At 40.7% G+C, this 144,179-nt stretch overlaps 2 protein-coding genes across 3 annotated transcripts in view; one reads left to right on the forward strand and one right to left on the reverse strand.

The window, feature by feature from the left end:
* Positions 1-373: 373 nt before the first annotated feature.
* Positions 374-87,463, reverse strand: LOC126336371 (NADH-ubiquinone oxidoreductase 75 kDa subunit, mitochondrial). 2 transcript variants are annotated; one of them, XM_049999977.1, is made up of 14 exons: positions 87,357-87,463; positions 87,018-87,182; positions 84,302-84,409; positions 74,441-74,664; positions 51,331-51,472; positions 47,257-47,478; positions 39,395-39,601; positions 37,526-37,655; positions 36,412-36,563; positions 25,566-25,751; positions 15,459-15,651; positions 14,820-14,995; positions 5,787-5,921; positions 374-965 (listed from the first exon to the last, which is right to left on the reverse strand). In XM_049999977.1, the coding sequence occupies exons 2-14, from the start codon at positions 87,168-87,170 to the stop codon at positions 816-818; spliced, it is 2,178 nt and encodes a 725-aa protein (XP_049855934.1). In that variant the 5' UTR covers positions 87,171-87,182; positions 87,357-87,463; the 3' UTR covers positions 374-815. The 2 variants fall into 2 exon arrangements, with proteins under 2 accessions (XP_049855934.1, XP_049855933.1); XM_049999976.1 differs by having other exon boundaries at positions 87,335-87,427.
* Positions 87,464-139,689: 52,226 nt separating this feature from the next.
* Positions 139,690-144,179, forward strand: part of LOC126336372 (elongation factor 1-beta') — a 7,676-nt gene continuing 3,186 nt past the window's right edge. Inside the window, exons 1-2 of the mRNA XM_049999978.1 lie at positions 139,690-139,861; positions 139,995-140,244. Coding sequence (XP_049855935.1) covers positions 139,782-139,861; positions 139,995-140,244 — 330 coding nt within the window. The 5' untranslated portion in view covers positions 139,690-139,781. The remainder of the gene's footprint in view (positions 139,862-139,994; positions 140,245-144,179) is intronic.

A 144,179-nucleotide genomic window follows, 5' to 3' on the forward strand; every position in this document is an offset into this window, starting at 1 on the left:
ATGTATTGTGAGAAAAAGGAGAATATGATATTATGCACTATACAGTTGGGAGGGAGAGAACAGTGTTTTAAGTGTATTAATATTAGTAAATGATCTAAATGATTGTATGGCCTTTCAACCTTTTTTTCGACAGGGTAGGGGGGAGGGGGGGGATAACTTTCTTCTAAAGTAAGTTTGAACGTTCCATACAATAATATTCTGCACATCCCACAAAAAAATAAACTCTTCAGGTTCATGATATCTCCAAAACAGCAATAATTATTTAGTCTTGGACAGTTTTCACCAACCCCATAACCAAAAGTTGCTCTCTGCTACTTACATTCCCATGATAAAAACTATGTCCTCAACAAGAACTGAAAATGCAATACAAATGTCATTTATCAAAAGATGTAATGTATTCATTAAATTTAATTCCTACATATCTTGACAGACAATACAGACAATACACTTTACATCACCTTATTTACAAAAACACAAAAATAAACTCTCATCCTCCATATCTTACAAAACGTGAATCCAAATTTCAATTCCCAACACTAGCCACACACAACTACAATGCTGGAAACAGATAAATATGTTATGAAAAAATTTTGCATGATTGAACATTTATGAACTTTGCTGTTTAATTGCAGACCATACTTATGAGAAGCAATAATCTCAATAATTGTAGTGTACCTAGTGGAAATCATTCAAAACAGGTCAAATATATAGAGATTTTATGAATGTGTGATAAATATATGTACATAAATAATTTATCACTAAGAAATAATTTAATGTTTTCAATCAGACTACACCGTAGCAAGAAAGTTGCACAATTAATATTTAGACTGTTTTTGTTTGAGGACAGCCTGGACACATTTCGCCATAGTTGGTGATGCTCTGCTTATGGTATCAGTCATGAAGAAATCTTCAAGTTCTTTCTGCTTCACATCAAGAGGTAAGCTATCTAGCTGGGTCTTCACATTCTGAAAACAAAATACAAAGAATTGACATAAATTAGACAAGACTGACATAAATGTCATTTGAGAAACACGAAGAGTAACTTCATCTGATGCTGAAATAGGGAACCACAGAAACAGAGTAAAGAAATACAAATTAAATACAGGTACTGCATGGTTTTCAAGCATTTCGTTTGTCAAGGAAAACGTAAAAAGGTAAAAGAAAGATATCTAGTAAAATTATATACCTTATTTACCGAAGTATAGGCGATGACCACCTCCCACCCTCCTTTTCTTCAGATGTTTCTTGAGAAAATTTTATCTTTGATGTCCTCTAATTAATAAACATTACAATTTTTTAAAAAAATTGGGATTAAATACCTGCCTGAATGCACGAGAATTTTGTAAACAGTACCCTTTTGAGATCTCTCTTTAACCGTTTTCTGCCGGCATGTCATTTTACAAAGCTGAAAAACTTTTCTTTTCAGTTTGAGTTTTCCATTTTTAAGACTACACTATCTGATCTCAAAATTTAAGTCTCCATAGTAATCCCATATTAGTGGCACTGTTGTATGGAGTGCTCCTCAACTCTTAATTTCCATCTGCAAACTTAGCACATTATATTTTCAAAGACTTTCTCTTTATCATGGCACTGAAAAAAACATGTCACTTCAAATACAATGCATCTGTTTGAAAACTTGCGAAATTCTTTCAACACTTACCTACCAAATGCATTTTAAGTATTACCAAAGTAAACTGCAAATACTGCAGACACATTTTATTGGCTTGTACTAAACAATCAAGCTGCCTTTCTTATGGCATCAATAATCCTAGTCAATCATAAGACCTGATACCTGGCTGCCAGGAGCGGCAGGTCTTGTCACTCATATTCTGTATGTCTGCTTCTGTATATATATATATATATATATATATATATATATATATATATATATATATATATATATATATATATATGTGTGTGCGCGAGCGAGCGCGAGCGAGTGTATACCTATCCTTTTTCCCCCTAAGGTAGGTCTTCCTGCTCCCGGGATTGGAATGACTCCTTACCCTCTCCTTTAAAACCCACATCCTTTCATCTTTCCCTTTCCTTCCCTCTTTCCTGACGAAACAACCGCCGGTTGCGAAAGCTCGAATTTTGTGTGTATGTTTGAGTGTCTATTGACCTGCCAGCACTTTTGTTTGGTAAGTCACATCATATTTGTTTTTAGATATATTTTTCCCACGTGGAATGTTTCCCTCTATTATATTCATATTCCTCCTAGTGTTTGACAAAGCTGGTGCCACTGATCCCCTCCAACCCCTCCAATTAAATCTGCTCATAAACTCAACTTCCAAAGTAAATGTAAGACTATTCTTATATTAATCTATCAGATGACATAAGAATGTTGACCCAAGCAACATCAGTTTAATCTGCATATTTAAGGCGACTCTGTATTTTTCAAATGACGAATTTAGGACAAAACCTCATCTGATAATCAAGTAAATATGTTAACTAGGAACTAGGTAATCCTCCTGTTCTATTGCAAATAATGATAGTATCAAACACTATTCATTGTTGTAATTTCTGTTTGCAAAATAACATTTTTGAGAAATTGCAACATACTCATTACATATTAATAATTTAAAAAAATCAAGCTTCAAAATACACATCTATTCTTCACAAAGTATCCAACAAAGAAAAACTAAGGACTTTGTGCATTGAATGCACAAGTGAAAGTATAATTAAATGCTTTTAGGAATGCCACATAACATGTACCATGTACTTGTCAGTTGCTAAAAACATAGATGCTGTAATGCATCATTCAACTTCTATTTCTCTTTCAATCAGCCTTGAACCCTATGATAGCCTAGTAAAGATTAATGTAATCACAACAATGAAGGCCACTTATATAAGCGTGCATTGGTTTGATGAAACCAACTGATTGTCAAGGGCTATGCTCTCAATGAGCTCCCAGAAAACCTGTGTTTCCCTTAACAAGAGCAAATTCTGCTGCAACTACCTAGCACATTGAATCTTTACTGTTCAGAGACACTGAAGACTGGAGGTATATCCGGGGAGTTGCAGTCCAGTTCTATGTAAGCCAGTCTAACCCTGTCCACCTCAGTTTGTTCATTTTTGGGAATTTCCATGAATTCCAGCAACAAGAGTCACACATTCAGTTATCAGTTTACAAGGGAATTTCAGCTCCATTTACTGAACCATTTAAATGTCCATTGCCATAGCTGTGTATTTCAGTCTTGACACTCACTAATACTCTGGATCTGGATTCCATTTCTCCTGCTGGAAACACGCCATACACTGATGAGCCAAACATTATGACCACCATCTTAATAGTGTGTTGGTCCACCTTCGAAACACAATTCAGTAACGTTTCTGCATGGCATCGACAATTATGGAGGTGAGTAGCACCACATTTCTATGCAAAGGTCGTGCAATTCCAGTAAATTATGGGCCAGCAATTGTGGAAGTGGAGCTGGCACCCAGTAGGGTCCCAGATGTGTTCCTTCAAGTGCAAGTCAGCCGAACTGGATGGGCAATTCTGCACATTATGCTAGTGGACTTTACCTTGTCCAATCCACAAAACTTTCTGTAACGTTTTCTGTGCAGGATAGAGCTAATGCACAGGCATACAGATTTGGGGACAAAGTCAAATTTAATGCCATTCAAAACTGGCTGTTGACAATAGAAATAGTAACTTAACACTATGAACGTAGAACTTAGCTGCACCAATAAGTCATTTTATATGAATATACCTTATCTTCGAGGTGCATAAGGAGTTTGTGATTAGAAAGCATATCATCTCTCTGAATTTTTTAAAGAAATATTTGCAAGATATAAGGAAAAAGAGTACCGCGAAATAAACTGTATACTGTACACCTGTTGTAGTATGTACATTTGAGTCTATATAAAGTATACTTATTGTGAATGCCCCATAGATAATACAAGCTACTTAACCAGCATAACCGTAACAACAACAATAATAGCATACTACTACTACTACTACTACTACTACTACTACTACTACTACTTTCCTTGGACCTAAAGTAGTGTGACATTTAAGAAGGTAATCTGGGACACAAAATCAAATTGTGAAAGTGCATCCTTCTTGTGGATGTGGGACAGTAATGGAAATTGAATACCATATTTTCGGAGTATTTGTTATCCAGACAGCTAGTTCCAATGCTCATCTGTAACATCTTCAGGTCCCCTTTATCAAAAACCAACTTCTATAATTACAATGCTGGTGGCTAGCAACTTAATTAATGGGAAAAAGTAAGATACCACAACTCTTAACATAATTTCAGGAACAAAAGACAACCACAGCACTCTCTAAGTGTACACATCTTGGAAAAGCTTTGTAGATATATATAATCCCCCCAACAGATTTTGGGCCTACCATTCTACATACACTGTCATGGATTGTCACAATGTATCATACCATGCGTTCCAATATTTACAGAGGTAATTCCTCAGAAACATTGATTAACTAAATGCTCACTTTTTTGGGGGGTGTGGTGGTGGGGGGTGGGAGGGGAGGGAGGAGGTTCTAGTTAAGCATTTGCTTCTCTCTTCTTCCATAACAGGCTCATACAATTCCTAAGTTGATGGAATGCAGTAATGTTCTAGTTGCACCAATTTCTCAATTATAGCAAAGTATTCTTTTATGTGAAACTTCCAAAATTCTTTTCATTTAATTGTCCTCTACACCTTTCTTTGAGAATATGCTGTTTTACCTATGATTTATCATTTTGGTGTCTGCTATGAATGGTAAGAATTTAATGGGGTATCAGATAGTGTTCCATACTTGCTCACAAATTTGATGCGACATTAGCTATAGGCAGCCAGACAATGGTACCACACTGTCCTAGTACAGTTGAAGGTACACTGACCATGACAGTGTTGAACTAATTTACATAGGATGATTCTTTTTAAATGAATATTAGATACCAAAGGATGGTTTTTTGACCATTTAGTTTTATTTTAGTTTTGTTACTATTCGTAAGTTTTTGTTTTGTTTTTTACATACAGATAAGATAGTGCACAACACCCAAGATTTCAGCATTCACAATTATTTCCACATCCTTTACATCAACCAAGCCCTTCAGATCAGGCTGTTACATCTGTTCCTTAGAGGTCATTTATCCTAAATATTGTATTTACATATGATGTTACGCTTTTACACTTTGCTTTCAGCTGAACTGCGATATGTGGGTTCCTTGCAGGCGTTTCATACCTTACACCACTTCTACAACCTTCTACATATCATGTTTTATGTATATCACTGTATATTTATCAGTTGTATCATGTTTAATGTTTTGCCCCTTCCAAAATTTACAATAGTTGGAGACTCTCCATGTACTTATGTGCACACTCCAAGTGTACTTTGGTTGTATTTTGTTCCTTTTATGATGTTAAAGCAGTTGTGGTATTTTATTTTTCACATTAATTAAGTTATTAGACACTGGCATTGTAACTATATAAGTTGTTTTTCTGAAGATTATGCAAGTGTAGCACAAACTAGTTGTCTGAATCATAAACATTTTGAACATATGGCTGTGTATTCCATTTCTTTTTTCTTTTTACAAAATCAGAGGTCTGAAATAGCAGAATGCATAGTCAAAAATGGAATTTAATGATATTGATATACCTAATGATATGATAGTGACAAATACAGCTACATCCTCTTCCCAAAAAAAAACTTCAAAGCAGAAATCTGGTCTCTAACTAAATACAATTTCTGATCTGTGTCTACTCAATGAGAGAGAGAGAGAGAGAGAGAGAGAGAGAGAGAGAGAGAGAGAGAGAGAGAGAGAGAGAGACCATACCTTTGCTAGTTCTGTAGCTTGAACAAAGAAGTTTGCTTCTTCCACGTTGCCATACCGAACCAGATTTGGTGAAACCTCCTCCAGTCGATGCCTGATTTCATTCAGATTATCATACGGTAGAGTTTTGCCAATTATCTGAAAAGTACACAAAAGCCATTTACATTATAGCTGTCAAAATCCATTACTTAAGTCCAAAAAGCCACAAGGTATTGTCATTATTTCTTCATATATAAACAAATAACTGAAGTCTACACAGTCAGGACCAGCAAAGTTTTAATTTGATTACAATCTTCAGAGCAAATCCTAGAAGAATATTATGTCAAACACTGCGTACAATGAGTAATGGAAAATCCTGATGGAATATATATAACTTAAGGAGCAAAGACAACAACTAGCTGAACAGTACAGACACTGATTTGCCGAAAGGCCCATAAACAATACAGAGGACTTTGCCAACTTTCAGGTGAATCCTTTTTGTGAGCTGTAGAGTTAGAAAGTAAAATGAGGTAAACAGAATTACTCAGATAGTAATGGAAGTTTCAAGTTTAATTGTCATGATAACTGAAGATGGATAGCAGGGAAAGGAAGAGAGGGGAAAATTTTAGGTGAACATGTACTATGGGGACAGAGTCAAAGGCAAAGCCACCTGGAAGAATTTTGCTCAGAGCACAATTTAATCACTGAAGAGACTTCGTTTAAGAAACAAATAAGAATTATATTGAGAAAAGCAGGAAAAAAGTGCAGCAAATGTGTGTGTGTGTGTGTGTGTGTGTGTGTGTGTGTGTGTGTGTGTGTGTGTGTGTACATCCAATGGGTGCCCAATGGGAAGGTCATCGCCCTTACGGTTATACAAACAAACAACTGTGGAGATGAACTAAAAGTGTTGTAAATGCATGGACTTGAAATTACCGAACGGTCACTGTGTATCACATGCACTCTCATGTGCACTAAAACCAATCAGGAGGGAAGAGAGTTAATCAAGAATTTAAAACACAGAGAAAACAAAAGACAGAACAACTAAAATTGCATGGAAATTTGACTGGCTGACCTCTTACAAAAATCTATGGTAAGCGGGCCACCCTTTCACACATTAAGAACATCTCCCTAAAACCTAGTTAAAAATGTTGGACAATTCACGAAACTTAAAAACCCTAACCGCGTTCATTTGAGCATTACATAAGATAGATGGCAGATCCGCCGCAGTCCGCTGGTTGGCAAATAAAATGCAGTCTACTAAAATGTGGCGCATCGTGATCTGCACACCACAAGCACTACAGATTGGAGGGCCCTCTCGCCAGAATAAGAATCCATGTGTCATAGGGCTGTGGACTATGCGACGAGAGTAAGAAGGACCTCGTCCTGCAGACGTGACTTGAAGGAAGTACTCCATGGGTGAGCTGTGGGCTTGTTGATATAGAGCTTGTTATCAGTCACTGCCAGCCGCTCGTCTTCCCACTGAAACAGGACTCTGTACCTCAATAGCAAGGTGACAGCATGCAGGGAGATAGCACACCAAAATACCAGAGGATCATGACACGTCTGCTTGCTTGGCTGCTCGATCCGCTCTTTCATTCCCCACAATTCCAATGTGCCTAGGTACCCAGAGGAAAGACACCACCTTTCCAATCATCGTAGTTGTAGGAGGGCATCCTGGATATTCTGTGTTACTGTATCTGCTGGGTACAAACATTGGAGAGAGTAATGGGTGCTCAGAGAGTCTGAGCAGACAAGAAATCTAACACCGGGAGGATGTCTCATCTGCTCCAGTGCTCAGAAGATCGCATATCATTCTGCACTGTAGTACCGCACCAAATCTAAAATCACTCTGGGTCTCTCCACTAACCAGGGCATCATGGCTCGTGGATCATTGGAAAATCAGCACAGATGCTAGGTATGGGACTGGTCCAATAAGCATCCGTGGCCAGCCGAATCCTCATGATGGACGGTATCAATGATATGCAAGTAAGAGGGCCTCACTGATCCATACACTGTGCAACCAAAGTCCAACCCTGAATGCACGAAAGACCGATACAACTTAAGGAGACGCGCCCTGTCCACTTCCCAAGACCTGTGGCTAATGCACTTCATAATGTTCAGTGCCTTCCGGTTTCTTGCTTTCAGGTCTCGCACGTGTGGTAACCACGGCAATGGGGAGCCAAAAATGAGGCCCAGAAACCACACTGTGTCTGTAAAATGTAGGGTGGTGTTCCCCATAATCAAGGCAGGCAAATTAAAAAGAAGATGAGCGCGCGCGCGCGCGCGCGCACACACACACACACACACACACACACACACACACACACACACACACACACACACCTGCAGAAAACTGAAAACCTGTCTTTGTAACCCACTCCTCTAACTGCCGCACTGCAAGATGTAACTGATGGCTCGCCATTGCAACACTGGAGGACCAGAAAACAGCAAAATCGTCTACATATAAGGAGCACTGTACAGGACTCCTTACCGTAGATGTGATACTGTTGATGGCTATGGCAAAGGGGGTAACATTTAAAACACTGCCCTGAGAAACACACTACTTCTGCTCAAATCATACAGACAGCACGTCACCAACTCAGGTCCTAAAACACTGCTGAGACAAGAAAGACCGAATGAAGATATAGAGGTGGCCACAAAAGCCCAACTGATGCAGTGGCGAGAGAATACAGTCTCTCCACATAGTATCATACGCCTTACTTATATCAAAACATATGCTGATACAGTGATGCTTATGGAGGAAAGCCTGCTAAATAGCCACCTTTAGGAGGATCAGGCTGTCTAAAGTGAACTGAAATCTTCAGAATCCACACTGAGAGCGACTAAGGAGTTGCCTGGTCTCTAACAACCAGACCAGACGATGGTTAACCATTCGCTCCAGGCTCTTCCTACACAGCTCATTAAGGCAATACTCCGATAAAACTACTTGGGCATGTGCAGTCTTTTCCTGGTTTGATGAGAAGTATCAGAATTGCCTCCCTTCAAGAGCTGGGGAAGTAGCCTGTCTGCCATATTAGATTAAAACATTCAAGGAGGATTTCCTTTGATGCCACTGACAAATGTTGAAGCATGCAGTACCGGATTTGGTCACGATCGGGTACAGTGTCACGAATCTCAGTCAGTGCCATTTCAAGCTCCCACATGGAGAAAGGGCAATTGTTGACCTCAGAACTGTTGGACCTGAAGTCCAACTTTTCCCTCTCTACAGTCACATGATAGCGACAAAATGCCATATCCCGGCTTGCATTGGCAGCAGTTTGTGCAAAATGTTCGACCAGTATCCGAACAATGTCTTTTGGTGTTGTTTGGAAGCCCCCTGGTTCAGCACTGCTGCTATCAGTAAATGGCTGCACTTACCGGAAATCCTCCGGATGACTTCCCATACTTTTATAGAAGAAGTGGAACGATTGATGGAGTCCAAGAATGTTTGCCATGAACTTTTCTTACTATCCCTAGTGATGCGTAGAGCCTTGGCTGTCATGACTCGAAAGGCGCTAAGGTTGTCTGCTGTTGGTCAGCATTTAAAATGTCAAAGAGTCGCACACCTTTCCCAGATTGCGGAAGGGCACTCATCTGTCTACCAAAGTACTGGTTGCCTCCTAAGATGACCTGAGGGCTATGGGTTGGAAAAGTCAGCACACCACTCCTGATGTGGTCAACCCATCCTTGCACGCTGCTACAGTGTTTGAACACAGCCAGCTGGCTGAAACGTGTCCAGTTAGCCCTGCTGACTACCCTTTTGGGGGCTTAACTTCAGGTGCCATTTAGTAGGTGAAGGCAGATTGGGAAGTGGTCACCAGAATGAAGGTCGTCAATGACCTTCCACTGAACAGAGTTTGCGAGGGTGGGAGAACGGAAAGAGAAGTCGATGGATGAGAATGACCCCCGTAGCAGTAGAGAAATGTGTGTGAGTACCCGTGTTGAGGATGCACAGCTCGTGGGATGTTAAGAGGCTCTCCAAAACCCGACTACGAGGGCAAGTATTGGTCGAGCCCCACAGGGCATGATGGGCATTGAAGGCTCCCAGGAGGAGGAACGGTTGTGGGAGTTGTGCAATAAGATCTGTGAGAGCCTCAGAGTCAAGTACATCTTGGGGTAAATACAGTGAGCAAAGAATGATCCTTCAAAACACATGAATTTGAACTGCAACTGCTTGCAGGTCAGTAGCCCAGGGGAGAACAGAGGAGTGATGCGTATTAGTGTCAAACACTGAGACACCTCCCTTGGCCCTTTCCCCCAATAAGTCATCCTTGCAATACAGCATATATCCCTGTAGCCCAGGGACATCTGTATCTTTAAAATGCGATCTTGTAAACAAAAGTGCAAGGGATGTGCCTGGGCTAGGAGTTTCAATTCCTCCACTCGAGTCCTGCACCCATTTATGTTACACAATAGTATGGGAGCCATGTCACTGGTGCAGTTTTAATTTTCCACTATCTTTGCACCAGGGAGGTGAAGCACTTTAAGAGCTTGGGGGGTGGAGGAGCTGTCTGGATCCAAGGTATCTAACTCCATGATATCCTCCTCATCAGTCAGACGAGAAAGAATGATGTCTGATGGTGCTTGGGAATGTCATGAACCTTCCACTGCATCCTGTCCCTTCGAGGATAACGGGGAAAGGGGTGTTGAAAGGCACACTACTTTTCTTTTATCTTCTGGATGCTCCCTGCAGAATTGTTGTTGGTCTTTGATGGTGCAGCTGCCTGGATTACTTTGTCATTACTCTTTTTTCCTTGACATGTACATGTGTAAGTACAGGTGCTTGTGGTTGATACAGGCACACTAGGCATCGTCTGTGTCTCAGCGTCCACCTTGGGAATAGGTTTCTGCAACATGGAAGAATATGACGTGCCAAAGACAGGGGGTTTAGTCGCCTTATATTCTTTCTTGGCTTCAGCATAGTGGATCTGCTTGGTCACTTATCCCCTGTATTTTGCGTTCTTTGGAATGGGGGTGGGGGGGAAAGAAAAAGAAAAAAAAGAAAAACCAGGGCAGTCTCCACTCCAGTCTGCGTGGTTCCCACCAGAGCAGTTGATGCACATTGCCCAAGACAGGCAGTCAGTCCCAGCGTCATGAGCGGCTTTTCAGCAGTTCCCACAGATCGCTTCACCTCCACAACTCGTGGTTGTATGGCTGAAATGCTGGCATTTATAGCACCACATAGAGTTTTGAACATAAGGCCGAACATTAAGTCGAAGGAACCCCACCAGAAGATGATCAGGCGGTGTCGGAGAATTGAATATGACAAAGAAAGTAGCAGTCTTTTCAGTTGCTCCATTGTTCCTGCATGTTCGTTGTTCCACGTCGACTATTCCCTGGGATGTCCATTCCTGCTTCAGTTCTGCTATGTCCATGTCCATGATATCTCGACATGTGACAACATCTTTACTGAAGTTGAGAAGGGTGTGCATCTCAACAATATCATACTCACACAGTTTCTGCAATTTCTTATGAAGGTCTACCTGCTTTGACCTGTTAGTTTCAACCAACAATGAGCCATTACGCAATCATCTTATAGATTCTAATGTTCCAGCAAGGTCTCCCAAACCCTTACGGATATAAAATGTGGACACTTTCTCAATGTCCCCTCCTTCCTCTTTATCACCCAAAAGACATTGTTATTCCTGACTCCATGAGCCCTGATACTGCAGTCCAAACTATTCTTATTATCAGGAGGACTACCCTCCCTCATTCTTTTGGATGAATGGGTGTGAATACTCCCAGGTGGTGCACCCTTCCCACCGGTAGGTGAAGATGATAATTTCAAGGGTTTCATCTTGGTCCCATGAGCAGCTAGGGAAATAACTGTCCTCTCAGAGCCCTGCCTGCCTGAGTAAGCCTTGTACAATTGAGGTAGGGAAGGTTCCCCAGAGGTTGCCTGCTAATGACTGTTCCACCTAAACAACCATGCACCCCATTAGCGCGGGAGGTTTATCTCGTCCTCACGATCCGGGAGATCAAGCCAAGATCCCCATTCCCTGAGACATACAAAATTTCACTGCCACGCCGTGCGGTGGGCGCTGAAGCATGCCCAGAGCTTACGGTGACGGGACTGGTGGTGCTTACCAGCCCCCAGCTCAGGAACCCCGGGGTCACCAAGCCTGTACCCAGCAAATCAATGCTGAGCCCCGAAAGGCTGCAGAAAATGAAGCAGGCAAAATGGAATATGTATTTCTAAAAAGTGGGACTGGCAAGGTGTGGGAAATGGCTAAGCAGGAATGGCTGGACAAGAAATGTCTAGCGGAAAGATTTTCTCAGAAAGGAGAAGCAGCTGTACGAATATAGACAGCTCAGATGAAAAACAACTGGAAGTTGGAAGGAATATATAGAAGGGCTATATAAGAGTAATGAACTTCAAAGACAACATTACAGAAAAAAGAGAATGTACTTCAAAATAAGACTGGAGAACTGAAAGGTCTAAATTGAAACAAAGTCACCATTGTAGGTGAGTCTCCTTCAAAATGATCAAGATTTCTTCAGAGAACGAACCATGACGAAACTGTGCCACTTTGTGTGCAAGACATATGAGACTGGAAAATATCCTCAAATTTCAAGAAAAACTTAACTCTTTCAATTCCAAAGAAGGCAGGTGCTGAGAGGTGTGAATATTACCAAACCATCAGTTCAGTAAGTTCATGGGCTTTAAACTACTGACATCAGTTACTGATGGAAGAATGTAAAAGCTTAGAAGTTGAACTCAGGGGAGGTCAGTTCATATTCTGAAATGTAGTAACAAGCATGGAAATAATTACTCTGTGACCTATCTTAGAAGTTAGGGTGAAGAAACATAAATCTATATGTATGAAAAGTATAGTTGCTCTTCAGAATATAGCGGAGATGCTGAGTCAGATAGGCACAACAAAAAGACTGTCAGAAAATGAGCTTTCAGCCAAAAAGACCTACACACACACACACACACACACACACACACACACACACACACACACACACCAAACTGCAGCCTCTCTACTTATCTGCAACTCGGCATCTACACTATACGGCGAGTAGCAACTATCCTTTTTATAATATTTTCCATTGTCGGAGAGAATTTGTAGATTCTACGAAAGCTTTTGACAATGGTGACTGGACTACATTTTTTGAAATTCTGAAGGCATCAACAGAGAGCAAAAGGTTATACATAACTTGTACAGAAACCAGACTGCAGGTATAAGAGTCCAAGGACTTGAAAGGATATCAGCAGTTGAGAAGGAAGTGAGAAAGGGTTGAACACACAGTAAAGGATACCAACAAGAAATTTAGGAAGGGAATTAAAGTTCTGGATAAAGAAATAACTTTGTGGTTCACCAATGACATTGTAATTTTAATAGATGTGTAATTTTAATAGATGTGGCAAAGGACTTGGAAGAGCAATTGGACAGTAACAGTAATGTCTTGAAAGGAGTTCATAAGATTAACATGAACAAAAGTAAAACAGCGGTAGTGAAATGTAGCCAAATTAAATCAGGTGATGCTAAGGATATTAGATTAGGAAACTAGATACTAAAAGCAGTGACGAGGTTTGCTACTTATGCCACAAAATAACTGATGATGCTCAAAGTAGGGAGGATATAAAATGCAGACTGTCAATACCATGGAAAACCACTTGTGAAACAGAGAAATATTTTATCATCACATAAATTTAAATGTTTGGAACTATTTTCTGAAGGTATTTGTCTGGAGTTTAGCATCGTACAGAAATGATGTGGACAAAAACAAGTTCAGACATGAGAATAGAACCTTGTGACATGTGGCACTACAAAAGAATGTTGAGGAATATATATTATATTATATATAAATCTATACGTAAACAGAACATCATTCACTGTTAACCCACCAGTCATTGTACTTGTGTATAACAATCATTTACAATGTATGTGAATCTAGCAGCAATACCATGAGTCTGCAGTTATACTTGTGTACTCCCTCTCCTTTCTATGTAGGTAGCGTCCATTTTTACCCAACAGCAGACTCATGTTACAAAATTTTAGTTAATTGGATAGCAGTGGAGATTGATGAGCCTAAGCTCCAATCTTACGGAGACGGGGAGTTCTTAGATGATGTCTTAGGACCTGCTAGCGAGTTTGAAGTAAGTATCTCTATTACCAGGTAACTATCCCACAACCCGTGACCAGTTGCAAGTTGCCCATATAATGGCTTCCATGGGTTACAAAAATTTGATTTTCAACATTTCACATGATTACTGATCGAATTTAAGCATTTAAAATGCTGTTGTAATCTACTCATTAAGAGGTACAATCTTATATTTAACTTTTAACACAATAAGACAAGTACTACAGTTAGAAACTGTGTGTTCATCTTGAGATAGTGCAACTGGACTGCATTCATCTAGTACTTGAGAATGAGGGGACTTAGAGGTTGAAACTGTGTGTGAAGTTTGTTGGAAGTCACTAAGTAACTTTATGTCACTGACACCTCCATAAAATGGTAAAAGGCAAACAGTTTATTGCTTACTACTGTACATTTTCACTGTTCATGCAGTAAAACTTCAGCATCAGACATGACATGTTCATTTATTACTTCTTTACTTAGCAACTCCATTTGCCACACAGTTTGCTGACAATGTACACATATACCACTGAATGTACCTACAAGACTGCAAATTAGCCAGGATATATTTATCCAATGTTTCACAATACAAGCACTTGGGGACCCCCAATGACCTTTAAGCATAATTTCAAACCATTTCTAAGCTTCTTCCCACTTACATACTTCATGTCAAATATTTAAAACAGTAACTCATTTATAGAGCACCAGATGTTTTGAAAATGTTTTATAAATGGATGTTTGATTCTTTAAAAAATCAAGGGTTTACAGTACAAAGCTGATGCTAATCTCTGGTGTAGACCTGAATATATGATGATCATATCTAACTTCTTACAAAGACGATTTAAAACTATAGCAGGTTCGCATTCACTTTGACTAGTTCTGATTATTTCAGTTCTCCCACATTATTTGAAAACTTTTTAATGCTTATTACCCAGGGAAAATGTTATACTCGACTGTAGAACATCTTACCTCAGACAGAGCTCGTATAATTTTCCAGTCTTCTCTTGCAAGACCAGGTGGAGTAACAGCAACCAGTGTCTGCTGAGCTCGGCCTTCTGTGTTCACATAAGATGCCTGCTTTTCAGTGTAAGCAGCACCAGGGAAAATAGCGTCAGCCATTGACGCCCCAACATCGCCGTGGTGGCCTGGAAAGTAAGAAAACTAGCTATTTTCCTCTTGTGTGAAATTAAGACTACCTATCTGCTTGTCATGGGTCATGTCAGCATGCTAATCCACAATATACAAACATCAAAATGACAAGAACAACAGTGTCAAATTATTCAGAACATTAAGTGTACAAAACTGAAAAACTGTGAAAATTCAAGTTAACAATGGGAAAACCAGTATAATTGTAGACATGCCAGCCCACCATTGGTCCTAAAGACAAAGTAGTGAATGAAGGGACATGTTTAACCCAATTCTTTTGTAATTCACATTCTTCTCTAAAAACGAAAATATGTTTGAGGACACACTATCAATATGCAAAAGCCACTCTATCTGCATTACATAGCATCAACATTTAAATTTACATTATTTATAAGAACGTATTCTTCAATGTAGCTGCCTACAGCAAAATGAATAAACAAAGTGCTATGTAATCATACTTGCCTTGATAAATTACAAATGCATCAGCAGGTAAATCTGATCGAGATATAGTGCCTTCATCTGCACCTAACAAGAACAGAACTTTCGGTGGATTGTTTCGAATTTCTTCAACACCAGCCTTGTATCCAATGTCAAGAGCAGCTACCTGAGATGCTACACGGTGCAGTACATTCAGAACCTTCCAATCAGCTGGTGCCTGTTAATTCAACATGAACAACATGTTAATCACTATAGCTACAAAAACTTTTCCTCTATTCATAAAATATTATGGTGTCATATAATGTTTATAGTTTCTAGCAAATCACCTTTTATTCGTGATATTTATTACACATGCTTAGTGACAGTGGACACACTCTATTACAATCAGCATGTCAATATGTAAAATTGAGAGAGAGAGAGAAACCGATGAAACATTACACAGCTGGCGAACATTTTAAAATTCAGCTTTTACGCTCAGTAAAAACAAAACATGGTGTGTTAACAGAGATCAGAAAAGCGAAGACCTGAAAATAGAAGCAGCTGTTATCAAAAAAATTTGTTCTGTTATTATGAGGTCTTTGAGAAATGAGAAGATTATACAGAAAAATATACAATCTCCAACATGAAAGAACTGAATGGATGTTTTGCAAATGTTAAAGTACTATTTAAACATACCCACTAAGTGAAAAAAACCAATATAATTGTCTTTAGGTTGGCAACAATCAAGATCATACCATCGAAGAATGATATACAGGACATATTAGTGACGTATTAGGATGGATGGATTAATTAAATTAAGAATGAATAAGTGACTGAGGATGGGATACATAACACAAAGATGATGAATGTATGAATGAGGTTGATTGGACATAAAAATATAAATAACAACACAAAAAGAAAGAAGGAATCTAACAATGGAGTGACATCATTAAAAGATATCTTAAACTCCAAAGCTTCAAGAAGTTATTGATACTAGACAACCAAATGCAGAAGCTTGTGGGAGCTACGATTTCCCATAAAAAGAGAGAAAACTGATTTAAGAGTCATTCAAAACGAAATGAGCCGGAGGCATAATTACAGAAACCACTACCTGTACGAGCAAAGTATTGACCCTGACTGTTGAATACACTCTTGCCCCACTGTGCCACAAGGCGGTGAATGGCTGTCTCATAAAACATCCGGGGCTGTGGGGTTAACCAGTTCCGCACGCACAGCTGGACATCATCGTCTGAGGTGAATCGTTTGCCCCTCAGAACCTTTTAAAGGGGACCAAAAATGGCATAATCACAGTGAGAGAGATCCGGAGTGTAAGGACGGTGGCCGAGAACCCCCCATTTGAATTTCTGCAGGAGTGCCACGACTGTTGGTCGTATGAGGCTTTGCATTGTCATGGAGCAGAATGAACCCATGGGTGAGATTGCCTGGTCATTTTGATTTATCACTTGACGAAGGGTGGTCAAGGTTTGTGAGTAATGCTGGGCATTCACTGTTGTCCCGTGCTGCAGGAAGTGAATCAGAAGGGTGCCATCTTGGTCAAAGAAGAACTTCAGCATAACCCTTCCTGCACTTGTGTGGACAACGACATCCAGCTGAGCTGTATGTGCGGAACTGGTTAACTTCGCAGCCCCGGAAATTTTATGAGACAGCCATTCACAGCCTTGTATCATAGTGGGATAAGTGTCTCAAACAGCCAGGGTCAATACTTCTGACATACAGTTACTTGTTTCTGTAATTATGCCTTTGGTTCGTTTCTTTTTGCACACCCCTTATGCATGGGTCAAATGCAGTTTTAACATTAACAGTAAATGACTGCATATCTGAATGACATCATCACGAACACGTTATCACATGGTCAAGAGCACACTTTTTTCTGAAATGGTTTCTTTACAAGAAACAAAGCAATGAGAACGTGTTACTTTGTCCTTCAATTTTGATGTATGATGGAACAAATTTATCTCTCTCTTCAACTGATATTAGAAAATGGACTGCGATGTGTAGGTTTACACCTTATTTACGTGCATCATCAATAAAAATTAAGTCTTCTATAAAAAGTTGGGCAGCACAGATAAGACATTACAGCCACTCATCCGATACCATGTTTGTCCATCTTCAGTGTGTCAAGTAGCTATGAACTGTCATAGCTTTGTTTCTACAGTAAAACATGCACTCATCCATAATCTGTTGTGTATGGCATAAGAGGTCCACCAACAGATCCCACAATTCTTATGCATTACAAATATGTGTTTTGTGACTTCTGAATTGATGTTTGATGGCATCCCAGAATTGTGTATGCTTTAGTATGAGTGGGACGATATCCACCAACTTTTGAGGCAGACATGAACTGTAGATCAACACAATGCTTCTCAAGTCATTACAGTATTTTTCTGGTCTTTTGGCATGTGGAATGCGCTGCTAGAAAATTATATTTTAGTGGGGATGACAGGCAGGAAGAGGTTTAAGTTATCCACATTAATACTGAAAGAGGCAACAGCTTTCATAGAGTCTCCTACAAGAACCACAGTCCCGGCCCCGTGGGGCGGGCGGGCGGGCGGGGTAACCTAATATTGTCACTATTGACCTGTGTATATCTTGCAGTGTACTCATCCTGTCAGTAGACACACTCATAAAAGTCAGCACTGGGATAACATGGATGTCAATGGAGGCACCATTGTGCAGTCACTGTTCCTATGACTACATGTGGTAGGTAACAGTGACGTGAAATAGAAAGAAGACAAGGACTTCTGGTCAGATGAGTATAGGGTAATATTAACAGTAGTGGAAAATGGTGTAATGGGAGTACGATTCATTATGAATATAAAGGTTGGGCAAAGAGTGTGTTACAGTGACAGTTGGTGATAGGGTTATTTTTGTCAGACTCGACAGCAAACCAACATTGAAAGCAATAGTTCAGGTATACATGACAATGTCACAAGTTGAAGATAAAGAGACAGAGAAGGTGTACAAGTATATTGAAAGTGTAATACAGTACATGAAGGGAGATGAAAATCTAATAGTCATGGGGGACTGGGATGCAGTTGTAGGGGAAGGAGTAGAAGAAAAGGTTACAGGGAATATGGACTTGGGACAAGGAATGAGAGAGGAGAGAGACTTATTGAGTTCTGTAATAGATTTCAGCAGGTGATAGTGAATACTCTCTTCAAGAATCGCAAGAGGAGGAGATATACTTGGAAAAGATCAGCTGGTACAGGAAGAGTTCACTTATATTACATCATGGCCAGACAGAGATTCCGAAATCAGATGCTGAATTGTAAGACACAGATATAGACTCAGATCACAATGTAGTAATATGAAGAGTAGGCTGAAGTTCAAGAGATTATTCAGGAAGAATTCTGGAAGAATCAATATGTAAAGAAGTGGGATACAGACGTACTAAGGGATGAAGAGATATGCTTGGGTTTCTCTAAGGCTATAGACACAGCAATAAGGAATAGCTCAGTAGGCAGACCAGTTGAAGAGGAAAGGATAACTCTAAAAAAGGCAACACAGAAGTTGGAAAGAAAAACATTGGTACAAAGAGGGTAACTGCGAAGAAACCCTGGGTAACAGAAGAAATACTTCAGTTGATTGATGAAAGAAAGAAGTACAAAAATGGTCAGGGAAATTCAGGAACACAGAAATACAAGTCGCTGAGGAATGAAATGAACAGGAGGTGCAGGGAAGCTAAGACAAAATTGCTGCATGAAAAATGAGAAAAAGAAAAGAAAAAGAAGAAGAAGAGGATTGTCGGACAGACTGAGTCAGAATACTGGAAAGTCAAAACAACCTCCGGTGACATTAAAAGCAAAAGTGGGAACATTAAGAGTGCAATGGGAATTCCATTGTTATATGCAGAGGAGAGAGCAGATAGGTGGAAAGAGTACACTGAAGGCTTCTATGAGAGGGAATATTTGTCTGATGTGGTAGGAGAAGAAACGGGAGTCTATTTAGAAGATGCAGGGGATCCAGCATTAGAATCAGTATTTAAGAGAGCTTTGGAGGACTTGAGATCAAATAGGGCAGAAGGGATAGATAACATTCCACCACAATTTCTAAAATTGTTGGGGAAGTGACAACAAAATGAGTATTCAAGTTTATGTGTAGAATGGCAACATACCATCTGACTTTTGGAAAAATATCACCCACACAATTCTGAAGACTGCAGGAGCTGACAGGTGCAAGAATTATCACACAATCAGCTTAACAGCTCATGCATCCAAGTTGCTAACAAGAATAATATACAGAAGAATGGAAAAGAAAACTGAGAATGTGGTATACGATGATCAGTTTGGCTTTAGAATAGTTACAAAAACCAGAGAGGCAATTCTGACATTGCAGTTGATAATGGAAGCAAGACTACAGAAAAATAAAGACACATTCATAGGATTTGTCGACCTGGAAAAAGCGTTCAACAATGTAAAATAGTGCAAGATGTTCGAAATTCTGAAAAAACTAGGGGTAAGCTATAGGGAGAGAAGAGTCATACACAATTTGTACAACAGCCAAGAGGGAATAATAAGAGTGGACGACCAAGAATGAAGTGCTCGTATTAAGAAGGGTGCAAGACAAGGCTGTAGCCTTTCGCCCCTACTCTTCAATCTGTACATCGAGGAAGCAATGATGGAAATAAAAGTAAGGTTCGGGAGTGGAATTAAAATTCAAGTTGAAAGGTTATCGATGATACGATTTGTTGATGAATAGCTATCCTGAGTGAAAGTGAAGAAGAAATACATGATCTGCTGAACAGAATGAGCAGTCTAATGAGTACCGAGTATGGGTTGAGAGTAAATCTAAGAAAGATGAAGGTAATGAGAAGTAGTAGAAATGAGAAGTAGTATAAATGAGAACAGCGAGAAACTTAACATCAGGATTGATGGTCATGGAGTGAATGAAGATAAGGAATTCTGCTACCTAGGCAGTAAAATAACGAACAATGGATGGAGCAAAAGGGACATCAAAAGCAGACTAGCACTGGCAAAAAGGGCATTCCTGGCCAAGAAAAGTCAACTAGTATCAAACATGGGCCTCAATTTAAGGAAGAAATTTCTGAGAATGTATGCTTGGAGTGTAGCATTGTGTGGTAGTGAAACATGGACTGTGGGAAAACTGGAACAGAAGAGAATCGAAGAGTCTGAAATATGGTGCTACAGGTGAATGACGAAAATTAAGTGGACTGATAAGGTAAGGAATGAGGAGGTTCTCGCAGAGGAAAGGAATATGTGGAAAACACTGACAAGGAGAAGGAACAGGATGATAGGACATCTGTTAAGAAATCAGGAATTATTTCCACAGTACTAGAGCAAGCTGAAGAGGGCAAAAACTGTACAGGAAGACAGAGATTGGAATACATCCAGCAAATAATTGAGGACATAGGTTGCAAGTGCTACTCTGAGATGAAGAGGTTGGCACAGGAAAGGAATTCATGGCGGGCCGGATCAAACCAGTCAGAAGACTGATGACCCAAAAAAAGGGATTAAATGTTAATCAGTAAGTCACTGGAAGCAGCTGCACTATTACTGCACAGTTTAAAAATTAACCACTCATTACTACAGATAAAGCAATGCCTGGTACTATATGAGGTCACAACTGTTGTAATTTGCTGTGATCACAACTGGAACGGCCGTGGGGTGGCCAAGAAAGTGCAACAGGACCAAACGGAGAGTGGCCTGTGCACAAACAAACGAATGGAAAGGATGGACACAAAACAACAACGGTTGATGGTGAAAGACCTTATGATGACAACACGCAAAATGCAATGGTGTGACAGAGACAACCAAACAAATCCAAGACGTCCACAATTAACAAGATCAAAGTATGATAAACACGCTGTCTTGTCGAGACACACACAACGATTAGACTCGCTAGCAGAGCGAGATGCTGGCTCTTAAATACTCTATCAGGAGCGCCACTATTGGCTGCTGGAACCAATTGTTCCACTGTGGCGCCCTCATACTACATGCAGGCCAGTATGCGCGCGCCGCCACCACAGCTTACGGCACGATGATGCAGAGACCTTTAAGGGTCTTCGACGTCCATGACGTCTGGGGGGAGGGATTCAAATTCCACAGCGCATGGTACCAGACAAACTATAAAAAGTTTTGAGATGAGCTAATGGAGTGATTATGTAATGACAGTACCTAGCATGTTCCACTAGAAACTCAAAATTCCATTGTGATTACTGTGTTTACCCAACTATAATACGAAGTTTTTTTCACAAATTCATCATTTGAAAAATACAGGGTCATCTTGCACTCTCATATTAAACTACTGCTACCAAGGTCAATATTTTTATACTGTATAATAAATTAATATAGCAGTCATCTTACAATTACAAACAAGGCTTTGGCAATTGAGGTCAAGTGCAGATTTAATTTGAAGAACTGGGAAGGGATGGAGGGGGAGTAGTAACACCAGTTTGGATGCGCACTAGGATGAATGTGGAGGGGATTGGTGTGCAGACAGCAAATTTCATCACACTGCCATCCATGGGGAAATATGACACATACCTTGAACTTTTTATAAACATGTCCCATGTTTAAAACTGCAATTACCTGAACCAAATTCTAGTAGTGACTTAACTATAAACTGGACAGATATGGACAATGTTTAGATTTCTAGAGGAGACAAATTAATGTTAATAAAAATATGTTTGCAAAGAACACTTTAAACACAGCACAAAACATGAGATATGAGCTTCAACAATGGTACTCATGCTGCTACTGTTCTACAGCACATTTGATTTTCAAGTTCTGTTACAGTGCTAATCCGAAGTGGTATGATTTATGTAAAATAATCAGCTGTAGAGAGCCGCCAAGACAACATAATGTTGTCATTCAATTTGGAGATACTGGCAGTGCTGTAAGAATTGTAAATTGTAGCAATAGATAAAAGGTTTAAATTAAAGCTATTACTCTGTTGAGAAGCCCAGATCTACGAGTTAACAGTTTGTAAGTGGTTCACACAGACAATAGGACACTAATTTTAAGTTAATGGTGAGTCATAATGAAGGCCACAAACAACTTTGCGGCAGGCAGAAGAAAACTGGTGTCACAGGAGTGGATGTTAATAGATCATATAAAGAAAAAAAAATTTAAGAAATTCCGTTCAACATGTCAAACTTTCATTGAATCGATACAGGGAAGATTTCGTGAATTGGAGCAGCAAGTTGTTCAGTAGGTGCAAGAGAAATCCAAATGAAGTTGCTACGAATAGGGAATTTTCCAACTGCATGCATCACGGAATTCAAAACAAGTACTGGCTGATGTATGAGGATGATGAAGAGCATGGGCTTACATTATGGTAGGACGCTAGCAGAGTGACTTCCCATAGCATTTTACAAAAAACTACTTGCGTATCAGTGTCATAAAATGAATATAAGGAAGTCATCTTATAGTCATTTAAATATGGTAGTTACCTGCCTTTTCCACACAAGTTTGTCTACGTCTGTAGCCAGTCTATTATCATTAGTGTGATGTTTTTGTAACTTTTCGTAACACAGACCCTACTATAAAAACTTTAACTACACACATCAAAAAAGGTTTAGCACCATCTCAGTTCCAAGAGCTCCGGAACCTGTACAGAAAACTGGAATAGAGATCAACATAAACACCATTTCCTCCTTTTTATTGCTCATGAAAACCACGCATTGAATGTTGTACCACCATAAAGCCAGACCTTCAGAGGTGGTGGTCCAGATTGCTGTACGCACCGGTACCTCTAATACCCAACAGTATGTCCTCTTGCATTGACGCATGCCTGTATTCATTGTGGCATACTATTCACAAGTTCATCAAGGCACTGTTAGTCCAGATTGACCCACTCATCAATGGCAATTCGGCGTAGAACCCTCAGAGTGGTTGGTGGGTCATGTCATCCATAAACTGCCCCTTTCAACCTATCTCAAGCGTGTTCGATAGGGTTCACGTCTGGAGAACATGCTGGCCACTCTAGTCAAGCGATGTCGTTATCCTGAAAGAAGTCATTCACAAGATGTGCACAATGGGGACGCGAATTGTCGTCCATGAAGACGAATGACTCACCAATATGCTGCCGCTATGGTTGCACTATCGGTCGGAGGATGGCATTCACGTATCGTACAGCCATTACAGCACCTACCATAATCACCAGCGGTGTACATCAGCCCCATATAATGCCACCCCAGAACAGCAGGGAACCTCCATCTTGCTGCACTCACTGGAAAATGTGTCTAAGGCGTTCATATGACTGGGTTGCCTCCTAACACGTCTCGGGCGATTGTCTGGTTGAAGGCATATGTGACGTTCATCGGTGAAGAGAACGTGATGCCAATCCCGAGTGGTCTATTCGGCATGTTGTTGGACCCACTGTACTGCGCTGCATGTTGTCGTGTCTGCAAAGATGGACCTCGCCGTGGATGTCGGGAGTGGAGTTGCACATCATGCAGCCTATTCCACACAGTTTGAATCTTAACAAAACGTCCTGTGGCTGCACGAAAAGCATTATTCAACATGGTGGCATTGCTATCAGGGTTCCTCCAAGCCACAATCCGTATGCAGCGGTCATCCACTGCAATAGTAGCCCTTGAGCAGTCTGAGCGAAGCATGTCATCGACAGTTCGTGTCTCTGTCTCCTCCATGTCCGAACATCACTACTTTGGTTCACTCCGAGATGTCTGGACACTTCCCTTGTTGAGAGCCCTTCCTAGCACAGAGTAACAATGGGGACGTGATCAAACCACAGTATTGACCATCTAGTCATGGTTGAACTTTAGACAACACGAGCCGTGTTACTCCTCCCTGGTGGAATGACTGGAACTGATTGGATGTGAGGCCCCCTCCGGCTAACAGGCGCTGCTCATTAATGGTTGTCTACATCTTTGGGCGGGTTTAGTGACATCTCTGAAAAGTCAAAGGCACTGTATGTGTGATACAATATCCACAGTCAACATCTATCTTCAGGTGTTCTGGGAACAGAGGTGATGCAAAACTTTTTTTGATGTATCTTAATTTCATTTCAAATGTGAACATTTCAGACTGTATCTGAGAGTAAGATATGGATACGAATGAAATACATGAATATTTTTATCCTATCACTTTTATCCACAATACCAGGATCATCTAGCAATTCTAACTGATGTTAGTACATCATAAAAAATGACTTTTTGTGAGCAAGTTGTGAAACTCCTTTCTGCAATCACAGGCTACTTTTCAATATTGTATATACTTTATAGGCTTCATCATACCTTACATTTAATTTCAGTTGTTTCAGGTGGGTTTTCAAGATGCTGATATCCCTTAACTTTCACAAAAATTTACTGGCCAAAGGTATTTGAGGATATGACACTTTCTAGATGTTCTGTAGGCAAAGTTTTTTGGGGAAAAAAATTCATTTCACTGATAAAGAGAAAAATATAGTACTAATTTTGAATACAAATGAGCAAGCTTTACTGGCACAAGATCTGATTATTTGTTGTCCAGAAACATAATTAAGAACTTAAAAATGTAAATTATTATAAAAGAGAATTTACTAACAAAAATACATTCCATTATTTTTCTGAGGTACTCCGCGCGGGCTCCTTGCTGTCCCAACAGCGTTAAAGCTGCACTTGATGTCCTAACATGCAAAGTAATCGAAAGCAGCAAAAAGTCTTCTGCGAAAATCATGGGGTCACAGAATACCAACAACCAGAAGATTATAACAATAATATACATACTGGTATAAAAACTCTTTTTTCTTTTTCAGAAATTTGGAGTTTGTTCAACTGTGTTGTTACTAGATCATTAACCTCTGATCATATTTTGTAATTAAATGTAGAATAAAAGCCTTCCTGTAAAACAGAGTAAATGAGTCCTAGTTTTGGTAGAAGTTAAGTTTTTCTAAAGACATAAGAAGAATTGCCAACAAGTCCGGGGTTCGCAGACTTCTTGGAGCTGAAGACCAGTGACGACATAATTTATAAATTAATTGAACCCTCACAATATCCAGAAACTAGAAAATAAAAATCATTAAAAAAAGAAAATAAATGCAGTACATACATACTACAAGATTCAAAATCATGTCCGCTTGTCCACAGAATGTGATATTACTAAGGTCACAAACTAACGCAGTAAACCATGCTCATTACAATTAGTATAGTGTCCAGAAAAACTGCTGTACCTTTACGGCAGTAGCTGTATTCCGTGCGAGCTGCTGTGCTAGTGCCAGTATGGTCGCACCATCTGGCCTCTGCAACTGATCTGCACCAAGTATAATTATTGGCCTCTTGGAACACGACAAAACTTTGCTGTAAGGATGCTGTCCTGACACCAACTGTTTCAACACATCAGCACTGTCACCTAAATGCTGTAACAGAAGTAATTGTCACTTACTTCTTCTAGAGAAAGCTGTTGATGAAATAAATACAATAAAATAAATACAGCTGAATTATTCCTGGAATATGGTAGTACTTCTAGATGATATTTACTTCACGAAACTGCAAGGGTAAGAATAAAAAAAAATGTTCTTAACTTTCTACTGAAAACTTATTTTACCTAGTGTCATTTCAGCTGCATCTAGTACATCCAAACACTATCAAAAAGCCTAACTATTTTTCTAATTGCGTTGAAGTCACTCACATTTTTAGTATTTGGGAAGAGGGAAGAAAACAGCGAGAGGAATGGTTTTGTGTGTGTGTGTGTGTGTGTGTGTGTGTGTGTGTGTGTGTGTGTGTGTGTGTGTGTGTAGGGGGGGGGGAGGGGGGGGGGGGGTAACACAGAAAATGTATTGGTAAAGTGAAATTTTCATAAGTACCTCATGCAACATCAGAATCATAAAAAAAATTATATATATAAGAGTCTTTGCCTTTAAATATGTCTGTGTGTGTGTGTGTGTGTGTGTGTGTGTGTGTGTGTGTGTGTGTGTGCACCTGTCCTTTTTTTCCCCTAAGGGAAGTCTTTCCGCTCCCGGGATTGGAATGACTCCTTACCCTCTCCCTTAAAACCCACATCCTTTCGTCTTTCCCTCTCCTTCCTGAAGAAGCAACCATCGGTTGCGAAAGCTAGTAATTCTGTGTGTGTGTTTGTGTGTTTTGTTCATGTGCCTGTCTGCCAGCGCTTTCCCGCTTGGTAAGTCTTGGAATCTTTGTTTTTAATATATTTTTCCCATGTGGAAGTTTCAACACACACACACACACACACACACACACACACACACACATATCCATCCGCACATACACAGACACAAGCAGACAAATATATATATATTAAAAACAAAGATTCCAAGACTTACCAAGCGGGAAAGCGCCGGTAGATAGGCACAATAAATAAAATGCACAAACACACACACAGAATTTCGAGCTTTCGCAACCGGCGGCTGCTTCGTCAGGAAAGAGGGAAGGAAAAGGAAAGATGAAAGGGTGTGGGTTTTAAGGGAGAGGGTAAGGAGTCATTCCAATCCCGGGAGCCGAAAGACTTCCCTAAGGGGGAAAAAAGGACAGGTGTACACTCGCACACACACACATATCCATCCGCACATACACAAGACACAAGCAAAGTTTAATATTGAACAATATGAAACTATGCAGTCAGTAACAGGAAGGTCTAGAACACCAAAATGTGGTTATTCAGAAGTGAGCAAGCCATGGCAATGAATGTAAAGTAAGAAACATAAAAATGTTTAACCAAATATAAACTTCTGAGCACCTATCATTTCACAAAAATCTGATTTGGAAAATTCACCGCATTTAACTTGCTTTTCACTTTCTGCCAACAAATCTCTAACCCTTTTACATGTACACTCCATACATACCCATAAATATCCAGCTTGCAACAAGTGCATTTTCTGTGGAGAATTGCTGAAATGATCACACTTCCTCAATGTATTATATCTGTGATTTGTGTGTGACGTTACGTAATGTCTCTGTGAAATAGACACACACTATGGAAATAAAATTACTTTTGTTCGATATTCAAAATTCACATTTTTATTGTTCCCCAACATTTCTGGTGCCAAAACCCAGGAGGCAGTAATACAGATGGTAACTCTCATAGTCACAGGGATGCCAATGACACATCGAGTGTGCACACACCAATTCCGAGCAACTATGTGATAGCTACAGGGCAGGATCTCTGTGTGTAATGCACAATGCACACCTCCATCTGTCACTCAAACATTGGGGCTTTCTGTTTATCTGTATTCAACACTGAAACATACCATGTTACTGACCACATACTAGTAACTGAAGTAACAGCTGAGAAGAACATAAGAGGACAACTGAATGTGTAACAAACCTAGTTGATCCCTAGTGAGAAAGTCAATATGGAATCTTGCGGAGAACTGTCACGGATCATGGCCTCTTTTTACTTCTACTAAAACGTAGACAAGGAACATGACACTCCAATGTTACTCACTTTGTCAGCCAAATAAATTTGCTTAACAACTCCAAGCCCAAAAAATTGGGGTGGAGCATGTTTGTAGTCATCTGCAGGAAACTTTAGTTAATTTGATAACCTTGGATAACACTATTCAAAACTTACTCGACAACAGAGTATGAAACCGATGTCTCAGCATGTGAAGAATACACAGATGTGGTGAAACAAGTGATCCTGAAGGCAAAATATAGTATGAGGGAAGAATTTCACTTGTCACAGTGGTTGGGACAACTGAAGGTTTTCTACACAGTCACGTAGCAGTATTCAACAACCACAGATTACGCTAGAGTCATTCTCCAGTAACAATTAACACTGGGCTTACTTCTGTTAACAGTAGGAGTCTGATTCAAAAGTAGATTCATAATTGTCACTAAACACGTGTTTCATAGTTGTTATCTTGAGGGGGAACCCAAGAGTTTGGTAAAAGGAATTGCTGTAACTGTAACTTCCTATGAGCACACAAAAGAGATTTTGTGTATGCATTATAATGAAAATGTAGTATTATTCAGGCACATCTATATTATCTGGAAGCCATCCTGCATGTATCAGCTGACTCCCCAGAACCTCTCAACTTAAGATTTATTGAATGCAACAAGCGCATCCAAGCTCTACAGGCACTGAGGGAGAACATACAGTCTTATGTTCAAGCGTTAATTCCTAAAATACTTCACACTTTTCCAGGGAACATATGTCAGAAGGGAACATTCTGAAACTACAGGAATTCTTGTCAGAAGAAATAGACTGACAGCATCAAGCATATGGGGGGGGGGGGGGTTCTCTTAGGTTAACTGACATTGTACAACCTACGACAGCCCTCAATGTTCGTCCTAAGCCAGGATATACAGTAAGTAGGTCAGTATGCAAGGTACAATCCCACTGTGTGCTTTGACAGCAGCATGGTCAGTGGGTACAAGAGTGCGAGAGACAGTAAGGAATGTTCATGACTGCCTCAAGATTTTTAGTTCTAATAATAGATTCTTCCTCTGCCTTAATCAGTGGCATACAGCAAAAGACTAACCGGTAGAAAGGGAAAGTGTTTTGTCTCACCACAAGCCAGTCAGTAAAATCTGGCACATTCTACTTCAACAACATCTCTTGTTGAATACAGTTCTGTCAACAATGTGAACACTGGGCATCTACGATACACATGCCTTCAGACAGCCTATGTGTAAGTAATAGGACCCACCACAGTAAGCAGACACACGCTGCATTATGGTGGCAGCCAGTCTAGTTTTGTCAGTAGATTGCTGATCGATAACTTAAAAGTAGAAGTCATGAAAAAAATCTATGCATTTGAGTTTTCATTTGCTACAACACCATCCCGATGTCTGGTCAGACTGGCACTGATAAGCACATAGTGCCATGCTCACATTAAGGTTACTGTATTTGCGGGTTTTCATTCCTTTTCAAGATATCTACTGGTACCACAAGCACTCAAAATGAAACACAGTACTGATACTGAACTGGCCGATCCAGCAGAAGGATACAATGATTTTTCCCATAGAGTTACAAATCAGAGCAGAGCATTATTGGAGACTGCAGCACCAAAACATGTCTCTCAATCACTGGCCTTATTGCCTTTGAAATTCAGATGGATCTTTAGTGGAAGCTGCTTAAGTATTTCTGCAGACCGAACTATCATAAACCTCATCAAGCTGCCATGCAATCACACATCCTGACAATACAGTCAGGTGTTTTGGAGATTTAGAGGCAGTTGGGATATGCACCAATCAAGAGTGTGCAATGAGTGCAAAAGATTCAAAACTTCAAAGAATTTCACGCTTCCTATTCTGTCAAGGATCAACAGGGAGTAGTCCATCTTCCATGGAAATCTGAAGTCGTATTCCGTATAACCTCAGTCCTGCTGAAAAATATTTCCTTACATTACAGAGATGTCTGGAGAAGAATGACGCCCTTTGTGCTGTATATGAGACTCAGAAACGAACAAGTTGAACTGGCCCCACACCAGAATTCAACCCATGCCTTTTATTTGCCCCACCAAATAGTAAGGAGGGAGAAACATGGAAGCACAAAATGGTGAATTGTATTCAACGCATCTTCACAAAAAAAGGACTCTCTTCCACTTTATGTTGTCTTAGAAGTCCTGAAGTAACTCCTACGCACTATCAAACGTGATGTTTTGCCATTGTTTCAAGTATTACCCAAGAACTCTTACAGTTCGTCCTCCATCCGGACAACAGAGACCTAGTTAGACTCTTGTGGTACAGTAACAATAATAACAGCCTAAATGAAGCAAATTTAAAAGACTTCCCATTCAGTCTTAAATGTAGTCTGTTCTTACTTTCAGCAGGTCTGAGAGAATTGGCAAGCAAGTACTCATTGCAATTTCTTACTGCAAGTTCCTTGTTGGACCCCAACCTCCATATGGACACCTTTACAGGAGGTGCTGCAGACAAGAATGGCTGCATTCATGAATCAAATGAAACTGCGTTTGTTAAAGTGGGCAACGAACTCTCAGCAGCTAGTTACAATATGGAAATCAGAAGGACAAGAGCTCAGAAAAACTTTGCACATGTTGCAAGTTCATGATAGATGACACATTTTGTATCAACCAACAGCAAGTTATCAACAACATATCAGTCTGTGGCCACCAAAAGAAACTTACCACAAGCAACCATTAACTTATATGACCCTTTAAGTTTGGTAACTCCAGTATCGATAACAGGAAAGATTTTATTTCAAGATACTTGGATACTTGGGCCAGGATGGGATGAACCTTTGCCTGAACATCTTGATGTTCGATGGCATACTTGGATCTCAACTCTTCCAAAAACTATCACACTCTTATGTAAGAAAGTGGATACAAGACTTGGGGACCATATCAACCATGTCTTTCATGATGCTTCAGAGACAGCATAAGGCACAACCTTGTATATTAGGTCAACCACTACTAACAAGTCCCATTTATTATCCCAGTGGAAGCACTGTCGAGGAAAAGAGAATCATGTGGATCACCTATCTACAGAACCCTTGCCTCAGATGCCACATACAATGCACATATGGTGGCATAGCCCACCTCGGGTATCACAACAACGCAGTCTCAGGGCAAATGAATTATCTTGCACCAGGCACTTTTCCAGAAACTATGGACATTCACCTGGATCCATAGGTCTTCCCTGTGGTAATGCCCTAACCAGTAATAGATGTTTAACAATTTAATTCTTACTGGAAACTGCAATATATCACAGCCCATGTTTTTAGATTTAAAAGAAGACTTATTGGCAAAGTGAACTTGCACAGAGAATTTACCGTGGAAGAAACCACATCCACTCAACATTACACAACACCATTGTTGTTTTGTTTTATTTTCTCTTTTTCCTTTTTTTCTCTCCAAGAAATTCAAGCTCATAAGGAAACTGCACCACTACCCACAGGATCAAAAATAAAAGGTCTCAACTCATGTTACATCTCAGTGATCGTTCACAACACCCCAAGTTAACCACAGAAGAAGGACATTCACTTATTGTACATGGAATAATCATTTCTCAAAGCTTTCAATCTTGCATACACACACACATGCTTGCACCATCTTTGAGTCAGAATTGTACTTTCGGAGCTTTGCAGTTCCTCACGTGACTCAGTATGCAGTGTCACTGGTTGAGAAACATAAGCTCCAATGCCAGTCGACCATGAAACAATGCACAGACTCTTCCAAGTAATCTGTGTTTATTTTGCAGAACCACTATATGCCAAAGTAGGAAATACAAGCACTAAATTCTATGTTGCACTATTTACCTGCACTACAGTTAAGAGATTTTCATCTAGAGCTACACTGCATGCAGATCATCAACTGACCGGTTATTATTGGCACTACAAAGATTTATTGGTCAATGCAGCATTCCACATGCCACCTATACTGACATGCAGTTAACAAAGAAACAATGGAACTGCTGTCAAGAATATCTGTTGATAAGACTCACCAATACTTCACTCAACAAGGCTTAACTTTGAAATTTATAGCTCTGTGTATGGCTTGGTGGGGTAGATTCTGGGAAATAATGGTCATCTCAATGAAAAGATGTCTCAGGAAAATACTCAGACACTCGACTACAGATAAGGAGAGCTACACACTGTGCTCGTAAATAATGAAGCCGCCCTGAACTGAAGACCCATTTCCCAAATTGAGGACAAAGTACTCACTCCAACACACTTCATCATGGAAAAGAAACTTACAACATTGCCAACTGGACCTGAACCACTGACCGCAGCAGACTCGACGAGAGAGTTCAAATTCCATCAGAAAACAGTAGCAGATTACTTAACTTCCAACAAGTTAAATGCCCAAACAGAGCAATGATGAGAATCCGAGTAGGCGACACTGTACTTCTACAAGCAGGTCTTCCACAGCACCTGTGGAAGAGGGCTGGAGCAGTACAGGAGCTGACAGAAGGCAGTGATGGAATGTGACACACAGCCATCCTTGTGACTGCTGAAGGCTGATACATCACTAGACCTGTCCAGCTGGCCAGACCTCTGGAGATAGACCAAGGAGGGGAGGATATGAAGAATCACTGAAACAACACTTCCCCCGTGCGGTATCAATGAACTGTCAATGATGTGTTACGTAATCTCTCGCTGCTATAGAAGCACTGTAAAATAAACTGAATTGAGTTTGACATTCAAAATTCACATTGTAACTGCCCCCAACATTTACAATTCAAATTAAGAGTTTCTTCTTAGCCTACTATTAGGTCAGTATTAACACCTGTATTAAGATGCCAGGATATAAGCATCATGGGAAATGATAAACATTTTCTGCAAAGTTAAGAAAGCAACTGATTAGAACAGTGGAAATACACACCCTGAAAATGAGACCTGTGAAATAAATGATAAAACAGAATGCTATATAAGGGTCAGCCTAGTCAGAATGGAGGAGTGTGACAACCAGATGTGTGTGGAAACAGAAAAACAAAAAAACTGGAATTTTAGGTTATGTAAGAAAGTGATCACTCTTCTCTCACTTATGGGCTAAGCTTCATAGGTGACAAATGGTATAACAAACTGCATGTAGGAAATAAACTGACAGATTTGTTGCCAGATATGTGCTGTCTAACAACAAAAGAGAAGCACCCAAAAAGCTGGGGAGGAAACGAAATGGATATTCACGGGTTGAGAGGGTCTGTGATGATATTTCAGTGCTTATAAAATAAAGTCAAATTTACAAATAAATTGGAAATATGAGCCCATTTATCGGTATGACATTGAGCCCCCTCTGGCTGACATGCCTGCACCGATTCATTTGGGCAGGTGTCATCAAGTCATTGTATCACCTCCAGTCATTAATATCCTGGACACCGAAATGGAGTTAACTACCAAGCTTGTTCCACAAATGTTCTATCAGAGACAGATCTGAGGATCTTCCTGGTCATAGGTACATCTCAACACATACAGTCCGTAGAGACATGTGCCATATGTGAACGAGCATTGAAAAATGACACCATAATACTGTTCTTTGAGAAGTTACACATGAGGGCGTGGGATGTCAGTGATGAACTATTGTGCCATCAGGGTTCCTGCAATCACTACCAGTCATGCCACAGTTATGGTACTGTGCCCCTCTAATCATTGGAAGAATGGAAACTCAGCCCAGGTCACTGCAATATGCACAAACAATCGTCATCAAAAATGTGTAGAACTACAATTTATTGTGTCCCACAATGTGACGCCATTCATCAGCAGTCCGGGCTTCCCAGTCATTGAGAACACAAATTACTGTCTCGTGTGTAGACTGCCGTTAATACTACACCACAAATGACTGTCTTGTGAAACTCCAGCTGCTGTTAGTCTCTGAACAATAGTGCAGGATGTCACAGAATGTTGCTGGGAGTCCAATACTTTTTCTCAGATCACAGTCACAGATACGAAGGGGGTCATGATGTGCTTCATGCACAATGTGGTGATCCTCCCTTGTGGTGGTCAGATGTGGTTGTCGAGAAAATTAATGATGATTATGAATGCCCTCAGGTTCCCCCCGTCCAAAGTCAGGCCAATGTCACATCCAGATGCCCAACAACTCTGGATATTACACATTTCGAGCAACTGGAAAAACTAAGACCCATAATGAGGCCCCTTCAAACTCTGTCAGTTGCTAATAATGCCTCCCATCTGAGCATGAAGCATCTCTGTGTCCTTCACAGTGATAACACCTGATGCTGTTCACACCCCTTATACAAGGTATGTTCAAAAACTTCAGGAACATTCATAATTTTGAACCAATGATGTGTTGCAGAGAAATTCGGTTAGCATCCCTACACACACCACTGTTTAATGTGTAACTGTTGAAAGTTTCATTGCTGTATGTCTGATAGTTATTGTTCAGTGTTTTATCGAGTAGAACACTGTGTTGTACAGTTTGTGAATTTCGATATGGCAGAGTTAAGGGAACAATGCATCTGCATTAAATTTTGTGTGAAACTCAAAAAAATCTTTACAGACACATACCAAATGATGCAGAAAGCTTATGGTGATGAATTCTTAAGCCCCACTCGGTGTTACGAATGGTTCACAAGGTTTAAAAACAGCCAAACAGAAGTTAAAGATGAACCTTGTTCAGGATGTCCTTTGATGTCTACCAAAGACCCTCGTTTCATGAACGTCAACTAAATTGTGCATGTCAATCGAAGACTGATTATAAGAAAGATTGCAGATGAATGTAACATTTCAGTTGGATCATGTCATGACATCCGTACACAGAATCTTCGAATGGATCATGCTGCCGCTAAGTTCGTCCCACCCACAGCTCGTGAGTCATGACCAGAAAGACATTTGCCTCTCTATTTGTGAAGAGCTTTTGGATGGCGCAAATGAGAACGAGATGTTCCTTAAGAGAATCTAACTTGTGATAATATGCGGGTCTACAATTATGACGTTGAGACCAATATTCAACCTTCACAATGGGTCAGGAAATGTACTAAATGGTTCAAATGGCTCCAAGCACTATGGGTCTTAACTTCTGAGGTCATCAGTCCCCTAGAACTACTTCAACCTAACTAACCTAAGGACATCACACACATCCATGCCTGAGGCAGGATTCGAACCTGCGACCGCAGCAGTTGTGCGGCTCCAGACTGTAGTGCCACAGAGACAAACTGTTAATTGATGGTACTACTGGGGCATGTTATGACACTTGTGAGAAAATGTGAGAAGGAAACGGCCTGAAATGTGGCGTGATACGTCATGCCTCTTGCCTCATGATAACACACCTGTACAATCACCCCGTTAGTGTGTGACTATTACACAAAAAATGAAATCACTTGCTGCCTCATCTTCCACACTCCAGACCTGGCCTCTGCAGACTTTTTTATTCCCGGTGTTGAAAATTCCGTGAAAAGGATGAAGATTTGCAACGACTGATGAAACGAAAGAAAATCTGCAGATGGTGTTTCACGCGATCCAGCAAGAGTTGCATCAAGACTGCTTCCATAATTGGAAATGGTGTTGGGAGCAGTGTACCAATTGTGGAGGAGAGTATTCCGGAGGATACCATGCACAATAACTAAAAGGTAAGGGCAGACATATTTTGTAGACAAAGTTCTGGAATGTTTTGAACAGACCTCGTAACGCAAACAATGCTAATACACTCTGGTGGCTGTTCTTTCTGTCACAGATAATTTCAACTCTTACATAATTGCTGATAATAAAACAGAAAGAAACTTCCACATGGGAAAAATATATTAAAAACAAAGATTCCAAGACTTACCAAGCGGAAAGCGCCGGCAGACAGGCACAATGAACAAAACACACAAACACACACACAGAATTACTAGCTTTCGCAACCGATGGTTGCTTCTTCAGGAAGGATAGGGAAAGACGAAAGGATGTGGGTTTTAAGGGAGAGGGTAAGGGGTCATTCCAATCCCGGGAGCGGAAAGACTTCCCCCGGATGGATGGATGTGTGTGTGTGTGTGTGTGTGTGTGTGTGTGTGTGTGTGTGTGTGTGTGTGTGTGTGTGTGTACACCTGTCCTTTTTTTCCCCTAAGGGAAGTCTTTCCGCTCCCGGGATTGGAATGACTCCTTACCCTCTCCCTTAAAACCCACATCCTTTCGTCTTTCCCTCTCCTTCCTGAAGAAGCAACCATCGGTTGCGAAAGCTAGTAATTCTGTGTGTGTGTTTTGTTCATTGTGCCTGTCTGCCGGCGCTTTCCCGCTTGGTAAGTCTTGGAATCTTTGTTTTTAATATAATTGCTGATAATATCTATATGTATGAAGATGCACTGATATCCCTCTATGTCTTCTGAGTGTTTCATTTATGTGTCAGGCAGTGTACTATAGTGTATCAGTAAAATAAAAAATGTGATGGTGAAAGGAAAATGAAATCATTCATGAACAGGAAAAATAGGAGTAAGGGTAAATAAGGGCATGACCAAAAGATGATGAAATATCAACACGGAGGAATAAATCCTGCATTACTAACCCAATCAACCAAAGATTACTGATGCCAGATAATGTTACAGTTTCACAACAGACAGTTACCATCTTGAGTAAGCCAGTTCCATAATATAGAATGACAATCAATCTTTAACCTAAGATTTTTTTATCTTGTCCAACACTGTTTTTAAAAACAAGCTGCTTACCTCATACTCATATGTTAAATTCACTTTAGGCCCAATAAGAGCTATTTCACTCTCCTTGTGTAGATATGCCTTTCGTATCCTAGTATTCAAGATAGGTGCTTCAAACCTAGGATTGGTACCAATCAACAGGATACGATCTGCTTCCTCAACCCCTGAAACAGTTCCAGATGAAATTAGTGCTGAAAGGGGGGTGGTGTAGGACAGGAGAAAAAAAATGAAACATGTCACTACCTCAATATAAAAGATGGTAGTAATTTTTGTTTACAGTGACCATGTGTTGGGGTGTAGAGAATATGTAACAAAAATTGAGCATCAGCAACTGAACAACTGAATTCCGGAGATAAACTATTCATTTCAAGTTTTGATACTGTTACGCATAAGATACAAATTTACACACTGACAGCAAAAATCCACATAGCATCAACAAAAAATATGAATACCACACACCCACAAATCTGAATTTCGGTTCATTAACACCGCGAGCGGCGACAGGCCGTAAACGCTCATTATCAGAATGAGACGAACAGTGCATGACACAGTACAGTAATGCATTTTCAGCTCAGGGTGACGTAAACACCTATAACAAAGAGAATGGCACTTATAAGATCAAATAAAAATACGCAATCAATTCAAAACAGACGAAGAACGTGAAAAAGGAAGGGTACCCGTGTAAATACGGACGGAGCGTCTGACGCAGAGCAATGGCTACCTGGTAAAGCTTAACTGCTAAGCTTACAACTCGAACCAAACTACTGTAGCTGTATCGTCATTCATTCGACCTAAATTGTGTCTCATCTTACACTGGACCAACTGTCTTTCGATTTGGAGGGGCGGCCTAAAACTTTTCGTTCGCCTTAAATTTCGAGTCTCAAATTTCAGGTGCGGCTTAGATTCGGGAAATTTTTTTTTTCCTTGATTTAGAGTCTCGTTTTTCAGGTGCGGCTTAGATTCGAGTGTGGCTTAGATTCAAGTATATATGGTAAGTATTTGTATTTCACTTTTTAATCTGACTAAGATTCATGAGAAACTTGCAGTTATCCCTCTGCCTTCTTCCTCTGAAACACCAGAATCTGAAGGACAGTCACTAAATTTCTTTCTGAATGGAAATACTTACCTGCTATCCTGCTGTTCAGAATATAATTCGATCTCAGATCTGTTCCAGAACCATCTTGAGGGAAAGTGTATTCTGTGCACAAAGCTTCTGATCCCAATCTGTTCAGCAAATCTTTCAGTGCAACAAGGGCCTGAAAATGGCATTAGAACAATCAATGTGTACAAATAAGCTCTGTGAAGATTGTGAAACATAAGATTTCAAATAATAAAACAATCAACGAGTCAATTACAAAACTAATCAAATTTTACTTATAGATATGATAAGGGAAGTTCTGGAAAAATGCAAATAATTTATGAGTAAAGGAGACACTGAATAGTAAAAACACTGAGTCATTGAAAAAAAATAGAGAATTGAGCTAGCTTTTGAACTATTGCTTTAACAATTATAAGTACACTAAAAGAGAGAGAGAGAGAGAGAGAGAGAGAGAGAGAGAGAGAGAGAGACTTGACATGTCACAAACTAGGCAGTGAAAATTTTGCATAATTTATAACATGACAAATAAGGCCAAACTGGCAGTTTTAGCCAATATAATGCAAAACTTGCATCTTTTTTAGACAAAAGTCACAAAATTCTGCATTTCCCTGTTCCTGTGTAAAAATGTAAATCTGAAGGCAGTATTTTACTAACATCAGTAACTCCGTGTCATTTAATGCTCAAAATGGATCTTGACTCTTTTCGAAGACTTAAGTACACATACAATCTTAAAAAGAACGGATGCCCTTTATGTCATTTCAGCCGAAAACAGCTTTATCCACCACTCTCACACATTCTCAGCATTCTGTTGCATCCCCAGCAACATGTCTCTCTCTCTCTCTCTCTCTCTCTCTCTCTCTCTCTCTCTCTCTCCCCCCCCCCCCCCCCCTCCAGCTCATTAAAGGATTCACCTAAAAACTAGAGAAGTCTAACTTCTTTTTTTGTTTGATTATTGACTCAATGCTTCTACTACTTTGTCAGTTGTCTCCCATACTGCTAAATTACATTCTGCCAGAGCTTCCATTACCATATTTAAAGTGCCATATTTGGTAGTTTTCGTGTTTTATATTTGCATACTAAAAAAATACACAGTTTAACTGATGCACAACATTAAAGCTCTCTCCAAACTGGCTCTCTTCAATGTGATTTGTTCTGTGTTAGTGTCAGGAAATGCGATGTATGATAAAACTGTTATCCCTATTCCATGTTAAAATTGTTCGAAGAAAGATTTTTTTAATTGTGGAAAGTGGAATTTTTTGTGATGAAGCTAGTAAGATTTCGAAAAACAGGAAGACAAATACATCAGACAGCGGTAAAGAAAACAAACACAGCGAAATGCAGTTTCGAGTTAGGTTGCTAATTCTTATAACCGTAGAGGCATGCAAATCTGCGATGTCAAGGAACATAATGCAACTGACAGGAAAACAAAAAATAACACAAAATTAACAAAGATGCTCAAAAAACAAGCCATCACAAATTAACACTGAAATTGGGAAAAGTAACAGAGAAATTATCCATCAAATAAAAACTGTTTCCTGTCACTAGCCAAGGACTTCACAGATATCTAACAAAAACAGTGTATGGAGTTCAAATTTCACTATACTCATAGTTACTTTATTTGAAGCAAGGTTCCTGTTTCAATTCAGGAAATAGTATATTTGTATCTGACGACTTAAAACTACTCTGATAGTCTACACATGGAGTGCTCTGGAGAATTCAAATGTGTCATTATGCTAATTTTAATAACAATCAAAGAATTAACACTAGTGATATAAAATGAAGGTTTGTTTGAACACCACATGTTCAATTTGGCAGGGAGCAGTTCCTTGTCTTCATCTGTCCATAAAACAAACCCAGGAAACCAGTTAAAGAAAAACAAGCAGGCTCAGTAATTACCTCTGCATCTACCAGCCCACCAGCAATGGCAGCCACACTGCTGCCTGCTGCTTTAATTGCCTTGCTTGCTGATATGAGAGCATCTTCCCATTCAACTGCTATCAGCTCACCAGATGCATTTTTCAGCATGGGGGTCACTAACCTCTGTCGTTTAAGACCATCGCAGGCAAAGCGTGATTTATCTGATAGCCATTCTTCATTTATTTCCTAGTAACAGAAATTTGGTTGTAAATTATTTTACAAGAAAGTCATTTTGATTATGTTGCATTTACTCTAAGCCAATATCAAATCATGCTGGTATGTAAATAGTGAAGCAGCAATTAAATTAATAATGAACACAGAAGCTAAGAAGAAACACAGAAGCTAAGAAGAAACACAGAAGCTAAGAAGAAACTCAAATGACAGGAAACTACCACACCTTTATAAAAAACAATAAGGAAGTGTCATTTTATTGCAATAATGACAGATATAAGACACTACTATTTATTTACGGTGAAATGTGTGAACCAGATAATTTTCTTTTGCCTTTCACCTGTTGTACTTCTATGCACACAATTATACAGTGCTAATAACATAAGTTTAATGTATTTGCTTTTGCTTTATTTACTGTTGTATCTTCAAGGACCCTCTATTGGAAATTTGTGGCAAAGTCACTTTCAGCTGTCACTATGTTGATATAGGGGTTTCTTCTGACAAATGTGAGGAAAAAATGCATTTACATGTAGATGAAATATCAGAAATGATGATGAACTTTGTATTTATTTGTTGATCATTTTTGGCTTCAAGTACAGTGTGATACAGACACTGGATAAATCAGGATCAACTGACTATGTACACACTCAACATATGTACAATCATACTTTCCACAAGGTTACATATGAAATATAGCACTTAAAAGAATTATACTTCAAATTTAAACTGCATCTTATATATTTGTATAACTTAATATTCAACTAACAGCCACAGAATACAGATATGTTGAAAAAGGGCACAAGAGTAGTATTTTTGGGTTTTATTGGTAGCCTACATGCTTATGCTGCTAACACACTGCTTTGCTGCCTACGTTCTACCTCGATCCCACTTGCACTGCAGCCAATGAGCAGTCCATTTGCAAATTTGTATTAAAAAAAGTGTAGTGATGATTTCAGCACAAATGAGTCATCATCAACAAAAGTTCACCCTTTACCTCTTTTCTCCAGCACACTAGTTACAATTTCTGAAATCTGTTTTTGGATGTTGTAATAAAACAATGAGGAAATGGAAGAACTCCAACAGGAAATAGATAATAGATAACAATCAATAATAGTGATAATAGATAATAGTAGATGATGATGATGATGATGATAATAATAATAATAATAATAATAATAAATAACAACACACAATAAATAATAGACACAAGAGTATTTACAAAAATACAGTTGAGATTTCCCAAAAATTTGTTTCGACAAGCACATTTCCTCAAAATATTTTTGTGTATGACATCTTATGAAACCAAAATATAAAATGGAGGAATGCAGTTCTAAAATTTCAACAAGTTGTGACATGCTCATGTTCACGATATGATGGAGCAAGAAGAGGAGTTTGAAGCTTTGATTCAGTTATTGTGAAGTGGATAATAGCAGCTAGAACTTGGGCAATGAATAAAAAGTGTTTTGCGACTGTTAGCAGACTATTCATTTCTGTTCTCTTTCCATAAAACAATATGCAAGAAAACAATTGTTACATAATTAGGACATTAATAGAAAAAGTAATATAGGCAAAAACCATAAGACAAGAATAAAATTGTTGAGACTTGTGGGTATCTCACTGGATAGTGACACTAAAACTTGATCGTTGGTGGAAGGCCCCAACTGGCACACGGAACGGTCAATTTTTCTTTTGCCTGTTGTTCTGCTTAGATACAGTTGTAAATTTTATTTGCATAATTGTTTCGCCTTCTGTAACCAGAGTGAGTTAACATAAAAGTTTTCTGGGTATGGTACCATGTCATATTGAAAAAACGCATTACTATTTACATTCATTACTCAACGTTAAGGTTGCCTTTAGCGCAGAAACAGGTGCACAACACTGCAACAAAAATTTTTGACCATTTAACCAGTGATATAAAATGTCTAAAAGGCAGCAAGGTAAACCTTTAAGATAAATTGGAAAAGTTTCTCCTAGACAACTCTTCCTACTCCGTAGAAGAACTGCTGTTTGTAATGTGTAAAACGTTGTGGGTAGGAATTGCTAACTCAATCTGTATATCTTGTTTTCATTTTGGGGAAAAAATTGTATGGTGATGTTAAGAGTACAAATAGATGTACAAATTAATTTTCAATATGAATATAAAATGACTCCTTCCACATCATGACAATTTATCGTGCAAAATGATCCTTTGAACATGAAACTAACTAAAACTCAACTAACTGGTGAAACAGCATTCTGGCCATGGTCACAGTGGTTCTCTGCTGTGTCTACTGATGTGGACAATGGCTGGCACACTGGGGCACAGCATATACCTGAAGCTGGCACAAAAGGACATGCACACTGCCAGAAAAAAAAAAGAAAAAAAAATCGTACAGGCTTCTAATTAACTCAAGATTTATTATTGCAACAGTGCATATGGAGTACATAAAATGATTACATTTACAAATCAATGGCACAAGCAGTTCTGAGCTGCCAGGCATCGACCCATGCAAAAACACCTATATTAATATGTGGTGTAGCCTCCATGGACGGCAATGCAGGTGCAGGTGCAGGTGCAGGTGCAGGTGCTGGTGCTGGTGCTGGTGCTGGCACTGGCACTGGCTCTGACATCCAGTTGATCATACAGATGGCAAATATCGTCCTGGGTTATGTTATGCCACACCTGCTCAACATGTTCACATAGTTCTGTAAGAGTCTTTCGCTGATGAGTCGCACAAGTCACTTCTCATCCCATCGTTTCCTACAAGTCTCGAGATCATGCTGACCAGGTAAGTTGCTCCACATCTTCTCAGCACATTGAGTTTCACAGGCAGTTTGTGGATGAGCATTATCCTGTTGGAACAACACATCACCTTCCTGTTGCAAGAACAGCAAAAGAATGTGTCTAACAACATTCTGCACATACCGAGTGCTGCTTAGCATCCCCTTCAGAAACACGAAAGGTGAAAGAGTTGTAGCTTATCGCACCCTAGACCATAAGGCCTGATGAGGGGCCAGTGTGTCTCTGACAAATGCACTCAATGATACAGCACTCACCAGGTCTATGTCATATTCGCAAATGGCCATCACTTGTATGCAAGCAGAATCTGCTTTCATCGCTGAAAACCACAGTGTGTCAGTCCATCTTCCAAGTGATCTTCTTACAGCACCAGTCAAGCCTGTGCGCGTCAATGTTGTTGCTCGAGTGGAAGATGGGCTAAAGGTGCGTGTGCACTTACTAATAACTGGTTCACAAAAGTTAATGTTAACACATCTGAGCTCACAAGACCTCTTACCTGCGCTGTATTAGCCATACGATCTGCCACTACTGCCCGTGCAGTACAATGATCCTAGTGGGCATCTGTGCTGCGTGGACATCTAGAATGTCTTCTATTTGTGTGAGAATGTTAACTTGACCACTGATACCAGCACTGTCACACAGCTCATCTAAATTGTGTGACAATTCTTCGAAAGGACTATCCCACCACTTTGAAGGCCATAATTCGACCCCTTTCAAACTCATTCAGTTGACTGTAGGAAGTTTGACTGTCTGTGACATGGTTGCCTGCTTGCTTCACACATCTGCACCACACTGAGCTTTCTGGCTGTAAGCATACCCTAATAAAGGCCTTTTTGGCCAAAAGCTCACTTTCTGACTGTCTTTTTGTTTTGCCTATCTGTGACTCAGCATCTCTGCTATATGGTGAGTAGTAACTATCCTTTTCATAACACTGTTACATTCCATCCTGGGTTGTCATTATTTGAGTTACCCTTTTAAAGGATAGACACAGGCAGTGCACTGGTAGCTATCCTGAGTCCAGCCTGTCTTCTACAACAACCACAAGATCGAGGCTGTGCGAGGCACAACCAACGACAAGATAGATGCTCTGCACACTAAGTCTGCAGAAGGTGGAAATTGAGTGTGGAGAAACACACACTGGTGAGATCGGCGTGAAAGTAGCAATGTGCATATGGTAGCACGAGTGCTACAGTCAACTTAGGTTGTACAACAAATCTGCAGGAAGACTGTGGCAAGGAAATAAAATTTAATGAGTGGATCGTTAAACTCAAGATCAGAGAGGCCATCCAAATATCAAAACATCTCAGCAACACTAATAGAGGGGATGGACTCAGACCTGCCCCACTATAGCTGTCAGCCATCACAGCATAACAGGTCACACTAACAACATGAGACAAGTGTTAGCACCAAGCAACTTCTGCCACAGAACCTGCGCCCAGCAGGAGGAAATCAGAAGTTCACAACTAATGACCACCATTCATGGTACATGTTGCAAGAAACAACAGACAACAATAGATCTTCACTCCCTCAAGCACAATAGCCTACTGTAGTAAAGTTTTTACTACTTCTGCCTCATGTGACCAGTTACATCATTTTTTTTTTTTTTATTACGACAATGTCATGCTCAATGAGTAGTCATAACATAATCTAATTGACTCTTGACAGCAAAAGTACACCAGTGGGCCCAGAAGAATGCCACTGTAACAGTGATGTCACCAGTAATACTTTTCTATAATATAACACGATATCATACACAGAGAACTTCTGTCATTTTATTTGTAATCCTTAATCAGTACCTGAAGATTTGTTACATTTTTGATATTTATACTCAGAAAATAAATCTATTTCAAAGTATGTCAGATAAAATAGTGGTCTGGATTTTGGTTTGAAACTGCATTTATCAGGTAATTTCACGTTTTAGCATTATGAGGGAGAATTTACACCTGTTGTCGGATTTATCCAAAGTGTGAATTTTTCAAATTCCTAATCATTGCAGACAATAAATTTTAGTGAATACGTGTTAATAAACTGAGATTTCAAGATCTTGTTTATGTTGAAATGGCAGTTCTATCTTCATTACTCAATCTCCTCCCGCACAGGCTATGAAAGCCCAATGGTACTGATCAGCCGCCGTGTCATTCTCAGCCCATAGGCATCACACCTGGATGCAGATATGGAGGGGCTTGTGGTCAGCACACCGCTCTCCCAGCCATATGCCAGTTTCTGAGACTGGAGCCGCTACTTCTCAATCAAGTAGCTCCTCAGTTTGCCTCACAAGGGCTGCGTACACCCCACTTGTCAACAGCGCTCGGCAGACCGGATGGTCATCCATCCAAGAGCTAGCCCAACTCGACAGCTCTTAACTTTGGTGATCTGATGGGGAAATGGTGTTACCAATGCGGCAAGATTACTAACGCATTATAGAAATTGGAAAAATACTACTTCTGAGAAGCAATAATAAACAGAAGCAAAGGTGGTCTGTTTCATTATCTTCGGGTACAAGATGTTGACTGCTGTAAGAGTTTGAAACAATTTTTCTGCCTATGAGACAGTTATTTATTGTCTTATTTTTGCTGCCTATAAATATAAGGCACTATCCAAAATTTTTCTGACTGGTGCTGCAACCTGTTGAAATCCTTACCTTTAGACTAACGGTCACCACCACCCTCGAAGTAGTTCCCATCCCCACATGCACACCGATCCCAGCGCTTCTGCCACTGGTCAAACGTTTTCTGGAAGTCCTGTTCTTTGAGGGCGATGCTTCTTGAATCCTCTCCAGAGTGCCAAACCAACGGCCTTTCAACTTGAGTTTCAGTTTTGGGAATAGCGCGATGTCGCAAGGTGCCAAATCTGCCAAGTATGATGGGTGGGGTACAACTGCCATGTTGCTTTTAGCCATAAAGGTCCTGGTGAGCAAGGACAATTGACAGGGCACGTTGTCGTGTGTCGTGATGCAGCAGCCAGTTCCCTTGACGCCAAATTTCAGGCCATCGTCGCCGCACATTTTCATGAGCCATCACAAAACGTCACAGTAGTATGCAGAATTCACTGTTTGGTTGGGTGGGATGAATTTTTTGTGCACAATTCCCTTGGTACCAAAGAAACTGATAATCATGTTCTTCACTTTGCTCTCCACCTGTCCTGCTTTCTTGGGTCTTGGAGAGCCTGGGGTCTTCCACTGGGACAAATGTTGCTTTGTCTCTGGGTCATAACCATAAATCCAGCTCTCGTCGCCGGTGATAACCCGTGATAAGAAGGTTGGCTCATCACATGTAGTCTAACAAAGGTCCGTGCACACTTCAATCACCACCAAACACAGAGTATTACGGAAATCACTGTGGACAGGCAACACGTCCTCCCAGCTGAATGCCACTCTGCACACTGATTCATAAGATATGCAGCTCTCACCACCTAACAGTGCAAAGATATACTACTCCTACTTTCCAGAAGGCAGCACCAGTCCCAAAAATTTTGGATTCCACCTCGTATAAAAAGTGTAGCCAGTTTTTGTTTACTGGTACAACAGAGCCCATGGCAAAGCCCAATTGGGGAAGCTAATGTACACAAAAATGTGTCTGCAAAATGGAAAGGGCATCTATGTCTCAACATAATGATATAGCAGTGTCCTTGTGCCTGTAAGTTCTGCTCTCGTGCCACTGGTCAATTGTGGGCAGTTGAATGCCTGTGTAATATATATGCCACATGCAGCATTGTAGGATGTAGCTGTAGGACGTAGCATCTTGTTACAACAAAGAAACACGTATGTTTGAGTGCCAGCTGAAGTCAAACGTTGGCAAATGTAGACACTTTAACATGGTAGGTTTAAGTGGTGCATATTCTGAATTATGATTGTGTAAGATATCACTAGAGGCTGGGCTTGATGTACCTTGTTTACAACACTGCCAACATCTGCAAGTAGTTGTGGAATACCTGTTACCGAACACACACACACACACACACACACACACACACACACACACAAAACATCAGCACAGATCCCTATAGCCATGATCACAGAAACATAGAACACTAGTCCTACAAGAGAGGCGAGGGCTTGTTTTCTTGCACCAGTCCTCTTCCCACAGATTGTAAGTTCTCGTCTGTCTATGCTCGTGGCCAACTGCCATCGTCTAGTGCCTGCCATTTGCACTACAGCAACCATAATACAAAACTGGTCAATGCATTTCGACCAAGCCAAGAGACTTCCCGTAATGTGCAAACCGATTCTCCCCCCCTCCAGATCTATTTCCACTCTACTTACCTTGTCTGTTTTAGCTGCAGTGTGGCGAAATATGGATTGTGTGGCTACAAATGCCCACGAAAGGGCTTTGCTGTATGCTAATCAGGGTTTGTGCGCTACCAGTTCGGAATTAATATTCTGCAGATTTTGTAATTAACAAGTTGGGCGGAGAAAAAAACTATAATGATGTGAAACACCATAAATTGGGGAAGCAATTGTCACTGGTGGAATGATGTTACTGCTTCTCAACAGAAACAATCTTTTGTTGAAAACTAAAACAGAGTCATGAGAAGGAAAGAAGCAAAAATCATTCAGAAAAGAACTATTGAAGCTTTTGCAAACACAAACATTCTAGTGAAAAAGCTCTTATAGTGGAGAATGTAAACTATTAATCTGTTGTTATATTTCCTCCAATCTTGACCTTTTTGTAAAAACTATTTAAAAGCACTAAGGTTCTGTCTTCAAGCCTGAAGTCTGGCAATGTTTTAATTTTTACATTTAATCATCTTTAATAAAAAAAAAAGGCAAGTCATTTTCAATAAAAAAAAAGGTGCTAATTTATCTAAGAGTAGAAGCTACATTTTCAGGTCCCTCGTTATGATGAAACTGGGATATTCTTACTAAATAATTCTATGCCTTCCCTCAACCTACCTCATTTTCTCGTGGAAGTATCCTGAGGACCTCGCCTGTTCGTGTTGTAACCACGATGTTGCTTCCTACAGCATCCAAAACATCAACACTTTCAGTTTTCCTTGTTTCCCAAGGTCGAGCAGTGAAGGAGTATGGCTTTGATGTTAAAGCACCCACTGGGCATAGATCAATCACATTTCCAGAAAGTTCAGATAGGAAAAACTTCTGCACATATGTTCCAACCTGGAAAACAATTTACATTAAATGTTGTGCAAACTAGCTAAGGTAGAGGAGCACTTGCACTTAGGCCTACCAATGACAAAATAAATTTTTGTTTCTTTTTGTCTGCTTGTCTTCTTACGAAGTAACATGTATTACTAGCAGTTTCGTACTACACAATAATTCTCACGATAATGCGTGCCCAACAAAATGCATCATCAGCTTCTGACAAGCAATTCTTAAAACAGTTACCTTAATCTAACAATATAATTAAAAAAAAAAAAAATAACGTTCTTCAAAATGCAGTAAAATTAAAAGATTCTAAAATCTTGCATAATACTACCAGACTCTTGTCAATGAAAAATTGATTACTTTCTATTGCATTTTCATTTCAGATGAAGGGAAGAAACTGCAATAACAGCATCAGGAGGGGGGGGGGGGGAGCAATGGAGGGAGGGGGACGAGGATAGCATTTAGCAGAAACTTCCTTTGAGGTGAATGATATTCCCCACCTCATTTTTCCCTTAATTTTTCAAAAAATCTCGTAAAAAAGGCAAGTTTGATAAATCTTAACAACTCACTGACATTAAGATAACAACAGATCAAGAAGAACAGATGGAAAACAGAGTGCCGGAGGGGGAGGGTGTGGGGGAAGTAGCAATGGCTTCGTTAGATGAGCTATGTTATTACTCTCTTTGAGAGATTTCTGGTAAATTGATGGGCTTGTGAAAAAGCAAGCTGGGATAATTTTACTTCCCATCTTGTTTTGCTATTTGCCTACTTCAATTCGCCTTTTTTTAATTTTAACTAATTACCATTAACATACGTGAATATAATCTGTATTTTCAAAATAGAGAAAGGTTGTCCCTCAGTTTTAAAGAATGTAACACCAGATCTAATTTTGTGCTTAGTTTTATGTATGTAATTAATTTTTCTAATTTATTTTGACTATTCCTAGTTAGTATCTTTCATTATAGGGTGAAATCATAAATTGCTTCGTAACTTAAATTCTATTGTTGACATACAAACAAATATTAATTCTGCACTAATTATAAACATTTGGAGGAACAAATACTTGTAATCTTAAAGTATCTATTTGGCTCTATTCGAAAACATGTTAGCAAAGCCAGCCCTTCATTAATTCCAAAGTAATTAACAGTTTTGTCAAATATATTGTTTACATAACGGTGTATGTTAATTTCATCATTTAAGCAAGTAATTTGGGCTAACCCTTGTAGTAGAAGAAACTGTTAAAAGACAGAATTTTTCAATGTATTAAGTTAATATAATGAATTAAGTTTTAGTTGCAATTTCTGTAACTTTAACTTCAAACAATGTGTAGTTTCAGGGCCTATTATTGTGATGATAAATACAGGGCCCAATTTTTGGTCACGAGACAGTCAGTCCACAGCCGAGTTTCAGACGAGGAACCTGTGTTGGTTAGACCGACAAGTTAACTGTGAAATAAGTGTCACACTGTTAGGCCATGTGTTAAAACAATGACAGTGTCTGCTCCATACATACCTTTCTATTCTTCAAGAACTGTGAACTTTGTGGTTAGGTTTTTACTGCTGGCAGATGTTCACTAGTGAACTACTGCAGCAGTATATGGAGGTTCGCGTGCACACTATTAACGAGGCTTATCGTAAGTTAAACGATAGTGCACTGACCATATAACTGTGTATTATTAGGGGGCTGTGAATACTGAAATTAATATACTGTGAAACACAACTGTGCACCTGTCTGCTACATTATTTACAGTAGTCAGTGTCAGAATTCACAACCTATTTTTCAGCCAGTGCAGCGATGCAGTACATTGACACCGAGGACAATCAAAACAAAATGAATAATTTATGCAGGCAGAACCGCCACAGGCTGATGAGGATTCAAGCCCTACTCTTCCCAAATAAAGGTCCAATACTTTGACTTGACTATGTTTCCTTAAAAGCTATGAGACTTTTTGAAGCCATATGTATGACATACAAACTGTAAGAAACTTTCGGTGATGTGGCTGGTAGCAATGGCTGAAATGACAGTACATAAATGACGCTGATTGGCACTGCATGTTTTCTAGTCACTACGAAGAGCTAAGAATCAGCCCTGTTTTTAATTTGAGTTGGATGCCAATAAATAAAACTTCTTCCATCTACAGTCAATAAAATTCTTGAGGGTAAGTGACTGCATTGTCAATGTGTAAATTCTCAGAACAACAATTCTTTCAGCAGACTATGTAACTTCTCAAGTAGTTCAAATGTCTTCCACACTTTGTTATTAGCACAGCAATTCATGAGAATGGTTTCACATTTTTAAAATATTGTGGTTTTTATGGTCTTTCAGTCACAAACAGTAATTTTTTCAGAGCAACCATTGGGGCACCTAGCATTACTGTAAGATAAAATTTAATGTGTGTCTTTCAATGACAATGTTCACCTTTAAAGGCAAATGTTCCATTTGGAAGGATGCTGAAAGAGAGAGGCCAGTTTCATCTATGTTGAAGATGTTCTTCAGTTTATACCGCTTTATAAGTTTTTGTAATCTACCGCTCTGTCAGTCACTGACAGTTCTTATGCTTACAATGTTTCTTTTGCGACATACAGTTTTGTATGCCACTTCTTGAACCTAGCAATCCATCTGTTAGATGTGAAGTCGTCCTCAATTCCATTTTTAGAGTAACTGGCATAGTGCATCTGTTTTTAATTTAGACCACTGTTACACTTTTGACAATTCTGCTCAGCAAACACACTAGTACCTCTAAACTCTGCTCTAATGCAAACATTTTCTGCGGCTATCTTCAGTTCTTTTGAGAATTGTTACTTTCTGTTCCACCAAAAGATTTTTCTTATCTCTTTTCGTAATGTTTTCCACCTTAAAACTGCAACAGTGAACACTAAAATTCTACCTGAAAGGTACAGTAAATAAAAGAACACTTCTATCAAATATATAATGCTAACAACAATGCTACATGGTAGAAACAATTTACTCTTGGAAAGGTGGTTGACAGTAGTAACTGTGTTCAATAAAATTGACAATCCTCAGTCTGTAGCAATGGCTTTGTCAGTGCTAATTTAATCAAATTTATCTACCAGACAACACTCTATTCAGTGCATACATGAACTACAAACAAAGCTATATTATTAGTTACAAATACTGGGAAGGTGATGTCCTCTGGGCATGGTCATATTCACAGGGTAAAGTTTACACTGAAACAAAATGGCTACAACAACGTCCGTAAATTACCTTCTGTATAGCACGCAGTACTGAAAGCTAAGGTTGGCAGCGATAAGAAACAGGTGAATGTTAATCTAAAGTCCCACCTACTTCCAATTTCTACCAAAACAGTTACTACAATCAGCCACCAAGGCAAATTGAGCTTTGCACCAGCACGTGAATTTCTCCAATTTTTACTGGTTCATGTCTATTGAGTACAGTACCAAGGGGACAAGAAAATTAACTGCATGACCTTTGTAAATACCACCTGAAGACCAACACTATGCCAGCATTATTTTATGTCAATTACATCTATTTTTTCTCCACAAACACCATTGCATACAGCATACATTGTGGGAAAATTACAAATACGCTAACAGAGAAACAGATGCAAATTAACTTTGTGATCATAGGAATTTTAATGTGAATGTTAAAAAATGTTGCAAATAGCAGGAAAATGTTAAGCCTGAGAACATAAAATTGAGGTTATCCTGTAATTGTGATATAAATCAGGTCAGTGATAAGAATCTACTTTGTAATTTTTTATTCTACTTGAATAGCAGCAACAATATAAATGATGCTGTAACAATATAATAGCATGCATTTATTAACCATGAGCCACAGAAAAGGCTACTCATTGTCAGTTAAGGAATTAAAATATATCTCTACCTGCATATCACTGCCACGACCAGTGGTACCCAGGTCATCAACACCTGCTACTTCTGATGCAAATCGAATGCATCTTGTACAGTGAATACATCTTGTCATTATGGTCTTAATTAAAGGACCAACATCCTTGTCTTCAACTGCCCTGCAGAAATCAAACACAGAGACTAAGTTATGTGCTACAGAATATTTATTTAAAATGTATAATTCAAACTAGAGTTTCAAACAAATATCTACATCTACATCCATACTCCGCAAGCCACCTGACGGTGTGTGGCGGAGGGTACCCTGAGTACCTCTATCGGTTCTCCCTTCTATTCCAGTCTCGTATTGTACGTGGAAAGAAGGATTGTCGGTATGCTTCTGTGTGGGCTCTAATCTCTCTGATTTTATCCTCATGGTCTCTTCGCGAGATGTACGTAGGAGGGAGCAATATACTGCTTGACTCTTCGGTGAAGGTATGTTCTCGAAACTTTAACAAAAGCCCGTACCGAGCTACTGAGCGTCTCTCCTGCAGAGTCTTCCACTGGAGTTCATCTATCATCTCCGTAACGCTTTCGCAATTACTAAATGATCCTGTAACGAATCGCGCTGCTCTCCGTTGGATCTTCTCTATCTCTTCTATCAACCCTACCTTGTGCGGATCCCACACTGCTGAGCAGTATTCAAGCATTGGGCGAACAAGCGTACTGTAACCTACTTCCTTTGTTGTCCGATTGCATTTCCTTAGGATTCTTCCAATGAATCTCAGTCTGGCATCTGCTTTACCGACGATCAACTTTATATGATCATTCCATTTTAAATCACTCCTAATGAGTACTCCCAGATAATTTATGGAATTAACTGCTTCCCGTTGCTGACCTGCTATTTTGTAGCTAAATGATAAGGGACCTATCTTTCTATGTATTCACATCACATTACACTTGTCTACATTGAGATTCAATTGCCATTCCGTGCACCATGCGTCAATTCGCTGCAGATCCTCCTGCAGTTCAGTACAATTTTCTATTGTTGCAACCTCTCGATACACCACAGCATCATCTGCAAAAAGTCTCAGTGAACTTCCGATGTCATCCACCAGGTCATTTATGTATATTGTGAATAGCAACGGTCCTATGACACTCCCCTGCGGCACACCTGAAATCACTCTTACTTCGGAAGACTTCTCTCCATTGAGAATGACGTGCTGCGTTCTGTTATCTAGGAACTCCTCAATCCAATCACACAATTGATCTGATAGTCCGTATGCTCTTACTTTGTTCATTAAACGACTATGGGGAACTGTGTCAAACGCCTTGCGGAAGTCAAGAAACACGGCATCTACCTGTGAACCCATGTCTAAGGCCCTCTGAGTCTCGTGGACGAATAGCGCGAGCTGGGTTTCACACGACCGTCTTTTTCAAAACCCATGCTGATTCCTACAGAGTAGATTTCTAGTCTCCAGAAAAGACATTATACTCGAACATAATACGTGTTCCAAAATTCTACAACTGATCAACGTTAGAGATATAGGTCTATAGTTCTGCACGTCTGTTCGACGTCCCTTCTTGAAAACGGGGATGACCTGTGCCCTTTTCCAATCCTTTGGAACGCTTCGCTCTTCTAGAGACCTGCGGTACACCGCTGCAAGAAGGGGGCAAGTTCCTTCGCGTACTCTGTGTAAAATCGAACTGGTATTCCATCAGGACCAGCGGCCTTTCCTCTTTTGAGCGATTTTAATTGTTTCTCTATCCCTCTGTCGTCTACTTCGATATCTACCATTTTGTCAACTGTGCGACAATCTAGAGAAGGGAGCACAGTGCAGTCTTCCTCTGTGAAACAGCTTTGGAAGAAGACATTTAGTAATTCGGCCTTTAGTCTGTCATCCTCTGTTTCAGTACCATTTTGGTCACAGAGTGTCTGGACATTTTGTTTTGATCCACCTACCACTTTGACATAGGACCAAAATTTCTTAGGATTTTCAGCCAAGTCAGTACATAGAACTTTACTTTCGAATTCATTGAAAGCCTCTCGCATAGCCCTCCTCACACTGCATTTCGCTTCGCGTAATTTTTGTTTGTCTGCAAGGCTTTGGCTATGTTTATGTTTGATGTGAAGTTCCCTTTGCTTCGGCAGCAAGTTTCTAACTCGGTTGTTGTACCACGGTGGCTCTTTCCCATCTCTTACGATCTTGCTTGGCACATACTCATCTAACGCATATTGTACCATGGTTTTGAACTTGGTCCACTGATCCTCAACACTGTCTGTACTTGAGACAAAACTTTTGTGTTGAGCCACTAAGTACTCTGAAATCTGCTTTTTGTCACTTTTGCTAAACAGAAAAATCTTCCTATCTTTTTTAATATTTCTATTTACGGCTGAAATCATCGATGCAGTAACCACTTTATGATCGCTGATTCCCTGTTCTGCATTAACTGATTCAAATAGTTCGGGTCTGTTTGTCACCAGAAGGTCTAATATGTTATCGCCACGAGTCAGTTTTCTGTTTAACTGCTCAAGGTAGTTTTCAGATAAAGCACTTAAAAATATTTCACTGGATTCTTTGTCCCTGTAGTTTTCAGATAAAGCACTTAAAAATATTTCACTGGATTCTTTGTCCCTGCCTTTGTCCCTGAATACCTGCAAGGTATTCACATTGGTTAGTAAACTAATTTTTCAAGTACAAATCAGCAACATAAGCAGTTCGTTTGGGGTTCACTGTATTTAAATTTCTGTCTCACTGCTTTGGACAATTTGCTAAAACTTCTTAGAAATGCAAATGTTTATTGTATGTACAGTAGCCACACTGTACATTTTCAGCTGCATCAACCACATTACATTTATTCAATAATTCAGCTCTTTTCTTCCACAATAATTTCCACGAGTTGTTTAATTAGCCAACGGCTGAGGTACAGATGTTGCCCTGCAACGTTAACTACGTATGCTACTTGACTGTAACATCGTAGACTGTCATACATATGCAAACTGTACCAGTGGAAGCACACTAAAAATGAGACACTCCTGCATGTATCCTCAATGGTCAGCAGTTGCCTCCGTAGGTTTCTGTTATTTCTTTTTCACCCTGTGTATCTGTCTGCAAGTGGTGGTTTGGTAGCAATTCAACACCAAAAAATACTACATGATGTCCAAGATGTAAATAGTTAAATAAAGTAAAAACATTATAACGAAAGAAGTGGGACCAGACACTTACATACAGAGGCAAACTGCAACTAAGTATGTGAACCATACTGTAGAGAAATTCATGGATTTTGATTGTGACAAGGACACAGGTGTGTGTGTGTGTGTGTGTGTGTGTGTGTGTGTGTGTGTGTGTGTGTGTTGGCTTTGTCATGCATCACAAATGCTTGCACATTTCTTTTTTTAGTGCTTCATATGCTATAACATATTTGGTAAATCACAACTGCGAAAGTGGGGACATCAACAGAGGCAGCAGTAGTAAGAAGTAAGATGATACTGCGTAGCATGTTCACGAAACATCTCTCTGTAAAGATAAAAATCTAGTAATTCTCAGTGTAGCTGCCTTTCTTCTAACATGTGATTGATCCATGTAATTACTCTAAGCTAAAGAAAGAATTAAATGCCAGTTTTCTCATGAATTCTGCATTCTAAACTTACACTCACAATCACTCAAGCAAAGAGAACTGGTAAGTTTTGTGCAGGCTGCCATAAATGTGTGTGCCTCTTGTAAACCTGGCAGTGCACACAGTAATTAGCCAGTCCTGCAGTGGAGTCACTGACATAAATGCTGCAATGAGCAGATCTGCCCAAAGTACTGACAGTACCATGGGAGATAAGTTTTTTGCATTCACTACAGACGGATGGATAGAAAAGTAAGTCCATGTGACATTATATTATCGGGATTGTTCATTACACTAATAAACTGAAATTGCAACATCTGATAATTTTCACTACAAAATTTCCAGGAGATGAAGCTCATATTGGTAAGATATCTATAACACAAAAATAATTAATTACTGATAATATAATGTAAAGGTAAAATATCTACTGCCACTGTCACTTACTGAGTAGATTTTTTCTCTATCAATTTACATGCTAAGAATATCTGTAACACAATAACTAGTAGAGTTGCATGGCAAATCATTGATACTGATTTATGAAAACAGTGTCCTGTCATCATAGACAAGGTAAAATGGCTCCAGATGATTTCATCAGATCATCATGCTTCATGTGCTACCTATCCACTGTCCTTTATTTTACATCTGACTGTAATTAACAGGAGAAGGATGCCAAAGATCCAACAGTGTGTCATGTTTTGTATGACATTATAACAGGATACAAGAAGGGCGAACTGAATAGGTTTGAACTTCGTATCTGAAAGCAGTACATAAGGGCAAATATTTTCTTTGATCTTCATTCTTATAGTTACTTTCTTGACACATATATTGATCGTCGTTGAAAGTGGATCTTCCTTAAATTCTCAAATCTATGTGGATCTTGAATCACTGTCATGGTCTCGTCTCTCCTCAGTTGATGAGTTACAACAAATATCAATATTGGGACAGTTTTCCACTTCCGTGTGTACAAAGCACTTTTTAGCCTTTGACCTTTCTCATAGTGGATTATCCTAACATCGAAAACTTACTTGGGTTACATGCCTTCAAAATTTATTGGTTCTTAATTTCTGACATCTGGTTACGGATCAAGTTCCGTACCAACAACTGTATGTGCTCTGCTCAGAATATTCCTCCCTGTTTTCAGAAGGTTTGGGGTGGGCTAGTGATTTCAAGGCTCAAATCACAATGAAACCAATGGTGCACCTCCATTTTTTTCTGTGTCCGCCCAGTCCCAATGGCTTTAAAGGAGCAAGTCAAATTGCAACTGTCTCCTCTAGCGAATGGTTACTTCACTGGTAATTGTAAAAAACCTAATGGCAGTCTCGGCTCTGTGGTGATTTTAAAGTGTGTGTAAATTTACAGTTTATTATTGATACCTAACCCTTACCCCCTCTGGATAACTCTAGGCTCAGCTTTCTGGGGGCCAATGTGTTTCCCAAAGAGACTTGTCAGAAGCCTACTTGCAACTGCCTCTATATGATGATACCAAATGTGTCCTCATCATGAATACCCCTCCTCTTCCGGTCATATCAAGACCAGTGCCTTGCCATTTTTCAATGATTTTCATAGCAACTCAACGCCTTCATGCGCAGTGCATTAACTTCCTGGGCGATACTACAAATTCAGGTTCTGCAACAGATGAATATTTGCACGACCTTCATGCCTTGTTCACTGTGCTGCAGACCGCCAGTTTGAAATGTAACTTTGACAAGCCACAACTTTTTGGTGATCTATCATCTATCTCAGTTTTTAAGTCCTGCATGCCAGCTAGCATGTCGAGGCCATTACAGTTTTGCCACGTCCCGCCAATGTCAAAGAGTTGCAAACCTTCCTCAGAAAGACTGAGTGTTACCATAAATTTCTTCCTGGTGCAGTCACATTGGCCCAGCCACTTCATGCTCTCTTATGTGCAGATGTTCCTTTTCACTAGTCATTCACCTGTGACTGTGTTTGCACCCTATTAAGGTCAAAATTACACTTGGCACCATGCATAGTTACCTTCCATCTAGGCCAACACCCTGTTTTTGGCAGAGATGCCTCCCGGTACGTCACTGAGTCATTCTCACACACAAATAAGTGGATGGTTCTGAATGCCCCATTGTGTACATTGCCAAAACTTTGAATCGAGTGCAATAGCGCTACTCTCAGCTAGAAAAAGAAGCCCTTGTTATTGTGTACACACTTCAAAATGTACATGTTTTCCTATACAGTTCTAAGATTCATTTGATTACTGATTATAAACCCCTGGTTTCTCTTTACAATCCTTCAGCATCTTTACCAGACTAAGCAACCCGTTGCCTGCAATGTTGGGCTCTGTTTTTGTCATGCTGTAACCACAAAATTCATTTACAACCCACAGTACAACATACTGATGTGAATGCTCTTTGTCAATTGCCTATTTGCCCTGATCCAGTATCTGATAAGGATGAACTATTGTGTTTCCATTTAGAAGTCCAAACCCAAATCACAGTGGACAGTTTCCCATTACCTTTCTCTGATTTTGTCAGCTGTTACAGCAGGTACTGTCTTATGTCAGGTTGTTCCATTTGCCCACCACTGCTGGCCAGACAAACCACCAGGCTGTGCATTGGATCTTTTGCACAGTTATTATGCTCTCCACCACCACCTCTTAGTTAGCTACTGAAGAGCCAGCACGTAGGGTTGTGATCCTATTCGCATTGCAGTGGGAGGATCATGCACCTTCTCCACCTGGACCTTTAGGGTGTTTTGGCCAGATACTGACAATGAGATCATATACACTGTGACAGCCTGTCCACAGTGCACCACCCACCAAGCAGCATCACAGGCCTCTCTTGCCGCCCCCCCCCCCCCCCCCCCACCCCCCGCAATTGAACCTGGGAGTGTATACATGCCGATTTTCTGGGTCCTTTAGGTAACTCCTTTAGGCTTGTAGTAGCTGATCCTTTCTCAAAATTTCCTTATGTGGTTTGTTGCCCGTCCATGTCCAAAGCAGCTATGCTCTCAAACATTGTTTCCTTACAAGGATTGCCGTATATGCTTGTGATGGATAATGACCCACAGCTTGTGGCTCAAGATTTTGAAGAATTTTATACGAAGAGTGGCATCCAGTATGTTACGGCCCCTTCATTTCACCCGCAGTCCTATGGAGAAGCAATCAACCCACATGAAAAAAATAGATCATTCAATGTACTCCGGAGGATATCCTTGATAGGTTCTTGAGTTCATATAGTTTCACTCCAGTTGGCAACTGTAGCCCGGCAGAGCTGCTTCAGGGCCACCAGCCTCATACACTGCGTCATCTGCTCTGACAGACACCCGGTCACTGCCAGCATTCACCTCACAGCAATTCCATTCAGACTCCACTGTCTGGGCCTGCGGATTTGGCCAGAATCATAACTGCATACCAACAGTCATCCATCACCACCAAGGTTGCTGTCTCTCTGTCGTGGACAGCATCATTAGTGCATGCAAACAGTCTACCAATCACTGCCAAGGACGCTGTCCCTGTGTCGTGCGCACCTTCGATGGTTCAGTGTTACAACACTATGACCAGCTCCATTCCATGCATGACCAATCATGTAACAGAAAGCCCTCAGTCCCTACAGTTGCATCCTTCATCTGCACTGGCTGCCATGGTGTGGTCCACTCCTCCTCTGGTTGGTCGGTTTGTTTGTTTGGGGTATAAATGGACCAAACTACAGGGTCATCAGTCCCTTTTTCCTGACGCTATCAAGGCTCAAGGTACAAAAGCACCCAACACCACACCTAAAAAGAAAACAAAGGGAACAACAAAAAATGGGGAAAACATACACAACAAGGAAAAGCAGAAGAAGGAATTAAAACTATAGAGCATATGGTCTGGGCTGGCTGATCACAATAATAAAAGAAGATGAGCCAGCCACTCTACAACACATTCAAATCTCCTCCCCAAAAAGACAAGGAGAGATGAACACATGTAGGGAAAAGACGACCACTAAGACAAACAAATGCAAAGAAAGTGCGACAGAGGTAAAATGGAGAGGGTGGTGACCTCAAAGAGATGGCTAAATGCCCACCCTTAGATGGTACAATAAAAACTCCCCTTCGCGAATAAAACGTAAAACTAAATCTGCTGTTGAGGCATTGTCACCCAAAACTGAAGGTAGGATGCTGGGAAGACAAAGTCCACCACAGAGCAGCTAAAAGTGGACACTCCAGCAAGATGTGGACAACAATCATATGTAAGCCACAATGACACCGAGATGTGTCCTTTTGAGGGGGAAGGTACCTATTAGTTAGCCATGTATGGCCAATGCAGAGGCGCCACAGAACCACAGAGAACCACAGAGTCCCTGCGAGAGGCCTGCATGGAGACCTTCCACACATTCATAGTCTCCTTAAGGGCACACATTTTGCTGTGCACACTGAGATTATGGCATTCCATCTCCCAAAGCTGAAATATCTTGCATCATAACAATGATCGCAGATCAGTTACAGGGATGCAAATCTCCAGAAGAAGAGAGAGAACTATGGGAGGCACCACCTTTGACATGGAAAGTACAGAGCAATAGGAAATTCTGGATAAAAATCGGGTGCGGGCCTAAGAAATGCCACTCACATAATGTGGCAAGGATATGATATTGCCAGGTCGTGTCGTAAAGCTTTTCATAAATCAATAAACACGGCAACAAGATGTTGGCGTCTGGAAAAGGCTGTTCAGATGGCAGACTCAAGGGAAACTATATTATCAATGGTAGAGCGGCCCTGTCGGAAACCACCCTCACATGGAGCCAGTAAGCCAACTGACTCCATGACTCAACACAACCGTCCACTTACCATATGTTCTAATAGCTTAGAAAGAATGTTACTGAGGCTGATAGCCATCCACATCAAGCAGGTTTTCACCAGGTTTGAGCACTGCAATGATGGTGCTCTCCCGCCACAAAGGTGCAAAGATGCCATCACACTAGATCCAGTGGAAGATGACTAGGAGATATCGCTTGTAGTTGGACAAGAGACATTTGATCATCTGACTGTGGATCTGATCTGACCCAGGAGTTGTGTCGGGGCAATGTGCAACAACACTGAGAAGCTCCCACTCTGTAAATGGAGCATTATAGGGTTCACTGTGACGTTCAGTGAACAAGAAGGCTTTCCTTTCCATCTGCTGTTTGAGGGTACTAAGTGTTGGGGGATAATTTTCTGACATGGAGGCTTGAGCAAAGTGCTCGGCAAAGTGCTCGGCAAAGTGCTCGGCAAAGTGCTCGGCAAAGTGCTCGGCAAAGTGCTCGGCAAAGTGCTCGGCAAAGTGCTCGGCAAAGTGCTCGGCAAAGTGCTCGGCAAAGTGCTCGGCAATTGCGATTGCGTCGGTAGATAGCACACCATTGATGTTTATGCCAGTAACACCTGTCGGGGTCTGGCACCCAAAGGCTCGTCTGATCTTCGTCCAGCCTTGGGAATATGTATGGCACGCAATGGTTGAGACGTACCTCTCCCAACATGCCTGTTTCCGTCTTTTTATATGCTGACAAACGCGGTCATGAAGCCGTTTAAAGAGTATTAGGTGCTCTAGGGAAAGGTGCTGCTTATGATGCTGTAGAGCTCACCGACACTCTTTAATAGGCTCTGCCAGGGGCACCCTAAAGAACAAGGGATTGTGTTTTCCTCTGCAGAAACAATCATTTTAGTGACCTGCTCAACTACTACATCGATGGTACCATGTGGGGGAGATTCAACGGTGACAGCATAGGTGAAAGCTTCCCAGTCTGCCTTGTTTAAAGCCCATCTTGGAGTATGTCCAGGAGAATGGTGGTGGGGGAGTGACAGGAAGACAGGAAAGTGGTCACTACCACAAAAGTCATCGTGGACTCTCCAGTGGATAGATGGGAGAAGTCCTGGGCTGCAGAGGGATATATCAATGGCCAAGTAAGTGTCATAAGCCACCCTGAAATGTGTGGGAACCCCAGTATTTAAGAGACAAAGGTCAAGTTGAGACAGTAAAGTTTCGACATCTCTACCCTGGTCAGTAAGCACAGTGCCACCCCAAAAGGGTTTATGGGCATTAAAGTCTCCCAAAAGTAGGAAAAGTTTAGGGAGTTGATGAATCAGTGCAGCCAATGCGTTCAGGGGTACTGTACCACCTGGAAGAAGATATACGCCGCAGACAGTTATTTCCTGCGTCGTCCTTATCCTGACAGCTACAGCCTCAAGAGCGGTTTGAAAGGGCACAGTTTCACTTCATACTGAGTTCAGGACATGGACACAAACTCCACCTGACACACTATTATAACCGCTATGGGCAGGGGTCCATATCGCTGAGAACCAGGTTTCCTGGCGTGCAATGCACAAAGAAGGTGTAAAGCTTAACAGTTACTGTAGCTCAGCCACATGGTGGGCAAAACCGCACCAATTCCACTGGAGGACGACATTATCGTGACGCTGGGAAGGCATGAAGCATGCAAGGAGGCAGGTTACGCCTCAGGGTCACCCGCTGCCACTGATTGAGTATTTGTATCCATTCCTATTGTGGATGAGGCATCAGTGAGATCCAGGTCCTAAGGGGACGCCGATATCTCCATCTCATCTGCAGGTGCACAATTGTTAGAGAGGGTCTTTTTCTTGGCAGACTTCTTTGTTTGCTTGCCTTCTCACTTCTCTTTAGGGGCTTGCTGGGATGACTTCTCCGAAGTAGCTTCAGGCATGGAGGAAGACCGTGAAGTTCTTCGTCCAGCAACTTTTGGTTCCTTTAGCCACTGGCTAGTGGCTGCTATGGCATTGGTGGAGACCTTGGAAGAGAGAGGAGCTGGAGGAAGCTGTTGCTTCTCTGGCTGAGGGGAGGGGACCAATGTACCCTGCGTTTGGGGGGGTAGGGGGCTTGCTCCTAAAGTAGGCACTTTGGGAGCAACGGAAGGAGATTTTCTCCCAACCACCAAGGGGGCAGATGTATTCTGGAGGCCGGGAGGGCCCTCTGCTCTTGGCACGAAGTATGGTACGACTGCTACTTGTGATGGCAAAGGTAATGTAGCTACAACATATGTGGACATCAACTGAATTGGGTGTAATTTTTCAAATTTACGTTTAGCCTCTTGGTAAGTAAACTGGTCCAGGGTCTTGTACTCCATGATCTTCCAATCCGTTTGGAGTACTGTAGAGTCTGGCGAGCAGGAGGAGTGCTGCTGTTCGCAGTTGATACAAGTAGGAGGCGGCACAGGAGTATCTGGATGCAGTGGACATCTGCAGTCTTGACATGTGGCATTGAAAGTGCAGTGGGAAGACATGTACCCAAATATCCAGCACTTAAGGCACTGCACTGGAGGAGGGATGTACGATTTAACGTCACAGCGGTAAACCAACACCTTGACCTTTTCGGCAATGAATCATCCTCAAACGCCAAGGTGAAGGCACCCATACCAACCCTATTGTCTTTGGGTCCCCTTTAAATGCGCCAGATGAAATGAAAACCCCGCCATTCCAGATTGGCGAGGAGCTAGTAGTCAGACTGTAAGAGGAGGTCGCAATGGAAAATAATCCCCTGGGCCATGTTGAGGCTTTTATGGGGAGTGAAGAAAACAGGAATATCACCCAGCCGGTCACAAGAGAGTAATGCCCGGGTTTGGGCTGGGGGTGCTGTTTGAATCAAGACTGCACCACTTCACATCTTGGACAGTGCTGTCACTTCCCCAAACTTATCCTTAAGATGTTCAACAAAAAATTGAGGCTTCAAATGTAGAAAGGAGTCCCCGTCAATTCTGCAACAGACTAAATACCAAGGTGAATATGGCTCTCTTCTTTCTGTAGCCCTATGTTCCTCCCATGGTGCAGCGAGGGAGGGAAACAATTTAGGGTCGTATCCGTCTTCATTGTACTCGATCTTGCCCTTCTTAGAAACAGCTGGCACCGTACGGTCTCCAGCAAGAGATGACTTAATCCGCTTCATTGTGGGTCATCCGCCCTCATGCCACGTCATCCGCCCTCATGCCACGTCATCCGCCCTCATGCCACTCATTCCGATCAGGGGCTCCCTACACGGGCACCACCCAGCCTCAGCAAAGGCCACCTGGCATTAAGGCCATTGCCGGGAGTCCTGATGCCCCAGGAAGACAGGCCTCTACTCCTTGGCATATGTAGGGAGTTTACAGCTCAGGCATCAGCAGTGCGATCCCTGTGTTGTCCAAGGGCAAGCACCAAATGAGTACATGACGCCCCCACCGCAACGGACTGGCTACCATGCTCGATATTGGATGCAGAGAAATCAAATACTGTCATGGGAGCAATAGATGACAGGAGACAATGGAAGAAGATGACATACCCCGGAAAGTGTCCTCACCCAAATAGTTGAATTGCAGGTGGAGATGTAATACCATGACGAGAGGTTCAGGAGATCAAATCTAAGGGCATTATGGAGAAGTTGTCTACCCCCATATAGCCCGCACCTCTGTAAAATTTGGATAGTGGCAGGTCAAATCATAAAATGGGACCTGAACTTATAGGGCTGAAAAGTGAGAGACTCTTTTTAGTCACCTCTCACAACAAGCATGGATACCTCGGGCCTATTCTAACCCACACACCCACAGGGAGGGGGGGGGGGGGGGGGGGGGATGCTTCTCCTCTGGCTTTGACACTGTCTTCACTCTGGGTTCACCGCCACCAGGTGGAGTAGTCAGTGTCAGGCCGCCTCCATCTCCACAGCCCCTGTCACTGCACAGCCATCTTCTCTGCTGCCTCCACTGCTGAGTGCCTGCCCAGATGTGCATACGGATACAGCATCATCCATCACCAGTGTTCCCTTATGGCCTCTCACCTCTCATGGCCTGCCCGCACCTGCAGCATTTCAGACCAGATTTTCCTGTGACAGCGCAATAACTGCTCTAGCAGTCGTCAACTACCGATGAAGACATGGACCTCTCCGCAGTGGACACTTTTCCCCATGAGAGAAGAAGAGTTTTAACTCTACAGCATGGCAAGCACACGGAACAAAACAGCGAGTGATGCAAGTGCTCCACGGCCTACGGAGTTCACCTCTCAACAAAGTCAGACAAGCAACAAGCACTGTGCCATGTGCACAACAACCCAATATAAGGCCGGCGTGCTGGGCCCTCAGCCTCTTTTACGTTTATTAATTATTGTTTGCTCACCTACAAAACTATATATTTATGTGTTCTATAGTTTTGAGACTTTCTACTGCTATAGACTTCATTCAATGTTGTTGTGGATCTCTTCATGTGGAAGTAGAATAAAATTAGGAATGTTACATCTGATACTGTATCCGTACAACATTACAACAGTAGGTAAACCATATATGGGTGTCACATAACATCTGTGTACTGACTATAGGTTGAATAATCGTTCATTTATCAAAAAATGGCCCTTGTTTCCTTCCCTCTACATTGCAAATCTCCTTCCTCAAAGTAATGTATTACCAGTTTTAAACAAACCATTCCCAATCATAAGGAATAAATCAGAAGGAGACAACAGTATATCGACCTCTATATTTCATAATACAGATACAATAGAGTTGTTGGACTGCCAGCAAAGAGAACAACTTAAATTAATAATATGTTAACACACACAGTTGGTGCAGAACAATAAATAATTTGCTTACAAGTCACAGAACTGGAAATCAGTGAAGAGCAGCACTCAACCCAAACATTAGTTTGATCACAACAGTAGTTTCATAGGACTCTGCCTTCCTCTAGTCTATGAGAACAGTCACCCCCTCAAGGTTAAGGGATACTTAAATTTTGATGTTGAATATGAACTGTGGTACAACTTCAAAGTTTTATAGACACCACTGCCAATGGTAAAACTCTTATTAAATGTGTAGAAAAATTTCCAAGAGCACCAGAAGCCTAAAACCCAAACTTTTAGAATTATAACTTGATATACATGGTGTCCCATTTATCTTGACCACCCTAAATAACTCTTTGTCCATATGCAAATTACAAAAGTTCTTTAGCCGTCAGGGGGACATCAATCAGCAAGATTGCTTTCATTGTAGCTTTGTTTTTTTACAAAGATATGAACAGCGGTATAACTTTTTAAAAAGGCACCCTGTATTTTTTATTCGGTAATACATTTCCTCTCCTAAAGACCTATTCAAAAATGTATCACAGTGTAACCGTCCACTGAAACACAACGTTATTAACTACATAACACAACATTGACGTTGACGCACCCAGCGCTTAGTGCAGGTACTCGGGTAATGAAACAATTCCACATGCTGATATTGACAGAGCACAAATTTAGACATAAATAGAATGCACACCCATCATTCTGACAACCATTGTCAGCTGAACAGTTATCTGAGTAGAAAGTACACCAACGAAGAGAAAGTAGAAATGCTACTTAACTATGGGGAATGTAAGTTAGCAGAACAGTAATTCCAATACTGTTTTCTTCTGTACAGGTACATTTAGTACAGTAGTTTAGTCCTTTTAAATACTATTGTGTAGAGTAGGCGTACAGTAAAGGCTACCCTTCCTACAAACTGCATTGACATTACCTTTTGTTTATTATTGTTGTTGAAGGTACGCGAAATGCTACGCAGGCAGCGAAACTGTACAGAGAGCAACATCCTGACAAGAACCCACCTTCGCAACGGACGTTTTCTCGTCTTGTGATGATTCAGGAAACGGGAGGGGCCAATCCACGACAACGCAATTGTCGTCGCACTCGCACAGATGAAGCTATCTAAGTTACTGTTCATGCTTCCATTGCTATGAATGCAAATGTGAGCACACGACAGCTTGAACATGAGATTGGTATTCCTAAAACCAGTGTAAATCATATTCTTACATGTCACTGGTTCCATCCTTACCATGTACACCTACATCAAGAATTGTATGGGAATGATTTCCAGAGTCGTGTACAGTTCTGTCAGAGGGGCACAGCAGCAAATCCGCGCCAACCCGAACTTCTTCTCTAACGTTCTATTTACCGACGCATGTTCCTTCCCAAACAAAGGACAGGTAAATACAAGGAATATGCATTATTGGTCCAGTGACAACCCATGATGGCTTAGACAGATGGAACATCAGCATCAATGTAGAGTTAATGTCTAGTATGGGATGCTTGGTACTACAATTATTGGCCCTTATTTCATCAATGGTAATCTAAACAGCAGAGCGTATGCCAACTTCCTCAGGCAAATTCTTCCTCCTCTTCTGGATGACGTGCCACTAAGAACCAGAATGCTTATGTGGTATCAACACAATGGACGTTCAGCACATAATGCTTTGCGTGCAAGTCATATTCTGAACTGAAGGTATCCTGCCAGATGGATTGATCGAGAAGGAACAGTTATTTGGCCTGCTAGGTCTCCTGATTTAAATCCTCTGGGCTTTTTTCTTTGGGTGTGAATTAAAGATGCTGTCTATCACAATATTCCAACAACTCCAGAGGACATGCAGGAACATATAGTATTTGCTTGTAATTTTCTTCAACTGGCAAAATATCAACTAGTGCATCAGTGTCCAGCGCACCTTTGAATGTTCTTACTCCTGGGCAATGGTACAGGAGAGTGAAAGTCAATTTTGTGTTATGTTTTTACTTGATTTTCATTTGTTTTCTGACAGCTTCAGGAAGTGGAAGAGTTTGTGTTCCCAAGCTCAAAGTCAATGTTGTATTATGTAATTAATAATGTTGTGTTTCAGTGAATGGTACACTGTGATACGTTTTTGAATATGTCTTTCGGAGAGGAAATGAATTACCGGATAAAAAAACCAGTGTGCCATTTAAAAAACTTCATATCGCTGTTCATATCTCTAAAAGACAAAGCTACAATGAAGGCAATCTTGCTGATTGATGGCCCCCTTGACAGCTCAAGAACATTTGCTTGAAACATTTTGTAATTTGCATCTGGACAGCTATTTTGGGTGGTTAAGATAAATGGACACCCTGTATATTCAGATAATTACAAAGCTCTATTGAAATAAATGCAACAAGCACAAACATCCTGCAAAATTTGTGCAAGGTACACGGAGGGGGAGACGGGGGGTGGAGAGGGGGGAGAGACGCGACAGGGAGTGGGGAGAGACGCGACAGGGAGTGCGGAGAGACGCGACAGGGAGTGCGGAGAGACGCGACAGGGAGTGCGGAGAGACGCGACAGGGAGTGCGGAGAGACGCGACAGGGAGTGCGGAGAGACGCGACAGGGAGTGCGGAGAGACGCGACAGGGAGTGCGGAGAGACAGGGAGTGGGGAGAGACAGGGAGTGGGGAGAGACAGGGAGTGGGAGGGAGAGGGACGGGAGAGAGGGAGAGGGGGAGAGAGAATTGGGGGAGGGGCATCTACCTGAAGGGTGTTGGGGATGTGGGGTGGGAAGGCCGTCGTGTGAATGCCAGCAAATTTTTCTGAATTGTTATGTGTTTACGCAAGTTCCATTGTGTGTTTACATTTTGCTGCGTGCACTGCAGCAGTTATAAGCTAAGTACTGACAAACTTATTTGTGCTCTGTAATACAGCTATTAAATTTAATAGATTTCAGAGGTGTGCATGCCGTTTGTGGCGAAATAACGACTTAATAAACTTTTGTAATCATTAGCTCGCTGTGTTTTAGAGTGTTTTCAGTGTGTTAAAGTCTTTCGTAATTTTCGTGCTTTAGTTTTCAACTGACGTTTATTATTCTTTCTAGTGAAATATTTCAGTAAAATTTTCATATAGTGCTTTAACTTCGCTTAGTGTTACAGTGGTAGTTTTAATTTTTTGGTTGTAGCTTATAATTTTGTGAAGTTTTGCTGGTATTGGTATTGGCTGTGTTGTAGTATTAATACAAGTAGCTGCTTTCTTAGTTGGGAGAGAATTTCGAGACCATTATTGTTAGTTCTTAAATATTTCTACTGATGTAACTGAATTTTAGTAATGTAGACATAGAGGTTTTTTTCAGTAACTGTAAAATTTACCCGAGTGAAAAGTGTGGGCCCTGTCGTAGGTTTGTGAGTAGTGGATTACGGTGTGGGATTTGTTCAAAGTATTTACATTGGGGGGAATGCAGTGGGGAAGCCAGTGGTCATTTTAGGAAGATCCTCTCCTGGGAATGTAGAATCTGTAGTAGAAACAAGTTAATAGAGGAGCAGGAGTGTAAGATCTGTGCCCTTCAGGTGCTGTTACAATGCGCAAAGGAGGAACTAGATAGGTTGAGGAGGGTGAAGAGTGGTGGGGAATGGGAACTGGCAATTGGCAAGAAGGTAGCTACGAAGAGTAGGTACTCAGACAGTTTTACTTTGCATACATGCAATAGATACGACCAACTGTCAGAGTTGAGTGGAGAGGAGCCTCGTGTAGCCGTAGATGTAGGTAACTTGCAGCAGACCTCAGCAGCTAGAAGGCCTAGGTTAGTTGCAAAGTCTAGCAGAAAGAAGGTTCTGCTGCTAGGTAGTTCCCACGGTAGAGGTGTGGGCCAGCAGTTGCAGGAAGTGTTGGTGAGTGAGTACATCTACATCTACACTCCGCAAGCCACCCAACGGTATGTGGCGGAGGGCACTTTATGTGCCACTGTCATTACCTCCCTTTCCTGTTCCAGTCGCGTATGGTTCGCGGGAAGAACGACTGTCTGAAAGCCTCCACGTGTGCTCTAATCTCTGTAATTTCACACTCGTGATCTCCTCAGGAGGTATAAGTAGGGGAAAGCTATATATTCAATACCTCATCCAGAAACGCACTCACTCGAAACCTGGACAGCAAGCTACACCACGATGCAGAGCGCCTCTCTTGCAGAGTCTGCCACTTGAGTTTGTTAAACATCTCCATAACGCTATCACGGTTTCCAAATAACCCTGTGACGAAACGAGCCGCTCTTCTTTGGATCTTCTGTATCTCCTCCGCCAACCTGATCTGGTACAGATCCCACACTGATGAGCAGTACTCAAGTATGGGTCAAACGAGTGTTTTGTAAGCCACCTCCTTTGTTGATGGACTACATTTTCTAAGGACTCTCCCAATGAATCTCAACCTGGTACCCACCTTACCAACAATTAATTTTATATGATCATTCCACTTCAAATCGTTCCGCACGCATACTCCCAGATATTTTACAGAAGTAACTGCTACCAGTGTTTGTTCCGCTATCATATAATCATACAATAAAGGATCCTTCTTTCTATGTATTCGCAATACATTACATTTGTCTATGTTAAGGGTCAGTTGCCACTCCCTGCACCAAGTGCCTATCCACTGCAGGTCTTCCTGTATTTCACAAATTTTTCTAATGCTGCAACTTCTCTGTATGCTACAGCATCATCCGCAAAAAGCCGCATGGAACTTCCGACACTACCTGCTAGGTCATTTATATATATTGTGAAAAGCAATGGTCCCATAACACTCCCCTGTGGCAGGTCACCAGCATTGTGAAGCCTAGTGCAGGGTTGGCTCAGGTGACTGAAAGCATAGGAGAGTTATGTAAGAATTTTACGGAAGAGGATCAGGTAGTGATAGTGGGTGGAGCAGGGACAGTCTCGATAGGGACGGGGAATATGTCAGTGGTGACTTGGTTAAGATAGCTACTCAAACTTGTGGTACTAATGTGCATTTCGCGCAACTGTTTCAGCGTCACGATCGGCCTCACCTAAATGCGGCTGTTAGGCGCTTTAATGTGGGGCTGGGGAGGGCACTGATGGCGGAGGGCATGGATCACATCTCACTGGTGGCAGTTGAGTCTATCAGCAGATGGGGTTTCACTAGGCATGGCCTGCACCTCAATAGGTATGGGAAGGGGAAGCTGGCTAGGCTTCTAGGTGACAGTGTAGTGGGTGGTGGTGGTAGTGGTATCACTCATGGAAAAATTCCTATAGTAGTTGGTGTTAGTGCTGCATCTTTTTTAGACTGAAGTCAGCTGATAGGTATACCTGCTTAAAGGAAGTGCCTCCAACTAATGGCTCACCTCCAGAGGATGTAATGTTTCCAAGTAGAGAAGGAATTAACATATTTCATCAAAACATAAGAGGTATTAGAGATAAAGTTAGTGAACTGCTAATAGATGTTAACTCTGAAATTATTGGTATATCAGAGCACCACTTAAATAATTTGATAATTCAGAGGCTTCCTTTACCAGGCTACAGATTAGCTGACTGTTTCTCAAGGAGTTCCTTGCGGGGTGAGGGAGTGGCTCTGTATGTAAAAAACAGTATTTCGTTTGAGTCCATAGACTTATCACGACACTGCACTGAACAGATATTTGAAAGTTGTGCAGAATTAGTTGAATTTAGTGAAACTAAACTTCTAATTGCTGTTGTTTATAGGTCCCCTAACTCTGACTACAGAGTATTTTTGCTTAAGCTAGAGAGGGGTTCTTGATTCACTTTGTAGGAAGTACCAGAAAGTAGTTCTATGTGATGACTTCAATATTAATTTTGTACATGATGTGCAAGAAATAGGATAATGGTAGATATCCTAAATTCATATGATCTGATGCAAACTGTGTTTTTTCCAACTAGGGTGCAGGGGAACAGTAGCACAGTCATAGACAATATTTTTATTCATTCTTCATTACTAGACGGGCATTCTGTTAGTAAAAGGGTGAATGGCCTTTCAGACCATGATGCACAAATTTTAACACTAAAAGGTTTTTGTACTCTAAACAATGTCGTATTTTTTTTTACAAACTACGTAGTAAAGTTAATCCAACTGCAATATAGAGTTTTTCAAAACTTGTCAAGGAACAAGAGTGGCAAAATGTTTATAGTGCCGATAATATGGATGATAAATACAATGCTTTCCATACCACATTTCTCATGCTCTTTGAGAGTTGCTTTCCATTAGAACATTCTAAACGAGGTACTAGCAGCAATGGACAGCCCGGTTGGCTGACTAGTGGGATAAGGATATCATGTACAACAAAGCGGGAATTATATCAAAAGAAGTCACAATCGAGCTACAGTAGCCCATTACAAACAATATTGTAAGGTGCTCAAACATGTTATTAGCAAGGCAAAAAGTATGAGTTATGCAAATAGAATAGCTAATTCACTGGATAAAATTAAAGCCATATGGTCAGTTGTGAAGGAAGTGTCTGATCAGCAGCTCAAGGTTGACGGTATAAAGTCAGTTTGCAGTAATAATATTTCTGTTACTGATAAATCAGATATATGTACAGTATTTAACAACCATTTTCTGAGCATTACTGGTGAATTAAATAAAAATTTAGTGTCTACAGGAAATCATATAAATTTCTTAGCAAATGCCTTTCTGAGATTGACGTCTGAAATACTCCTCTGTGATACAGACAAGAGGGAGATTGAGACAATAATCAAATCCCTGAAGACTAAGGACTCTCATGGTTATGATGGAGTGTCTAGTAGAATAGTAAAGTACTGTGCTGTACTTGTTAGCCCTGTATTTAGCCATATCTGTAATTTTTCCTTTAGGAATGGTCTGTTTCCTGAGCGATTAAAGTACTCAGTAGTAAAGCCGCTTTATAAAAAGGGAGAAAGGGATAATGTAGATAATTTTAGACCGGTTTCTATGCCATCAGTGTTTGCAAAAGTTATCGAAAAGGCTGTGTAAGGTTAATTGATCATTTTATATCACACGATTTGCTATCAATGTACAGTTCGGCTTTAGAAGTCGTTTGACAACTGATAATGCTTTATTCTCTTTTCTCTGTGAGGTACTGGATGGGCAAAACAAAAAGTTGCGAACGCTTGGCGTATTTTTTTTATTTAACAAAGGTATTTGACTGTGTTGATCACACAATATTGCTCGAGAAGTTGGGCCATTACAGAATAAGGGGAGTAGCTCACAATTGGTTCACCTCTTACTTTAGCAACAGGCAGCAAATGTTGATAACAGCTGTGACGTGGGATCTGAGTGGGGTACTGTCAAGTGGGGGGTGCCCCAGGGATCAGTGTTGGGGCCGCTGCTGTTCCTTCTTTATATAAATGATATGCCCCCTAGTATTATGGGTAACTCTAAAATATTTCTGTTTGCTGATGACACTAGCTTGGTAGTAAAGGATGTTGTTTGCAACATTGACTCGGTTTCAAGCAGAGCAGTACTTGACCTCAGTTCATGGCTTTTAGAAATAAACTAAAGTTAAATCACAGTAAGACTCAGTTTTTACAGTTCCTAACACACAATTCAACAAAACCTGATGTTTTAGTCTCTCAGAACGGGCATATGATTAGTGAAACAAAACAGTTCAAATTCCTAGGTGTTCAGATAGATAGTAAGCTGTCGTGGAAAGCCCACGTTCAGGATCTTGTTCAAAGACTTAGTACTGCCATTTTCACTATTCGATCGGTATCGAAAGTGAGTAATATTTCGACATGTAAATTAGTCTACTTTGCTTATTTTCATTCACTTATGTCATATGGTGTTATGTTTTGGGGTAACTCTTCCCATTCTAGAAGGATATTTTTGGATCAGAAATGGGCGCTTCGGGCAATATGTGGTGCGAGTTCACGAACCTCTTGTCGACCTCTTTTCGCGAGTCTGGGTATTTTGACATTCGCCTCTCAATATGTATATTCCTTATTGTCGTTTCTTGTTACCAATATTAGTTTATTTCCAACAATAAGCAGCTTTCACTCAGTTAATACTCGGCAGAAATCAAACCTCCATTTGGATCAGACTTCCTTAACTCTTGTGCAAAAAGGTGTGCAGTATACTGCTGCATCCATTTTCAATAAGCTGCCACTCGAATTAAAAAAATCTTAGTAGTAATCCACGCGCATTCAAATCTAAACTGAAGAGTTTCCTCAAGGGTGACTCCTTTTAGTCTGTCGAGGAGTTCCTTGAAAAATTAAGACTATTCTCATTGTACTGCTGATAGCGTTTGCTTGCACTTATTGACTGAGTTTCTTTCAGGTTCATGAACATTTATTTGTATCTGTTATTACTTTTTGTGTTGTAAGTTCATGTACTGACACGTTCCATGACCTCGGAGATTTGCTCCTCAGTTTGGTTCTACGGAACTTGACATTTAAATAAATAAATATAAACTGTATATGAGTAGCGACGTTTCCTTACTCTGTTTTGTTGTTTCCACTGTCACACATTATATAATAAACAAAGATTCCAAGACTTACCAAGCGGGAAAGCGCCGGTAGATAGGCACAATAAATAAAACACACACACAGAATTTCTAGCTTTCGCAACAGACGGTTGCTTCTTCAGGAAAGAGGGAAGGAGAGGGAAAAATGAAAGGATGTGGGTTTTAAGGGAGAGGGTAAGGAGTCATTCCAATCCCGGGAGCGGAAAGACTTACCTTAGGGGGAAAAAAGGACAGGTGTACACTCGCACACACGCACATATCCATCCGCACATACACAGACACAAGCTTGTGTGTTTTATTTATTGTGCCTATCTACCGGCGCTTTCCCACTTGGTAAGTCTTGGAATCTTTGTTTATAATATATTTTTGGTTCTGGTTCATCCCTATGAAATCCCCAAACCACCTTCCCTACCCTCTGGCTCCTACCCTTGTAACCGCGCCTGGTGTAAAACCTGTCCTATGCACCCTCCCACCACCACCTACTCCAGTCCTGTAACCCGGAAGGTGTACACGATCAAAGGAAGAACCAAGTGTGAAAGCACCAACGTGATTTACCAACTGACCTGCCTACACTGTGACGCTTTCTGTGGGAATGACCAGCAACAAACTGTTCATTCGCATGAATGGACACAGGCAGGCAGTGCTTGTTGGTAATGAGTATCACCCTGTGGCTAACCATGCCTTGGTGCACGGCCAGCACATTTTGGCACAGTGTGACACCGTCCGGGTTATCTGGATACTTCCCACCAACACCCACCTATCCGAACTCCGGAGATGGGAACTCGCCCTTCAATATATCCTCTCTTCTAGATATCTGCCAGGCCTCAACCTCCGCTAATTTCAAGTTGCCGCCGCTCATATCTCACCTGTCTTTCAACAACTTCTTTGCTTCTGTACTTCCGCCTTTCCCTTTATGTCTGCTTGTGTCTGTGTATGTGCGGATGGATTGTGTGTGTGTGTGTGTGTGTGTGTGTGTGTGTGTGTGTGTGTGTGTGTGTGTGTGTGTGTGTGTGTGTGTGTGTGGGGCGCGCGCGCGAGAGTGTACACCTGTCCTTTTTTCCCCCTAAGGTAAGTCTTTCCACTCCAGGGATTGGAGTAACTCCTTACCCTCCTCCCTTAAAAGCCACATCCTTTCGTCTTTCCCTCTCCTTCCCTCTTTCCTGAAGAAGCAACCGTCGGTTGCGAAAGCTAGAAATTCTGTGTGTGTGTTTTATTTATTGTGCCTATCTACCGGCGCTTTCCCGCTTGGTAAGTCTTGGAATCTTTGTTTATAATATATTTTTGCCATGTGGAAGTTTCCTAGAAAGAAACTTCCACATGGGAAAAATATATTAAAAACAAAGATTCCAAGACTTACCAAGCGGGAAAGCGCCGGCAGACAGGCACATGAACAAAACACACAAACACACACACAGAATTACTAGCTGCGGTTGCGAAAGCTAGTAATTCTGTGTGTGTGTGTGTGTGTGTGTGTGTGTGTGTGTGTGTGTGTGTGTGTGTGTTTTGTTCATGTGCCTGTCTGCCGGCACTTTCCCGCTTGGTAAGTCTTGGAATCTTTGTGACAATTATTTAAAATTAATGCAATACTTACCTCTTTCCTGAGAAGTTTATGTCGACAAATCGACTCCTATCGCTTCCAAAGGCCATGCTCTGATCCTGCAAATCACATTCACCACCCTGGTCGCAGATGGGGCAGTCCAGAGGGTGATTCACCAGCAGGAATTCCATGACACCCTCTCGAGCCTTGCGGGTCATTTCAGAATTTGTCTTGATTCTCCAGCCTTTCATCACTGGCATAGCACAGGCCGCCACTGGCTGATAATATTGAACACAATAATATATCATATCCTCTAAAATTCTGTATATACAATTACAAAGTGGTATCTATAAAGGAACCAGTAAGTGTGCATCAGTACATGAGCATTACTAAAATAAAAAGAACAAGTCAACTACCCCCTTCATACTTTTGATTTTGCTCCACTTTCTTGTTTAATAGTCTTCTTAGCATTGCAATTAGGTCTCCATTCATTCACACTTTTATTCAGGGTGTAGCTATACTGAATGTTACTTCCAATATTCCACCTTTCTTACCCATATTAGCATTTGTGCTTTTAGGGGAGCCTGAGCACTAATATTATTGTTGGTCTTGCACTGTGTGTGTGTGTGTGTGTGTGTGTGTGTGTGTGTGTGTGTGTGTGTGTGTGTGTGTAATAAACAGCTTAAGTTATGTACTGACAGCGTCTAGTCAGAGTAACAGTAACATAATACTTCCCTGGAGCACATCTCAGATGATGAGTATAAGTGGGGCACCTGAAGGGCCTACTTCGGCTTCCACTTTGAATCCCTGGCTCTCGCCCAGATCGTGCAGTTATTTAACCATCATCACTTGTGCAGGCAAACTTCTTGTTGCCTGCCTTTGTTCTGGGCAGACACTATTGTTATGAGCTGTCTCTTCTGCACAGGTCCTCCAGCTTTGTTATGCATGTGTTGGCCATCCTCTACAGGGTCTGACACAGTGTGTGATTAACGCAGCATTCCCATGTTGTTGGGTCAGTGGCCTTGAGGTGTTGCTGGTGCTGTACCACCACTTCCTCCCCACTGTCTGCCAGTGGCCACGAACCTTATGCTGATCACAGCATCTTCTTCGCCTGGGGGTGTACCACTTGTGCCCTTTGGGCAATTGCTCTCTGGGGCATTGATCTGATGACAGATGTCATCTTCAGTAATAAATGAATGGTTTTCCAACAGTGTTTCCCTGACACCTAGCAGGCACCCATTCACCACGTCACTACTACCCTCACCTTGAGTGGCGGTTTACTGGCATCCTGCCCTCAATATACCCAGTCCCAACACCCGTTGTAGCCGCTGACCATCTCTGTCGCTATAATACTCACAGAATTTTCCTCACGAATCAGGCCATACTATCCCTGATCAAAGATAGTTTGATTTCATTAACTTATTCTAGTCAGTTAACTGCTTTTGAAATTGGAGTGAAGTTTTATTCTTCCACACCATTGTCATGATATTATTAAACTATCCAGCATCCTCACATATTTCACTAACCCTGACAGTTCATTTACCACACTCAAAAATATAAAAGCAATCTTTTCATCCCACACTACATTCACAAATGTAAAAGCGAGAGACACACACCAATATTTGTGTTCATTATTCACCATAAACATACTCATCTTTACCGAGTATTAAATTCCTAACAATATTCGTTTAACCTGCAAGTAACACGTTAATGTGGCTACTTAAGAGTTTTGTCACTCCTGCACGTTCAACGACACATTTGATATTAAGGCAAAGGCAAAATAGTTTCTTCTTCACAAATAAATCTGAAATGATTATGCCTTTAACTTACAACTTTACAACTTAATAAACTTAAAAGATTGTCTAAAAAAAATAAAAAGGTGTGTGTTCCCTCTTCAATGTTTAAAATATTAGTAACCATATATGACCAAAAACTTTGGTGCTTCTGATCTCCTAAGTGTCTACTTATTTCACTGTGATCATTAGACCTGTTGACATTATGACTTAAGTGCTACAATCTGCACTGAGGTGCCAACCCCTATGTTTATTTACCCTCATAATTACAGACTTACATCACTGGCTCCACTCTAATGTGGTATTATGGACCACGTGTTATGTTCAATCATTAAATTTTTTTTGAGAATGAAAAATCTCTGTAACAATCAGCATGGATTACACAAACAGTCTTGACACACAATTTGCTCTGTTCATCAGTGAGACCCAAAATGCTGTTCTCACATTAATGCTGTGTTTCTTGACTTTTGGGAGGTATTCCAATATATAAGGGGTGTTCAAAAAGAAACAAGCTGGAAGCATAATTACAGAAAGCAGTAACTGTACGTTAGAAGCATTGACCCTGGTTGTTCAGACACTTGTCCCACTGACAAAAGGCGACAAATAACTGTCTCATAAAATTCCCAGGGCTGCGAAGTTAAGCAGTTCCGCACCTACAATTGGACGTCGCCATTCAAGGTGAATTACTTGCCCCTATGCTGACATTCTTCTTTGACTGAGATGACCCCCTTCTGATTCACTTCCTGCAGCATGGGACAACAGCAAATGCCCAGCATTACTCGCAAACCTTGACCACCCTTCGCCAAGCGATCAACTCAAAATGACCAGGTAATCTCATCCATGGGGTCATTCTGCTCCATGACAATGCAAAGCCTCATATGGCCAACACAGTCGCATCAGTCCTCCAGAAATTTAAATGGGAGGTTCTCGTCCACCCTCCATAAAGTCCAGACCTCTCTCCCTGTGAATATGCAATGTTTGGTCCCCTTAAAAAGGCTCCGAGGGGCAGACAATGTCCAGCTGTACGTGAGGAACTGGTTAATATCCCAGCTCTGGGAATTTTATGAGACAGCCATTCACCACATTGTGTAACAGTGGGACAAGTGTTTCAACAGCCAGGGTGAACACTACTAACACACAGCTACTAGTTTCTATAATTACGCCTCCGCCTCGTTTCTTTTCGAACGCCTCTTATAGTTCCATATTGTCATTTAATAAACAAAACATACACTTACTGCAATTCAGAACAGATTTTGAATTACATTCAGGACATTCTTGCAAATAGAATGCCAAAAAGACATACCTAACAGGCTGAAATTGAAAGAAGTAGAGGTAATTTCAGGATTCCCACAAAGCAGTATTACAGGATCATTACTGCTTACAAACATCAGCAATTCCAAGAGGACGTTTATTCATTTTCATACTAATCTATTCAGACCTTATTATATCTCTTCCCTTGTAACAATGTCTTAAGCCATTTTTATCTCTATGAACACAACTACAATGCCTTATCAAATTACCCAATTCCTTTCTACTACCTGCCTAGCTACAAATTTGACATCTATAGTTGACCTTCCAGGTCAAAATCCTTGTTATTGTTCTCATAATTAACGATCCGTCTTGTTTCTAGTTTTCTGTAAGATTATCTTTTCATAAATCTTCATGAATGGCACAATAATGCAGTTCCTCTGTAGTTCTCAAAGATTGCCTTCTTACTCTTCTGAAAGATAAGTAAAATATTTAGGTTTGTCCAATCATCAGGAATCTCTCCATATGTCCATACTATCCTCATTATTCTATGCACCCACTGACTTCCAAAATGTCCTATGAATTTGAACATTCCCACTGCGATGTCATCTGCTCCAAGAGCTTTGTCATTTTTCATTTGTAACACAGCTACCTCCACATCCAACATCTGCATCTTCCCTTTCTATTTCTTCCATAATAATGTTATTTCTTTCATCTCCCTCTACTTCATTCAATTTATTTGTTCCATTCTGTCCTTCACACATATTTCGAAAGTATTTTTTCCATATTTTCAAACATACTTCTTCCAGAAATACTTTCTTTCTGCTTCCTTCTGTTGTCTAATAAGTAGTATATCATCATCTTGCCATCCTTAAAATTCTCTTCTTCTTTTGTGAATTTTTCCCAAAATATCCTCTCAGTCAATGCTATCAAAACTGCAGCTTAGAGACTGGGGTCACACAACTGTTCCAATCATCATCATCATCATCATCATCATCATCTGCCAGATGGTGCATTATCTGAAGACGGCTTACTACTAGATATTTTTAATAAAGGACTGTGCGAATGACATTGTCTTTTACTAATTTTACTTAACTGACAGATTACTGCTTGCCAGTAATGTTATCTAAAATTAAGAAAAGCTTCTGTCCACAAAGCAGCGTGTGGCTTTAGAAAGCATCACTCATGTGAAATTCTGCTTGCCCTTCGCTCACGCAATTTCTGCTGAACTATGGACAAAGGGCAACAACCAGAGTCCATATTCCTAGATTTCCAAAAAGCACTTAACACAATGCCACTCTGCAATCTTAACGGAGGTATGAGCATACGGAATAGGTTTCCAGGTATGAGAATGACTCAAAGATTTCTTAACAGTACACAGTATGTTGTCCTTGACAGTGAGTGCTCATTGGAGACAACAGTATCATCAAAGTGAAGATCTGGTCAACTGCAGAATGGCACACGAAATCCTCATTATGCAGTGGTTAGTAGATTGCAAGCCTCTAGTCACCATACTAGCCAGTCATAAATCATACGTTCCATCACCTTGCAGACACATCTGGTGAGAGAAACAGGGCGGCAGCGAGAAAGAAGCTGTTTGTCCTTACTGGGTTTGGGTACGGGTACAACAGAGGCTTCACACCAGCATCTGGGAAATGTGCCATCTGACTAAATACGATTGTACATATGAAGGAGAAAATGCTTGCCTGCAAGAGAAAGGTGCTGCAACATTTGAACACGAACATCGTCTGGCCCTGAATCGGAAGATCAGGATGAGGTGAGAGCATGGTCAAGCTCCCTCACAGTTAAGGCGGCATTGTAGCATTTACGATTCTGAGAGGAGGAGGACATCACCCGCACTTTCTCCGCTCATTTCTGAGGGAGGAGGGCAGGGTGATAGTAGGTGGAGGTCAAAATCTCCACAAAAAGTGGCCTTAGGTGATAGAGACAGCAATAGTGTCCACAATGAAATCATCTGCTACAGTCAGGCTGGAAATTGGGGAATTAACCTCAGTCCCAGAGAGCCGATGCAGATTGCCCCACACAATGGAAGGGGAGTAGGACTGTTCAAACAACTAGTAAAGGAAATCCAGCTAGCTTTTTTGCTATCCCGAAGAATGGGAAGACACTGTGCATGCAATAGTTTATAATGAAAAAGTTCATCATCCTACAATGGTAGTTAAAAATGCAGAGAGCACATCTCTGCACATTAATTGCAACGCAGCATGCTTCAGTCCACAAGGGGATTGTGACAAGGTGCAGTAAAGATGAGACGTGAGGTATGGAACATTCTGCGTCAGTAAGAATAATGTTTCTAAGATACTCCACCTGGTCATCACAACTGGGGAACTGTTGCTCATCAAAAGTTACCAGGGAGGTGGAAAGCCTCCATTTGCTTTAGAAAGCTGCCAATAGGATTTACATGCCGATGGGGTAGGTGTCAGCAAACAAATATCACAGGGAAATGGTCGCCCAAGTACATGTCAGAGAGAATAGACCACACAAGACAACTGGCAAGCTGGGCAGTGCAGAACAAGAAGTGCAAATGGGAACAGGTGTGCATGGAGTTTGAAAGGAACATGGATGTTCCAGTGTTAAGACAGATGAGGTTGAGTTGATTCAGAAGGTCAGCCAAGAGGGAACCTCTCAGAAATGTTCTCAACGAGCTCTAAAGGAGACAACTGGTATTAAAGTTGTCGAGGAGCAAAAAAGGGGTGAGGGAACTGACCGATAAGCTGGAGTAAATCTGTTCTGGTGACATCGAATGACAAAGGGATGTAGATGTCACAAAGACAAAAGGTGAAAGGAGGAAGGAAAATACAGACTGCAACAGCTTGCAGCTGGGTTTTCAATGAGATGGTTTGCCTACAGATGTCATCCCAAATGAGCAGCATGTCTCGCCCATGAGATGGAGTGTTGTTCTCAGACAGAAGATCAAAGTGGACTGGAGGGAAACGAGGTCAAAGCAAGCATTAGGATACAATTTCGTTTCTTGAAGGCAGAAAACAACTGGATGCTGCAATTCCAAGAGCAGCCGCAATCCCCCCTTTTTGGATCTAATGCCACTAATTTTCCATTGGAGAAGTGTCATATCAGGGAATGGGGAGGAGGGAACATACAAAGGGCAGTCTCCTCAGTGGATGCTAAGTGTCAGCCTTCGAAGAATAACTACTACAGGGTGCAGAGGCTGGAGTATCTTGTCCCACAAAATCTATAGATGTGTCGGCATTCACCCTGGCTTGGCCTATAGATTCTAGGGCAAAGAAACATTATGTGATGCACACCAACGAAATGTAGGTCAACCATTTGACAGGATCATACAGCAACATTACTGAAGAGGATCTTCAAGCAGAGAAGGAGAAGATCATCTGCTTTTGTTTGACTTTTTAAAGCCTTTACAGTTGTTAAATGAAGACTCAGATATTTGTTGGCTGGAGGGACATAAAACACCTTCGCAAGAGTGTTCCTTTTGTCCTTACCGGCCTGCTGGTTTGTAGCAAGTGATTTCACAACTGGGGGCAACGATTTGATGGCTTGTTGGGCAGCTGGAGAAGGAAACTGGGGTGCTACCACGATACTGGGCGATTTAATAACTGCATTACTGGACTGGAAGTCGCAAGCCCATGTGGCCCTGGCAAGGCACAGCAAGATATGGTACTAAATGTGCCAGATAGAAAATGCAGGGTTTTTGACTAGCCAAAAACTTGCCAGTAGTAGAGTAGGGTACTTTTCCTTAACCAAGATTCGCTTCAGCATGGTCGCCATTACAACTGATAAAGTAGGGAGAAGGAGATGGGCAATCAATCATCTTCATGAGCATCTCTGCCACAAGTAACATTCGGTTGTTTTTTGACAGGATACACGAGAGTGGTTATAACATTGACACTGGTAGCAACACATCAGGCTTGGAATGTATTGTCAGATCTTGATGACTTCATAGCCTCCCTTAATCTTTGATGAAAGCGTTATTCGACCAAATGTGAGAAAAAGAGAGCAATTAGGCACTAAGTTTGCAGCAAATGGAGTTTTGTAATTGCCTTATGGGCCAAATACATGCATATTTGATAAACAATGTGCACGGTCCACAGCATGCACAGCTAGCCCTTACCACTCAACCACAAGTTTATGTCAATGCCAGTAGGTGATAGCACACTGCAGCAGCCTTTTCCCCCCATTCACTTGGCATAAATCCCACTAGTCAGCAGCACATTCCTCAGATTTACCAGTTCACTCTATATAGTAACATTAGATCGGACAACAGCATATCAAGTTTTGGATTTTATCATACAGTAATCCATTAGAGCTGCTGAGAAACACAAAGCATATCATCAACTGTGAGACTGTAGCATTTATTCAAGCTTGTGACATCTGTTGATCTTATGGTGAGTCAGGTTTATCTCCACTGTAGGTCCACATTGTACATACATATGAACATTCACAAAAAGCTGTCTCACTGATTTCTCTGATATTCACTTAAATGCGTGGTATAAGACGGTGTGGTTTTGGCCCTTATGGGTATCAGCACCTCATTTGTATTCTAGTCAAGTGACCTTGTTGGTAGATAGTATTACTTGAATGTAATCACTTCTGCAAATGGCAGTTAGTGTTTGGAGTTGGCTGTTTACTGTGCACCAGCTGGCTTTCCAGTGCAGTATCAACTTGAACTCTGTTGAGTCTGTTTTAAGCACTAGTAGAAAACAAAACCAGCAGCAAAATTTAGCCACAAAGAAACAGGGCCACCCAAACCAGATCTATTGTCTGAGAAAGTGACGAAGCCAAATAAGCGTGACTACAAGCCAACATTTAACAAAGAAGTGTATAATAAATATCATTTGTTGTATGAATGTCTAATTTTCAGCCTGGAAGTTAACTTGATAACTAATATTTGTATTAGGGATCTTTTACATTTGCCCGACAAAATAAAAAAAAGCATGAAAAGTCCCACATACACAAAAATGCGGAACAGAGAGTAGTAAAAGCTTGAACATTATTTCGTTCTTGCCATAAACTGTAGTTAATTATGTATAAAACTACAAAATTCCACAAAAACTTTTCTTGTTTTTCAGACAGATTATAGGTATTATTATTATTATTATTATTATTATTATTATTATTATTATTATTATTATTATTATTGACAGCAGTTGAAGTTGTATAAATATGCTGATACGCATAACTGCTATACAGCAGATTCTACTAATCTCACTCTCCCATGTTTCTCTGAATTTAAAAATTTGTCGACACCTGGAATGTATACTTACAAGTTGCCACTGGAAACATGCAAACCCAACTTGTCAACTCGTGGCTGGGAATTATGCATTACTCTGTCACCTGTTGCATATCAAAAGCTTGGGATGGTCTTCAGAGTCCACAGGGAGGAATAAGAAACAAAATGAGACCTCAAACACCAAAGTAAAGAAAGGAGAGGAGATGAAGACTAAATAAAGAAGGAAAAATCAAATGAGTGACTGCTCCAATAATGGGCGACCACAACTTTACAATCCAAGACATGTTGCACAAGGAAGGGGATAGAGAATAGCAGAATAGATATCCAGCATGGAAATAGAAGAGATACTACACAGAGGGGTCCCGTGGTAGCCAAGCACAAACTTGCCAAAGAGTAGTGAATGGCTGTTAGCTTTAAATGTAGAAAAATATATGTTAATGCAGATGGGTACGAAAAACAAATCCATAATGTTTGAATACAGCATTAGTAGTGTGCTGCTTGACACAGTCACATCAATTAAATACCAAGGCATAACATTGCAATGTGTTATGAAATATTACAAGTATGTAAGAATTGTAGTTAGTAAGGTGAATGTTTGACTACTTACTTTATTGGAAGAATCCTGTGGACATTGTGACTCACTGGTAAAGGAGACTGCATATAGGACACTAGTACAACCCATTCTTGGGTACAGCTTGAGAGTTTCGGATCCACACCGAGTCAGATTAATGGAAGAGATCAAAGAAATTCAGAGGCAGGCTACTATATTTGTTACTTGTAGATTCAAAAAACACCCAAGTATTACAGAGATGCTTCAAGAACTCAAGTGGTAATCCCTGGAGTGAAGGTGACATTCTGTTTGAGGAACACTGTTGAGAAAATTTAGAGCACCAGCATTAGAAGCTGACTGTAGCACGACTCTACTGCTGCCGACATACATTTAATGTAAGTACCACAAAGATTCATTTTTCACTCGCTGTGTTTGCGAGTGGAACAGGAAACAAAATTACACGTAGTGTTTCAGAGTACCCTCTGCCATACAGCATATGATTGCTTGTGGAGTTGGTATGTAGTTGTATATGTAGACACAAACTATTTCTGCTGCTGCATGACAACTACTGAGAAATGCATTATCTTCAGAAATATACTTAAAGTTTCTCATCTGAGGCCATCCTTCACCACAAATGTGATATACTATTTATCCTTAAAAACACAAAGCAAAGCTGTAATCAGCTGGTTTAACCACTACAATGCTTTACTATGTATGCTCTTACTGGAGGTATGCTTTTGCCTTCCTCTCACCTATAAACTGACTTACTTAATCATTTATAGGAAGACCTATGGTTTAAAACGGATCTCAATCACTGTCAATGTGGTACTTTTCATATTAACAAACACCAGAAGGCAGTCGGGGGGAAAAGGAGAGTTGATATAGTGCCAAATATAAGGGTCCTTTCACAAACAGCATTTCTTACTTTTCTTATGGGCACAATACCAATTACAAATCATTACTGATGCTTGTAAATAACTGTATTATTACTGATAAAGTTGTAGAATGCAGTATTTAAAAAAGTACACGGATCAACAGCATTCACAAGGAAAAAATGAGATTATCAATAATTAGAAGAACAAACTGCATGCCCATACCTTTGGGGATTTCTCCACTTCTACCAAGCACATTCTGCAGTTTCCCGCAACGGACAATCGCTCATGGTAGCAAAACCTTGGTATTTCTACACCAACCATAGCTGCTGCCTGTTATTAAGAACATAATGCAATTATGCACATTATTTGATATTTCCAAATTAACATATCTACATATTATGCATAAAATATAGCTCAGCAGATTTTGCAGGTGTGTTGGGAGTGCAAGCATGCGAACATCGCATAGCATACGGGACGGGCTGCTGTGCGGGAGAGAGGGGCACATGTTCTGCCACCTCCTCCATTCCATGATGGTGTCAACATTTTTTCCTAGCTACAGTTGGCAGCAATCCTTATAGGCCAAAGCCATTCAACTTAGAACAATCCTCTGCTCCCACAAAAAAAGCCTAGTTGCACTTTGCCTATAGTACTCCAAAGCCTGGAGTAATTAATGTGTTGCAGCAGGACTAAGTACTTTTCCACTGTACAGAATAAATTCATAAAAATGAAACTTAATGCATATGTAAAAAGCTATGGGGTGCTTTGTGAAGTTTATAGCAGGTTTAGATCGTACAGAAAAAGCAGAATAACAGTCAGAATTATCAATCTCCATTTTCAAAATGTTTTCCACAGTAGCATCTCTATCACAAATACACTGCAACTGCAAGATATCACTTTACATAAAGTATTGCACATAGTTTCAAGACACATGTGCAGTAGCAATTTTTAGATTACCATATTCTTTGTTTTCAAATCAAATACCGGTGGAAGATATAACGTACCAACGACCACTACTTTTGCTCCCAGAAACATGTTTCTAGATTATTTATTTTGAATCTGAGACTATATTCTTATTTCCATACTACAACTATTATGTCACCCATGTTATTAGCAATATGTCATTTAGTTATTGTGACTGGTTCATGTGGTATATTACACCTATATAGTCCTAGATGGCGGTGACAAGCGTGTATGATAATTCCTGTTTTGCTCTGCACTTTATTGGTGGCACCGGTAACAAACTCATCTGTAGCAGTGACAAAAAATTAGTAGTGCCAGGCTAACTACGGTCGCAGGTTCGAATCCTGCCTCGGGCATGGATGTGTGTGATGTCCTTACGTTAGTTAGGTTTAAGTAGTTCTAAGTTCTAGGGGACTGATGACCTCAGAGGTTAAGTCCCATGGTGCTCCGAGCCATTTGAACCATTTTTTGCCAGACTAACATGCAGTGTAGCAGTGCGGCTAAGGTTACATTGGATACCATCTGGCACTACTAAATCTTTTTTTAAAGTTTTTTATTGCCACTGCTACAGATTAGTTTGCTACCGGTGCCACCAATATATTATTTTCAGTTTTGAACAATTTTCATGGTGTTAATAACAACAATGTCACCCAAAAGCCCCCAATCCCACAGAAGTCTCATTACTTTTTTGCTTTTCATTTTCCTAATGTTATTATGTTGTTAGTGATCTCATCCACCTGCCATGTCTTGAGATCTGTACCTCGACGATGAAAATATCAGACTGTCGGTCCATGGTGCAGTATCACGTTGCTGGCTAAAATCTAAAAATTTACAACACAAATGACAAACTTATAAGACACAAATCTTGAAATAAATAATCATCCATCCAAATTCAGCCAACTGAAGAAGGGAAGGAGATTAACATGGGAAAAAACGAATACTTTGACTTAGTAGCAAGTGCACACTGTGTTGCTTACGCATGAAAATAAAAAAGTTTTTAACTCAGTTCAGAGTTATAAGTCAAGACTCAAAACCAAATAACTGAACTGACTTTCTCACAGAACACAACCTAGCACACTTCACAGACTGACAAACTTCCCAAAACAATTTTTTCTCCGTTGTTATTCAGTATAACTATGACTGTGATTCATTATCCAGTAAACACACATTTTCCATGCATAGCCTACAGTTCACAAGTGTTCACAGTATGGGTAGTACCATAACAATGACAAGAGGGACTACTCACATTTGGTAGCCAGTATTTTTCTGGGCTGATACACAGCACTCAATACTGTTTAAACAAAGTAATGGATGCTGTTTAAACAAAGTAACTGGCTCACTCTTTTAAACAGCTGAATATTTCCACTTTCCATGAATCATCCCTACAATACATAGCTTTAACATGTAACATATGAACTGGTTCGCAGTAACAATATATACGGTGTAATGTATGGCTACATGCTGACCTCATATAGACATATCCATCATATTTATATTTTCATTTACTTTAATCTAGGTTTAACTTCAACATCTGGAAAGAGTCCATGTAAGAACCTCTTTTACAGAATAAAAAACGTTCAGAAAAAATATTTTATACACCATCTATCACCAACCATTATTTGGTGAAAATGTTATGTGTTTGTTCCTTTTTGTGTGGGAGTAAAATTAAGTTATGGTAGGAATGACAAACTTCCAAGAGTGTATAAAATATGTATTATGGCAAGTCTAGTAGTTTATGGGCAACTTCGAAAGGATTTGCGGGCATATGTTCTGAATGATTGGCGTACACTGCAACAAAATAAATACGCAGGCATAAACCAAGGGAGACAATTTCACGAGCAACTCTACTGCCATTCATTCAATGGCAGTGTTCACTGAACTTAACTGTCTCATCACTTAAAAACAGACTTTTGAAGTACGAGACTTGCTCTGAGGAAAGTTCTATAAGTAGTCAGATAAACGAAATGAACATACAGACCTGGAGGACAGTTGTTCCTGGATCCACAAGCACACGTTTATCATCTATAAAAACTTCCAATTTTTCTGGAGCTTTATTAGCAGTGCCTCTAATACAAGAGGCCGTCTGTGGCCTCTGCAGGGCAAGAACCCGTGAAACCGGCAATCGCAACATTTTCAGTTCGGCCTATGAAAATGAGACAAACGCATATCACAAAATGGATCAGATTCGTATGTTTCTAGAACAACATAAACGAGGGCTGCGTTTTATATTGAAGTAATATGAGGCAATGTTATGACACATAATGTTATCTACAAGCAAATGAGAATAACAAACACCATTAACAAATCTGTTTCGTACCCCGACAACCCAACCTACACCTTCCACAGCATAGGTTGCCGATACTGCAACAGAGGTCAGAAATCCACCAGATTCTGTCGCAGTGTTGGCCACAGTGCTACAAGGCGAATATCAAGTATCGACCAGCAAACTTAAAAATGAAACCAAAATTTGATTCCCGTGAGACACATTCCTTTCGCCCCTACAGCTGTATACTGAAAAAGTGTAACAAAATACTGGGAATCCATCTACACCCACCTAGTCTGTACAATCATTAGAACTGTACGGCCAGTCTCCGTGGTCACAGAACGAACATGTATTGGACAATACCGAATGATATGGTGTTCACTATAAGCCAGGCCTTTGTTTTATTTCTAATTATTTTGCCTCTGACTGCCCAGTTATTTAGCCAGCCGCATAATTTATTTAATGTGTTTAGAAAATATATATTCATTTGTTATGTTTATAGTGGAGTTTCGATACATTTCACTCTTGCTTAATAACATATTATCACTACAAATAAATCAAACACATTTTATCATTCGTATCATCATTTTGCCTTTAATGTGTGATGTAACAGTCCTATATTGAGAATCGTTTTACAGTTTGGCAACGAAGCTCGAGCATAACTCGGACCACAGCGCTGTATTCAGAAGACCGCGCCCGAGTATAGCTCGTACCGCTATTTTCTCGACTCAAGGGTCACCTACTTCTCAAAAACTGAATTCATTTCGCATAGAACAATTAACGGATGTACTGCGCCGTGTCCGTTGACAGCTTTTACGTCCTTCAGAACAATCAATTTGGACACTTAAGAAAATTTCAATCAGCTCTTGCAGCAGACTGACAGGAGCCTAATATACAAAGAAAGAAATGTTAATATTAAATTCAATCTATTCACAGATGAATTCATAGCCCTCTTTGAACAGTATTTCACAAGACAACTATTAAAATTAACCCCCAGAATTGCAAAATCAAACCTTGGATTACAAAAGGGATAAAAATTTCATGTAAAACAAAAAATGGTCATATATGTCACAAAGATGTTCTGAAGATCCTGCAATAAAAGAACACTACAGATTATATTGTAAAATCCTAAAAAGAATTATAAAGTGCTCCAAAACCTTACATATTAAAAGTGAAATGGATAACTCTAACAACAAAATAAAAACCATCTGGGATGTCATCAAAAGGGAGCTGAGGAAAAAAGAGGAGAGTGTATCCAACATAGAAATAAGACAGTGCTGTACTTTAATTAAAGAAACGAATGCAATTGCAACAGTCTTAAATGAGCACCTTATAACAGCTTCTGAGAAAACTGGCTGTAGAGGTTCAGTCAATGAGGCTATGGACCTTCTGCAAGGATCTGGTCTGTGCAAAATTAATCAAATGCTCATGGGCCCAGTTACAGTCAGTGAAGTGAAAAGAATCGTCACTAAAATGAAAACCAAAATGTCATCTGGCTATGATAATATCTCCACTAAGGAACATTGTCATAATGCCATTTGTGTAATACTTTGCCATATATTTAATGAATTCCTTCAACAAGGTATTGTCCCTGATAGAATGAAGTATACCGATATGAAACCAATGTTGAAGAATGGGGAAAAAACAGATGCTTCTAACTACCGCCCTATATCCCTTTTAACATGCTTCAAAGTTCTCGAGAAACTGATGCATAGGAGAATTATAGAACACCTGAATTTCCACAATGCTCTTAGTCAATGCAAATTTAGTTTGCTATCAGGCCTGTCAACTGACGATGCCATATTCTTCTTTACTAATAATGTTCTAGAAGCACTGAAAAATAAATTGGCTTCAGTTGGCATTTTTTGCGACTTAACCAAAGCCTTTGATTGTGTGAAATTCTCCTTTCAAAAGCAGACTATTATGGTTTAACTGACACAGTGGGAATATGCCTCAGATCGTACCAGACTGACTGAAAGCAGAGGGTATTGCTGAATCATGAAGGTGGTCCAATAGCTTCATCTGACTGGGGAATAGTTAGTGTAGGTGTGCCACAAGGTTTGGTGCTTGGTCCTTTGCTCTTTCTTATTTTTATTAATGACCTTCCTCACTGTATTAAGGCTACCATCAAATTTACTCTTTTCGCTGATGATACATCCCTTGTAATTGAAAAAACACCTGAAAATGATATTGCATAATCTGCCAACTTGGTGTTCCATCACCTCCATAAGTGGTTCAGGTGCAATGGCCTAGCTTTAAATTAAAAAAAAAAAAAAAAACAGTTCGTACATTTCCATGGGTCTCAAAAAGTTCAGGATGACATAAGTCCAAGCTGTAATGATCAAGATATACATTAAGTTTATTCAACAAAATTTTTAGTACTCTACATTGACAATAAATTAAATTGGTCTTGCCATATTTTGGACTGGAGAAAAAGACTTACTTCAGCAACTTACACTCTTCATATTATAGTAACAACTGGTAATAGAGATGCTGTTAAGGCTGCTTATTTTGGCTATTTCCATTCATTTTTATCCTATGGCTTAATATTCTGGGCTAACGAACCAATGGCAAATAAAGTATATGTAACTCAGGAAAGAGCAATTCGAATTATAAGTGGAGTTAACAGGAAACATTCAGGCAGAAATCTTTTTAAAACACACAAAATATTAACAATGACCTGACAATATATCCTATCCCTTATGTGATTTTCAGCTAAGAATCTTCACATGTACAAAACCAATACTTCTTATCATGACTATGACACAAGAACAAAACATGACTTTTATGTTGACAGAAAAAACTTGAGTCAGATACAAAAGGGAGCATACTACTCAAGCATAAAGGTGTTTAATACACTCCCGTCTGACATAAAAAATCTTACAAGTGAAATGCCAAAATTTAAGAGTAAATTGAAGGAATATCTTCTGGAAAAAGCGTTTTACTCTCTTAATCAATTCTTTAATGTAGCATTGTAACTTAGATGTAATTACTTTACTTGTAATGTTTGCTATTACCACTTTGTAACTTAATACATCTTATACCAGTATGGGAATTCGTGTTCAGGCAATTGGCACTATAAAATTCCTGCTAATGTATACTTCGTAATATGGAAAATTGTAATTTATTATTTTACCGTTTTATAGCTCTGTTTTACCATATAAAATGCTTAAGCCTGTAACTATTAACATACTTTGTTTCTTACACACCAATTGCAATTTCACATTTGTTAGCATATAAAAGTAGGCTACTGTGTTAATTTATATTGTGACTCGTTCTATGTCCATGCATTTCTTTTGTATACAGATCTACGGAACACAAATAAATAAATAAATCAATAAAATGAATAAGATGATGCCTTCTGTTGTCAGTTTCTAAAATTTCTTGTACTTTGAAGGAAACAGTAGTGAAGTAAGAGCTGTTCTTGGTCGCAACTGAGTGAGCCAATGTGTGTTCGTGCTCTCGTAAGTTTCTTGTGTGTACTCGTTAGGTTTTGTAGTTTACTGTAATTGCCTGAGTGCACCGTCCGTCTTTTGTGGTTGTGTAGTGAACTTCTCTATCATATCCAAGTGAGCCAATCTTCAACCAGGAAATGGATGGTTAACACTTGCTGTACTTCGATGTAATGGTGGAACAGTTAAAGCCCTTCCTGGATTGGAGAGTGCTAATAGCCATGATGTTATTGCCTATCGAACGTGGAATGTATTTTCTGTGACGAATAAAGATTATGGAAAATGTTATCTCTCTTCAAACATGTCTTTTGTTATATGTACCATGAACCATAGTAAAATTAATGAGATGGAGTCTGTTGCTATATGGTTTAAAGGTTTCAGTGTTTGTTCTAGTATTAAAATGATTGGTGATGTAACCTATTACTATAGACATTAAACAATGATTAACTCTATATTGTGTTTTATTTAATACCCCCTTGCCTAATACCTATTCCTAATACAGGGTGATTCAAAAAGAATACCACAACTTTAGGAATTTAAAACTCTGCAACGACAAAAGGCAGAGTTAAGCACTATCTGTCGGCGTATTAAGGGAGCTATAAAGTTTCATTTAGTTGTACATTTGTTCGCTTGAGGCGCTGTTGACTAGGCGTCAATGTCAGTTGATGCTAAGATGGCGACCGCTCAACAGAAAGCTTTTTGTGTTATTGAGTACAGCAGAAGTGAATCGACGACAGTTGTTCAGCGCGCATTGCGAACGAAGTATGGTGTTAAACATCCTGATAGGTGGTGTATTAAACGTTGGTATAAACAGTTTACAGAGAATGGGTGTTTGTGCAAAGGGAAAAGTTCTGGACGGCCGAGAACGAGTGATGAAAATGTAGCACGCATCCAGCAAGCATTTGTTCGCAGCCCAGGAAAATCGACTCGCAGAGATAGCAGAGAGCTGCAAATTCCACAATCAACTGTATGGAGAGTCCTACGAAAAAGGTTAGTTATGAAACCTTATCGTCTGAAGGCGATGGATCGGCCGCCAGGCAGCCCATGACAGAGCACTTCATCACTGGCCTCCAAGAAGCCCTGATCTTACCCCCTGCGATTTTTTCTTATGGGGGTATGTTAAGGATATGGTGTTTCGGCCACCTCTCCCAGCCACCATTGATGATTTGAAACGAGAAATAACAGCAGCTATCCAAACTGTTACACCTGATATGCTACAGAGAGTGTGGAACGAGTTGGAGTATCGGGTAGACATTGCTCAAGTGTCTGGAGGGGGCCATATTGAACATCTCTAAACTTGTTTTTGAATGAAAAAAATCTTTTTAAATACTCTTTGTAATGATGTAAAACAGAAGGTTATATTATGTTTCTTTCATTAAATACACATTTTTAAAGTTGTGGTATTCTTTTTGAATCACCCTGTATATGTATTAAATGGCCAGCCGCGGTGGTCTCGCGGTTCTAGGCGCAGAGTCTGGAACCGCGTGACTGCTACAATCGCAGGTTCGAATTCTGCCTCAGGCATGGGTATGTGTGATGTCCTTAGGTTAGTTAGGTTTAAGTAGTTCTAAGTTCTAGGGGACTAATGACCACAGATGTTAAGTCCCATAGTGCTCAGAGCCATTTGAACCATTTGTATTAAATGCTAATCATTAGCAAAGACACTAACCTGTTGATGTACATCTAGAACCAGGGGCTCAAGGAGGCAACAATTTGATTAAATTTTCAAGTGTGTAAGGGGGTGAAAGGAGGGTATTAAATAAAATTGATCAAATTATATTATATATTGAGCAAGCACACATCGTCAGCAACTTGGATCAATGTCCAAGGACCTTCTGAGCACGTGTCTCTTATCTTATCTCTTGCTGCCGTATAAGTAGCAGCTGCGCAGCCGTGCAGACTAGAACACAAATGTACCAGTAACGTTTTCAATTATAGCGTCAATGACTGGTTTTCTGGACCTACATTTTTTCTAGGTGGCTGGGCCTCAAAGTATCCAATTCACATTTTCAACTAAAGTGACGCCACATCTAGTGGCATATGCCAGTGGCACCATAGTTGCATGTATGAACACACAGTTTTCAGTGGCAATCATTCAAGTGACACAACTTTTGTCATGTGACAAGAAGTTCAACATTGTGAAGCCACTAGCCTAGTTTTCTGTGGGCTGTATTTCGAAACAACAGCACTCTGTCGTTGTTATTGTGGAATAGTTGCTGCTGTATTACATTCGATTATAGTGTGCTTTCATTTTTTTCATTGGAAGAAAAAACCAAAACAGTTGATACACATTAAAAGCTTCTGGAACTTGAAGAAGAGCAACGTATTATTACTGTTAAATTTTCTATAACAAAAGAGTCTTGAAAGATAGAATGAATAAAGAAATAGATATAATATGTAACTAGAAAAAGTCATATAAACCTCATGGTTTGAGAGATGAAGCACTGTATAAATTATGGGCTGTGTGTGGGAATTAGCTCACAGTGTGATGTGGCAGATGTGAAACTAAAAATAAGAGGTCTTCGAAACGCCTACAGTAAGGAATGGAATCAAATTCTAAGATCCTTAAAGAGTGGTACGTTTGCATTCGCTATTTAAATGCCAACTGTTGGGTAGTTTGCCATCGAAGACACCATTTTCGTCTTTGCTTGTTAAATCATTTATAAATGTGTTTGTTGCCCCTAGTTTAATCCATAACAAAATCTATTTCAGGATTCAAAATTTGTGTTTCGTTTTTGTTGCGTTTAATTCATGTCACAGTTCTAATACCATAACCTCCATTATAACATTACACCCAACCACATGATATTAGTCCTTGTCTACTGAAAACTTTTGAATTACATAGAATTTGTGGCATTAAGAGCTAACTTCAACGATATTTCATAAGACATTTTACAGTATGCAAATGAAAAACTCTCTAGTGTTAACTCATTAAGGCTAATTCACACATAACGGAAGAGAACGTCATGTCAAAACATTCCACACACCATTTCAAATGGGAGCATTCACACAGGGCGTCAGTAGCACAGAATGGAACGTCGCCATCAAGGTTTCTCGTGAAGACATTGGTGGGGAGAACTGTGACATTATCTGCTAAGATCTCGGGTTCATGGAAAACACAGTCCCTACTACAAACTTGTGATATCACACTAGCTGCCTTGCCCAATATGTACTGCAAATGTATGGCTGCATCAAGGGCCAGGAGGAAAATCATTATGCCAGTCAACACAAAATGTCCTCAGTGTGTCACAAGATATCAACAGTATGAGTATATTTAAGTGTGGGGCTATGAAGTTTTAAACTGGTCTGATATAGTAACACGCTCCCTGCTGGAGATCATCAGTCCAACTTGTAAGTCCTGTAGTGTCACAAGCTGTGAAGCACTCCACAGTGTCCATGTCTCATGTTGGCTCTGCTAACATTGTAGGTCAACCTATTCTCATCATGTCCACTCATGTTATACACACAAACACACACACACACACACACACACACACACACACACACAGATATATATATTGCCATTTTTTCTCATCCTACACATCTTTTCCTCGATATTTGAGAAAGTAAAGATACATTCTAAGTAATGTATCTCTGTATATTCTGACTCACATTGACCTTTGACTGTCACTTGTCTGCATGCCAGAGGGAAACTCATGATGATGTCATTATCCAATCACACTTATCTGTGACACCATACACAATTCAAGAACCCACACCTCATTTCTGGGAATAGTGATGATTGTTAAAATGAAACAGCCAGTCACATGCCACAAATCTGTAGACCATTAAAATGAAACAGCCAATCACAATGTAGCTGCAGAACCGCCATCTCAGCTGTATGCGAAAGTATACAAATGATTTCAGTTGCTTGCACTATGCTAAAAATGTTATCTTCAGTAGTTTTCTCTGTGCACCATACTTAGTTTAAGGGATAAGATATCCACAAATAAAATATTTCCACATTTAAATTATTATACAGAACACCTGAAGCTTGTCAATTGTCGCAATGTTAATTCAACATTTAACATGTCAAAAAAATATATAAAATTCATCAGTGATACCACATTGTTGAATACACATCTAAAATGTCCACCAAAACTGATACCTAAGCCCTGAAACTAACTGCCTCAATGGTACTTTGATGTGTAAATTATTTTAAAAAACATGTGACTAAAAAATAACGTTTACGCTCGAAAAAAGAGAAAGGAGTCTTAACAATCAGACAGACAGGCAGATAGACAACAAAGTGATCCTATAAGGGTTCTATTTTTACCGATTGAAGCACAGCCCCTTAAAAACAAGCTTTCAAGGAAGGCTGCAACATTTACCAATCGCAGCTATGGTGCATACTCTCCAAAACGTTTACAGATTTTATCTTCATAATGAATTACTAAATATTACCAAAATCTTATTGTCATGCTCCAAAATACGAGATATAACTAAACAACACAGCCAAAGACAACGAACTGATCAAGCAAATTTTAGCGGGGAAGAAGTTGTTTCAATGAGATCTTCAGTATATTGCATTACTTAAAATACATATTCATGTAATACACATATATAAGTTGGTTATGCTCTAAACATAAGATCTAAATATCACCAAAGATGATGTTAGACAAGGTTTCACAGAGAGAGAGAGAGAGAGAGAGAGAGAGAGAGAGAGAGAGAGAGAGAGAGAGAGAGGAAAATTCATCTCGAAGATATGTTCTTTACACCACGAAAATTTAATCTTTGCTCCAAAATAAAATTCTATCTCAATACAAATAAGATTTCGATTGCAAAACTTATGTACATTCCTCTCATAACTTAATTGTTCTCCAATGTTAAAAATACACGTGGCTCATGCAATAGCACTTTTGTTAAAACTTACAGGTTTCTGTATACCACACATTGCAAGGCACAATGGACCCTCAAGTTAATTATTTCCCCAGGCAAATTAGCTGTTGTTGGCATCCATCCATCCTCAAAGAATGATGTTTAGAATACTTGGTTCAGAGTCAGTAAAGTCTGTTGTGGCTGAAAAGTTCCACTCGATGATAGCAGTCCCTACTGCAGTTTGGGCATGTGAAACTTGAGGGACTTCGGACGAAGCTGTTCTCCCTTTCCGTCTTGTCCTCTTCCTGCTTGTTCTTCTGTACATTCGTCCTCTGCAACCTTGAGCCCATTTCACACTGTTAATCGCCACTTGATACAATCATCAGCAGTACTTTCCCAGCGACTTGGATCAATACTACCTTGGTCAGGTTTCTCTTGCAAGCATTCTTGAAGAGAAGATTCTGTCTTCCCACTGGCCTCACAACCTCCTGAAGTTCTGCATACAGCACCTTTTTCAATATTTGCTCAAAAGCCATGCACCTGACATGTCCCAGCCATCTTTAAGTTCGGTGGCTCAGGAGAGCATGAATGCTGGTTGCTCTTGCAAGCTTTAATACTTCGTTTTTCGGTACTCTTTCTCTCCAAGTGATCTGCTGGATCCTCTGGAGACAGTGGATATAAAAGGTGTTCAGTCGAGATTCATGCTTAGCAAGAGTTGTCCATGTGTCACGGCTATACGGAAAGGTGCTGATTACACAGGCGTTGTACAATTGTAATTTAGTTTTTATTATGAGCAGTCCATTGTTCCATACTCTGTTTTTCAATCTGAAAATGACAAATTATGCTTTTGTGAATCTGTTAGTAATCTTAGTATTCATGATAAGTTGCTACATTTTGCAGATCCCAAATAGGTAAACTCATCAGCTGCCTGGAGACAATTACCATCAATGCTTATGGATGGAAGGGTGATGGTGCCTTGTGCCATGATCTCAGTTTTTAGAGGCTGATGGTAAGACGAAATTTTCAGATATATGTGAGAATTTGTTAACTAATACTGCAGCTCATCTTCTGTGTTTGGTACCACAGCTGCATCGTCTGCATGTAACAACTAACAGAATATAAAAACTGTCTCTTGGCCTTGAAGTGCGCCATGCTGAAAAGATTTCCATCAGACTTAGTATGTAAATACACTCCTTCCCCACACGCTTCAAACGCAAATTTCAGCAGAAGGGAAGAGAAAAACCCAAACAGAGCAGGAGCTAACTCACACCACTGCTCTAAGCCCCTATTAACAGGGGATGCCTTAGATGTTTTCCATTGAAGGAGATTGTTGCTTGCGTTTTCTCTTGGAAACAGCCAGTCATTTGTAGAAGTTTAGGTGGGAATCAAAACCGCTGCAGCAACTGAAAGAACCCATTTCTGCTCACTAAATCACATGCTTCAAGAAGGTCAACAAAAACAATATAAAGTGGCATCCACTGCTCATGGCACTTCTCTTGCAGCTGTCATATAGAGAAGATCATATCCATGGTTGATCAGCCAGGTATCAAGCCGCACTGACTGGAAGCTAGGATTTGTAATCACATTACATGACTCTTACATATGCCTTCCCAGCTAAAGTTGGCCGTGAAATGCCTCGATAATTTCTGCAGTCACTTCTGTTACTTCTGTTTGTACAGCATAACATTCTTAGCTTCCTGAATACTCAGTGAGATGTAACCTTTTACCCAGCTTGTTACGAGATGAGAGTGGAAGTGTCTGAGAACGACAGACTAATAATACTTAATAACATTTGCAGGGATCCCACCTTACCTGGAACCTTTCCATTAGCAAGGGACTCTACTGCTCTACTGAGTTCTTCCACAGTAGGCATTGTATCTAGTTCTTCCATGACTGGTATTTGTTTGATGGTGTCAAGAGCGACCCCACTAACTTCTTTCTCAGGTGCATACAACTAGACGTAGTGCTTAATCCAGTGTTCCATTTGCTTGTGTTTATCAGTAATGACTTCACCTGTCTTAGACTTCAAATGAGCTATTTTTCTGACAGTTTGACCCATTGCTTTCTTAATATTATCATACACTACCTCAGCGTCCCCAGAATAGGCAGCTTTCTGTGTACATGCACATAAGTTCAGCCAGTAGTTATGTTCGCATCTCCTGGAGTTTTGTTGTTGTTTGCTTCTTGCAAGTCATCCCAAGATCTTCTGTTTGGGTTTCTTTTGTAAGCAAGTAAGGCTTTCCACCTAGCCTCAGTAACTGGCTCACTTTGTCCAAGATTTTTCTTGTACCAGTCCCTGTTTCTATTTTCTTTTATTCTATGAGCCAATATTGTCAAATTCTAGATGAAGCCAGAAAGTTGTGGCCATTTGTTATCAATATTCCTTACTGCTTGTACATTTCCTGGTAAAACACATTCAAAATTATGGGAAATTCCTGTTTTCGTTGTGAGTCATTAACATGGTATGCGCCGATCCAGTGGCGCTGTCTCAGTTTGGTATGGTGATACTTCTTAGGGGTGAGCCTCATTGTGCACACTACCAGAGCGTGCTCAGTGTCGCAATCAGCAATATGATAGCTTCATGTCAGTAGGACATTTTTGACAACGGTACACCTAGCTATGACGAAATCAAGTTGGTGCCAGTGATGAGAGTGAGGATGTCTCCAGAATACATTGTGTCGATCCTTAACTTGAAAGTATATACTTGTAATGCTTAGTCCATAAAAGCACAGACATTCAGCAGTCTCTGCCAATTTTCATTCAAGCTTCCCACTCCATAATGACCCAGGCAAGTCGGCCACACGTAATTACTAGACTCAATGTGAGCATTAAATCCCCTAGAATGTACAATGACTCAGAGCCAGGTACTTTGGATGTTCACTCGCTGAGTAAAACATAAAACAGATTCTTGTCTTCCATGCTGGATAATAAAGTGGGAGCTCACAGATTCAAGAATTGATAGTGTCACTTGAAGAGCACATTTGTAAAGAAAGAATCCGCTCTGTTCCACCAGATAGTACAGTTCAGGAGGGCGTTTTAAACTGTGAGTGCTACATCCTGAAGTCTTGGCTTGTCTTGAAACTTCCTCTGCCAGAAGAATGTGTAGTTAGCTTCTCTAATGCAGCCCATGTCTGAAAGTCTTGTCTTCTGCAGTTCCACAACGTCCAAATTCAAGCAATTGAGCACCTTGTCAATTACAGCAGCCTTAAGAATGAAATCAGCCTCTTGGATATCGTCAATGTACTTTGGACACATGTACCTGACATTCCAGGTGCCAATACGAAATAGTGATTACTTTATTATTTCCTTTTCGCTTTTAATAGGTGCAATATCTCGATCCACTTGTCGGAGATTACTTCTAAACTCCACACTCTGTATAGGACTGGCTGGTGGCTTCCTTGCTTGAGATGGGCAGTAGCTGCCCAGTGAGCTGCAATGATCTCTCCCACCATCAGAAGAGGCTCCTGGTACTCGAGTACCAGATAGAGCTCATTCCTAGTAACTGCCTCTTTCTGCGTTGTCCCAATGTCCTTGAACGTCGCAGAAGTGTTTTCTCCAGGACAGTACATGAATGAGCGATAAATATAAAGACACGCCAGTTGCCCAGTCACACAGTCTCCCTCTCGACCTAAATGATGTGTCCAGAGGAAATGGAAGCCAAAATATCTGGCATCACTTCAGTTGCAGGAGCTGCCAGGAGGGGATGTAGTACACCTTCCAGCAACCTTTGGCGCCCCGCTCTGGATTTTATTCAATGTTTTCTCCCTTAGCCTTTATCCCTCCAAAGACTAACCACAATTACTTATCAAAATACACATGGCTCATTATTGTCACTGTTGTTGTTGTGGTCTTCAGTCCTGAGACTGGTTCGATGCAGCTCTCCATGCTACTCTATCCTGTGCAAGCTTCTTCATCTCCCAGTACCTACTGCAACCTATGTCCTTCTGAATCTGTTTAGTGTATTCATCTCCACGCTGCCCTCCAATACTAAATTGGTGATCCCTTGATGCCTCAGAACATGTCCTACCAACCGATCCCTTCTTCTGGTCAAGTTGTGCCACAAACTTCTCTTCTCCCCAATCCTATTCAACACTTCTTCATTAATTATGTGATCTACCCATCTAATCTTCAGCATTCTTCTGTAGCACCACATTTCGAAAGCTTCTATTCTCGTCTTGTCCAAATTATTTATCGTCCACGTTTCACTTCCATACATGGCTACACTCCATACAAATACTTTCAGAAATGACTTCCTGACACTTAAATCTATACTCGATGTTAACAAATTTCTCTTCTTCAGAAACGCTTTCCTTGCCATTTGCCAGTCTACATTTTGTATCCTCTCTACTTCGACCATCATCAGTTACTTTGCTCCCCAAATAGCAAAACTCCTGTACTACTTTAAGTGTCTCATTTCCTAATCTAATTCCCTCAGCATCACACGACTTAATTCGACTACATTCCACTATCCTCGTTTTGCTTTTGTTGATGTTCATCTTATACCCTCCTTTCAAGACACTGTCCATTCCGTTTAACTGCTCTTCAAAGTCCTTTGCTGTCTCTGACAGAATTACAATGTCATCGGCGAACCTCGAAGTTTTTATTTCTTCTCCCTGGATTTTGATACCTACTCCGAATTTTTCTTTTGTTTCCTTCACTGCTTGCTCAGTATACAGATGGAATAACATCGGGGACATGCTACAACCCTGTCTCACTTCCTTCCTAACCACTGCTTCCCTTTCATGCCCCTCGACTCTTATAACTGCCATCTGGTTTCTGTACAAATTGTAAATAGCTGTTCGCTCCCTGTATTTTAACCCTGCCACCTTCAGAATTTGAAAGAGAGTATTCCAGTCAACATTGTCAAAAGCTTTCTCTAAGTTTACAAATGCTAGAAGTGTAGGTTTGTCCTTCCTTAATCTAGCTTCTAAGATAAGTCGAAGGGTTAGTATAGCCTCACGTGTTCCAATATTTCTACGGAATCCAAACTGATCTTCCCCAAGGTAGGCATCTACTAGTTTTTCCATTCGCTGTAAAGAATTCGTATTAGTATTTTGCAGCTGTGACTTATTAAACTGATAGTTCGGTAATTTTCACATCTGTCAGCACCTGCTTTCTTTGGGATCGGAATTATTATATTCTTCTTGAAATCTGAGGGTATTTCGCCTGTCTCATAGATCTTGCTCACCAAATGGTGGAGTTTCGTCAAGACTGGCTCTCCCAAGGCCATCAGTAGTTCCAATGGAATGTTGTCTACTCCCGGGGCCTTGGTTCGACTCAGGTCTTAAAGTGCTCTGTCAAACCCTTCACGCAGTATCGTATCTCCCATTTCCCCTTCATCTACATCCTCTTCCATTTCCATAATTTGGTCCTCAAGTACATCGCCCTTGTATAGACCCTCTATATACTCCTTCCACCTTTCTGCTTTCCCTTCTTTGCTTAGAACTGGGTTTCCATCTGAGCTCTTGATGTTCATACAAGTGGTTCTCTTTCCTCCAAAGGTCTCTTTAATTTTCCTGTAGTCAGTATCATTCTTACCATTAGTGAGATAAGCCTCTACATCAATACATTTGTCCTCTAGCCATCCCTGCTTATCCATTTTGCACTTCCTGTCGATCTCATTTTTGAGACGTTTGTATTCCTTTTTGCCTGCTTCATTTACTGCATTTTTATATTTTCTCCTTTCATCAATTAAATTCAATATTTCTTCTGTTACCCAAGGATTTCTACTAGCCCTCGTCTTTTTACCTACTTGATCCTCTGCTGCCTTCACTATTTCATCCCTCAAAGCTACCCATTCTTCTTCTACTGTATTTCTTTCCCCTATTCCTGTCAATTGTTCCCTTATGCTCTCTCTGAAACTCTGTACAACCCCTGGTTCTTTCAGTTTATCCAGGTCCCATCTCCTTAAATTCCCACCTTTTTGCAGTTTCTTCAGTTTTAATCTACAGGTCATAACCAATAGATTGTGGTCAGGGTCCACATCTGCCCCTGGAAATGTCTTACAATTTGAAACCTGGTTCCTAAATCTCTGTCTTACCATTGTATAATCTATCTGAAACCTGTCAGTATCTCCAGGCTTCTTCCATGTATACAGCCTTCTTTTATGGCACTATCGATATAAATTAAAGGATAGTTCACAATCTTATTCAATCTTTGTATCATAATTAAAGAAACCAAAATATATAAAAAATGTTCTATAAAACTGCAAAAAGTTATAGGAACTACTGCACACCTATCTTACACCTTAACCCTCTGGTGGTTTTGCCATCACATACGCACAACATTTTTTTGGTTTTTTGATTGTCTACAGGCTGGTGCTTGTAGTCGGCTTCCATTAAAGCTGGTCCTCAATCTTAATCTTAAATAAAGTGTGCGTGATCTCGTTGGAAACTTGAATTGGTCATCGTTTAGTTGTAACACGAATGACTGCTTCAATTCAGCCTCTGTGCCATGATTTCTGGCAAATGGCTATTGATGTAAATATTTGTTCACCTTCAAACGTCTCTATGTGAGCCGTTCCATTGGCTCTGTAGAACTGACTTTGGCTTTTATACACGTATCAGCATTTCTGTTTGCCAGTGCATCTATGCTTTTTATTCTGGGGAGAAGGATGAACAGCAGAGTGTTTCATTAGACAGTCACAGCGGGACTTTAATACTCAGATATTGTGTTTTCTCACCTTATATTTTAAGTTTTACACTTCTATAGTTATATTAAGTGTATATGTACTCCTATAACCATTTTTATTATGTATCCATCCCATATTTCTAATTCCCATTCTCTATTTCTATATGCCCTTTCTTATTCCTTACCCCATCTGCTAAAGAGAATGTGGTGCTTCCATATATGTGCCATAGTTCACAAACACACATTCTTTGAATGGCAGAGGCAGTTTAGCTAACTTTTGTGTAGAGTTTAAGTAAGGTTCGGCAGGATCTAAGAGTCATTAATGGAAACTGGTCAGCAGCTATCGTATAGGTTGGTGCAGGTAGCTGGAACGTATTTTCTCTGACCATTTCCACTGCTACCTGTAGATCTTGATCTGATGGCTTGGTGTCTCTTCAGATCATCACTATTAATGTAAGTAGGAAGTTGGAAGATGTAAGACTTGGTTTAGTTTGAGATGCTGATTCATATCTTTCGTGGTAAATCATAGACAGAATTTAGGGAGTGCTATCATGCATATTATTATTTCATTTCTTTAACTTGATTCTTCATCCTACCGCAGCTTCGTCATGGGAGAGTGCTTTGACCAATCTACATCTCATTTCAGTTAGTGTAAATCTCATATGTGTGATAGAGTTGTGTGTTTTCTGTATTTTTGTGTTAGATTCCCTTTTCGTTTTCTTTCACTTAACAAGTTCCGGTTTTTTTGTGCCATATGAAATGGTGATAGGAATCATATGTTTCTTGTATGGCATATTTTGCTGCTAATTCGTGTCCCCTTACTGTGACTTCTTTTAATAACTTTTCTTGTGCATGCAAATTTATGTTCTTCGAATATCTTGCGTGAATTCCGTATTTTACATTTTGCTTGTTCTCTGGATTAAACCAAGTGCATTCACGCTATGTGGTGAGCTCGCAGCTCAACATACGATGGGGTACCCAAAAGAAACCAGGCTTTTTTTCAAACTTATTTATTCATATTTTCAGCACAAACCGTCTAATCCCTTCAAATTACTCTCCACTTGCACTAACAGTTGTCTAATCTTTTATTCCACTTTTCAAAAGATTGTTTAAATTCGTCTTTTGTAATTTTTGACAATACCTCCATCGTTTTCTCTTCACTTCAGCAACATCAGCTAAATGTTTTCCTTTCATGTTCTTTGCATTTTAGGAAACAATAAAAAATCGCATAGGGCAGGGTCAGGTGAGTACGTGAGTAGAGGAAAAGGTGTCATAACATTCTTGTTTAAGAATTGTTGTACAGACAGAGCTGTGTGAGCATTCTCATGATGAAAAAAAGCAGTCACACAAGTGTCACAAATCAGGGCGCATCTGTCGCACACCGTTGTGCAGTCTTTTCAAAACTTTCTATCAGAAAACCTGATTAGCTGTCTGACCCTGCAGAGAAAACTCTGAGTGGACAACTCCTCTCACATCGAAAAAACAAAACAACATTGTTTTAATGTTTGACTTCCGTGAACGAGCTTCCTAAGGGTGAGGCGAACTTGAAGTATTCCACTGGCTTGATTATTGCTTTGATTCAGGACTCAGGACTAAATTTCGTCACCTGTGATAATTTTTGAAAAAAAATGTGGATCAGGCTCTTCCTTCAAAATACAGTATGCGTCCACGCGACCTTGCTTTTGCTCAGCAGTCAGCAGTAGAGAGACGAGTTCGGCAGCTAGCCTTTTCATATCCATATCTTCTGTCACAACTCGCTGCACTGAACTCCAGGTCACTTCCAACAGCTCCACAATTACTTCAATGGCCTGTCGTCGATCTTCGTTGATGATTGCATGAATGTTTTTAACATTTTCAAGTGTTTGGTCAGTTGAAGGACGATCAGAACGAGATTTGTCATCAACTGATATTTCACCATTTGTGAAACGCGAAAAGCATTAAGGCACTTGAATATTCCTTGTACGTCGTTTTTAACATTTCGAGAGTTTATGTTCCACTTTTTCCGAGCAAAAAGCAGAATCTCAGCTGCACACTGTTCACGAAAATCGGCCATTGCGAAAACGACAATCACACAAAACAGTTGTTACTGTTAACTCTGCCGAAACTAGTCCTGAACTTCTTCAGCTACTGCACTCGGCTTACTGGTTCTGGAATGTTCGATTTATGTGTTTCTAGCGGCAAAATGCGGTACTACCAAAGTTCTGCCAATTAAAATATATGCTCGATATATTTTGAGGATCCCCTCATAATCGTTTATTCAAGCTCATTGTTCAACCTGAATTTAAAATCATGTTTCAGTTTGCTTTTATTCCAGACCTTCCCTATTTCTCGTACTTCTGAAGTGGACGACTTCTATCAGAGTATCTGACCGTGCAATTGACCGATAAAGTTGGTTACTCTCTGGATGATAGTGGTTAAGTTTGCTGTATAGAATTATACTTATGATTTCTTCTTTCTGTGTGTGGATTGTTGGTACAAATGCGCATGCATGTGTAATTTCATGAATCATTCCCATGTACTTGTTCTATATTCTTCCCAAATGTCGAGATACAGCTTATGAAGTTGTTACAGTACTACAACGTGTGTCAAACATTCCTTTGGGATTATGAATTTTAATTGATGTTGTGTAACTTAACCTGTAAATAAATGTTCAATGGTTTCTCAGTTATTATCATAACGTTACCTAATGCAACTCACCCAACTTTTCAGTCCGGCTTCTTGAAAGGCATTTGATTTTTAATGTCCATTTACTTTTTTAATATATTATTTGAAGTATTAATATGAGAGGTTTTATTTTGAATTTAATCAAATACCAATCTGGAAGAAAACTTTACAGAGCTACAGTGAAAACTTTAATTGATTTAATTATTCGTCAACTTACAAATTGAATTGATTGAGGTTTTCTGAATACAGACGAGCGCCAATCTCCCTTTCAACCTGACTACTGAATAGGATTTATTATTTGAAAATAGATAGAAATCATTCAAACTTTATATGCTTACGTTATGTTACACTGAAAGATTACCATCAAACCTCCTTGCCTAGGGATGCCAGATGAAAGTTGATATTGTCAAGCCCTGAATGAAAATTTTGCAACGAATAACTCAGGAGGGGAGCTTGAGAGCGCTACCTAGAGAGTGTGCCCTTTATGTACGATACTAGGCAAGGGACTGGAGGGCTCACTTGCTGATATGTGGGTCCCCGCATTCTATATCTTTTATTTTAAATGAATTCCTTTAACTTGATGCCTATGTGATTTTTGGGGTATGTTTAAGATTAATGACAACTGATTACTTGTTTATTTTAAACATTATCATTCGACTTTACAACGATTGCAGCAATTGTTCCAGTTTACAGATATTACAATTTTACAACTTGTAGCTCAGGTATATTATATACTAATCTGCATGCACATTTCTATGGGCAAAACGGAATTGCGTTGGCCAATTGTATACCACCAAAGTCTCCCAATATTTTAGATAGGACATTCCTTATGTGAGGAGGAAAAAGGGCAAACTGGGGACCAGATACATTAACACAGAGGGTCAAATTTCCGAAATTAAATGAGAATATTCATTTCCTTACACAATCAGAAGATGGGAATAAAAGAATTAGTACAAATATACCCATCTTCTGTAACACTCCCTGAATATCGCAGGCACCCAGAGATCTTCCTGGGCGCCGGTGGAGGGGATGGTCGAACCACTTGGCTGCGACCAACCTGTCCACCCCAAATCTTGGGACACTGGAACGTCTTTGACTTTTACCTGCCTGTGCTGTCTCTCTGATCCCCTACCCAGGAGTAAGGTTGGCTCTACTATACTACAGAACTACTTACCAACTAAGATTTGGCCACGCTTTATGGAAAGGTGTGAAGAGGATTAGGAAAGTTCATGTGCAGATTCACATTCACGTACAAGAAATGCATAATACACGACACATATAAATATGTATTATGAAGCCTGATGCATTTCTTTCCACCCGTCCACATGGGTTCTGTTGCACCCCCCGGCCGGCCGCGTCGTGCAATAAAATTTGCGGCGGAGTCGCCTCCGTTTCTATTTCCCGGTGCGAGTGAGTAGCCAAACTTGCTGCTTATGGAGTGGAAACTACTGTACCATTTCAACACATATTCATATTTTCAATATTTATTCGTACTTACAGTTTTAATTTGTTGTTTTTGAGTTATTTGTTTCCAGGAAAAATGGTATTGTAAGAGATTCTGAAAAGATCATTCGAATACTAGGGGAAATTTTGGAAGATGGGTTCATGTGTGATGAATCTGATGACGATTTTGATTTGGAACGGGAACTTTTGAAGCTAACAACCACAATTATGAGTCCAAACAGTCACACATAGGAGATGCCAGTCAGGAAACAGATGAACATAAAGTTATAGTGAATAAATACACATTTCGTATCGGAAAATACGATGAAACTATTTGGATTAGTCAGTCCCTAGCTGCAGGAAAAACAAGTGCTAAAAACATTACAAGAATTTTAGCTGGCCCAAAAGGAACTGCCGAAAATGCATTTACATATTTAAATGCATTTTATGCGCTTATCATAGAAAATATGATAGAAGATATCATAGCTCATATCAACAGACAGACTGGAAAAAATGTAGAGATACCAATTATTCTCGAGCTGAAGATTTTAAAGACACTACAGCAGAAAAAAAATCGGCTCGCTTTGGGGTATTATTTATAATTAGCATAAAGAAGGAAATCAAGCAAACTGCAGTGGACGTTGGACATCCGGTGGCACAGGTATGGCTATCTTATGATAACGAGCTTGCAGCACACTGCAGGGGAAAAGTAGGTCTGCAAGTTGTTTTATAATTGAAATACTGGTTGTGGCTCCATCGTGTCATCATCAGTAAATAGACAACATAGGATGGACATTTTTGTACATAGGCTTTCGCTCAAACTGTCACATTTACGATACAAATGATATGAAAATGGACACTGGTGTTGTAATATTGTTGCATTAATTTGATGTGAAAGCGGTGCTGATAGACAATAAAAGCGGTTTAAAAGCTGTGAGCTATCTGAGGAAGTTAACCTTGCATTACTGCGCAACTGTTTCACCAGGTATCCAGTCTAGCTTACCAAATTTCCAACCAGACTAACATTAATTATAATCTTTTAATAGTCATACGAAAACCGGTGATATATATAAAGAAGAGAATTTAAATAAAAAGAAATAAATCAGTTTATATTTGGAAATTCATTTTAACATTGATCATTGAAATTTCAGCATATTAACTTGAGTCATAACTATGCTGGTGCCTTATTTAGGATTGTGAAAATGTGAGTTTGTCATCTTACGGAACACATTAAATATGGAGCCAAGATTGGGAGACTGCATACAACACTGCATTCACAAATTAACACACGAAGAACGTTGAAACATATGCGAGAGGAAATTAACCATAACCAGCCGATTCAATTTCCACCCAAAGAAGTTACGTTTGTAGCGCAATCTTGTCCGCCTTGTAATTACCACACACTGGTATACTAAATTCATACTCTCTGAGAAATGTTCCCGAAAAGAATAGCTGAGGGCTACTTTGATGATTACACCACATGCTTCACATGGTCAACATGGTTTACACAAAGAGTGTAACTCCAAAATAATTTTGATAATTAAAATAAATTAGATCGAAAAGCAAATTACAAAGGAAAAACCTCGAACTGGTTACTATCATCTTACTATTAACCTGATGGGTCAAACAATTGTATAAGCACGTAGCACTGGTCTCACACGGGGACGTGGGTTGAACATAAAGAAACGTTGCTATATTGAAAAATATTGTTAAGATGAGACGTTATAATCTCACGCACATTCGCATTTAAGATTGATGATCTTAGTTAGAGTTACTGATCAACACGTGGTTCCACTTTACTCACAAAGTAGTGACAAAGCAACTACTGGAAAATATTCTGAAGTTGACACTCGAAATACACTGCGTTGCAATTTAAGATAACATTAGATATTTTAGAGCTAAACCTGAAATAAAGGTGATAAATTTTCAGTTAGGCTGAACTTAAGAAATCCATTGTCCTACAGACTTAGCAGACACGTGCTTAGCCAGAGATCTTACCACTTCAGACGCTCGCCACGAACCGACTGACTGACCTGCGCTCCTACCAAGGGTGCTTCCGTATACAAACCGGAAGTGACCAAAGGGGCAGCTTCCTATACCAACATGACAAGGGACAGACAGTACCATACAAAGGATAGAAACCTCTTTACTTTTAGAAAGCGTAGCTACCTGTTCCAACGTTGGTCCTACTGTTCTCTAGCAGACAGGCTGGTCTGCTACCCTCAAGCATGCAACTAGAAATACATTTGCTCATTCATCCTCTCACACAGAAGGGAAGGGGGATGACAGTATCTTATCATATGCAGTACATAAAAGAAAGCGGATGTAGGTTCCGTATGAGACGGTGTGACATGAATTGCATATAAACTGTGTTTTAAACTGTAGTAGTGTCACAGATCGTTCTTGTTTAGGTGTAAAAGTAACACATTCCACTACTCAGCCTCCTCGCAGATAGTCAGAAACGCCACAATAAATTTAGCAGAGGAATTTATGCCGTAAATGACAACAGATTTAAGAAATTAACATGAAAGGAATCCAACAGAGACCTTTCAGTGTATGCAACTAGCCAGCATCACGAAATAAAAAAGGTAAATTGGTACCTTTTCGTAAGTTTGACCAATAATTTGTAAATAACTGTATTGCTCATTATAATTTCTGAGAAATTTGTTGTAACTGATGAAATGCAACAGGCGTTTAGAAGCTGTTGTGGATTTTTACAGTACATTCCAAATAAGACTGCAAAGTATGGTACCAAAATATACACCTTTAGTGACGCAAAGACATTTTATACCACAAATTTCTAGGTGTACTGTGACAGACAGTTGGTTGCGCTATACCTAAAATCAAATAAAGCGGAAGATGATGTCAGAAGACCTACAATTCCCTTTGAGAGCATGAATAGGAATGTTACGACTGTTGACTATTGCACCAGCCATAGTCTACTTCGGAATCTGCTGGACAAAATGTTGATCAATATTATCATTTTGAGAAAAAAGGCTAGAAACACAAGGGAAATAAAAGCGACAGTCGATGGCTTTCAGTTTGATTTCTGCTTATCGACAATAGAGGATATGTGTATCACACTTGCAAAGATCAACAAGTGATCATAGCTATCGATAAGGTAGGTATTTTAGAGTCCATGTTTACTAGACTTTTTTTCTTGTTTTGGTTCATGCTACCACCACTGAAATTTCCCTACCTTACATTCTTAGCAACAACAGTACCGGAATGTGTATTCCACTGTGAGAGGCAGCAGAATTATCTTCGCTTGTAACTTCTGTCTCGTCCGTTGCCAAACCAGGAACCCTTACCTCAAATTGATACCTTTATGCTTCTCCATCATCCTTGAAAGTACGTAACATCATCACAGAATCACCTTGTATCTTCATACACTTGCAGGTGGTAGCAACTAACTATAACTTTGTCGCTCTGCAGCATCGTTGGATGGCGTTTCTAGACATTGGTTCCTATGTAAAACCTGGTCTACTAAGTCCCTTCTACAACCTCTAGAAGTGAATAACATGAACTCTGCAACACCCTGTACATCACCATTGTTACACGAAATTGTAACAAATTGGCGCTATAATGGCCAGAATAGTTGATATATGGTAACTACCACTACCGTCAGTAAGTGGTTGATACTATTGTGGGGCAAATGCAATTATTTCACATGTGGTGACTGCCATTACCCTGCATACAAATGTGGCAATGCTGTTCCCCAAATGCAATTGCTCCTACATCACCATTACTACACCATGCAGTACGTGAGGATCAAGTTGTTACTGGGTGGCAGTATATAAATCCATGATTCAGGGCAAGGAGATGAAACCGAGAAATGATGGGGGCTTTTTTTATTTCAGGTACCCAGATACAGAATATTTGTCTGCGGAAGGTGCCACCTGGTCTGGAGGGCCACATGAGTCATAGTGGAGGTTAAAGTAGTAACTTAGAGGTGTGGGAGAGGAACCATCCTATTGGGAGGAGAGCTGGGAGCCAGAGAGACAGAGTCCAGATGCTGGGGCTCCTTGCATTCGGGAGGAAGACGGTTCAATCCCGACTCCGGCCATCCTGATTTAAGTTTTCCGTGATTTCCGTAAATCGCTTCAGGCAAATGCCGGCATGGTTCCTTTGAAAGGGCACGGCCGATTTCCTTTCCCATACTTCACTCACATGAGCATGCGCTCCGTCTCTAATGACCTCGTTGTCGACGGGATGTTAAACACTAATCTCCTCCTCCTCCTCCTGGGGCTCCTTGCTGACTGCACCACATACCTCCATGTGATTCCTCGTCATCATGTTATTGGTTGATTGATACCATTCTTGCTTTGACAGAAGGCATCCACTCATCAGCAGTATCGGCCCATGGGAGATTTGCTGGTTTAGCAGCATCTGCTACTATCACGTTCTGTGTTCTGATCATGGGAAGAAGTCTCCCAATTAACATGTATTTGATTATTTTTAAGTTCATAGCAGTCAGAGAGTGGAGGGGATTAACAAAAATTTGTAATAAAGAATTCCTAGCTCCTCCAGGTTTATGGTCCCAACGTACTCCCTCCCCTCTTCTACAGGAGCAGGATATATAGTGAAAATAAATTGTACTACAAATTTTATTAACTGTTCCCTTAGACAGACATCATCTAGTAAGTGGGCCTTATTAGCTAAGGGAGAGGGTTTTTAGGAGCAGTTTCAAAACAGAGGATGTGTACAACTGTTTTCTTCTTTTTGTTTTAGAAAATTTCAATAATATGTGAAAATAGGTTGCATTGTTCGGTTTTAAATACAATGTGATCTTTGTTGGTACATTTTTCTTGCTTTGTGAAATAGGTGGTCGATTCGGCTTGTCGGTGGGCTGGCATCTAGGAATGTGGTGATTGCCAGAAGAACTGTTGGCAGGTGGTCAGCTCGACCAGTTACGCTGCACGAGTTGAGTGGAGTAGCCACTGTAAAATGCCATCCATGGTAGTGTTAGAAGCTACCTAGGAGGAGGCTCTACTGACATTATGTTTTATAACGCCCAGTAGTTTCCCAAGCAATTAAATTTTTCTTACCTAATCTGTAATGAAACTACAGCCTGCTTTTAACCAACCGTGCATCTATATATCATACCACTATGATCAATCGATACTAATTAATCTCAACTACAAAAAAGCCATAAACAGTGATAATTATAACATGACAGCAAAGAAGCAACAATTACACAAGTAGTACTAATTCAATCCCAGCTCAGCCATAAAGCAGAAGTGAAAGGGCGACTGCAATTGCAGGGCTACTTGCTTTGTAAGGAGAGATCTAGATCTCTTCTCCTAAATTGGTTATTCCCAAAACTCAAATATGTATAAAGGTGAAGCACAGCACAGGTGGCAATACTGTCACAATCTCTGCTGTAATCCGTTCACGTCATGACATAAATAAAAGAGCTCTCACAAAATGATTTTAATTGTACATTAAGTCCAAAGAGAGGCCATGCCTGTATTCAGGATTTATCCCTGGGGGCTACCTCACTCGTGGTAGTCACCCAGAGGCTGGGATTCAGACATAATTTCTCTTGATGACGAAAGCCATTTTTTTATACGTCATCGATACAGTTAACCTGATAACCCACAGAGTTGTAGCAGCCGAAATGGCACTGGGCAAAGTAACAATGATCATTGTTTCTTTAAGGCGTCAGGTGGCAGTGTATATAATAGTAGGATCTATAGTAAACTGGCTTTGCTCATGAGTAATAAAGCGAGCAAATGATTGTAACAGACGGTTATCTGTATAGTTAGGCAGTCCTTCCCAGTCAATGTGGTGGTGCAGCTTGAAAGATAACTCAGAGAAGTACAGGATACACATATATAATTATAACAAAGGAGTGTGGTTGCCATAGGTCCCAGTACTGCATAAAGAAGGCTATTGCTCATGGGCTTAAACACAGGATATCACACTGCATCATGTGTGGTCATGGAGGTATTGACGTTTCCATCACAAACAGTGGGATCTCAGAATCAGTTGTGAGAATTTGAAAAGTCTGAACAAAAATTATTGTTTTCCTTCAGTACAACGCTGGAGGTCAGCATGGATAACACATCTGTGCATCTGTCTATTTCGACCAACAATCACAAAGTCGCAAGTCTGCCAAGCAATGCGTTGCTGCAGAGCATCCCAGAGTATAGGAAAAGTATGTAAACCGTAGTATTCGTATTCACAGCTTCTGCAAGTGATTCTCAAACGCACCTGTATGCAGATACTCTCAGCATTGTGGGTTAATTGCATAGTGTAGTAGAATGGGAGAGCCTCTTCTTATACTAGATGAGGCATCTGCACTGGAGCTTGAACTTAATATTTTGAACTGATCAATGTAGTCACTGCTATAGACAAGGTTAATCAAAAGATGTGAGTTCTCATACTTACGATTCTCGCTGCTTTTGAGCCCATGTTGTGTGATCACTCCACTGTGATATAATTGTGAAATTGTTGTTCCAAAATGAAGTTAATCAAGGCAGTAAGTTCAATGCATATGTCCCATGGTGTCCCAAAGCTGAACGTTGTATTGGTGTTTCATGTTGTTAGTTTAAGGAGAGTGAATTTTCATGTTTCAGTCTATAAAAAAATAGCTTACAGTGTCATTTCCGAAATGAGCACGAAACCAACTGGTGTAGTCTATAGTCTATTCACCAAGAGCTGGGACGAAACATAAACAGTGTCACATAAGCGACTACGCTCGTTTCCAGAGAAAGCATTCGGTGTTTACCTGATACGTAGTGGTGTGGAAAATCCTTGGCGCACGCTTTGCAGCTGGCGGCGTTCGGCTGGCTGCCGAGCTGTCACAGCGGACTGTGAGAAACCTGGGCAACCACGTACGAAATAAATTTAACAATAATGTTAAAATAATGTTAAACTGAGTTCATTCTGTCGAAGCAGATTTATTTTCATTCAGGTTGCTAACAAAACGCTCCATTCAAACACAATTAATTGTTTATTTTAATAAGAATACCAGTAATAATAATGATAAAGGACGAAACAAGGTTCATTATGTCGAACTAGAACTGTTTTCATTGAGGTTTATAACAAACCGCTCCTCTCTCTCTCCTCTATAATGCAGTCTAATTTCCACATTTGAGTTTCCACTTTTTCTACGACATGGAGGACGCACTTGTTCCAATCCTCTACAGTCGCTGTTCTTACTGCTTCTTCTAGCAGTACTTTAACTTCTGGCACTTCGTATGTTTTGTTTTTCGCTGCAACATTGCCCTTCATTCTGGCCCACACTAACTCTATGGCGGTTAATTCACAGTGGTAAGGAGGAATTCTGAGAATAGTTTTCCCTGCATGCTTCGCCATTTCATCTATTGCGTATTCGTTGTGGGCTGTTCTGTGATTTTTAACTATATCTAAAAGTTCTTTCTTCATCTTACCGTCTTCGATGTTTTTTAGATTTTAGCCACCTGATATTTCGTGCTTATTGGAATTCGCATTGGGAGCTTTTTCTTTTCTCCGAGAATGGTACGGCGCGTTATCAAGAACAATAACTGCATTTTCCTGAAGCCGAGGAAGAACATCTTGAAACCATTTCTCGAAGGTTTCGGCGCACATCTCCTCATGATAATCTCCACTTTTCTTTGATTCGAAAGTCCACAAACATCCTCACCAAACCCTGCTGTGCTTCCCTTTACCTGATGGGTCCTTGCTTCCTGTGGATAATCCGGACAGAAATGCTTGTTTTGAGGAATTTATAGTGTCATCTACCCAGACGTAACGTCGGGTATGTTCTGCGTTCACCCACGTCTCGTCCAAATAGTAAACGGGTCTGCCTTCATCTCTCAACCGTTTAATGGTTCGAAGATAAAGCCGCCTCCATAAAATGATGTCATCCCTGTCTATTAGCATGCTATCGCGCCCACGCCTGACATATTTGAAACTCATTTCTCTCAATAACTTATAAAATGTAGTTCTCCGAAAATTGCCCAGATCTGCATCTTCGTTCACGACTGTAAGCACTTCGTCAATTGTTGGCAATTCGTTAATCAAAAAATTCGTGTTCTTTCCTTCGTATCGCATTTCTATCGAAGTCATCAACACTATCAGCAAGTTTCTGTTGTAATTTTCCTTTCTTGGGAGACTTCAAAGAGTGTGTGGGCTTGTAGTCACTTATCACACGATACACTGAAGAACGTCCAACACCTTTAGCTGCAGCTGTTTCCGAAACAATGTCACTCATCGACTGCTCTGGATGTAACAGTTCCGTTTTATACACATTAAGCACCATGTGCTTCTCAGAAGAACTTAATGATTTCTTCTTTGCTCGCTTCTTTGGTGGACTCAGCACTGACACGTCGACCTCGCTCGCTGAATCGGTGGATGACATAATGAGGACAGCCGTATGTGATGCCAATGAAATAAGTGAATATATAAAATAAGAAACCGTGCGATGCTATTTGATGCGCACATAAACAGTGATTGTTCAGCATGACTACAAACACATATACTTATTCTAATAATCAACAACTAGTCTTCCAAGCGTGTTTACGGATGAAATTAACATATCCTGAAATCGCCGCTGTACAACACCCACCAACGAGCTCACACCTGCAACTGAGACGGCCACACTGACTGAGCGCCGCGCCTGCGAACCGCACAATGCATCGCTCATAAAGGACAAACGGTTGCACCCATCGCATTCGAACAAACTACAAAATTAAATTCAAACCTTTCTGAAACTTTTCTCGCTTACACCCCCCACAAAAAAAATTTAAAGGGGAAAAGTTTCTCGCCTACTATATTTCCGATGATTATTTGGTAAAAGTTCTGCACCAGACGTGAGATTTTAATTTATCACTTCACTATGACTGATTCTATTGGACAGAAAATTTGCAGACGTCATCAACATATAGTACTGAAGGCAATTATATAATTATTTTGCTGTGCGACACACAGTTTAGGAGATGTGTCGTGATAAATATAGAGTAACACGAAAAAACAACTTTTCCTGAAAGCTTAAATATTTGTCTTTTACAGTGGCAATAAATTTTAATGTAATGCAAAAAAAGGTGTCGGAAGGTAGTTCTCGGATCACTTTATCATGTTCAGGTGCCAAATTATAAACAACACGACTTTCACTTTTTAATTTCTGACGTCCCTGCCTTGTACACCCCTCGAAGGGCGCTGTGGTCACGCGCCTTGCCGTGTCTACAGTACGTCTCTTGTTTCGGTGAATGGAGTATAGTCACCTTTCATTGTAGAGCATTAGACCTTTTGTGATCCTCAATATTTCAGTTATCGATCGAAAGGCAGATATGTGTTTCTGTTATTTAGAGTTTTAATTGTTCCTGATCTTCCCTGGCAGATGATTCTCTGACCATCACTACTAATTACGCTTCTGACCAACCATAGCTGTTCATTAGATTGAGTCTACTACAAAATGTTTCCATTGATCGTCAAAATGACAGATAAATTATGAATTTCAGTCAGGTCATAGGTAACATTCATGTCCAGCAATAATGCATTACCTGGTAGCAGGATACCTGTAGTTTTAGTAGAAATGGTAGGCTGAATTCAGGGAACGACAAGGGCAGGCACAGCCATCCTACTCAGCCGCCAATGAGAATAGTGAGCTCCACGAAGTTTCGTCTGATCCCTGACTTGGCCAGCATCATTGTACATCATGAAAGACAAGGGAGAAAAGTGCACATTCTGATGGATGGATGAGGGCGTTTGTGGTGATAGAGAGTATCTAATGGCTTCACATGGTGACATAACTGGAATAGTATCTGAAATTTTAAAGACTGTACGAAGTTGTCGAGTTAGATTCACAACTCATGCTGTACAATAAAAGTTTGATTTGAAGGTCACATGATGAAGTAACCCTGATTTTGGTGTTGTGCCAGGGAACGACTTTCTGCATCAGTTTCAGGGAGTGACTGACCAACGATAGGTAACATAGTGTTTGATTCAGTGACACTGTTCAGCGTTTTGACTGTGACTGCACAACGTAGGCGCAAGAATCTAGGGAAACAGGACCTATCTCGCGAGTTTATAATTCTCTGTGTACCATCGTGTTAAAAGCCAGCAGCCCTGAAAAGCAAAAAGCAGTTCTGGAAGACATCTCTGTCTGGTCTGGTCGAGTCGACCTTCTGCTTGCCCCAGTTCGCCAGAATGGGGTTCTCGACCAGCTCCATGTGAATCGAGTCCTTTACAAAGCAGAGCAAATTCAGCAGAAACGATGTTTGCCAGTTTTTGTAGATAATTTTGGTGTGAGAGACGTTATACCACGCAGTACTATGTGCATGCAGTACCCAAGGAGGGATTGTCTCAAACAAAGCAGAATATCCATAGAAGAAACCGAAAGTCGTTGCCAATCAATTAAGTGTATATAATCACGCCCCCATTCAAAAACAGATTCCAGGAAAAAACTGAAGCATTTGTCTAATTGTGAGTGGAAATTATTAGGCCTGGAGTACAAAGAACTTTCATGATTGTTCGAGGAACAGCATATTGGTGTGCTACTGACCTTGTTCACCACGGAATTCCGACTGAAGGTGCACGGCCAACATCGCAGAAACCTTACAGAATCCTGTAACACTTCTAGTCTGTGTTAGAGGGGACCATATAACAGCAGCTGCCAACAGGGATAATACAACCTATTATTTCTTCAGTCTCCAGAGATCTACAGTAAAGGAACAACTTATGTACGGGGGCACGCTGAATTGTTGCCAAATTTATTCAAGATGACGGCGATGACGTAATCCAAGATTGCGGCATGTAGACTTGGCAACAGCGCATGACGTCATCCAAGATGGCGGGTTTTGGCGGGAAAATAGGTCAATTGTGCTATGTCCACTAACCTAAGCCTCCAGAAGAAAAAATGGCGGGAAGTTTGATTTCCAACAGGATAATGCATGCAAAACCTTACATTTCTTTATTATTGTTCATAATTATTCATTATCATTTATTAACATTCATTATCATTTATTATTATTTATTATCATTTGTTATTATTTATTATTATTTATTATCATTTATTATTATTTATTATTATTGACCTGCCTCCATAGAAAATTCCCTCCAAATTCAAATTCCAACACGAAAATGGCTGTAATCCTTACTTTCTTATTATTCATTATCATTTATTAACATTCATTATCATTCATTGACATTTATTATCATTCATTATCATTTATTATCATTCATTATCATTTATTATTATTATTATTTATTATTATAGGCCTACCTCCACTAGAAAATCGCGCCAAATTCCAACACGATAATGTCTCGAAAACTTTACTTCTATTATTATTATCATTTATTATTTATTCAACATGTCCGATTTTCTCAGCGACATTCATAACAAAAATCTATCACAAGTTCAAATCCCAACACCATAATCGATCACACGTACGAACTTTCTCCGTCACTTATCTTTTACACTGGTAGCCTATCAGAATCGCGACAAATAATAAACTGCACTTATAGTAACGTAAGTCATGTCCTTTGATTTTGCATCACTTGTCCGCAGCTCGTGGTCGTGCGGTAGCGTTCTCGCTTCCCACGCCCGGGTTCCCGGGTTCGATTCCCGGCAGAGTCAGGGATTTTCTCTACCTCGTGATGACTGGGTATTGTGTGATGTCCTTAGGTTAGTTAGGTTTAAGTAGTTCTAAGTTCTAGGGGACTGATGACCATAGATGTTAAGTCTCATAGTGCTCAGAGCCATTTGAACCATTTTTTGAAGGTCATCACTTGTTTTCCAACACAGTCAGACACTCATCTTTGATATCGCAGTGTAGTCCGCGCTCCAACTGAATTAGTTCAAATCCTCGGCACCCCCTGGCCAGCGCGCGGAGACACTGCCGATGCCTGTCACGTGAGATGGCCGGCCGCTCACGCTGGACTGCCGGTACGCTGGGGGCGAGCCCAGCGATCGCTCCCACGTCGTATACATGTTTTCGCTGGACAAGCTGGAACTTGCCGAGTTTGACGTCACAGCGATCCCTTGTTCGCTCACCACGTGTATTCGTCGCCTCCGCACGTTTCCCGCCAACATTGTTTGCCTCGGAGCTCAATCACACAACGGTCAGCTGTTCCCTGCCACACTTTTGGCGCCAAAGTTGTCTTCCTGGGCACGTTCAAACCTGTCGATGCCGACTGCTCACCGTCCACCACATGTCCCTGTGCGAGCGAGAACGCAGTGTTACACTTTTGGCGGCAAAGTTTGCTCAACAGCGGAATTCGCCATGATTGTATAACAGCACGTTTGGTCGACACTAGAACGCTCGCTAATTGACTCTCTCTCGCGCTCGCGTTATAGCTGTACGATCGCTGCTCCTCCGCCCGGCTTATGTCACACACCCTCCATACACGCAACAGACATAGTCTTCTGTAAGTACCTAAGTACTTCATTCCATTTCAGTTTCAATCATATTAAATAATTCAATTTACAATTTCATATAGTATTCAAAGGTGTTCAACTACTTTTCGAGGACCAGACAGCTACCTCTTCGTAGGAATCAGCGCCGAGCTTGAATTCTGGCAGTAAAGAAAGGTCACAGCTGTTTTCTCTACCAACCTAACAAAACTGTTGCTAAGAAAGGGCACTTGAACTAATCTCCGACACCCAACCGCCACTTCCTCCTAGGAACCAGCGCCAAGTTTGAAATCTGCCATTAAACAAAGCTCACTGGCGCTTCCGCCACCAACCTAAGAAAATTGTTGCAAACCAAGCTCATCACGGCTAAACTAAGCCACCAGCACTCAACCTCTTCCTACACATTTCGGGTAAAAGGACTCACCCTGCACTAGGCCCATGGATGGGGAATCAATTTACTTTATTTAGGAATGGAGTATATGTAGCACACCGACATGTTCCACACCATAAAGACCTGCAAAAGCTCCTACATAACTCGTTTATAATGCTCTAGGCACACGCTTGCTAATTGTAAACAGTTAAAAATAACCCATAGCACAGCCTACAGACATGCGAACCGCTCGTAAATAATGCAAATCATTTATGTCTAAATAGCCAAACAACTCCTAATTTTCGTAAATAATTTCAGTGCATAGACTGATGGAAGGAGGAACGAGTGTACTTTATTTATTTGGGACATATATTTTTGAAACTTTTGCATCTCGTAGGTTTCGATTTGTAAGGCTGACATAAGGCAGGTTCTGAACTCCAGTAATGCTTTACACGTGGGAACACAACTACACCCATCAAGATATTCATTCCAATCCAGACCTGTAACTCCTCTATAAATAAATATGTCCAGTTATTTGTTGACTCACTCACAGTCTGTCCAGATTGCCTTTATTGCGCTAAAACCGCTCAGACTGCGCTGTGCTGCTCGGGGTATTAAGGAAGGACTGCACTCTATTTATTTCAAGCCCCTTTATTTAGTCGTGGAGTATATTTGTCACAAAACACCCGCACTGATCTGACTGTGGTCATCTGACACAGGCTACAAACACGCAAACACGTAAACAACTCCTAATTTCACCACACAATAACAAACAGCTCTTAAATAATGCAGTACACAATATCAGCAGACGAGCTCTGTATTCTTAAACTCTCCAAATAAAGCACAGAACAGAGCACAGACATGCTCACAAAACAGTGCAACAGACGCGCCTAAACACCCACAGCTGCCAAACCGACCAAAAGTCTCTGCTCGGCCTCCCCCCACACATGACCTCAACACAGTCGCATTCGCGCCTAACACCGGAGAAATTGATATCGCCTATGTGCCTTAGATTACGCTCCGAGGCAGGCAGCGCGCGCGTGCGGTCGGCTCTGGTGGGGGTTCCAGAGCCTCCAGCCAAGTTCAGCTTCCGAGTGCTCGTGACAGCCGACCAGGAAGGGCACTCTCCTCTGACACATGTCAAAGCTGCACTGTTCTTCTCATGTATACCGCCGGCGTCTCAGGTCTGGACCTGCCTTCACGTCTATTGCCAGACTACCCCATAGCTCGTTGACACACACGATTAACGCGGTCGGGAAAACATTTACTACTCACATGCAACCGTGATGGTGACGGAAAACCATTCACTATGATCTGTGTCGCAGGCGCGTGCAATCACTGAGAACGCTCTATTTAATTTATCGAACAACTTATTTAACCATACAGTATATCTATCACGCTATCACAAAACACTCACCCAGGTGTGCCCTGGGCCATGTTGCACAGTCCACAGACACGCACCGAATCATAATGTCAGTACACACTATAGCAAACTACTTCTAAATAATTCTTCACACGCTCAGTGCTCTTAAACTATCCTAATAATGCATATCAGAGCCTGCAGATCAGCTCGCAAAATAACTCAAATAGGTATGAGAAGGGGTTCGCTACGCTTTCAACTACCTAGTTTCAACTACTTTTCAAGGTCGTGCAACGGCTCAGTTCCACATCCGAAATAAAGGCACATAGATCGTTGTATATGGGAAATATCTTACGATTTTCGCCAGCTTAGCAAATAAGAGAGGTCTAAATTCTGGTATAAAATACACTCCTGGAAATTGAAATAAGAACACCGTGAATTCATTGTCCCAGGAAAGGGAAACTTTATTGACACATTCCTGGGGTCAGATACATCACATGATCACACTGACAGAACCACAGGCACATAGACACAGGCAACAGAGCATGCACAATGTCGGCACTAGTACAGTATATATCCACCTTTCGCAGCAATGCAGGCTGCTATTCTCCCATGGAGACGATCGTAGAGATGCTGGATGTAGTCCTGTGGAACGGCTTGCCATGCCATTTCCACTTGGCACCTCAGTTGGACCAGCGTTCGTGCTGGACGTGCAGACCGCGTGAGACGACGCTTCATCCAGTCCCAAACATATTCAATAGAGGACAGATCCGGAGATCTTGCTGGCCAGGGTAGTTGACTTACACCTTCTAGAGCACGTTGGGTGGCACGAGATACATGCGTACGTGCATTGTCCTGTTGGAACAGCAAGTTCCCTTGCCAGTCTAGGAATGGTAGAACGATGGGTTCGATGACGGTTTGGATGTACCGTGCACTATTCAGTGTCCCCTCGACGATCACCAGAGGTGTACGGCCAGTGTAGGAGATCGCTCCCCACACCATGATGCCGGGTGTTGGCCCTGTGTGCCTCGGTCGTATGCAGTCCTGATTGTGGCGCTCACCTGCACGGCGCCAAACACGCCTACGACCATCATTGGCACCAAGGCAGAAGCGACTCTCATCGCTGAAGACGACACGTCTCCATTCATCCCTCCATTCACGCCTGTCGCGACACCACTGGAGGCGGGCTACACGATGTTGGGGCGTGAGCGGAAGACGGCCTAACGGTGTGCGGGACCGTAGCCCAGCTTCATGGAGACGGTTGCGAATGGTCCTCGCCGATACCCCAGGAGCAACAGTGTCCCTAATTTGCTGGGAAGTGGCGGTGCGGTCCCCTACGGCACTGCGTAGGATCCTACAGTCTTGGCGTTCATCCGTGTGTCGCTGCGGTCCGGTCCCAGGTCGACGGGCACGTGCACCTTCCGCCGACCACTGGCGACAACATCGATGTACTGTGGAGACCTCACGCCCTACGTGTTGAACAATTCGGCGGTACGTCCACCCGGCCTCCCGCATGCCCACTATAAGCCCTCGCTCAAAGTCCGTCAACTGCACATACGGTTCACATCCACGCTGTCGCGGCATGCTACCAGTGTTAAAGACTGCGATGGAGCTCCGTATGCCACGGCAAACTGGCTGACACTGACGGCGGCGGTGCACAAATGCTGCGCAGCTAGCGCCATTAGACGGCCAACACCGCGGTTCCTGGTGTGTCCGCTGTGCCGTGCGTGTGATCATTGCTTGTACAGCCCTCTCGCAGTGTCCGGAGCAAGTATGGTGGGTCTGACACACCGGTGTCAATGTGTTCTTTTTTCCATTTCCAGGAGTGTATTTATTACCTTTCCATATTCATCTACACACAGGAAACAACTCTTTCTTTATTTTTCTTAGGTATAGTTTTAATAATGTCCAATTTAATTTTTAACTTATAACTTAAATCCACATCTGAATCATCTGTTTCTTTCTCCAACCAGTAATTTGACAAATACAGAGAAGGTATATTCTCGAATTCTAATACATATCTAATTTTCCTCCTCTAAAATACTTGTTTTATGGCTTTAACTATTAGCTCTGTTCCTTCCTGCAGCTCTTCTAGGCGAGAGCATTCGGGGATTTTAATTTTTCCTCGTATCTCCTCCATGACGCTACAGCTAAAGCATTCCACGTCTTCCTGTGTTTATGTCGGCAACTCTTCTGCTTCACATTCTTGCAGGATTTCTGTGTAGAACATTAAGTTTACTACTTTTGCAAACGAGTGTTCATTAAATGCACTTATTCGATCAGTTTTAAACTCGGCAAATGGCTGTTCTGTTGCTAGGTGGACAACATCTAGTTCGCCACACTTAGTTATAATATAACCATCCTTTTTAAGCCGATCCAAATGGGAACAGAGCTTAATAAACACATTTTACGTCTAACCCTTCATATAGTAAACGTTCTCTACTCCACTGATTTTGGCCAGTACTTCAACACGTGACCAGTTTCCATGGCTGTTTACTGTAAACGCCAATATTTTGTATTCCCCCTTCGTAGAAAGATTTTTCCATACACAGTGTTTACCTGGCCTGCACATCCGCAATAGCCTTTTCCTTTTCCACTTGCAGCTTATATTCTTCCTTTATGGCAGCTGTCTTCTCTGTATAGACTAGTTTTCTTTTCTTTAACTCGATGTCATCCATTTCCATTTTCCTTTTTAGTGCACATAAAACATTAACTGCACTTAAAAGAGAAATTTCTTTAATGGGGAATGGTTTAAGTCTGTGTGATACATTTACCCTTTTTCTTAAGACTTGGGGTATAACCAGCCCCAATTCGGGGATATCTATATCGTACGGTATTGTGGGGGACAGGGTTCTAGATCGAGAAAAATAAGTTTCTCCTGCTTTAGCATAACACTTCTGCTTGATACTAATATTGTCTTCGTTGGAGTCTGTGTTAAGAACCTCTACGTAGTATACAGGTAGATAATTAAAACAGTTTGCAGACAAAGCATAACTTATAAGCTTTTCTCGGTCCTGAGAGTCTGGCAGACTTACGAGCTCACCAGTCAACTTTCGAGTGTTCTTATTACCCCAGTAGACAAATTGCAGAACGTTGTTTAACACCAAACAGCAACTGTTCTGTAAATTATTAGTTAGCCGACACGACATAGAAGCAACTGGCACAGAGTAAAGTGGAGCACATTGTAAATACCGCTTGTTAGTGTCTAATACACGTAAACAGCTCTGCACTGGGTCGAACACACGTTCCATTCTGTAGTTGTATACAGTAGCCTCACTTGTTCCTAACCTGCATGCTACAGTAAAATTCCGACTGCGCTTTAGTCACACCCTACACATCGTTCAGTTGATCCCGTTCCCAGATCTTTGCGCATCTGATATCTGCAATTTAAGTCCGAGGAAGACATATCCATTACCTTCTGCATCCTGTATAGAAACAGGACGACCTCATTTGCTGCAACAGGACCTTGCCTTGACCATTCGCCGGAAATGCGCGCGCCGTCGGCGGTATTTCAAAGCCACATAGCTGCCCACCTAAACAGCCGTCCACTCAGCCCCAGGACCAGCATTCCGAAGCAGACTCTCCCTATACCTGCTCTCCAGCTATTGTCTAACCACATACACTGCAGCACAAATGGGTTCCTCAATAGCGCAGATCTCTATCTCCCCCTAGCATCTCCAACTCGACATGTAAACACTCTCTCTTCCCCAGCCAGTGAACCCGACGTCATTAACGCTGTGCTGACAATTTCCAATCACAAATCTTAAACACTCTCATATATAAAAGCCTATTCACTCCTGCCAAAACTCACTTATAATAAAAAAAAACATTCTCCCTTTCTAAGCATATATTAGTATGCATTTAGAACAAATAGACAAACATAATTCCAAGCAGAGGTTGTTGTTGTTGTTGTCTTCAGTCCTGAGACTGGTTTGATGCAGCTCTCCATGCTACTCTATCCTGTGCAAGCTGCTTCATCTCCCAGTACCTACTGCAACCTACATCCTTCTGAATCTGCTTAGTGTACTGATCTCTCGGTCTCCCTCTACGATTTTTACCCTCCACGCTGCCCTCCAATGCTAAATTTGTGATCCCTTGATGCCTCAAAACATGTCCTACCAACCGATCCCTTCTTCTAGTCAAGTTGTGCCACAAACTTCTCTTCTCCCCAATCCTATTCAATACCTCCTCATTAGTTACGTGATCTATCCACCTTATCTTCAGTATTCTTCTGTAGCACCACATTTCGAAAGCTTCTATTCTCTTCTTGTCCAAACTAGTTATCGTCCATGTTTCACTTCCATACATGGCTACACTCCAAACAAATGTTTTCAGAAATGACTTCCTGACACTTAAATCTATATTCGATGTTAACAAATTTCTCTTCTTCAGAAACGCTTTCCTTGCCATTGCCAGTCTACATTTTATATCCTCTCTACTTCGACCATCATCAGTTATTTTACTTCCTAAATAGCAAAACTCCTTTACTACTTTAAGTGTCTCATTTCCTAATCTAATTCCCTCAGCATCACCCGATTTAATTTGACTACATTCCATTATCCTCGTTTTGCTTTTGTTAATGTTCATCTTATATCCTCCTTTCAAGACACTGTCCATTCCGTTCAACTGCTCTTCCAAGTCCTTTGCCGTCTCTGACAGAATTACAATGTCATCGGCGAACCTCAAAGTTTTTACTTCGTCTCCATGAATTTTAATACCTACTCCAAATTTTTCTTTTGTTTCCTTTACTGCTTGCTCAATATACAGATTGAATAACATTGGGGAGAGGCTACAACTCTGTCTCACTCCTTTCCCAACCACTGCTTCCCTTTCATGCCCCTCGACTCTTATTACTGCCATCTGGTTTCTGTACAAATTATAAATAGCCTTTCGCTCCCTGTATTTTACCCCTGCCACCTTTAGAATTTGAAAAAGAGTATTCCAGTCAACATTGTCAAAAGCTTTCTCTAAGTCTACAAATGCTAGAAACGTAGGTTTGCCTTTTCTTAATCTTTCTTCTAAGATAAGTCGTAAGGTCAGTATTGCCTCACGTGTTCCAACATTTCGACGGAATCCAAACTGATCCTCCCCGAGGTCTGCATCTACCAGTTTTTCCATTCGTCTGTAAAGAATTCGCGTTAGTATTTTGCAGCCGTGGCTTATTAAACTGATAGTTCGGTAATTTTCACATCTGTCAGCACCTGCTTTCTTTGGGATTGGAATTATTATATTCTTCTTGAAGTCTGAGGGTATTTCGCCTGTCTCATACATCTTGCTCACCAGCTGGTAGAGTTTTGTCATGACTGGCTCTCCCAAGGCCGTCAGTAGTTCTAATGGAATGTTGTCTACTCCGGGGGCCTTGTTTCGACTCAGGTCTTTCAGCGCTCTGTCAAACTCTTCACGCAGTATTGTATCTCCCATTTCGTCTTCATCTACATCCTCTTCTATTTCCATAATATTGTTCTCAAGTACATCGCCCTTGTATAAACCTTCTATATACTCCTTCCACCTTTCTGCCTTCCCTTCTTTGCTTAGAACTGGGCTGCCATCTGAGCTCCTGATATTCATACACGTGGTTCTCTTCTCTCCAAAGGTCTCTTTAATTTTCCTGTAGGCAGTATCTATCTTACCCCTAGTGAGATAAGCTTCTACATCCTTACATTTGTCCTCTAGCCATCCCTGTTTAGCCATTTTGCACTTCCTGTCGATCTCATTTTTGAGACGTTTGTATTCCTTTTTGCCTGCTTCATTTACTGCATTTTTATATTTTCTCCTTTCATCAATTAAATTCAATATTTCTTCTGTTACCCAAGGATTTCTAGCAGCCCTCGTCTTTGTACCTATATTATCCTCTGCTGCCTTCACTACTACATCCCTCAGAGCTACCCATTCTTCTTCTACTGTATTTCTTTCCCCTATTCCTGTCAATTGTTCCCTTATGCTCTCTCTGAAACTCTGTACAACCTCTGGTTCTTTCAGTTTATCCAGGTCCCATCTCTTTAATTTCTCACATTTTTGCAGTTTCTTCAGTTTTAATCTACAGGTCATAACCAATAGATTGTGGTCAGAGTCCACATCTGCCCCTGGAAATGTCTTACGACTTAAAACCTGGTTCCTAAATCTCTGTCTTACCATTATATAATCTATCTGATACCTTTTAGTATCTCCAGGGTTCTTCCACGTATACAACCTTCTTTCATGATTCTTAAACCAAGTGTTAGCTATGATTAAGTTGTGCTCTGTGCAAAATTCTACTAGGCGGCTTCCTCTTTCATTTCTTAGCCCCAATCCATATTCACCTACTATGTTTCCTTCTCTCCCTTTTCCTACAATCGAATTCCAGTCACCCATTACTATTAAATTTTCGTCTCCCTTCACTATCTGAATAATTTCTTTTATTTCATCGTACATTTCTTCAATTTCTTCATCATCTGCAGAGCTAGTTGGCATATAAACTTGTACTACTGTAGTAGGTGTGGGCTTCGTATCTATCTTGGCCACAATAATGCGTTCACTATGCTGTTTGTAGTAGCTTACCCGCATTCCTATTTTCCTATTCATAATTAAACCTACTCCTGCATTACCCCTATTTGATTTTGTGTTTATAACCCTGTAGTCACCTGACCAGAAGTCTTGTTCCTCCTGCCGCCGAACTTCACTAATTCCCACTATATCTAACTTTAACCTATCCATTTCCCTTTTTAAAATTTTCTAACCTACCTGCCCGATTAAGGGATCTGACATTCCACGCTCCGATCCGTAGAACGCCAGTTTTCTTTCTCCTGATAACGACATCCTCCTGAGTAGTCCCCGCCCGGAGATCCGAATGGGGGACTATTTTACCTCCGGAATATTTTACCCAAGAGGATGCCATCATCATTTAATCATACAGTAAAGCTGCATGTCCTCGGGAAAAATTACGGCTGTAGTTTCCCCTTGCTTTCAGCCGTTCGCAGTACCAGCACAGCAAGGCCGTTTTGGTTAATGTTGCAAGGCCAGATCAGTCAATCATCCAGACTGTTGCCCCTGCAACTACTGAAAAGGCTGCTGCCCCTCTTCAGGAACCACACGTTTGTCTGGCCTCTCAACAGATACCCCTCCGTTGTGGTTGCACCTACGGTACGGCCATCTGTATCGCTGAGGCACGCAAGCCTCCCCACCAACGGCAAGGTCCATGGTTCATGGGGGGAAGAAGCAGAAGTTATACATATGATTAAAAAGAAAGAAACAGACCTCAATTTAGGTTATCCGACATTTATTTACACGTCCTAATGATACAGTCATACATGAGTCGCATCATCCATTCGCACACTTTCACAGAACTTGTTCTACTTAATGCCTCCCCATCCCGTTATAATAATCTTGTACAAGCTTTTACGCCCCCCCCCCCCCACATACAACCCAGCTCAACAGAACATAATAATTCCGTTTTCCTCAGATATTCATAATCAGTGGACAATTAAATGCACTAAATTACTCATACATGTAGTCGAATAAGCAAATACTTTTACCTACATACACACCCCTCTCACTGAGTATAGGGCATAACATTGAATGATTTTAAATAAAGGACAGCCACAACACAAGGAAACTAGAAGAGCCTGGTGGCGTTGTGGTGACTTTCCAAACTACCTCCCCCCCCCCCCCCCCCCCCGAAAGTGTTTGACGGCCTCTACATTTAAACTCATATGTCGCAATGACCCAATAGTTGATAACTCTGCCTTCCATCCCTAGTGATTGTTCATTTTGGGCACAAGTACAGGATCACCATTTTCGGTGCCAGCAACCCCAGACATTGAGGTCCATCAACCAAAATTTGTTCCCCAACTCATACAAGCATTGTCACTCAATCATTATGTGGTACCCAATGCATGGATGGTATGGATAATACACCATGGATCTACTGTAATATTAACCATCACAACTGATATCGCGAAAAATTTTACAGCAAGTCCATCACTGGCCAATCATGTGACACTATGTTTTCCTAATTTCAGTATCATAGCTAAGCCATACCTCGTCTACTTTGCAAGTATCATTGCGAGCATTGATAGATGACTGCTCAGTACATCCATTCACACTTAATTCTCGAACACATAAAAACGATACAAATATACCAGATTATGCTATACATATTTCTGAGACCTCGCGCATAGTACTCGATCAATCTCTCTGTGTATGGCGAACACAGAGCAATCTGGCCCTCCTACATTAAAAGACCGTCCTCACCCCTGCATTGAGCAGCCTACCCCACAACATCGCTACCCAATTAATCCTCAACCGAACAGACGAATATAGATACACTTCACCTTTCTTGACGGAATAGAGCTTTCCTAGAGCTGCCGTCACACCGCCCCCGCCGCCGCCGCCGTCGCCCATAGAGGTCGCTGGTCCGCCTCCTCATCTGAGCATAATCAGTGGCTGTGCGCAGCCTGGGCAGGTTTTCCACGGGGAGTTTTCCTCGCCCCTTCACGAGCAATTCGGGATCGCAGGTAGACAGTTCGCCCCAGCAGTTCCACTGTCCGCCCCATCAGCTGGGTCGCCCTGCTGAGTCCTTCCACCTACCATCAGAAGCCATACTCAACGACGGTGCGTCGTTTCAGGGGTGAGGGATGTGGTATCGATAGCAACGATGCCACGGCATAAATACAAGTTCGAAAGTTGGAAATACTACAGACACCAACGACAGCACACTCTAGCCGGAGTGGGAAAGCTCTACGAGCTCCCCTCCTGATTATGCCCATTTGATGAAGAGCAGACAGCCGGGACACTTCGCACCTCATGGCAAAATTATGTATTCTTTTTGCTAGAGTAAAGGTGATTTAAATACATCCTGCGGTACTGATGTGTATTACCTTTCCTGCTCCTACCCACATGCCGCCTTCCAGGAGGGATACAAAAATATCAATAACCATCTGCCTAGCAACAAATGTTCCATGTCAGTGGGACTTGGACATAACTGACATGATGGAGCTGTTCTTGGGAATCAATTTCCTATGTGCCAATCAAATTTTGCCAGAAATTGTGTGAGCCGCACTCACATAGCATACGATGGGATATGGTATGGACGGTTTCAATGCACCCTCTCCACCTACAATCTGATGTGATGGGACCTGCTCATCAAAATATTGCATCTTCAATTAAGCCTATGCAGAGACCATCTATGAGTGTTCTCATACAATAAACACCATCCTTATGACACATCAACAAATTCTCAGATGCCAATCACAATCATAAAACCCCATGCAAGGATTCTCCTCTTAGATGCTGCATCTAAAACAACACTGCATCACTTGCATTGGCATACAACCACCTGTGATCGTTATCCTCACAGCAACTGGTTACATCAAATGCGCTGCCGGCCAGTTGCACTCATGACTAACGAGGCACCACACCACTGTTAATTCTGCCGTTATGGGAAAACAAATGTGCCCATTTAGTACAGGGCAATGTGTGGTGTTGACAAACAGTGCTTCTACTACTCTCAACTCCTGCTGCGTAGCACCTACATGTGTGGATAAAGATGGAATAATGTGCCACATCATTCCCAGCTGTCTTGAACCATGCTGCCTCCATCCAGCAGATCTGCAGATTGTGAAGAATACTATTGACAACTTGCCCCAAGGGTGGATCATGTGGCTGTCAGACAGTCCATAGCCCTCCACAATCAAACCTGTTCCCAAAAAAGATGGTACCATGAAACTCTAAGACGATTAAAGTGTTCTTAATTCCAGGAAGATTCATGACCGTTATCCGATTCCTAACCATTAAGATTTTATTTATGCACATGTTGGGCTCTTTCAGTGCCTATAAATACCTTATGGCTTGAAGAATGTGTCCCAAATGTGGCAACAAATCATTAACTTGCTCCTGTTCTGCTACACATGTTTAGCAATGCTCTATTCCTAAAATCACAAAGCCACTCGTTTCATTTACAAAAGGTCTTAGTCGCAGTCCGAAAAGAGAAAGGGATATCTTTACGAGGATAAATCTCTACTGGAACGACATGAGGTCACTTTCTTGGACCCCGATCTGAATGCGGATGACATCCACCCTACAGCAGAGCTCAAACACATGGTCCAGAACCTGCCTCTACTGAAGATGTATCACGAGTTAAGTCATTTCCTCATCACACTAAACTTCTGCTGCCCAGAAAGGACAAGCATGGCAATAAAAAGATCGAATGGACGACAAACATGAAAGAAGCATTCCAGATCTTGAAACAATCGCTAGTTAATGCTGTCACTCTAGCCCATACCCACCTGAATGCACAACTCATCCGTACAACAGATGTTAGAAAAGCTGTGGTGGGGGCTGTCCTGCAGCAAATCATCGATGACAGCTGCACTGATTCTTATTCAAGAAGCTCATGCCTCCACAGTCTAATTGGTCTGCTTTCCTTTGTGAGCTGCTCATGATATGTGCTGTGGTCAAACATTTTGTAGAGAACATAGCAGGTAGCAATTTAATTGTTTACACTGACCTTGAGCCACTTGCTGGCACAATCAAGAAGCTTCCTCAAGACATCTACCTGTACCATTTCCGCCATTTAGACCTCATTTTGCAGTACACTACTGACGTCCGCCATCTTCAAGGGACATACACCGTAATTGCTGTCTCCGCATGCACACCACATCTTACCACCCCCAAAGCAATGGGCTGCTCGAGAAGTGGCACAGGACTGTGAAGGCAGCTGCGATGTGCCTTAGTGGTACCTGTCTGAGGCATTGCACTGGGTGTTCCTCAGCATTTGTTCGCTACACAAAGATGACATTCATGCGTGACTTGCCCCATTGCTTCCTGCAGACTTCACACAGTCTACATTCGATGCAGTGCACACTGACCTGCTGAAATTAGTCAACTGGGTTCACAAACATATTCAGAACATGTATGTGCTGGCTCTGTCAACACACACATGCAGGTGCAAGTCTTTATTTGTAAGGACTTACACTAGTGTGAGTTTGTAATACGTAACGAAATCATATGACCAGCCCTCCAACCACTATAGAAGCACCTCATAAAGTTCTGTCCCATGACGAACAAATTTTCAATGTACTAGTGTCTGGCACACCAACAACAGTGCACTTGTCAGGCTAAAACCTGCCTGGGTTCTGCATGGCTGCATGGCTACTACCCTCACAGACATTGGACCACCTGATTCAAACATAGGCGAACAGACTACACTGACACTCACAACCTCACCCATGGTACCAGCACTACAAAGACTGTACCTCCACTGGATGTCACCTGCAAATCGCATGATGGCTGCATCACCTGGCGTAATATCACATGAATGTCATTCCCCAATACACCTCTCCCATTTCTGCGGTAGAAAACGAGTACCTACACATGCCAGAGGTCTCAAACGAGCTCACCACCATTGTAGGGCAGCAAGCCAATCATGTCTCGCTCACATACCAACCACGGCACAGTCAATCAGCGATCTCACTCATCTTTCATGGCCCAGTGGGAGGCTTTTTAGTGGAGAAAAAGCAGAGACTAGCAGTGCGTCTTTGACGTTCTAATGGTGTGGAAACTCTGTATATTCGCTCTATGGAATAAAACGATTTATGTATAACCGTGGTGTACCTCATTCTTAGTGTTCTAGTACGCCTTAGTACACTAGTTCCACAAATGCAAGTGGTTTGAACGATGAGAAACGCTGCACATACGCAGTAGAGACAGTTTACAAATGGTGCTGATCGTCAGAACACTTTTGCTCAAACGAATCTACTAGCAGTTGGAACAATGAGTTTAAATTTAAACTCGTTGAGTTGAAAGCTTTCCAAGCCTGTACATGCGCAGTAAAGCCAGTGTGCAAACATTGTCGGTTATTCTCTGATCGCTAATCGAAAAAGCTCCTCAGTTCGATACCACCATAACAAATCACCCAAAACAGAAGAGAGGCATAATTAAAATTTGTTGGATAAAGACAATAAAATATATAATCCATATTACCATACTACTTATAAGAAGAGTTCAGTTGTTTATAGTCCTATGAAAATTATTACTCTGATAAGGACTTGAAACGAATGCTTTGACCAAGAAGAAAGATTTTCAGGACGATAAAGAACAACAGCTGCCAACAAGGAAAGGTTGCTACCCATTTAGAAATAAGAATACTGCTCACACTGAAAAGTTTTTATAAAGTATACATGAAACTAACATTTAATCCCACCAAGAAAACGACGAATTCCTCAGATCTGCTAAAGAAGTATACCATTCATTGCCAACAGCTGATCTGGCTAAAACGACATTCACTTGTTGCTATGCAGATATTGAAACTTCAGAAAGTAGTATTAAGAACCACTACACTAAACACAAGAAGATCTTCCACTTGGAATACATTGTGAAGGTGAACATCATGAACATGATTTATAGTGTGGAGATTGCAAAATAAAATTTTGTGAACCTGCGCTTTTACCTAAGACAATGCATTATCATACACACTCGTACAGAAATTTATAAATGCCATCCTGATTTTAACAGGAAGAAAGAGGAAGTTATCATACAGTATGGATGCTAACTTGGCACAGAGAGAGGAATGATGTCACATATCACAGACAGTCATACATGTTCAGAATCGCACAATGAAAGTTGATGTATTTATGCAGTGCATAACACATCTATTAATTCAGGACTCCTTAGCCTTCTACACAGTTGCTAGTTGTTCATATCTGAAGATGTCTCCACAAATAGGGACGAAAAGTTTTGGGCATTTTTATGCAGCGACCGTGGCATCTCAGTCCTGAAGCTAAACACAAGAACACATAATTCTTACCTCTCATTTCTGTACTTAGAAAATATGGACTTTTTAAGTTGGGGTTTCCCTTTTAAAGTTGCTCCTTCCATTGCTGTTAAGATTTAGTCTGCTGAAAGCAGAAACGCTACTTACACGACCTTCAAGAAGGCGACAAGTGAATTTATTCCTGGAAGGAAACTAATGTCATTCGAAGCTTACAAGGAAGATTTGAGTAAACTTATTTCTCCCTTATAATGGTTGCGCCACTTTTAGCTGAAGAGCTTATAATGACGCTGACAAATAAAAATCGTATCCACAAATGCTGGGTAATTAAATCGGCATCTCGTATAAATAGTTTGCAGCCATCCAGTAAACTAATAAGGGAGTGTATGCGAAAATCATTTTTGAATGTGTGAAACTGAGTTTTAATGCTTTTTGAGTCATATTCTGCATCAATAAAAAATCTAAGACACATTGTGAGATGCCATGCCAGGTCACATTAAATTACAAGTGACATTGTGATATCTGTACTACGTTACCTGTATTGCATTCTGAAGAACATTATTTCTAATTTTTTATGTTAAGTACTTGGGTGCTATCTACAATACATTGAAGGTACATTGAAAAGTAAGGTTTTTCTCTCAAGAGTCCCGCTTTGTTTTTATTTTTAGAATTAGTCAGGATTGTATTAAGTCACAAATGATGTAAATGCGATGCTTCCTTTATCGGTACCACGCTTAATTTTGTAATCAAACTTTGTACTACAGTGCAGAACAGCCATTTTTCAGTGAATGTCCCCATACAAAGACTATTGCAACTACATAGTATTTCAATTACAGTCAAGAGCAATATTAAATTTCCAAAGGCTCAAATAAATTTTGTATATCCACTTAACTGTAATGTTTCACTCAATTACTACAGTAAAAATTATTATCATTATACTGAAATAAAAAATACCTTTAGAATATTGATTACTGGACTCGCATTCGGGAGGACGACGGTTCAATGCCGCGTCCGGGCATCCTGAGTTAGGTTTTCTGTGATTTTCCTAAATCCCTCCAGGCAAATGCCAGCATGGTTCCTTTGAAATGGCATGGCCGAATTCCTTCTCGATCCTTCCCTAATCCGATGAGACCAATCACCTCGCTGTTTGGTCTCTTCCCTCAAACAACCAAATCCAGCTCAATATTGACTACCTGCAGTAATGTGAACCTCAGCAAGCCCATAGTCTCAGTGGTATTTTTTTCGAATCCATACATCACTTCAAATGATGCTATGTTACTTTATTACAAACAAGAGATTATAAAGAATTGCTGAATACTGGAATAAGATTCCTATCGTATGAATTAACAAACTTTTGCTGCTTTATAAAGTATTTATTTATTTTGTTGAAGATTAAGCCCACTATTTTACCATAATGCTAACGATTCAAGATGTGTATTATCCAATGAAGGAAAGCAGAATGAGATCACATCCACATAGTGGCAGTTGCTGAACCTCATAACCAATGGCGAGGGAACCGAAATCATAGAAGAAAGTTAAATATCATTTAACTTTCGTAACTTAGATGAAAGGTGGCATGATAGCATGCAAGTAGGGTGTTTCTACATGTAAGTTGAGTTACGCAAGTGGTGGTGGGGGCATGTATGTTTGTCACATAATGTGACCACCTGCCAAAACCCAACTCAGTGCCATGGCCAGCTGTGCTGAGTATCCATGGCCCAAACAGCCTAATTGAGGTGGTCCCACAGATTCTCGTTTGGTTTTAAATCCAAGTAGTTTGATGGCCATAGGAGTACAATAAGCTCATTCTTGCGTTCTTCAAACTACATATGTCCACTGCGAGCTGTGTGATATGTTGCATAGTTCTACTGGTAGATGCCATTGTGGCAAGAAAAAACAAGGTGCATATAGTGGTGAACACGGTCCCCAGGGACAGATGCACACTTCTGTTGATTCATTGTGCCTTCCACAACGAGGATATCACATAGGAAATGCCACGAAAACATTCCCCAGACCACAACACTCCGACAATTATTGCAGAGTGTTTGCTTTCAGAAGTTTCGTCCCATACGCGCCAACGGATACCTATCTGTTGCAGCTTAAAACGCAATTCACTTCTCGCCACTCAGTGGAATTCTGTTGTGGTGTTGGTGTGCAAATTACAGCCTTCGTCACAAATGAACAGCAGTCAGCATGGATGCGTGAAGCAGCTACCAGCTGCAGAAGCCCGTATCAGCAATGTGTGGTGTCACCGCCAGACACCACACTTGCTAGGTGGTAGCCTTTAAATCGGCCGCGGTCCGGTAGTATACGTCGCCACTATCAGTGATTGCAGACCGAGCGCCGCCTCACGGCAGGTCTAGAGAGACTTCCTAGCACTCGTCCCAGTTGTACAGCTGACTTTGCTAGCGATGATTCACTGCCTACTTACGTTCTCATTTGCCGAGAATATAGTTTAGTATAGCCTTCAGCTACGTCATTTCTTACGACCATGCAAGACGCCATTATCAGTTACTATTGATATTGTGAACTATGTACAGTCATCTACATCTACATCTACATCTACATCCGTACTCCGCAAGCCACCTGACGGTGTGTGGCGGAGGGTACCCTGAGTACCTCTATCGGTTCTCCCTTCTATTCCAGTCTCGTATTGTACGTGGAAAGAAGGATTGTCGGTATGCTTCTGTGTGGGCTCTAATCTCTCTGATTTTATCCTCATGGTCTCTTCGCGAGACATACGTAGGAGGGAGCAATATACTGCTTGACTCTTCGGTGAAGGTATGTTCTCGAAACTTTAACAAAAGCCCGTACCGAGCTACTGAGCGTCTCTCCTGCAGAGTCTTCCACTGGAGTTTATCTATCATCTCCGTAACGCTTTCGCAATTACTAAATGATCCTGTAACGAAGCGCGCTGCTCTCCGTTGGATCTTCTCTATCTCTTCTATCAACCCTACCTGGTGCGGATCCCACACTGCTGAGCAGTATTCAAGCATTGGGCGAACAAGCGTACTGTAACCTACTTCCTTTGTTGTCGGATTGCATTTCCTTAGGATTCTTCCAATGAATCTCAGTCTGGCATCTGCTTTACCGACGATCAACTTTATATGATCATTCCATTTTAAATCACTCCTAATGCGTACTCCCAGATAATTTATGGAATTAACTGCTTCCAGTTGCTGACCTGCTATTTTGTAGCTAAATGATAAGGGACCTATCTTTCTATGTATTCGCATCACATTACACTTCGCTACATTGAGATTCAATTGCCATTCCGTGCACCATGCGTCAATTCGCTGCAGATCCTCCTGCATTTCAGTACAATTTTCCATTGTTGCAACCTTTCGATACACCACAGCATCATCTGCAAAAAGCCTCAGTGAACTTCCGATGTCATCCACCAGGTCATTTATGTATATTGTGAATAGCAACGGTCCTATGACACTCCCCTGCGGCACACCTGAAATCACTCTTACTTCGGAAGACTTCTCTCCATTGAGAATGACGTGCTGCGTTCTGTTATCTAGGAACTCCTCAATCCAATCACACAATTGATCTGATAGTCCGTATGCTCTTACTTTGTTCATTAAACGACTGTGGGGAACTGTGTCAAACGCCTTGCGGAAGTCAAGAAACACGGCATCTACCTGTGAACCCGTGTCTAAGGCCCTCTGAGTCTCGTGGACGAATAGCGCGAGCTGGGTTTCACACGATCGTCTTTTTCGAAACCCATGCTGATTCCTACAGAGTAGATTTCTAGTCTCCAGAAAAGACATTATACTCGAACATAATACGTGTTCCAAAATTCTACAACTGATCGACGTTAGAGATATAGGTCTATAGTTCTGCACATCTGTTCGACGTCCCTTCTTGAGAACGGGGATGACCTGTGCCCTTTTCCAATCCTTTGGAACGCTTCGCTCTTCTAGAGACCTACGGTACACCGCTGCAAGAAGGGGGGCAAGTTCCTTCGCGTACTCTGTGTAAAATCGAACTGGTATCCCATCAGGACCAGCGGCCTTTCCTCTTTTGAGCGATTTTAATTGTTTCAAGAGCGATGTTCACCATTAATGAATTAAAGTTAAGTATTCCACCAGCTACGTCCGTTTTTCTAAATTCTAATTTCCTTCTCCTGTTCCAGACCTAAAACGCGTGCCTTTCGGCCTCCTCTAGTAACACGGTGTTGGCTCTCCTGCCAACCACAACACAATGTTCGCTGAATGGTAGTTGAGGAGACACTGCTGGTAGCCCCTTGGTTCATTTGAGTGGTCAGTTGCTCAACAACTGCACATTTGCACATCAGTTGGCCCTCACACCTCTGTTCATCTGTTGTTCAGCCCCATCATCTAGGGTCTGTAGTGCACCACAGTTGCCTTGGTGCCAATTTTGGATAGCATCATTTTGCCATCCAAGGTATACTTTAACCTCAGCAGCAAGCGAATCCTTTACAAACTAAGCCATTTCGGAAACTCTTCCACCCTTGGCCTGGAAATCAATGATCACACCCGTTTGGACATCAGATAAATTGCTCAGTCTCCATATTACGACAATGACTGAACTGCTATCCACATCTCACTGGCATACTTTACATACTCTCACCGTTAGATTTGCCACCGGGCATCTATGAGTGATTATTGCACATTAACGCCGTTATTCAAACCTGTGAAAATAGAAATCCAGCTTTAGTGCTAGAGGGTGGTTGGATGCCCTTCCTGTCGCCGCCCCCCCCCCCTCCTCGTCACTTTCCTCGACACTGGGTACCTCATCTGTCTGTGTCTAGCGTTACCCCATGTAACAGTGTGCGAATTTTTTCTAGATGTTTGTGAATTGTGTAACTGAGGGGACATGGGCACCAACCCAATACTCACATAGTCAGATGTGGGAAACCAGCCCTTGTTAATCAACCATGCATATCCGATTCAGGCTGGTGCACATCCGTGAATCCCAGAAGTGGTGTGCTAATGCGCTGCTGTAGTGGGTGGGCCCCTGAACGCACTTTAATAATGAATGATATTGCTAAATTGATACTAACAGACTGCAACCGTTGTTACAAATTTTCACATCGACAATAAAGCTCAAGGAATGATACAGCATTGGGCAACATAACTAAAATATACAGTGGACTATCTTTGGCAGTCTTACATGGAAACAATTTTCGTTTCAAACGTAGAAGATGGTACAAGTCGTCAGCAATCATCGACATACTTAAAGTTCATGGAATGTAGTATCAACTGCGACGATCGTGAAGAGATTTGCGTTTGTTAAAGGCTGCTTTAGGGCAACAATGTCAGGGTTGATCAGGTGGCGTAACATGGAGTTGTTTCTGGAACAATCGACAAATTCCAATCGATTGTCGCTTCAGCGTGAATGAAATAACCAGTGTCAAATTCCCATATTTCTTACTACACGAAAATTTCTTTATTGTTATTGGTCTTCAGCTTCGAGTAATAGTGCTTGTTACAAGCTCATAGAAGCGGGTGGCAAATAATGATAGTTATATTTCACTGTACGTGAAACAGTAACTTAAAAATCCCAGACCAGGTGCAGCTATAAAGTTAAAAGAACTCATTACAAGTACGACGCTTTCTATATAAGCCCTGTCCACAAGCAACGATCTGTCTGCGCAGAAATCGGCGCAGATGTCTGTACATGCAAAAGGTCGCTGCAAATGTGGTGCGTTCACACGACACAAACTCCAATCTACTATTCGCCCGCCATCTCTCGGTGTAGAAAAGAAATATCAGTGGCAAGCGACTACGCTTCCCGTAAACGTCAAAAATTTAATTCAGTTATTTTGAAATATAGAAATGGAGGAAGTTCTGTTGTGGTCTGTGTTCGCAACTTGTGTTGCAAAAAACATTCAGACCAACCGCAGGAAACAGAGAAAGCGGTCAAAATGGTGTAGACAGTGGCTGCTAAAGCGAAAGCAGTTTTCTCACGTAAATTTACTGCGAGATTTGCAGGGCGATTCTTAAGAAAGCCAAGCAGATCAAAATAGCATAACGTTGGCTGGTATACTTGATCTACTCCTACACCAGATCTTGTAGATTCTGAACTTTGGATAACTCTTTTCGGTAAACAGTTCGCAACGATTTTTTTTATTACTGTTTCTCTGTTTGCTGAGGCGTCAACTGCCCGCAGTTTTTCAATTAGAGCATTGTATGGTGCTGTCGTTTTGTCTTGGTCACTATATTCTTTACTTTTAATCTTCCACAAACAGGGTGGTATCTATATATTTCAATGAATTCACTAACAAACTCTCGAGAACACTGACGAATATCAGCCATTTTAATGCCCTGTGCGCAGAAATACAAACACTAGACTGAGCAAACAGCTGTTTCGCGCCAGATTTGCGGCGATCTCCTGTCCACACGCTCCAACTTGTCTGCGCAGATGTGGTTTGAACCCACAAATTTAAGAGGTTTCGCTCAAACCTCCAACTTCCATGTTTGCACACACCTTTGGTTTGTGCAAATCTTCTGTCCGCACGCTCAAGAGAGTGAAGAGACATCTGAATGACGATACGGGAATAAATAGTCCAAAGAGTCGCATGTGTGAAGCACATCCCCTCCCCCTTCCTTCTACCCACGTCTGTGGTCAATTAAGTAGGGTGCCAGTGTGAGACCCAATATATTACTTATTAATTAATAAAGCACAATGGTTGTAGGAGATCTGAAAACGACAGACGGTGTGAAATCCCTGGACGCATACCTTGCAGACAGAAGCTATGTCGACGGGTGAGCTGTAATTGAGATATGGGCAAGCTACAGTGGAACACGTGTTGTGAGACTGTGTCATTTCTGGAAAGAGGGTAAAGTCAGAAATGATTGTATTGAACCTTAAAGTTGAATAAAAATGTATTATTTGCAGGTTTCAACCAACGCAGGCAGATGTGTGCGTATTCGAAACGTTAGGAAAGCCTCCATCAGCTGATACACCTCATGCATTGCGTTGGTACAATCATATTAAATCATATGGAGCTGACAGCAAGAAATTTCCAGGTGAAAAGAAACCACCGGCGGCTTTTGCTGGAGCAGTAACGAATGGCAGTGCGCCATCCGGAGACAAAAAAGACGATGATGACGACGACGTGGATCTGTTCGGCTCAGACGACGAGGAGGTAAGTGGTTAAAATTATTTTCCAACAGTATGGATGCGAAGATTATCCTAGATAACACATCTGTTATAGGAAGCCACCATCTTTCGAAAAGTTTAAGAGAAAACTAAATTACGATAAACTTCAGTATGTGCTGAGGGTAATTTGTTATTTTTAGGGTTGTGTATTCAGTGATTAGGATACGTTGATTATTTCCATTACGCCAATCAAAGAACAGTGAAATTTACTATAATTTTACCATAAAATTGTATAACAACACTTGTAAAATGTAATTGTGCGTATGTGGTTTAGTAAAAATGTTTCCTGACTTCGCATTGCCTGACACAATAAATACTCAATCTTTAGATAGTACTTGCCAAATAAGACAATGAAGTAATTAATATTCTAGGATAATTTGCAGGTAGCAACTCTGGCGAATTTTTGTTCACTTGAGGACTGTAGTGTTTCTACCTTTAAATCAGAGTGAAAACTTGACATATCCCCACAAAGCTGTCAGTTTGTCATCTCATTATTCTCTAATTTCTTTTCCTGTGCCATGCCATTGAGATGTTTAGTGTTAGTTTCAGAACTGAATAGGGATGTGCATATGGCCTTTAGTCTTTAGTATTATTTTGTATTCCTTTTCAGTAGTTGGCAAGCTTAATGTAATTATCTTCAGATGCTGTCATATAGAACCAGAATGAGATGTTTAACATCTTGATAGCCAGTAGTAGCTTTTCTCCCCTTCTTGTTTTCATCATTTTTTTTTAAATTTTCATATACTTGACAGAGGTTTGGTTGTTGTCCTTTGTTCCTTGTGATTTATACTTTTCCTCATGGTTCATAATTTTTAATTGTAACCAAACAGTTAATATAGTAATGTATCTGTTAAGCTTGAAAAATTATTTGTTAAAATCAGTTTGCATATACTTCCACATAACGGAAGCAAGAGGCCAGCCTGCAATTGATGTGAAATTAGCCCCTGTAGTGAGTGCACCAAAGTAATTGGGACAATGTTGTCTTGTTTACAGTTATGATAAACTTGTGGAATTGTGTGAAGTTTAACAGTGAAGTTAATAATTGAGTACCTTCTTGATTAGGACTTGGTTTCAGTATTCAGAATTGCTGTTGTTTAAAATGTAAAAATAGTTAATGTTTAAATTGAAACATTCAGATATTATACAGGATATTATTTATTCTATTCCCCCCCCCCCCCCCTTGGTATCTTGCCATATAGGGTATACCAAGATTGTAGTTATAACATGAGAGGAAGTGCTGCCAGCATTCTGCTCTTTTACGCCTACCTTTTATTAAGACTAATTTGGTTAATTCTCCTATGATATCCCACACACATGCCCTTAACTGCTTCAACATCTCATTTGGTTGTTATGGAAGAGACAAGAATAACTGATGGTGTACTTCACTCTTTCTCTGGTCAATGTTCATTGGCAGATGTATTTGGCAGTCACTCTTGTTTGTGATTTTCATTACAAGCTTAATTGGAGGTGAAATTTCCTTTATGATTACACTTGCTAAGTATTAATTTGAAGTTTTGAACATTTAGATTATTACTCTTGTAGTGGCTTTATCACTGTGTCAAGAACAGTTGACGTAATCATAGTTGGAATATTAAAAGGGAGGTGGGAGGATGTTGAATGTATGGTGGGTGACATAAATTCATTGATACAGAAGACTATATGTTTCCTTCCTCCAGTTTCAACTGAACTACATCTCTAGCTTGATTGACGTTATCAGTGCAGAAGGTGTAAGTAAAAGGTTCATATTGAAACTGTTTGAAGGTTTTCTTGCTTTTAAGGAAACAGTAGCAGGAAATATAGATAGAAGACATGAACTTGGAATATCCAATAATAATTATAGCTTTATAGTTAATAATGGAAGCAAAGAGATGGCAGTGAAATAAACTGAGGTACACATGTAATTTTGACAGTGTCCCACAGTGTATCCTCAAGTTCCCTTGATAATATAATGAAACTGATTATTTCAACTTCCAACTTCAATGCTAATACATTTAATCCATCTCTCTCCTTTCGTATCCCTAGAAAACTGTGTATTACACATAAGACTTCAGCTTGTCTACTCAGTGGTTCTTTCTAGATTATTTATGCTTGACGAGATCTTTCGTAGGGTTGCCCTGCTATTTAAGTTGAGAAACAAGATATCGTTTTCCATTTACTGACATCTTTGCCGTCTGAACTAATTTTATGTTCCTTATTTTGTTGCTCTGGACTGGTAGTTCCAAATGCTGAATTACTTCATTGTCTCATCTGCCCCCAAAAACTGTATTCTTGGCTAAAGGATCAAGTAGGAAGATATGCTAAGCCAAGCCTATTGCTGGCTGTTCGGACATAAATGTGTGGTGAAAAGAGCTGGGGATATGGGTGTGTTAATAGATATTAAGTACAGGAAGGTGTCAACAGGATGCAAGAACATGGAGGGCAAATTAGCTGCCGGTCCCTCCTTCCCCCTCCAGGGTTCAGTGAAACGAGATCGGAACTTGACTCTGACGCCCTCCTCGACAAAATCTCACTCACTCTCTCAACTGCGTTATTCATTTCCCTTCTTGTAATCTATCTTTGCTTCTCATTTTGCCCTTATCAATTCTGGACTGAAGCAGGCACAGTGCTTACCTTATACCATCTCTGATACTCCCCCATCATCCACATCTACCATCATCCTCACTATGGGTAGGTCCATCTCATCCTGGTCTCTTAGCTGTCTTTCCTTTTTAACCTGTCAAGTCCCCTCAATGATCTCCAGTCTGATATGAAGAGGAGAGACACTGTTGATGTTATTTGACAGCTGTCAGATGTACAAGGAGGTGTCAAATGAAAGAGGTACAGAAGGAAAGAAAAGAAGTAATCTGTTTATTATTTCAAAACTGATCGGCATAACTGCTGATACGTTTACTCCATTGTGAGACCAGATGGTCAGTGCTGTTGTGCAAAGGCATTTGTAATTGCCTATGTCATCATGATTGTATCTTCAGGCAAAGCAGACAGCCACAGTTGTCTTTCTTCAGGGCTCCAAAAAATTTGGAAATCACATGGAAAGATATCATTGTTGTTTAGAGTACATTGTGGAAGTTTCACTGCGAATCCTTACACATCCTCCATACAGTTCCGATCTCTCCTCATACAATTTCTGTAACTTTGGAGCCTTGAAACAAAGATATTCGTGGCCATCAATTTGCCTTGGATGAAGAGTTGCACTGAATCAGTAGCAATTGCAAACATTTTTCCATAAAGGCAGTGATTGTCTTGTCTCACAGCAGGATAAATGTAATAAGTTATGGGAGTTCCTTTGGAAGAATAAACAGTTTAGGTACTTTTTCCATTTAACTACCCCTTTTATTTTGTTCCCTCTAGTAATTGTTGTAGGCTTGTCATTTTATGGCAAATGGTTCATATAAGTAACACTGGATCAAAGAAATATATTTTGCGGCTCTAGTTCTTCCTCCTCTTAACGGAATTTATAAGGTTCTGAAACTGTACAGGATTTGATGTAAGGTAGCTTTCGTACAGAGAAAAGTGGTATGATATAGTCAATGTGTTGAGGAGGCAGCTGCAGTAAGCTGGAGTCCAGAGAATTGCTATATAAGCAAATTTTAAACAAATCGGTTGATTAAATGTTGAAGTGTAGTGGAAAGTTAGATAAGCAGTGTATCTTACTTTTTGAGCATGGAGTATCTACTAGCTTCCTCAGAGTAGTTCACGATCGTTGCAAGTATGATACCTAAAATTGTTGGAATTTACGTTTCATTAAACCTGAATGTCACAGTCTGTTTAGAATTCTCACACCCTTCCATCATCATGGTCTCTTAATTGCAATGCAGTCTCATAAACTTCAATACACCACACCACTTGTTTGTTTTGGTAACCTCAGATTGATTGAGATTTCTCTTCTTGTTATATGTGATGATGTGCCATTGTTGCTGCCCC

This window comes from Schistocerca gregaria, chromosome 2 (genome assembly GCF_023897955.1).
Source record: "Schistocerca gregaria isolate iqSchGreg1 chromosome 2, iqSchGreg1.2, whole genome shotgun sequence".
NCBI lineage: Eukaryota > Metazoa > Arthropoda > Insecta > Orthoptera > Acrididae > Schistocerca > Schistocerca gregaria.

Coding starts and splice junctions, on each gene's coding strand:
- LOC126336371 (XM_049999976.1), bottom strand. Junction 51,473..74,440: donor ATAAACTTCTCAGGAAAGAG/GTAAGTATTGCA, acceptor TGATTTCTGCAG/GGCAGTTGAAGACAAGGATG. Junction 14,996..15,458: donor TGCATTTGTAATTTATCAAG/GCAAGTATGATT, acceptor CTTACTTTCCAG/GCCACCACGGCGATGTTGGG.